At 46.9% G+C, this 144,179-nt stretch overlaps 1 protein-coding gene across 3 annotated transcripts; it reads right to left on the bottom strand.

The window, feature by feature from the left end:
* Window positions 1-24,347: 24,347 nt before the first annotated feature.
* Window positions 24,348-82,293, bottom strand: zeb2b (zinc finger E-box binding homeobox 2b). Of its 3 annotated transcripts, none has more exons than XM_086041573.1 (10): window positions 81,917-82,293; window positions 80,815-80,961; window positions 42,711-42,962; window positions 38,535-38,600; window positions 37,347-37,535; window positions 35,083-35,297; window positions 32,055-32,163; window positions 29,978-31,974; window positions 27,264-27,444; window positions 24,348-26,357 (listed from the first exon to the last, which is right to left on the bottom strand). In XM_086041573.1, the coding sequence occupies exons 2-10, from the start codon at window positions 80,885-80,887 to the stop codon at window positions 25,780-25,782; spliced, it is 3,660 nt and encodes a 1,219-aa protein (XP_085897699.1). In that variant the 5' UTR covers window positions 80,888-80,961; window positions 81,917-82,293; the 3' UTR covers window positions 24,348-25,779. The 3 variants fall into 3 exon arrangements, with proteins under 3 accessions (XP_085897699.1, XP_085897716.1, XP_085897708.1); XM_086041590.1 differs by having other exon boundaries at window positions 27,342-27,444; XM_086041582.1 differs by lacking the exon at window positions 81,917-82,293 and having other exon boundaries at window positions 80,815-81,794.
* Between the last annotated feature and the right edge of the window lie 61,886 nt (window positions 82,294-144,179).

Raw genomic sequence — 144,179 nt, 5'->3', positions numbered from 1 at the left:
GTTATTGTTGGCCATGATCACGCAAAAAAAAACAAAACAAAAAAAACATCAAGATAGCTGTCTCCTCAACCAAACTTCTGCTCAACTCAATAACCAGAAGATTGCAGGCGGGAGTTCCACCTGCTGGTTCCCGCTCCCCAGTTCCCAACTTGCTCATCCAATCACAAATCGAAGAGCGGCTGCAGGCTGCTTTGGCTCATGATAGTTCATTGAAACTAGGCAAGGCAGGTTTATGTGTATAGCACATTTCATGTACAAGACAATTCCAAGTACTTTACATAAAACATTAAAAACATTACACAAAGAGAAACTAAATATTTTGAAGGCATTTCAAAAATCGTGGGGCGGTGTGGATCACTGTTAGAGTGGTCATCTCACAACCCAAAGGTTGTGGGTTCAATCCCTGGCCCTTGTGACCATGTTGAAGTATCCTTGAGCAAGATACTGAACCCCCAGTTGCTCCTGATGCTGGATCATCAGTAGGGAAATCAGGTACACTGTGAAATGCTTTGAATACCAAGGGTAGAAAAGCGCTATACAAGTGACAGCCCAGCCCATTTACCAAAATATCATCATCTAGAAAAAGTACATTATGCTTGAAACCAAGCATCCGCCTAGGTAAATTAAAAGAGCAAAATGTTCAAAAGAATCTCACTTCCCAACGGATATTTTCTTGCACTGGACGTTGTTATCAAACAAAATGCCTACCCTCCTCCCTTATTATGTATGCATTCTGGCTTGACTCATGAAGCTGAAGTTTGGAGGGGTTGACTTGATAAGAACTACGACACTGTTAGCGTGTCGTCACCACGTTTCTGTTCAAAACATCAAATCAAGGTTGTTCCCAGTAATAAGATCATTGACTAAAAATGATTTGCCTGCTAAAGACCCGACTTTTAAAAGTGCTAAATATTCCTCATTTTTTGGAACAGACCATGACTGACAAGGGATAAGAGTTCAATTCGATCTGGAAGGAACCAGTCTGGAAAACCTCCCCCTTCTTTTACCTACAGAGAGGTCAATTGACAAAACTTCCGGCCCATTGGACCCTGGCTTTTTCTTGATAAAGTCGGGAGTATTTGCCTTGAAACACAGCGCCAACGCGGATCAGTTTTTGCAAACACCTGCCGAGCTCCTACTGGGAGACTGAAGAGGAGCTCGATGTAGTCGTGGAAGGGGTGCGGAACCTGTGAGTGTTTGGTGCCAAGTCTTAGATGATTGAGAGAGGTGAGACGGGCAGAGTTGTCGGTAAGGGTTGTGGAATTAGCTGAATGCCAATATCAATTAGCAGGTCTGTTCATTTGGTCGGAGCGCCAGGGAGTGGGGAGGAGGGGAACGGGATGGATGGTGAACTGGGTGTGGATGGGTTTGGATGGAGTGAATCTTGTCAGCTGGTGAGAGCGGTAAGTCCGCCTCCTCTTTGGTCTAATGTCCCAAATCGCTCGATGTATCAGATGGAGGGAGTGTCAGCTCCTCTTCATGTTTAGGGATCTCTCTCTTTCTTTTGTTTGGCTTTCCCTTCTATCTTGACCTTGGCAAAGGGAACACTGAGACTCAGGAAGAAACATAGGTTGGGGGTGAAAGCTTTACTCCTGACTTGTTCAATGAAAATCCATCTCACTTATGGTCAAAGAAAAAGTTAAAATTGTCAATGAAATGCACTGTGTAAATGTGGCAAGTTGAAAGCCATGTGTTCAGTGGCAGCAGGCGGCTGAATCTTTCAACTCCTCCTCTAACTGGTGGTAGAGCCTCACTGATATAAACGTCAGCTAACTGTGTTTAGTAAATTACTGGAGTGCCGTTAGAATATTTAAGACTGCCGCTTCCTAATGTCACTTGCCCCCGTGGGTGTATGAGATGTTTTCCAAAGTTGGATTCGCGGATAGACCAGGATAGACCAGCAGAAAAAGAAATAAGGAATTCAAGCAAAAGCAGAGCAAGGCAGCAAGCCTCACCACACTACACAAGCAAAGCAGGAACTTTGCAAACTAGGACTAAACATGACATCCAAACCACCCAACCAGTCGATTGCAGTATACTGGTAGAGCAATGATCCCAAGTCAACTGCGAGGGCTGTAGATCGGCTAGCTGTATTTTCTTGTTTAGAAACATTTTCGATGGGGCAATTTCAAACACAAACATACATTTAAATTTAAACTTTGTATTTCTGAATGGGTTGCATGAGGTTTTAGCAAGGCTTAATTGATGGAGAAAAAAAAAACAAAAACAGATCAGATATATTGTAAGCTAATTTTGAGAACATTTATTGTGCGGACCTCAAAAGTCAAAATCCAGACTCAAGGCTCATTGTGAAAACAGACTAATGATATTACTGATATCATAGATATTTATATTACGTATACACAAGATTCATATGAATACTTTTAAGCTTATAGGCCGCTCCTCCTGGCTGACATACGCCATAGCGGAACTTAATTTTTTTCCGGATTCCGGTGCTGTTTAGTGAGTAGATTTTCTCTGCAGAGTCCAGACACTTATTAATTTGCATTCTATTTTGCTGTGCAAAGTTGGATTTGATCCACTTTAACGCGGTTCCAGCCAGACAAGTGTACTCAGTCACCCAAGAACTTAATTCCGGTGTCTCGTGATTACATCAATTTAAAGGTTAGCTTAGCAATTAGCATGGCTTCTCCTTCTTTCCTCGTCATGCCTTTGTAAGAACGATTCTTGACACCCAAATCTTGTCTTATTCGCCGCAACGGAGGAGATTATTGTTCTTGCTGACTTACAAGCGACTCAGCAATGTGTTTAGTAGCAAGCCGAAGCTCATTGCTAGCTAGCTGGTGTGGTGTAAGTTGCCTCCCCGACTCCCCGTGGTAGGTGACGTGAGGAAAGCGCACGCGTCCAACCCTAGGAAAGCTTTTTGGCATGTCTCGGCGGTCGATTCTCAGTTTTTCTATTTAATGTGTTTTGATGATGCACAAAATGTACATTTTGCCTCACAAACTGCCATGCGAACCTGCTTATTTAGAACCTTGGCATGTACACTTATAGAGTAGGGTTTGAGGCCCCAAATCTCTTTTTTATTGAACTTTTGTCCTATTAGTTTTCTTTCTTACCTCCCAAAGGGTCTGCGGATGGACATACTATGGCACAGTGAATCTCTCTTCACGTTTTTAATTTTTTATGTACATAGTCCCTGGCAAATGAATGAATAAACTAGGTGAACCTAACTAAAATTGTCATTTTGACAATGGTGTCTATATTTCACTATGTGAAACTTTTCAAAAAGGCAAAGAAAAAAAAACATTCCTGTTTTGACTCAATTGTTTTGTATCCCTTTTCATGTTGCATCTTAGAACAATGGAACTATCAACCACCATTAATGAAAGACATTTCTGGCCACAAACAGTGTGGCCGGCCAGCCTCTGTGTCTTTGAAGTTCCCCCCTCTCGCTTAACTTAACCCACTCTGTTGGCTTTGTCCTTTAATGTGGCGGGCGAGCTGGCCTCCTCAAACCGTCCCAACAATCACGTCAGTTGACGTCTTCAGAGCCGGGACTATTTGCATTTCCTGCTCCGTTTGAGCTTCAATCACACAAAGGGTCCAGGATTGCTGCACAAGAAAGAGCTGTGGGGAGAAAATGCACCCCCACCTCAAAGCGATGTGGTGCTGCAGAACTCAAACCAGATGAATCTTCTGTATTTTTACCTTCCCCTCTGCCAAAGAAACATCAGGCACATCCTGTTCACTTCACCAAAGACGGACTGAGGGAACAATGACGCTTCACTCCACACGCGTATTTGATTGTGGTGTGCGTGTGTGTGTGTGGGGGGGGGGATGTGTGTGTTTGTCTGTGTGTATGACAGAGAGATCACAAACATTCATGGTGGGAGTTACCAAACAGCCATCAGAATGCAGACAATCATTTTTCCAAGGTGATTGTCAGTCTCGATAACTTCAGGTGGATATGAAATATATCATATACTTTATGGAGAAAAGTAGTATGGCAGATGACGACTTTTGACTGGCCCGCACCAAATTGTAATTATTAATTATTAAGTGCAGTACTTTTTCAGTTTGACATTGGTGACGCTTGTTAAGGCATTAAAATGACTCAAAGAAGAGAGCGCTCACTTACTTATCCGACACATCCTTCTGTACACAACGAAGAGCAAAAATGCCCACCCCCCCAAAAAAATACATTTGCACTGAACACTTTTTGGAGACTGACTTGAAGCTTGCTGCACACAAATAAAACTGGCTGCAAATTTTCAACCTATCTGCAAAATGAATTCCACAGGACCTCAAATTATTATTCGTTCAAAAATGTCCACATTGCTTTTTTTAAGGCCAAAATTGCTTTTTTTTTAAACCGTTCTGCGTAAATAGCATGTACATTGTGAATATGGGAATCTAAATGTATCAATTCAAGTTTTGACAGATACAACTCTGTCTACTGCGAGTTAAGAAGTGTAGTTATTTTTCATAGCATCTGCAAATAATGTTATGCTGCCCTGCGATTGACTGGCAACTAGTCCAGGGTGTACCCCGCCTACTGCCTGAAGACGACTGGGATAGGCTGCAGCATGCCTGTGACCGTCGTGATCATAAGTGGCTCGGATAATGGATGGATGGATGGATGGAAGGATGGATAATGTTATGCTGTTGTTGGCTGGTTAACCAAAATGCTAACATTTTGCTACCAGTGTGAGTCAGAGTTACTACTGTGTGTTGCCACATACTGTAACTAGAAAGCTGAGCTAACAAGGCTTGTATGTATGTAACATTCAAGAATGGTCAAGTCGGCTGCCTTTTGTGAGGGCAGCAAGAAGCGCAAACAACTGAAAATCGGGTCAAGGAAACTCCGAATCAGTCGGTCGTTTATAGCAATGCATTCTTGTGCACTAGATGCTTTTTTACAATGCCTTCAATTGTTCAAACACTAGTGCGCTCATGGAAATGGAGGTAGTCAACGTGAAATCACTCTAGCCTAAATTCCAAAAAGCCCAGTTTAAGCGAACTCACTTATATTAAAGCTGAATTTTGAATTGAGTTTTATTTGCAATCCATGCTGGGAGTGTCAGGAGAAATCCTTGAAAGTCTTTCTTTGTGCGAATCCTTCTGAACCGAACTGTATGCAGTATTTCTGTCAGTTTGGGTCCTGGGTAGGAACCACACTTCTAATTTGGGTCTTCAGCCGAAAGTAAGTTTGGGAAACTGCGGTCTACAGAGAGAGTGCCGAGTGAAACTCCACCCCCTCTGGCACCAACAGCAGCTTAAAGCAAACGTTCGGAATTATTTGCAGCTCCTGCTTGTCCCCGCTGCGGTGCACATCCACAGTGCTGTATGCACATGTGAGGTGCGAGGGTGTGGCCCGCTAACGAAAGCCAGCTGTCGTGAGCTGCACTGGAGAGAAGGCCAAGTCGGAGCCACATCGACAAAATACAAACACAAGGAGGGGTGATTTGCACACGAGACAAGTGAAGCGAGCCGGGCCGTCCACAATAGAGATGTTCGTGTAAACAAGAGAGCCGCGCTAAAACAATACAGCTGCGTCTCCGCTCGCTAAGCGGCGATAGTCATCACTCGCTGTTTACTAAAAGAGAACGACGAGCTCCGCACTGCCTCAAGAACGCAAACCAAGCTGGATCCACTAACTGCTCGGCTGTGATGATATGTCCTCTACCGTGTGTCTGAAGGCTGGGCGGGGACGCCGGGCCCTCACTAGTGTCCAAACACATCAGCGACTCACTTCTTCTTGATCACAAATTGTCATTTTAGCACAATGTCCTGCCCAAGTAATGCAAAGTGACAGTTTCTCCGTAATATCTGAGAGCCTGCAACACTTTTTCCACAGCAACATTTCCAAAACTAATCAGTGGTCTTTATGGAAAAAGAGCTTATCATATGCAAAGTGCTCCACATCAATGTCTTCATATTCGCGTTTGAGAAATTCATTGCGCTGAGAACTCCCTCGGGAGCGCCAAGTTTCTGCCTCGCTAAAGTTTTTTTTTTTTGTTGTAATTCTCTCGCTTTAATTCAACTTGGCACGTTATTTCTCAGAAATACCGTCGGGCTCGGGGGAGACACACAGACGTGGTCGCACTTGTTAGTGCTGAATAAAGATCAGACAATGGCTGAGGGGAGAGGGGCCGCGGTCTAGTGAGGTATTGACACAGGAGATATTGCCTGAACAAAGTGGATCCGTGAGAAAAGGGAGCGAGCAAGCGTGAAGGGAGAAAAAAGAGAAAGATTATCTTAATTATCATTCAGGAGCTGCTTAGTGCAGCACCTGTGCATGAATAATGTCATTTATAGGCACATTGAGATGTGCATAATTCCCCCTTAAATCATACACATTAGCAGCATAACAAGGGATGAACAAGTCGGCCTCTCGCAGGCTCGACTCGGCGCTTCATTGTCAGCCGCTCACCTCCCTGCTAAGAATGTACTTCTTTATTCAAACACTTCGCTCTCCTCTCATTTAACATTTGCTATTCGGACCACAGGGGCTGTGAGGTTACATATCTTGCCTCATATTACCGAGCTGGATTTCATTTGTGCCCCGCACTACTTCAATATAGGGCTAATCGAGTGCTCGCGGTGTCATAAGCCGCTGAGATTGCACTCGTTTTCAAGGGAAAAGCAATGGGGCAAATACCCAACAATTCCTCACTTCGCCTTCAGTCACTGTTCACTTTAAAACGGCCACTAAACAGACTGACTGCTTATAAATATCAGCAAATTAAATACTTGCATCAGGTAAAAGGTTAGCTTGTATCTAGTTTATTCTATCTTAAGGCCCAGACTGACGCTTACCCCCTGTGGCGGCTGTCGGCACGTCACGCTGGAGGAATACACCGCAACGACAGATAGCGACGCAGACCATTAAAGTACCTTCCGCGCATGCATAAGATGTAATACCCTTCCATACCATCGGCGGCGGTAGTCACCATTTCTCGTGGTTAGGACAATCCAACCGGAAAGCTGTGTGCCGGGGCAGATTATATAAACGTAAACCATGCTTTCAGCTCTATTCTTCGCTCACCATGAACTCCCACGCAAAGTAAACCATCACGTTCTTGACGCGGTATTGCGAAATACTTACATTGTCAACCCTCGCTCTTGTACTTGGAAGAAGATTAAGGCAGCGGAGGCGCGCTCACTGTTTTTCCGTATTTGTCACTTCCCGTTGGTGCTCCGAGCGCTGATTTGCTAGCTAACAGCCAATCAGAGTGCGCGAATGTCACGACCGGCGACGCCGATTCAACATACGTAGACGCTTGCAGACGGGTTACGACACTACGACGGTGGTCACTACACCAAACAGACGGCGCCGAGACGCTCCACGACCTCCGACGTCGGTTTGGTCTATCAGGGCCTTTAAGGTAGCATTTTATCAAATGGACAAAGTTGTATCAAAATTGCCCCTAAGTGTGTAAGTGGGAATGTCCTGTGATTGGCTGGCGATCAGTCCAGGTGGGTGTCATCTGCCTCTCACCAAAAGTCAGCTCGTATAGACTCCAGCTCACCCACCGACCTCAACAGGCTAAGTGCTAAAAATGGACGGTCGTAGAACTCACATGCATTCCAAATGAGGTTGGTCAAGCCGCATACGATCATACGGTACAATTCAAAACAAAATGTCCTTTGCATTCAAACGAAAAACGCAAAATAAAATAAAATGTCATATCCATTGACACATAAATTGTGATAAAGGTGTGAGTAAAAAACACAACACGAAACCTGAACAATATCAGGAAGGTTTAACAACATTTTTTCTTTTCAAATATAGACACACAAGAAAGTCGGGGTTCCAAGAGAATAAATAACTAAAAATGAATAAGTGAATCCAAACATAGCATAAACGATAATAATAATCAAATGAGTGCACTTACGAATCACACCTATCAAGAATGCTGTCAAGTTAGAAACAATTGACACAGTTAAGAATAAGAATAAGAATAAGAATAAGAATAAGAATGCCTTTATTGATCCCACAGTGGGGAAATTTTCATTGTTACAGTAGCAAAGATATAGGTCACACAGGGGCGGCGGCATAATGTGGCCATTAATGTATAACATTGACGGCAAACATTTAGAATCAAACCTATGTAGATATACGCAGTAACATGTGTATATACACAGCAGTCCTGTATTATATTCCAAATATATTCTGAAAAAACAAAGCACACCATCCGCGATAACTGCGATCGATACAAAGTAACTTTCATACATCACATAAAAACACTTGCGTTTGCGTTAATGGCTAAGCTAACCGGGCACTTCAAAATTCATATTCCGCTACACGCTACGGGCTGAGTTGCACCCTCTGCTTTCGGCCACTTTGAAGTCAGAGGCCTCATGAACGAACTGGGTCGCTCCAAGAACAAATCTAAAACTGAGGGCAAAAGTAAGGAATGCAAAATTTGAGAAATGAACACATTTTCCCTAACAATGATTGACGTTATGGCCTTTTCTTCAGGCTGTCTGTGTATCGTTGGCATGGACTCACTCAGCCAAAACACAAAGCGAGGTGAAACGTTTTTCCGTTTGGGCGCGCCCACCAAGTGGCAGGAGCACGGCTTGCGCGCTGCCAGCCTTACATACACAATAAAAGGGTTGGTCGACCACACACTTGACTGTGCCAGTCAAGTGTGGCTTATGGCCATACAGTGCACTACTCACTCTGACAACGTCTGATCTCGTCTGGCCTTAACACTTCCAGGGCCACAAACAGGCAGCCGGCGGGCCACCTATTGGCGAGCCCGACGCTAAATGTTTGTTGAACGGTTGCGTTCCAGTTAAGGTCAATTATAGGAGTGGTAAAAGTCAATTCCCACATAGGTCATGCCACCACTAACATAACATTGCAAGCTTTTATCAGCTGCAGAGAAAATGTGATGAATTTGCCAACATTATTTTTTAATTTTTCGCTTAAACTGAAGGCAAAAAGAAGAATTTGCATCTACTGCAGGATACGCAGGGTTAAACTCTCAGAGATGCTCTAACCATGGTGTCTTTGTCCCAGCAGAATAAATTTACACCAAGAGTATGTCAAACAGTTGAGAACAAGGCGGGTGGGGTCCCAACATGCCACAGTCACAGAAAGTGTTTGTCAGCCACGTCAGGTTTTGTGTTGCCCCGAGAGACACACACAAACACACGCACACGCACGCGCACAGAAGCCTACAGTAGAAAACACAAGTAGTAACGAGAGCGCAATCACAGAAAAATGTGCACAATTTCTGCCCACATTGCAGACGCTGACGCAGCCTACGCGGCCCAAAGTTCACAACAACAATATACGACATTGTGGTGCGCCTAATGTAAGGAGAGTTATCCCGTTTACGGCACGCCCGTTTGAATTTCAACTATGCTGGCAAGGAATTGGCGTAGGAGGCAACCGAGGGACTGTGCCACATTTATACGGCGCAAACCTTCAACGTAATCCACTGAATGATATCAATTCCTCCGCAAGAGCCGCATATCGCCTATGCTTTTAGGATTTCAATTTGACCTTTCCTTCAAAGGGACATTCCTTCCCTCTTTCAACAAAACACTGTCTTCCCTTTCCTTCTCCGTCCTCGTGCGCAGCAGCAGCAGCAGCAGCAGCAGCAACATAATAATTCATATCGAGATCATTATTCTTAATCCCTCCGAGCATTCCGGTAATGTTGGATAATTGCAGTGGCGTGACCTCAGGACAAACGCCATTATGAGTCGAAAGGATGACAACTAATCTCAAGGATGTAATTCCCCCTTGAAAATTGGGTGGCTCCTGTAGACACCGGCCGCCATGTTTCAACTCAGGTTTTATTTATCCACTCCTGTGTGACATCGTTAAGATAAGCAACGGAAATAAATGATTCACATCAATTGACGTTTTTTTATCCTGCACGATGAGGACTTGTGTGATCTGTCTAACAAGTATTTATTTCATGCTGGAACACGGCACTTCCTGGAAGTCCACCGCTATCGCCTGAGGCCATGTCTTTTAAATAAAACCATCAGAGCTTTACGTACCTACAATTTGCATATTAAAGGCTGGGTGAGACAGATTGTAGACTTGGCTAAAGCAATCTAATCATCGCACCACTCTGACTGGAATCCAAAACAGTTTTTGGGCCGCAAGAAATGCAGCAGATTGGATTCTGTGTCCGTTTGACGCTAGTACTGAGGACACGTAAACACAAACTCGCAGTTAATCCTACCTTTTTGGACTAAGACTTTTTTTTTTAAATCACTGGACACAAAGTGCTATCACTTCTGAAGTCGAAAGTGTAGTTAAAATCAAAAAGAGGACCTGTGTTAGCAAAATATGATTGATTTGAGCGGGGATAACATTTTACTCAAAAGCACCAGGAGATGCTGATAAAAGGCATGGGGAACAAATATGGAACTAACATGCAGAGCAAACAGACACAGCCTATCGGAGGCTGACTCTGCGGCAAACACAGTGTGCGTGTGTGCGCGCGTCACGCTGATCACCTCTGATAGTCTGCTGCCCCATGGCTACACATGCCCTGTTTAGGCAGAGACAAGAAGACACCCGCTCATATCATGGTCAAAGACTTCAAGCACCATGGCTCAGAGGCGAATCGGCCGCACGACTGTGCCTCAATTAAAACACAGGCCGACACGCACGTGAGTTAGCAGCACGGGGAAATTCTATGGGCTGCAAGGATTGCTAACAAAAACTCATACACTGAACAAAAAAATGTGTGTGACTCCATTTTATTCGGTCAAGAGGTTGCACAAAATAAAATCTTTTTGTCTACTTCAAAAATGTATCCGGACCCAGATGATTTTACTTTGCATAACCACTTGACAGATTCAAACTAATAAGTACGACCAACATATTTTTCAGTGTAGGTGAGAAAGTAACAAAGTCGAAAGGAAAGAAAATAAGGAACGTAAGTACGGAGGAAAGAATATTGACGAAGATAGAAAAGGAAAGGAGGATACTGAAAAGAAAATAGAGAAAAAAATGAGGGTACAATCAAATTGGAAAGAGAATTCGGAAACGACATTAGAATAGGAAAGGCGCAAGGAAACAAAAGGATGACAATGAGAAAAACATGGGAAGTCAAATTGGGAACGTAAAAAAAAGGCTAGGAAAAGCAGATAAGAAAGGAAATTAGTACAATAAAAAGGAAGTGAGGAAATAAAAGGGAGGAAGAAAGGTGGACGGGGAAGTACACAAGGGAACTGAAAGGATAGGGCGAAGACATGAAGATGAGACGAGTTACTGGAAGTAGTTGCGCAGTTTGTTGAGCGGACACAAAGTGCCGAGCAGCAAACTTCTCAGCCAGCGTCACTGTGACTTGGTCTGATTTGTTTGCCCCGTGGCGAGCGGCGTCCTGCCTCGGCCGAGGCACAGAAAGACGAGAGCTGCCCTGAGTCCGTTTGCCTCGCTGCGAACGGGTCACATCACACGCCGGCGTCACTTCCATGTCCACTCACTTCGGACCTGACCCACTTTGCACAGTCCAACTGTACTGCCATCATCCTGTCCGCCTTGGCCAATAGAACCTGACACGCAGTGATTGGATCCACATACTTCATTAAAGACTTCGTGCGCCCTCATCGCCATCAGCAGATTGATGCTCGACCGCATCACGCAAATGGGAACGGCCAAGCCTTTGGGAAGGACTGCAACTTTGGTGGACAATCGTCCTCAAACTTTGACAATTGCAGTCGAGAAGATACGATGAAACCCAAAGTCCAAATCCTGTTATCAAGTGGCTCTCACTGCCGGAAACGATTTTCTATTCCACTTTTCACGATTCAATCATTTAACTAAGAACCCTCCACTGTGAGAGAAAAACATTTGACAAAGGTTGTGCATAATTTACATGTACAATCAATATCTTGCATATTAGCATACTGTACAGACGATACACTTTTCACTTTACTATACAGTGCAGCATTTCGTCGCTGTCCTGTGGAAAACACTTATGTTCAATTTGGAAAAAAAAGGGTAAATGTTCATGTTAATGCAATGTCTGTAATTCATGTAAAAATATGAACATTGAAAACAATGACCTTAATGTTTTTCACACGACCGCGACGATTCGAACGATCGTCATATACTGTTGAACGGGATGGAAACGTGGATAGGATTAAATGGAACATTCCTAACATGGTCCACGAGGAAAGGGGTTATTATGAGACCGTTGGAAATGTTTAATCTGATCAAATGGCTGTGACATGTGGGCTCCCTCAAGGGTCAGCCCTTGAGCCCCTTTTGTTTACTGTGAATATGGAACCCTTGGGTCAAATGCTTCAGAAAGCCAATGTTGGTTGTCATCATCATGCAGATAACACACATCTGTATTTATCAATGTCCCCAAATGACTGCGGTTCAATCAAAGTGCTGTGCAAATTAACAACTTGATGAACCAAAATTTCCTTCGGCTAAACCAAAACAAAAGAGAGGTAACTGTTTTCGGCAATACAGAAAAGAGGATTGCTTTTGGAAAATACCTGGAATCACTGTCCTTAGAAACAAAACACCAAGTCTGAAGTCTTGGGGTGTTGATCAACTCGGACCTGACCTTCAGCAATCAATCACTAAAACAGCCTTTTTCCAGCTGAAACACAACTCCAGATTTTTCCCATTGCCATTGAAGGTATCACTCGTTTACGTTTTCTGATGTGAACTTTGAACGCCGCTGGAGTCGACTCGAGCAGTTGAGGCGCGGTGCGGAAGAGAGACGGTGCTTGTATTCTTGTGAGTTGGGAAAATAAAAGACTTGCTTAAAAGACAGCACTGCGGCTCTCTGTGCCTTGGTGTTGCAACATCACCATCATGCTTCCTGAGAGCACATGTCAAGTACGGCGGTAATTTGACTTGCTATGGATATGAAGAATTGTAAATCCAATCTTGCTTTTCCCATCTAATCTTGCTAGGGAGTGCACCTGGGTTCATCTCCCGCACTTGCTGACAATCCAACGAGCTGAAGAAATATAAGGAGGGTTTTGAATTCTCTTCAGATGTTGGCGTTAGAGGAACAATTGATGTGAAAAAGTCCAAAATAAATGACCTCCAGTGACGTCGTAAGAGGTGGAAGCCCGGGGGATTTCCTCTCTGCTTTGTTTTGACAGTATAATGTTGGCAACACTCTTAGGTCAGTCACATTATTGCTTGGGTGGCTTTTGTTTTGCTGAAAAATCCGATTACCTTAAATCGGGGGTCTAGGAATGTAGCAAGTGACATGATATGCATTGACTGTAAAGTGTATAGTTTCTCCCAGAGTTGCCTGATGAGCTACTCTCCCATTTCCAATGCAACTGCAGGTTCCAGACTTGTCACTTCCTCCTGAATGGTTTGCTCCAGCATTTGATTTATACTTAAAGGTAGGTAGCAAGAAGCTCCGGGTCGACATGGCCAATTTTATCTAACTAAACTTTCTAAAGCAAAAATAATAAAAATCAAGCCCACACCGCTGACACAACTCTCAACAAATGCAAACAGGGGAAATACACTAAAAACGAAATGGCTGCCCAACCCTACAGCTACGTTGACTGTTGTCTGATCTCACAAATATAGACTTCTTTTCAGCACAAAACTGAGCTGCGGTCATGAGCAAAGAAGCTAAAGCGCTACAGAAACCAGCCACACGGTAGAGTTGGCAGGACGGACGGAGGACGTGGAAGAACAGATCCAGCGGCAGACATTTTATTGTCTAAAACCAATCAGCTGACAGTACTTGGAAAATACAAAATGTTGGGCCGAGAGTGGCGGCACCACCCTCAGGCAGGGAGGGACAACAAATAAGTCAGGGTCTTGACACTTTCTCCTCTGCTGACTCATGCTTTATATGTATATATATATATATATATATATATATATATATATATATATATATATATATATATATATATATATATATATATATATATATATATATATATATATATAAAAGTAACATATTTTCCAGACTACAACTTGTACCTGTTTTCATAGATTGACTGGTTATATTAAAACTGGACACTTTTTCTTTTCATGTTTATTTTTTCGGCAAACTGGACACTTTTTCTTTTCATGTTTATTTTTTCGGCAAACAATTGACTTATACTCTAGTGCAACTTATGTATGTTTTTTTTCTACCTCATTAAGCATTTTTGAGCTGGTGCGAAAATACATATATACACTAACTACAGCACAAATCGCAGTAAGGTTGTTTATTTGATCCCTGCATTATAGGTGCAATAGTAAGATGTGAAATCTGATGATTAATTGTAAAGGGAAAACACATGTTGACTCTCTAAGTGGGTCAGCGTTTGAGCATCTGACTTGAACATGCATCCAGAGAACCACCTATATACAAATAAAGTGAGTAACAAACTATTTAAACCGTTGGGTCAAGGTACCATCGTACATGACGCCTCCGGCAGAATCTGACTTTATATCTAACGATGAGTCGTGTGAAGATAAAGCTTGGATGATGTTTCTGCCGCAACTTTTCTATGCTGATTGTCGAAGGCACCCCCATACGATAAATCGCAGTAGTACTGAAAAAAAACACACAAAAAAAACAGTCGCTGCTGTCAGAACCAAAGACGTGCTTCTCAAGGGTCATTGTGGTCCCATACTTGCTCAAGTTATTGTCGTCGTCTACTAATTACCTTTGAGACTCGTCGCCAGCCAAGTCTCGCAGCCTCATTCCACCCCATATTTCATTGCTTGTTACATGGCACATGGCCTGGCTCCAATCTACTGAGTCAATCTGCACTTTTAGTTGAAAAAGGATGGAGAGAAAAATGTTTTGGAGCTTTGGGCCTCGGAAGTTGCTTTGGAACCTGGGCGTCCAAGATGTGTGCATTTTAACTGGGAAAAAAAAAAAAAAAACCTGAAAACACCCACACAAGTCGACATCATTGCGAGTCTCCCCCCAGCCCCCTGTGCAAATTTGGACATGATTGCAAGTGAGAAAAGCAAAGGGGGGTCTCGCTTCATGGCAGCAATGGAAGATATTGCTCCCATGTGTGCACACACACGCACATGCACGCACACTCACGCACACCCCTCACACACACGCACATGCACACGCACGCACACACACTTCAGCCACAAGTACATTCATGCCTAGCAAGTCGACTTAATATGCACAGTTGCACAAATGGCATGACTCGGAAAGTCTCCAAACCTCACTGACGGTGAAAAGTGTCCAGGAAGAACTTGAACAATATCCCTCTGTGGCAACCATATTGTACTTTTACTTCAGTCTTTGATGTGCAAAAGGCTAAGCCAACCTAAATATTGCTCGATGTGGGGCACCGACGGCACTGTTTTTTTCTTCTTTAAATTGTCCGAGTGGAGCATCATCACACTTCAAAAGTCCTCGCTGGAAAAAGTCAGTGATTGAGTCAAAAGTCATCTAATTACCAGCAGACAAATGCACATAATTCTCCCTTTTTTCCCCTCCCTTCTGGCTTGCACTCAAAAGGGAATGTTGTCAACCATTCGGGGGATTATAGGGCACGACAGCTCGAGCACTTTTCACTTGAGGTGTCAAGGTTTCACCGGCTGGAAGAGGAGAGTTAATTCCTGCCAGGACAGGCGGCACTTGGGAATCTTTACAAATTCTGCGAGGGGCTCCTGAGTGGCTTGTCATCCGCTACTACAGTATTTGTGAAAGCTAGGTTAAATACGACAGTTCTCTCTCTCTCTTTCTCTCTCTCAAATGTATATATATGACGGAGAGAGAGAGTAGCCGGTAGCCGCTATATCTATATATATCTATATATATATAAACGTATCATATATATATATATATATATCTATATATATATATATCTATATATATATATATCTATATATATATATATATATATATATATATATATATATATATATATATATATATATACATATATACACACATATATACACATATATATATACACATACATATATATATATATATATATATAATATAGAGTGGTGGGGCATCAACAACAGAAGACAGCAGTGGTGATGGATGTAGCAATCCTCAGTTATAGCATCAACAATCTTGTCATCAGAAAATACTGTCCACAGTATGTATGTCATTCATTGAATTGTAGCATGTCTTTAATTAAGCAACAAACAGTTCATGTCAGAGTAATCACATCCAAAGAGCCATCCACGCATGTTGAGGCGATGCAGAAGTTCCAACTACGTCAAATATATTCAATATATTCACCCAATCACAGATGCCAGAAGCGGCCGTGCCCACTCCAAAGAAACGCGGCCTTCTGCGGACGCCTGAGAGACTCCTCCAAATGGAGCCCCACGTGCCACATGGGGGTCACAAAATTGAACACATATTGAATGTGCAAGAGCTTTTGCAAAACAGGGAAATTGCTAAGGGGAGCGTAAGGAAGAATTTACCATAGATGAGCCGAAAGATCTGTGCTGTACATAGAAAAAAAAAACACGCTTGTACGCGCCAGCCAAAACACTCTCATGTCAAAGCCAAAAGGTAAGCAGAGCTGCAGTATTGGCCCAGATTAGCCGAGAAACTCTGCTGAGACGCATTTACGAATTGCGCCACTCGTGAGAAAAAATCCAGAATTGTGTCTCGGGAACCACGGCGTATAAATCCAGCCTTAGATGCGTGACAATTGCTTTCAACACAAAGGGGCCTGCTCGCAGTACGTGACAACGTGACATCTAAAAAGGCGGCCAGCCGTCATTTCCCAAAATGCGATTTATGTGTGGACAAAGAAAAACCACAAAAGTTACACAAAGTAGCCTATACTTCTGGATGCGTGGACAGCAGATAGTAAATGTGATGGGTGAATTCTGCGGAGGTTTGTTAACGACTGACCATGTAAAAGTTCCCCTCTGACATCCCTGCTGCTCAACACGCTCATTTCCTTGAGATATTAGGCAATTTAATTACAGTTAAGAGCATTAAGGAGCAACTTTAACTATAATTTGCAGTTCATGAACTGTTTTTGAAAATGACTCTTAATATAATTAACTTCCGTCATTAGGCCTAATCCCCGCAGGCTGTGGAGGGAATGCTTCCTTAAAGACATTACATACATGCAAGGCCACATTCATCCTTCTGCAGCAGTAAGGTTGGACCAGGAAGTCCTCAATGGAATAATTAACCATTTCCATGGAGGCTGCACAACACGCAGCTAAATCCATTAACCGCCCTGGAAACAAGGAACAGTCACACACCAAGTACACAACAGGTTTTAGATGATAAAACTAGGGAATGCAAATGAATTTTCTTGCCAATTGTTGCAGAAATGGCCAAACGAGGGCAGGCGGGCGAAGGGTTAACAAATCGCCGCAGATTTTTCCCGAAGACATTAACCCTGGTCTCACTCAAACTGTCACGTGGCGCGGCGCTGAAGAATGCCGCCTAATTACGGCCGATATTTTACATCCAAAAAGCTGAGCTCTAATTGAATCAAGTTGCAAGTGATGTGAGCGCCTAGCTTCATAAAAAATACATGCTGATCCCCGAGAAAAAGAAAAAGAAAAAAGGAAAAAAACCACCAAAAAAAACGGTCATTTCGAAAAGGAATTGGCCCCGCTACCTTGACGGCTAAGTGATGCTTTGCTTAACGTCTCCTCCGATGAGGTTGAGGACGTGTCACTTTGTCTTTGGCGGCCTTTAATCAGGCTCCAGCCGCGCTGAACTGACCGCTGATTTTGCATGATATGATTACACCTACCATGCTGCGCGGCGTTGTGAATTAGCCTCCCTCCTCTAGAAAACGTGTAATGAGTGATGTACCCTGCGCCCAGCTGGGTCCATGATCCGGCATCCTAATCAGCCGTCAGCCCAGAAAAAGAAAAAGGAAAAATGCTGCTGTTGCCGGCATGTTAGAATCTGTGTTTGTGCATATCAAAAGATTAGCACTTTGGCAAAACACATAATCACTTACCCCTTAGTGAGAGGGAGGGGGACAGAGGCTCTCCTTTGAATGTCGGAGGATGCTACCACACTAAGATGACCAGCTGCATGTTTGATTTGTGAGGCCGAATCTGCTCGGAAGCCAACAAGCGCCAGAGTTTGGAGTATTTTTATTTTTTATTTTATTTTATATATATGTTTATATGTACAGTTTCATCTGACAATCAACAGCAAATTGAACACTGTCCGGAAAAAGAATGTAACAAATCTGAAATTATTGGGCCAAAGCCAAACTCACTACCAACTCATAGACTACAGACAAAAAAAATGGACTTGGTTGGATTTATGTTTTATTCCCATGGCGTGGATTTGGCACGGCCACGAACAGGATGGTCACAAAAAGCAAATAAAGTATCCAAATGTCCAAAATTGAACATAAAGTCAAAAGTGGACATTTCAAGATGCTTTTTGTTGAAGTAGTCCAGTCTGGATGAACATGTCCAGTCGTTGGGTTTAACTGACTTTGGAATCAATTTGTCATGAGTCAAGTACTGCTGTGGATCACCAGAATTGCAACTAGTTGCTGGAGAAGCAAGTCCCAGGAGCACAGCCCCAGTTTGCCTCCCCCATCAATTCGACATTTCTCCTTGTATACTCCTTGTATGTGTTGATGATGGAAACAAAGAAGAGCATGTGCCTTTCTTTTCGTTTGCAAATAATTGTTCAGCAATTGTTAGGTGTTGTCTTGGTCTGAAGAAGGAGACTTGATAAATACCAGTTGTAATGGAAATGTTTTGCATTGTGTATTTGCACTCATGCTTTCATAGTACCTGTCGCTACGAAAGCTAAGCGCAGAGAGTCTCCGTCCCCGAAATGCACAGGTTCACTCACTGAATGGGGCGATCCATCACTGCCACTGTCTTTTAAAATTGACTTTTCGTCTGTTCGTGTCTTCTATGACAATCGTGTCATGTTATTGGGATCCAATGAAAAAAAAAACAAACACCATACACTATATTGTATGTGGCAACACAAAATCCGATATGGGTTCGCAGTTTAGCAGCGAGCCAGTAGAGGTGCTGCGCTCAAGCGCTTGGTGTTGCACAAAGACTTTTCTCTCACACAAAACAAGGCACACAGAGAACCATATTACTAACATTGCTTTCACGTAGAAAATGTTTTTATTTTTTATTTTTTTATTATTTCAACAGAAGCGAGTAAGCACCACCACACCGAGCCATGAAAGTAAACTAGCAACCAATGTTGGCAAACTGACCTTCAAAGTTGCAAAGATACGGCGAGATGTCAAATTTAAAATAGATAAATAGAAATTCCAGCAGACAACGAGTGGACGTTTTAATCAATACAAACACGTCAAAATTGACTTTGCGAGCAACGACACAGAGCATAGACATACAGTATGTCGACATCCATAGACATGCGGTAGATGTGTATGGAAAGTCAGCTACGGAGAGCGAGCTGCAACACTCGCACGTGACGTCCGTAAATCAGGGCCCTGAAAAGCGCCGCCCCATCTTGGTCCTATCTGTGGCATCGAAGGAGAGCTACTGCGTATGTCACACTTTTAAAGAGAGTCAATGGATAACCTTTTTTTTGCACTGCAGATGTTACGTCACTAAAACAGACAACAGAGGCGAATGAAACAACATCCTGCTGACCTAAAATTAGATATACATCTATTTCGACAAATCTTTGTATCCATGATTCATGATTTTTTTTTTGGGCATATCTTCAAGAAAAAAGTAAAATGGTGTTGAATATGCATGATGCGGTGCCGCCCGAGCGCCCTCTGTCGACCGGCCCTTTGCTTGCCAAATGTCGTTTTTTCGCACTTGTCCAGTTCAGTTGCTTTCGGCCACGTCGCTCAGTGTGCGGCCGGCGTTGGGGAGGAGCAGGTTGTGCAAAATCTACTGAATCACTGAACATTTGGACATGTGCATTCAAAAGATCCACTTAGGTTCATCTGTGAACGAGCGGGTTCATCTGCAATGTCTCTCTAAAGCCCAAGATCCCAAACATTTTATGAATAGTTGATATATTTATATATAAATATATATTTGATTATATTATCAACAGTAAACAGATGTGAGCCGAACGCTTTGGATGGAATGCGTGTTAGGACCCCTCCTCGGGATGGCAAGGAGGAGGGCTCTAACATAGGTGTGAGAGTTGGAAAGGATTCAAATAAAAAGGTGTTCTAACAAAAGTCTGGCCATGTGAAAACAAAATGGAGCGATCACCCGTGAATCCCGACTGCCCTAGTGCCCACACGGATGGATAAAGTGGAGTGAGAAATGAATTATAGTGTTTAGTGAAAAAAACGAATGGGTAGAGTGGCTACACAAAAGGATAAATGAAGGTTGTGGTTAAGGTGCACTACAGCAGTACCAAACGCAAAGACGAGGACTGACTAGAGCCCCGTCCGCCAGCAGGCAAGTCCCTCTTAAGCTAATTGCTGGTGGCACACCTGAAAGCAATTGGTCACTCTCCCCCGCACTGATTGGCCGGCTGAGGTGGTGACGAGAGCCGCCGCACGGGAAGGAAGCAGGGGGAGAGCTCCCGCGCACACGAGGAGCAGAGTTGATGAAAGCGAGTGGAAGACAAAGAGCGGACAGGGGACACGAGTACGACACAAAACTGCAAACGTCAGCGCAAAACAACAGCAAACATGTTGAAATGTTTCAAATGTCCACTCAGTGTCTGCCTATTGAGGGGCCTTCGCACCCTTGCGGCTTTCTCTCGTTGAACAACAAGGTCAAGACAAGGTCGTGACATTGATGCTTCTCCACCTACCTGCAAGTTGACTTGATGGCAAGAAGTTGAAAGCCAACCGTATGAAGCGCATAACTTCAACCTTCAACTTAGAGTGAGTTGTCATCCAGCAGGGGGCTCACCTGTCTGGTTTATAACTAACTCTCACCCACAACTGTGTTGGGGCCTCTCCAATCCTCTGGCTAAGACTGAGACTGAGAGAAAATATGATCAAGTTTGAAACTCATCTTGGTGTGATTTCTCATGCTGACCTTGGTGTTTGTTTTTCCCGGTGTGTGTGTGTGTGTGTGTGTGTGTGTGTGTGTGAGATTTACGTTTGCGCCTTGCTCTGCCTTCTGTTCCTGTCCTTTCACTCCTGCTTTTATTTTGGAAAAAATGGCAGACTGGGCCTGTCTTATTTTTCAGATATTTTGTGTTTGTAGAATATTTATTCATGATAATGCGGGCGGGGAGTCCGAGAGCGATGGCGAAACATTAGGCGAGTGTCTTTCATCAGCATCTTCCTCCTGGGCAGCCACCCCCGCTACACCGGACCCCCCCCCCCCCCTCCCCCACACGCCCCCCGTCCCCCGCCCCCCGCCCCCCTCCTCCTCTTCAGCACCGCTGGCATCAGGCTGCACCACCTGCTCCAGGCCTCATTCCGCTCGGGCCAGAATGAACAGCTGGCCGCTCTTCTGACGCTCTGATTGGTTAATCCCTGCTGGTCACTTGTACCTTCTCCTCCCTGCGTGTCATTGAACTTTCTCTCGCCGAGCGCCAAGGCCTTCCTCGATTCTCCGTTCCTCATCCTTCATGTGCCTTGCAAATGGCCCGGGTACCATGTGAGGTTGTGCACATTTTATGTGGCCAAAACTCTGATTTCACCCTTACCTGATCAATTCGTGGATAAATGGAAATTGATGCTGAGTTTTTTGACCCAATGAAGATCATTAACAGCTGGGCTAGGATTAGCACCACTGTATCTCTCTGGGCAAACTCCTGCACTTGAGTGACACATTCGACTTTCTTTTTCTTTTTTAACAAACGGAGAGGCCACATCATTTAAAAAAGAAAAAAAAAATGTGTGCATCAAATATGTGAATTGATTTAATACTACGATTCTAATGTATTTCACACCAATCATTTAATACAAACAATAGCACTGGTCAATACATTTTGCTAGTTCTTTTAAAAAAAAACCAAGATGATTTTGATTGTTTTTTTTCTCTAGCACATCAGGTGTTCATAATAATAATAATCATCATAATATTCATCATTATAATGATAATAATATAATAAGTAGTATTCCAATATAGTTATGAATTAAGGGTTAGATTCATCAACAGGTGGAATATTTTTTTCTGAAACGTCAGCTACAAATGACAACATGTTGTAACATCCGGATTGTGCAAGCTTTCATAGGTCAATCTTAAAAACATGAAATGTGTAAAAAAAAACAAAAAACATTTTAAAAGCAATTTTTAAGTCAGTGTCAAACAAAGGACACACAAAGCCATCTCTGATTAAAATTTGCTGTTGACCAGCATAATTTCATGTAGATCTGTAATACATGTAAATCATGTACACTGAAAAAAATGCTGTGCTGAATTGACTCTTTTTTTTTTGTCGAGTGGTTGCACAAAAAATAAAAAGTTATCTAGGTCCAAATACACGTTTTAAAGTAGACAACTACTAAAAAATGTAGTATTTGGATCCAGATTATTTTATTTCATGCAAGAGAGTAAGTTCAACAACATTTTTTTCAGTGTTTTGTAAATTTGATGATTTGCAATAAAAGCAGTTACATGATCAAATAAAAGACCCCAAATGTTAAATATATATTGTGGGTGAAAGCAGTTTTTTTTAAATTATTGGCCAAAAAGGAATTAACCAAGCATTTCATGAGTGAAATCAAACAACAAATATCACAAGCCTCTTGATAACGAAAATGCTCATTGGGCCAAATGAAAGAACAAAGGCGGTCGAGTGCGGCCCCAAGGCCATACTTTTGCCACCCCCTGCTTTCCAGGCTGGGTCAAGCTCACCGACTCCATGACCGCAGCTCTTTGCTTCCATGTTGAAAATGATGATTATGGTTTGCTTTCGATAAATCCAATTTCCAGCCCCGGTGATGTGCTTGGAGAGCGTTTTGACAACACGAGCGTATCGCTGTCATTGAGCGCCGCGCAGCCATATGCCCGGCCCAGATTGGCGGTTGGTTTTGGACAGCTGAGCTGCAATGATTCACTGCGGGGCTTCGCCGAGACCAGAGCTAAGTGTACATATCGCCTGAGGCCATCGCGCTGCCTGCACACACGCTCGCGTCTCGGTGCCTCCATTGACTCCTTTACGTTGAAAACACCCTCACACACTGTCTTGTTCTAATCACTGTCGCCCCATCGTCTTCTTCTTCGACAATGCTGCAATGTTGCATGTGTGCGTGGGGGGAGCAAGGGTTGCGTTTTGCAGCCGCGCTTAACGGAGAGACAGTCATATATAGCGAGATAAATATTTGTCTGCAGTAAGCGGTAATATACACAATAATGTCTTTGATGCAAGGCCGCAAGTGAAAAGCAGAAATAATTGTTTTCTTGTTGAAATCAGTCAGTAAATGAAATGCACCAAAAATCAATCCTGTTCACGTGCACGGAGCTCAATTGCAATTAGAAGCGAGCCTCGACTAATAGTGCCAGACGCTATTGATCAGTACATGTAAAAGCAGACTGAATCACTTTCTGCCACTATTGCGGAATGACAGAACAGCGAACAACGTCACAGCGACGGCTCTCAAGCGGTCCCTTTTGCTCTCGTCCGTGGGATCATTTCTGTCTCGCTCACTCAGCACTTTGCGGTTACCGTTGGCGTCGCTCCCCGGAACTGCAGAATCATTTCATCACAGCCATCCTGACCTTTGACCTTCTTTTCACTTAAGCCAGAGGGCACGCGCGCAAGTCAGAAAGAAGCGGAAGTAGCGGACGGTCAGTTCATCACGTGCAGCCCCGCTGAACCGACTGGCTCGCACCTTCAAGGCCCGCTCCTTTTCCACCACGTCACATATCAAATTCAACAGCTAATCAACATTTCGCCCACCCCCCCTCACTTGCCCCCCTTTCATCCATGAGATAGTCCGTGAATGATCCGGTAGCGACGCGATCGATGGGAAAACGCAAAGCGGGTTCTGATGCTTGGCATGGCTCAACCTTTGCCGCTTTCATCTGGGCCTTTTGATGTTGCCGCTCATCTGCATAAAGCGCAGTGAAGGGCGTGATGGAGTCCACCTGTCACCGCCAACTACAAACGTGGGAGGAGGAAAACACATTTTGCAACTATTATTTCCTCCTTCTCAAATGAATTGGTGTTTAAGATGAAAAAAAGCTCATCTCCATTTTTTTTTTCTTGCAGACGCCCATGTGGAGTAAAATAAGCACTTTTTATTTGAAACATGAAAAGGCCTGAATCACATTTCTTTCAAGGAGCTTCTTCCTCAAATGACGAATGCACTACTTATTTTGAATGTCCAAAAATGTGCAGATAATACTACATTTGAAAATAAAATACCTGCGAGCCTAATTTTGTAAATCAATTGCACCAGGAGCAAATATTACATTACCGTGCCGGATAATAGTAATGAATAGAAATGCCGTGTCCCGTGTCACGAGTAGCAGAGCCAGATTTCAACTCAAATCAAAGTGAGCAAAATGCATCATAATGTGTCGCCGCCGAACAAAGACGACGCGGCAAGTGTTTGGTATTTTGTAATTTGGCTACTTTTATTCGAGCAGGGTCATTTTCAAGAGAAATTACAAATCAAGAATTCAATAATACTTTTACAAAGACATTTCAGGAAAGATTCTTCTTCAGTCATGATATCATACATAGTATTTAACAGTCCCTCTTCATTTTTTTAGCTTAAAAAAAGAAACAAAGATGAAGAAAGTGGAATTTATTTTCAGTTGAAAATACAGTGTTTTCACAATTGTATAAAAGTTCCCAAATTTGGAATTTCCCATTATGTGGAAAATAGAGGAAATAAAATAAAATAAGATTAAACTTCGCATTTCACAATGTTTCAAAACACAATAAATGCTCTCTTTACGTAAATTTTGCCCTATGATCAACACCATGTTCCTTTTTACTAAAATATATCTATATATTGAAGACCTATAGTACTGTACACAACAGTATGAAATAAATAAAATTAGGAAATATAAAATGGGCCACATAAATAAGTTCTTTTTTTTTTTTTCCAACCGACAAATAAAATGAATGCAATTTGTTGTTTTCCAAAAAGAAAAGAAAAAGGTTTGGTGTAATACTGACAAAGAAACATTGCACAACATAATGTAAACTAAGTAACTGCTGCCTAAAGTCTTAATACTGACACAGGTGCCGCAGAGAACAATGGTAAACCATCCCATAATACTGAAGCTGGTGAGAAAAAAAAAGTAACCTTCCTTTGACACAATACGAGGGTGGCACTTGCAGAAAACACACAGGTTAAAAGGTTTGCATATAAGGCTTCTTTTTCATTTCACCGCCCCGCCACCCCCACCCCCAAGCGTCCAGAACCCACATTTTCCCTTAAGACGGAGGCGCCACAAGCTCTTCCTCCTCCTCCTCCTCCTCCTCCTCCTCCTCTTCTTTGACCCATATCCTTCACAGTCTTAATGATTGGAGGCCTGACACAGTGTGGCTGCAGGTGGCGGAACCAAAGGTGGGTGACGACAAACACCAAAGGGCTAAAGGGGTGCGCAGGCCCCGCTGCTCTTGTTCCAACCCCGTATAAATATATACATAGGCAACGCTTTCTGTTTTGTTTCGTTTTTTGTTTTTTTTTCCTTCATGATTATAGAAGCGGAGTGCAATTTGTACAAGTCACTGTTTTGTGCTATAAATACTATGGAACACGGGCAGGGGGAGGTTAGCACCACACTCATGTTTAGGCCTTAGGACTGTACTTTTTTTTTTTTCCCAAATGTATTTATTCTTTGTTTGCTTTGCATAATGCAGCTTCAGTCACAAACCCCTCCCCCTCCCTTCAATGCCGCTGCCTCATTGATTTAGCGGTCAAAGCTTCCCGGAAGCTTCAGGCACGTGCACGTACGGTTTAAAACGCCCCGTCTTAAACCGAGCAGGTAAGAATACTGAGCCGGAAGAAACGTCAAACGTTCCCCCACTACATGGCGTCCTCCATCGTGTCCTCGCGATCCGATTTGGTTTCCATTTTGCCATCCAGCGAGCTATCGTCCATCGAGTGCTCCCCGTTCTCCTCTTCGTCCCTCAACGTGTCCGGGTCCGTGTCCATGCTCTTGCTCTCCTCCTCCTCCTCAAACTCAAACTCATCCTCCCTGCGTCCCATCTTCACAAATTCCTCATCCACTTCCTTGCGTCCCTCTACGATCCCTCCTCCGTTCACGCCGTCGTGCCGCATGATGGCCTGGCGCTCCGCCAGCTCCGGGTAGCCCTGAGGAGCGATTCCCTGCAAGTAGGCCCGGCTCATCAGCAGCTCCGTGGGCTCCAGGTGGCCCTTCTCGCGGGCCTCTCTCTCGGCCGCCTCGCGCTCCTCCGCCTCGCGCTTGCAGTACGAGTAGCGATGGTTCATGTGCTGCGAGTAGGAGCCCGAGTGCGAGAACCTCTTGCCGCACTTGTCGCACTGGTAGGGCTTCTCGCCCGAGTGCAAACGCGAGTGCTCGATGAGATGGTGCTTGTGTTTGAAGGCCTTTTTGCAGATCTGGCATTGGTGCGGCCGCTTGCCTGAATGGACACACAAAGCAAAGAGCGCAGAAGGTGAGCGGCGCGACGGTGGGCGGGACGCCACAACAAATCACACAAAGCAGAGGAAAGCAAAGAGTTTGATGGGTCGGATGGCGTGGAGCAAAATGACATAACGGGACATCAGAGCTCATGTTATTCAAATTGGGAGCAGGAAGCGCGCTCGCATTCGCCGGCTGACATTATGGAAGTTCCCTCCCGCGGCCCAAACAAAGGAACTGGTCGGTGCGTCGCACTCATCCGCTCATCGTAAATACGGTGGCTGAGGAGTAAAGACGCCTGAGCTCGGCGGGCGGCGGGGGGGGGGGGGGGGGGCAAGCTTATCTGTAAACACGATTGAAGTTCATGTTGATAGAATGCCTGCCATTTCTTTTCGGTTCAACTTTTGCGATGTAGCCCGCACGCGAGGCGAACGGGCTTTTTAATCTCCTGCCCGACCGCTTCCCTTCTGTGCAGGACCAGAAGAGCACAGCGACGTGAGCTTGAAAGCGTCGCTGCCCCGGCCCCCGCTTTCATGCCCAAATAGATAAGACGCACAAAAGCGGCAAACGCTAGATGAGAGATAGCGTCGGAAATGAATGATGCAACCCCATGAAAGAGGAACTTTGTATGCTAACAGTAATAAGAGAGACTCGTTAGTGGCGCTCTGAAGGTGCCGATCGATGCGATCTATCGCCAATAACGGAGCTGCCTTCCCTCATCGGGAGAACGGCTAGCGCGACTACAATATGTCCACCCTGTTGATGAAGAAGCAAGTTACAAGATGTGCAACAGAGGAAGGAGGAAGAGGAGGGGACACGTTCAAAGATTCACTCAGGATTTTCAATACAAACATTGACAAAAGGAAATATAATGGGGTTGGAAATAAGGGTCTAGAACAGTATATACCTGTGTGTTCATATTTGTGTCTGAGAAGGGAACTGCTCTTCTGGAATGTTTTGTCGCACAAGTCACACGCGTACATACCACTTTCAGTCTTCTTAATCTTCTTCCGCGACAGACAGGAGTCGGGGTCTGTCATGTCGTCCAGCCCTGACATGTAATCGGCTGTAGCGTCAAGCAGCTCGCCCTTAGCAACAACAAACGACAACAACAGAAAAAACAAAGAGGACAAAAAAACAACAACAATCAATTGGGGCTCGCATTCAGAGTTGCGTGTGGCCAGCACAAAAATTGCACATCTTGTATATTTGATACATACAGTGTTCCCACACTTTTCGAGGGCGATACACTTATTAATAAATGTAACTTTTAAAATACAAAATGAGAATAAATACTGAGCGGCTGATTATAGGCTGCATTCAGAAATGAATGCGAGCGGAGCGTTCTCTGCCTCCGACAGCGCGCGAGGACGACGAAAAGTCCGCTTAGTAACTACCTTCAAGTTTCTTTTTTTTTATCTTCAATTGACTCACCCTAAACTTAATCTCGCGATGCATTGTGGCCAAAACTCTGGGGAATCCTTGCTGCGGAAGCTGAGACCAAGGTTCCATGACTACCGCTCTTCTTCGTCGACGTCTTCTAAAGAAGAAGAAGCGACTTCCGCCGGGAGTACGGAAGTAGAAGAACGGTAGTCTTGGCAACTTGCTTTCGCGTCTCGAAACAAGAATTTACGGGGCGCATTAATCCACCAGGATTGTGCCTTTGGCTGGAAAGCGAGGCAGGATTCTGGTTAAGGCAAGCCATTTTAAGATAAAAAGAAGAACTTACATATACAATAACAATGTAGTTATTATTATTTGGTGTGTGCTGTCGGAGGCGGGGTATGCCCCGCGCCCATTCGTTTCTGAACGTAAGTGCTTACTTTCCTTGGACTGCCTGCGCTGGGCTGTGTTTTTTGGGGTAACTGAACTCGAATAGCATTCTGAGTTTCCCAATGGTCTGACCGAAGCGTATGAATGTATTTCGGAACGCGCCCACAATAATGCAACCGAGATTTAGGGGGTAAAAATCTCTAAAGTTCATGGTCTTGGCGTTTATAAAACAAATGTCCCCTCAAAAAAAAAAACCCAAAAAACCCACCTTTTTTGACTAGTCTGACTCAGAAGATGGTAAAATCGTAAGAAACCCTGCAAAATAGCTAACTGCAATTGATGAAGTTATGGTCACAATTGAAAACCCGCGATGCACCCGCAATAATAGAACCACGAAGAAGCGAGGGATCACTGTATTATCATGACCTTACCAAGGTGTTGTTTTTTTTTTTTTTTTTTTTTTTTTTAAGTTCGCAAGAGGGAAACATATTGGGGCCAATTTGGGGTCAATGCAGATAAAGGTGAAGGTTTTCTCTTCTCTTTCCAAATACAAAAATTGCAGTGCATTTTCCCTGATTTCACAGTGAACCTGCAGGGTCAGCATGACTCCCGCACAGTCAAGAGGTCCCAGCTTTGAATTTTGGCTCAGACCCTTCAGTGTGTTGTTTGCATGTTCTCTCCACTGCTTCCTCCACATAACAAAACATGCAAGTGAACTGAAGACTCCTAATTGTCCATAGGTGTGAATGTGAGTATGGATGCTAGTTTCTATGCGTTCGATGAATGACTAAAAGCCAGGTCAGGGTTCACCCCGCCTCATGCCCGGAATCAGCAGGGATAGGTTTAGTGACCCTAATGTGGATGTGAATGACAAAAGTCTGCCATTTGCAGACGCTGTGTACGAAGGTGTTCAAAATCAGGCAGATCCAAATTAGGACTGTCCGACTTTGGGCTCCGAATTTTTCGCCTGGCATTCTATTTTGATATGGATGTAAATATTATTGACACTTACACCTTGTTAGAAGTAATTATGCTAATGTTATGGACAGTTAGGATCCATGAAAATGTTCCATAAAATGTTAGCATAAAAATGCAATGAATCCTTTCTTCGGCCTGAGGCAGAATGCATGAAAGGAGATTTGCCAGGTGCTCTATTGTTTCTCCTTTCACTCGAGTCAGTAGGAGTTCCGTCCCTTTAAAAAATGTCTTTCATGATGAAGACAAGTGCGGCGTGTGAATTGATGGAGAACAATGTTCCATCGTGAGAGGAACATTCTGCCACAGCGATCGCAATCAGAAGGTGTGACGTGTTCCTTTAATGAACTTGACAATGCAAGGATGTTTTAAGATGGGACCGCACTATCGCTCGGCAATCAATTCCGACTAAACGCCTGTAGCTGTATTTTTAAAATCTAATTTAATAACTTAGAATGAGAAACATTATTAATACTTTTTTTTCATCAAAATGGTTCAGTCTATGTTAAACAGCCCTCAGCATGCAGTGGTAATGAACATGGGGCCGGTGCATTATTAAAGTGCACTTGGAAGCTAATCTCGCTTTAAAATGCAACTGAGGAGCGGCGGAGTGGCGTGGGGGAATCTCCACGGCGGGCTTTTGTCATTTCTACAAATCCAAACATTCTGGGGCTTCGGCAATTTGGTACCGGGAAGATGATGACTCGACATCGGGTCTAGTGGTGGAAGAGACAGACCGTTTTTAAAAGCCTCTGTTTAAAACAAAAAGTGTTCACTACTCGGTCAGTGCGGATGTGTCGAATCCGCAGGGATATGCGCTGGCTCGCGTGGTGCCGCCTGGGGCTGTCGCGGGACCGCGGGTGGTTTACCTACCTGGAAACCGTGTTTCCGTTGGTACTTTCTCCGCTGTTGCATCTCAGCAAAGGTAGCGGCGCCAGCTGCGTAGGTGTAGGCCATGTGTGGTAGGAAACCCATCTGTTCCATGCCCGGGTACGGCCTGAGTCCTGGGATGCTGGCCTGCATCGGTGGCATGAATGTGGCTGGTGGAAAAGCGCTCTGAGGAGGAAGTGACGTGTACATGGGTTTGGCGGCAAAGGGGTTAATGCCAAAGATGGGGCTAGTGCTTTTCTCTAGGTTGCCGTTGCTGGCTGAGGCGGAGAATTCCTTCTTGAGATAGGCTAGGTTCAGAGGCTCCTCAAAGTGCTCGCGTGGCGAGGGGACGCCGCTAAACTCGACCGTAACACTGTTGACTCTCGGTCGGCTCTTCACGGTCAAGGCGTGCTTCGGTTCCTTGATGAGTCGCGGAAGCGAAAGGTCGAGGGGCTCGGCCTGCAGGTCCTCCGACACCAAGCTGTTCGGGGTGTACGAACTGCTGTGCGAATGTTTGGAGGACGTGGACGACAGGTTCAGCGGTGACGGAGTGTTGCTGCGGGAATGGTCCAACTTGTCACCTGTGGCTTTGGCGTCGCCAAACTGGTGGCTTTTCAAATGTCTGAGGGAGTTGTCACAGTTGTTGTGGAGCTCGGCGATGGCCGTCGACGTGATGCACTCGCCCGGTTTGATTAGAGACATTGGCGAGCGCGCCGCCAGAGGGTCTTTGGGGGGAGTGTGGTGGTTGTTTGTTACGGCAACCATTTCCGCATTGTTCTTGTGCTCGAGCGGCGGCGTTCTGGTGCTACCATATGGAAACATCTTCCGCTGGTCAAACCATTGCTTGACGAATTCCTGCGGAAGGCCAACGGCAATGGAGATCTTGAGCAGCTCTTCGGAGTTGGGCTCCATGTTCATGGCGAAATACGCCTTGAGCACAGACATGTGGTCCCTGTAGGGGTGAAGGGAACCTGTCAGTCCCTTTTCAGTCAAAACGGAAGATGTCAGATGAGCATTCTTCTCCATGAATATATGTTTGCTGGGAATCAGGTTCTCATTGGGTTGGAGCACAGCTTTGATCTCCTCGTTCATTTTGCACAGGTAGCGCTCATGTTGATGGAGAGGGATGGGACCCGGGAAGGTTTCTTTGCAATACTGACACGCGTACGGCGTGAACATGTTGTCAGAGGCCTTTTCCTCCATGCCACTGTCTAGCATGTGGTTGGATTTCTCATGTTTGATATTGCTAATGTGTCTCTTTGAGTCTGTGGTCAAGCTCTGGAGACAGGCTTTGGCTTCGTTGACCTTCTCAAGCGTGTAGTCTATGATGCTTTTGGTGGCGCCGTTGTGATTGACCAGCGGCAGACCGACCTGTGGCCCACCTGCCGATGTCAGGCCCTGTTTCTGCTCTTCCACCTGCGAGCCTAATTCCTTCATGTAGGCGGTGAGCTTGGACAGCTCCTCTGGTTTGCAGTCCATTTTCTGCCTGCACACGGTGTTGTCTACAATCTGGAGGACCTTTTGCACCTCGCTCAGGTTGTTCATCAGAGGGCCCGGGTAGCTAAGAAGCTGCGACTCCAGACCGTGCATACCCAGGTGCTGCAGAGGGCTCTGGGCTGTTGAGTTGTGGTGAACCCCCAAGGGACTGTTGCCGCCAACGCCCCCATTCATGAAAGGACCGGGAGCACCGAATCCATGCGAGGCCATCATCAGTTTATAGTCGTTGAAGTCAAGCGGTTCCGTCTTGATGCTCAGGTGGTTGCTGTGGTCAGCCAGGCCCACTGGCTTGCCGTTCTCCAGCTTTTGCCGCAGCTGGGTGATGGCCGTGTTGGTGGGGGAGGAGGAGGCTGAGGTGGGCGAGGAGCCCGTCTTCATGGCGCCACGCATCCTGCCGTTGACGGCGATCAAGCCGATGCACTTTTTGCTGCTGATGTGCGAACTGTAGGATCCAGAGTGCGAGAAGCGCTTCTTACAGTTGGGGCATTCATACGGTTTCTCGCCTGGAACGTAAAACAGATAGAATGAGACGTCTGGCTCAAGACTGACACATCTGCAAGCGCCTTCTTTGAGTGCCTCTCACCACTGTGGATGCGGAGGTGTTCCTTCAGGTGGTGCTTGTACTTGAAGGCCTTACCGCACTCAGTGCACTTGAACTTGCGGTTGCCGGCTGCTTGGTTCAACAGTTGGTGCTGTGGGGGAGACATTTGGCGTCAAAAGTCGGCACGGACGCCACAAGATTTAGGGACGTGGCCATAAGTGCTCAGCATTCCAATAAGCATGTTACGCCCGCTGCTGAACGGCCACAAGCGGCGGCCGTATCCGAGAGGATCCCACACCTTTTAATTTCCTGCCTGCTCCAACTGTCTTTAGAATTTGGCAGCCCAGAAAATAATCTATATTTAGCGCATTTGCCTTCATTAGAGACACTGATATGATCTACTTTTCATTCATTTCACACTAATACGTCTCGTGTCACCCTGCATACCTATATCCACACCGTTTTGGAAAGGTTAAAATTTCGACGGCAGTACACGAGCATCTAATTAGCACCATCCGTACTCTGCATCCAGCCTGACTGTCTGAACCTGCCCACCCAGGAAAACATTCACTCCGAGTAGGAGAGGAGGACATTTTTTTTTCCCGAGCTCAGAGCACAGAAAGTCCGATGCCCCTCCCACTGCTGCAGTCCTGACAAATGCCGGGGTGTATGAATTCCTGGGGAGACAGATGGTAGTGCGCAGGACACTACGAAGAAAAGCTCCAACCTTCACAGATCAAGCGGGGAGAGTCGGGGGCCCCCGCCAAGCGCCGGAGAGAACCGCGCCACTCGTATGTTGCTGAGTTGCATAAACAAACAGCAACAGCTGCTTCGGTGCCTCCGCCCCCACCTCCTCCTCCCCTTCTCCCCCTGAGGACCTCTGCCCGTTAAAGTTTAGTCTCACTGCTAATAAGACACTCTGGGCCCTTAATTGTGAATGGCACCAGCAAAATGCTTCATCTCGCCTTCATGCACTGGCGCCGTCAATGGCGCCACACTTGTGGGCGGGGCACCGGCAAGATGCTTGCATATGTATAAGATCTAATTAGTCATATTGCGGCTAATTGCTTAAAAGGAGGAGGAGCATTAAGACTTGTAAACATATGAGAGCACATGTTTACTGATGGGTACATTATTCCTTATGCTAATGCTCGGTGTTCTGGCGCTCGCTAACGCAGGACAGGACAGGACGGGACGGAAACGTCAAAGACGAAAGCGCCAAAGACGCGGACGGCGGGCCACGCTGCAGCTGATTTTATAAGTGAGCACAAGTGGTGGAGCAGAAGGAGCTGGGGTGCTTGAACACGATTGGCCGGCCATCGAGAGCGGGAGCGGCGGCAGCATGGTAATGTGGGGATTGGGACGGCAAGGCATTCGGCCGGCCCATCTGCTCACGTTTACATCCAGCTGGTAGATCAGGTGAGAGTGCTGGCTGATGACATCAAATTTAGCCTGAGGCTGGAATCCTGTCTCGGGAGACACGTCGACACGGTGCGTGATCTGGATTTGTTTTTTTGTTTTTTTAAAAACACTTTTTTTATTCTCACTTTGCCTCCACCAAGTTTCCATTGGTGCGAATACATTTGAAGGGCTGTTAGTTTTGCAGGTCTACAGGTTTTATGTAATATTCTAGATGGGTTTTTTTCACCCAGGGTGTTCTATCATTAAATAGGTGTGGAAAATTGTTGACATCTTTAAAATCAAATAAATATCCACATTCAACATCCATGACCGATGGCTGTGTTTCATCCTCACGCTCACTGTCAAGAGACACACTAATATATACCGTATTTTTCGGACTATAAGTCGCGTTCCCCCCCCCCCCCCGCCCCCCCCCCCCCCAATGTTTGGCCGGGGGTGCGACTTATACTCCGGAGCGACTTATGTGTGAAATCATTAACACATTATTACCTGTATATCATTTCACATGTTATTTTAACCCACATAAAGATAAATCCTAAAAGCTATTAAAATGCATGAGGAATTTAAACGGTTAAAATCTAATATTGTGTTAAATAAGTAATTAAAATAGTATGATAAAAAGACAATTTGACTGTCTATCAATCCATCTATACAAAATAGTGCACTGTTCCTTTAAAAGGCGCCGTGCCTGGCTATGGTCTTGCATCCTCGGCCAGCCACACACACACACACACACACACACACACACACATGCACACGCACGCACGAGAGCAGAGGAGAAATCAGATAATTACGACCGAATACAAAAATACTTTTGGAGACTTGGAAACATTCTACATGGTCGGGGATAAATAAAAGACTTATTTAATCGATCTACAACCGTTTCGGTGAGTTTAAAGTTATCTGACCGTAGCTTTCTTGTAATGCTACATGTGTTAGCTAAATGTTACCATCGTAGCTCGGTGGAAATGATGTGTACTAAGCGCACAATTTTATCAATTTCATTTATATGGACACATTTGTTTGCGTTAGGCGACAGAGACAACTTGGATTCCGAGAGGGGGTGGAGAGGGGTGGGGGTAACGACTTATACTCCACTGCGACTTATATATGTTTTTTTCTTCTGTATTACGCATTTTATGGCTGGTGCGACTTGTACCCCGGAGCGACGTATAGTCCGGAAAATACGGTCTACCTCCAATCTATGTTGTGTGTTTATGCAGTGTGTGCGCGTGCGCGCGTGTTTGGGTGTGATTCACCAGAACAACATTCAAGACCAGGAGCAAAGTTAAGGAGCTGATATAAATTTCCAAATTGGAAATTAACACAATCACTGGATCGTGAACACGAGGCTGCAAAATCATATCAAGGAAGGCCATCAAAAAACCATTTAGGGCCTCAATTAAAGTTATTACCATTAAAGGAGTCGCATCTTCAAAATGCCATGAAAAATTAATAATGATTGCCAATCAGAAAAAAAAATGATCTCTCTTCTCAGAGGATCAGAGCACATTAGAGATATGATGGAGGTTGTGTGTGTGTGCGTGCGTGCGTGTGTGTGTGTGTGTGCGTGGGTGTGCGTGTGGGTGTGTGTGTGCGTGTGTGCATTGGTGGTGGGGTCTGTGTGCACGGGGAAGAAAGAGCTAACCTGATCCCTCGCAGGCTTGTGCGTGGCCATATGTCGCTCGAGCTGAGTGCGGTAGGCGAACGTGTAGCTGCACAGCGGGCAGGCGAAGTTCTCCTCATTCTTCTCATGGCGGTACTTGATGTGCTCCTTCAGTGATGTCAAGCGCTTGTAGCCCCGATCGCAGTAGGGGCAGGTCAACAGTTGGGCGAAGGCATCTGGCGTTCCAGGTGGCAGGTCTGCATGGGTGACGGAGGGGTAGGAAGGGAAAGCGGGCCAAAAGGTCAGCCAATCAATGGCAGCTAATGGGCGGCTTGCCCGGAGTGGTATGGGAGGTATCTACGCAATCTGCTGCACACGAGAGCCACGGAGTCGGGCTGGCACGCACACACGCACACACCCACAGAAGGCCTGCTAATGTACGAATACTTTGCTACTGAAGTAGAATTTTCACCTTCATATTTGACTTCGTTATTTATATTTCTGGCAACTTTCACTTTGACTCCAGCGCATGTCCTCAGTAAAATGTGTACTCTTACTAGGATTCATTTCCCCATCCATCTTCCTCACACCTTATTTCAAAATAAAACCCAAAGGAAGTGTTTGTTGACGTTATGCCTGAACGCAGAAGTAACGTCCCGCCTGTACCGCCACAATATACCCGGCGCTGACCCTGCCGCTCACGCAACATCTCCAGCTGAGCGAAATTCCTACCGTGATGAAATACGAGGCGATGATTACGAGGCTAACGTAACACACAGGTGGGCGTATGAAAAGGAATGCTTTTCGTACATTGCATTAGGTGCCTGTTCTGCCAGATATTGGCATTCAAAAATTCCCCATCCCACATGGTAGGTTAAAGCAGTTTCTATGAATCCAGTGAAGTTAAGACGTCACTCTTCCTTCAGTTATCATGAGCTTGGTTAGGCATACAATGAACCTGACGGCCAGGCTAACGTGCGCTAGCTAACTTCGCTCATTAGCCACGCAGATCTTTCACCGCGCCACTGAAGTAAACTAAATGAAAATGACTAAAATGCGTACATCAAAAGTATGTACGCATTTGCCTTTACTTCAATACTTTAGTACATTAAATATCATAGAATGACTTTTGATATTTTTGTACAGGAAATGTCAGATACTTTGTCTTTTACTCAAATAGTCTTACACAAGGTGACTTGAACTTGCAAGTTATTTTCTGTGAAGACGCTGAAGACGACACAAGCATACGCACGCACGCACGCACGCACTCACACACGCGCCCCCCCCCCCCCCCCCCCCCACACACACACACACAGCAGGATAGCATTTTCCTCACTGCTGTCACTTCTTAAAATCTTTCCCACTCATATGCTTGCCATGTCTGCAGCTTGACCCCACCCCCTCAATCCTCAATCCTGGTCCGCCTGCTGGGACCTTCAGAGGTGAACTATCTGGTTTCTGCCCAGCTGTTGCTTTAGACTGTAGGTAAACACTGTGGCATCCGGCAAATCTGTGAGACCAACAGCTGTCTGCTCACATCGGGCAAGAGAGCTGCTGCAGCTTCTCATCTCTCATTCTCAACTTTTTTTTTTTTCCCAAGCATACGAGCCAGGAGGCAAACTGTAGTGTACAGGCACCATTGTATCTCAATTTTTATATGAATTACTGGCCATTTGCATCCGCCATTTTGTTTCCCCCCCAAATAGTTTTACCTGTGTTCATGCAAATGTAAGGATGAAGATGTTTGTCTGATTTGGTTATTAACGACTCCCACCCAAAAATATTGTTTACATTAAACTGCTTCTATCATGGCCACGATTGGCCATGAATTCAAACCCATGCCAATTCTGTAAAATTGAATTGGTTGTAGACTACATTTAACATTTTTTTGTTACATCTTTTATCCACTTTGGGAAAAAAGATCACTTTAATGTAATATTCTTATTCTCCGCAAAAGACATTTAATGGCCTACTGCAAGCAAGTGAATGGCTGATTTTAAGAATAAATTCTGCTGACCATGAAGAAGAATTACATTTGAATTTCAGAAGTGGAAGCTCCTTCTGCTTGATGGAGAAACACTCAGGCACTGAGTAAACGATATATATATATATTTTTTTAATATGAGGTTGTGCATTGTTTAAATAAACTGCAATTTTCAATGTTAAAAAAAAAAAATACATACATGGATATTCTACACTAACAAACTGGTGTTAGTTGAAAACTAAATGCAAAAAAAAGGCCTCAAACAAGTTGAAAAGGACGCAGACTAAAATAAGGCCTTAAAACAAGTTTCAACATTCCGTACCGTTTTCCTCCGGCCCGGCTGCCTCCGGCGTCCCAAGTCGGGACAGCTCCTCCGGGGCTTCCGGGTAGATGATGGCGGTATCGCCTCGCTGGAGATACTCAGCGATGCTCACCACGTGGCTGTCGCTGTCGCCCAGCTTCCTCTTGGCAAAAAAGTCCTCAAACTCTGAAGTGCAATTGACGCTCTTGACTAAAGGGGAGAAGGGATAACAAACGGCAATACTTAGGATTCCTTTCTTGTCGCCGCTGAGACATGTCCTGTGCAAAGATTTTGGGGATATCGTGCTCCAAGTGTGAGGCGACACAAAGGAGAAGAGAGCAAAGCTCGAGTGGGAATGCGTCTAAATTATGGGCTCGCTCTGCGTGTCATGCTGCACTGCTAAAATAAGAATCGTAACCAAATCCAACTTGAAATCATAGAATAAGCAGTGGCAGAAAAACTTGAGCGAGTTAATTCGGTCGTGACTGCCAAAACACACGCGATTGCGTACACTCCTGAATTCATCAGTAGCAGAGCGCGGATGTCACGTTTAAGATAAGCGGAGGGAGGGATTGTGGCTTTGTTGCCTCCAGCCAAACCAAAATACATTACGGCAGTGGCTTGTGGTACCAAGACGACCGAACTTGCTAAGAAATCGGCGACCCTCATTAGTCCTCATCCGAGTGACATCTCTCGGAGGATCGATTGCGGCTAACAAGCCTTTTGGATGGCAAGTCAAGGTGAGCTTTAAAGCGCAATTCGTGACAACTTCACTGGCCAATTTGTAAAAGGTCAAGGTGGCAAATATTTGGTGATCTGGAGAAAAAACAGCAAATGTCATTGGTGCCAACGAATCCCTTTTAGCAGCCAACATTGCATCATTTACGCTCTTCATTAGACTTGTCCTTCCAAGCTAATTGCCGGAATTGCGCTTACGCTAATTAAACTGGCTCGTTATTTGTGAAAATGATGAATGTGATACATTTCAACCCAGCCCAGGAGGAAATTACCTTCTTTGCGACAAACGCTTGTCAAAAAAGCATAGAAACATTCCCCGCCCCCCATTTTATTCTATACCGTAGCCGCAATCTTGTGGATGAGGATTACATGATGGACAGGTGAGCATTTTGTTTGCTCTTCATAGATAGATTCATAGCACCAGAGAAAGAATTTCAATAGCAGGACACAATAAGCAACAGTTTGACTCACCTGTACCATTTCCAGCTATTTGCAAAGCGGCATCAGGGCCCAAAGTGTCGAAATCTTTTATTTCATCTGCACAGAAGAGTGATGCAAGAGGGGCGGGGATTGTGGAGGAAATGGACAAAGGGGGCGGAGTGAGTGCAAGCCAACAAAGATGAGACGTAGAAGGTGAGGGAGAAATCAAGGCACTGCTGTGCATGGCAGCTTTGCTTACCATGCTCAGTCAATACTATCACGTGGGCCAGGCAGGGACTTATTTACCTTTAACATGGCAACAAGCTGACATTAAACAAAATATCCACCTGAGCAATTGTTGAGCATCAGCCAACATGCGGCTGGATCTCATTAGGCCCCGGCTGCGATGCCTCCGCGCTCCTCCACGCGCACGCAATGCCCCCTTTATCGCATGTGAACATTTTCATCCAAAGCTGTTAGGAGCAGTAGTGCACGCCACACACACACTAAAAAATAACACACCCCTGCGCCGCAAATTAAGAGTTGCGCGACCACGTCACATCACAAGACACCGGCCAATCCGATTCTACGCGCGGTGACGCGTCGAACGAGTGCGGGTTCTTCCAGGCATGCGGGTAAATGGCGCTGCAGACTGCCAGTGTGGCGCTGGCACAGGTGAGGTGCTTGTGAACTCAGGGACAAGCTCGTAAAACAGTGACCGGCCTCCACATTCTGTTGAATTGGACGTGCTTCCAAGAACACGGAGGCCCTGTTTTGTGCCTTAGTTTAAGTGGGTGTCACGAGGCGGCGACATCCCATGTCGCTCGGCATGCCACAGGCAGAAGGTGGAGCGAGTTGCGCCGGTCATAAAGTTTCTTGCACCGAAGCCAGTAGCAAAACGACTTTTTGTATTTTTAGCTGACAATGGACTTGATGGCAGTGTGGGCTGTGAACAGCCCCACTCTCTAGCTTCTGGGGTGTTTTTTTTTTTCTCTTTTTTTTTTTTGATTGCATGTCTGCCAAGCGGCATCAGAACCGCAGCTTGAGAATAAACGGCTTTTTAGTCGCATAAATCATGAGCAACAGATTGAAATATACCCACACAGCTCAGATTTCAGCACATGTGCGTGTCCTCGCAGGCCATGTTTGCTTTGGCTAATCAAATTTGGCTGCATTCTTTTGCCCTGACGCAAGGGGATGACCACTGGGATTTGCTGGTCCTCCTCTCTGCCCTGTTCGTGTTTACCTTGGAAAACATGTGTTATCTGCGGTCTGAAGGCGAGACCAGTGCTTCCAGCAGGAGGCTGGTCCACCTCTGGCACTGGCCAATGTGTCGCTGCGGTGAGCGAGGAAGGAGGGTAGTTCTCTCAGAAAGTGAGTGTTTATGTCCTGACATGGCAGCCAACACTTTTACATGGCATAAAAGCTGTCACAAGAGACGCGTGCGGGCCGCGGCTGCGGCTCACGGGGCAGCCGGGGGTGCGTTGCGTCAGCGTTAATTCACGGAAGGCCCGCACCTCGCGGAAGACCGAGACTACGGCGCACGCACAGCATCACACTGCACTGACGCCGTTTTGTTATGAAAACATTCCTGTTTTAATGGAGGCTCTCCGTTCTGCCTCTGAGCTTTGGCCCACATTTTCAGCAAAAAAAAAAAAAACGACATTTCGATTGTTTTAAATGGGAAGTCAACCCAAAACATTTCTTTACAATGATATGTCCCATGCGCCTTCACTAGTCGAAACACAGCATTCTGATTGAACATTGCGTTTGTGGAGAATGAGTTAGGTTGCAAAATCCACCCGTTTTTAGCCATCTCATGGGGCGGCCATCTTGCCACTTTCTGTCGACTGAAAATGACATCACGGTTGCTCTGGGCTCAGGTAGCGACCAATCGCGGTTGGCCTGTTTTCTGAAGCCGAGCCTTGATTGGTTGTTACCTGAGCCCCGAGCAACCGCGAGGTCATTTTCAGTCGACAGAAGTGGCAAAATGGCCGCCCCCTGAGATGGCTAAAAATGTCTGGTCTCCCCAGACAAAAACGGGTGGATTTTACCGCTTCACTCATATTCCGCAAACACAATATCGAGCAGAATGCCGTGCTGCGACTAGTAGGGCTGCGCACGGATTTTCTTGCAAAGAAAATTCTTGGGTTGCCCCCCTCTTGAAATATTTTGCATGCATCCTTTCACCATACCGCAGGAAAGACGCTTTGAGAAACCTCTGCAATTACATGTCCGATGGCAATGAAAATATGGCGCCGTGTTACGTTGCTAACTGGAGCGCAGGTGATTTATGTGCAAATGCCTGTCAGTGGCTGTGATGTCATGCTTTCCAGAAGACTGCATCCAGCCACACTGTGGGATGGAGGAATGTCAAGGACACGGCCAGATATAAGGCTCGGATTTGTCTCCTGGAATCACAGGAGCTTCCTGCCTTGAATGAAGTCGCCTCCAAAGTACATTAAAAGCGGCAAAAGTGATATTTTTAAGATTTCTCTGAGGCCAACCTCTCCAAGAAGGCCCCATTCAGCCTTGCGCGGGCCCGGTTTGAAGCTCCTGATAGGGCTCCAAATCAGCAGGACATTGATGTGTGTGTGTGTGTGTGTGTGTGTGAGTGTGTCGGTGCGCGTGCGCGTGGGGGGGCTGCTAGCTTATCTCAGGACTCAGTTATGTGTTGAGGTATCTGCGCAGACACTCAGGCACCGGCAAAGCAAGAGTGGGCTGGGAAACGCAGCAGCCGCAAGATTGGGAAAGCGACTCTAATGAACTTGACTTGCTCTCCCAAATATGTCAGACACTTTATCACGGCAGAAGCAGATTATGTGGGAATTGCAACATGGCTGATTTACAGACATTATGGCACCGCGGGTCTTTATCAAATAAACAATTGCCGTATGCAACGACGGCTTGTTTATCCTTTATCTTGATTTATTTACCCAACTGTCTTCTTCCCTCTATCCCTGAAGGATATGAACGGTTATTTAGGCTTTTTCCCTCCCCTAATAAATGTGCCACCTCCCCACCTCCAGTATTAAAATGTAAGCCCGCTGAACGTTCCTGGGTTCTTGGGCGCCGTGCATGGCTAGTTCATTAGCAGAAATGAATAGCAAAGCCAAGCTCATTTAAAAAAAGGAGCTGTCTTACATGACTTCTCGCCGCACTCTGTTCCTGTCACTCGCTTCCAAGAATCATTGACTCTTATTATACATGTAAATGGCTATCATAAAAATAAAAATTTCATTTAAGATTGCTAATGACTTTCTTTTTCAGCAGTCTGCCTTCCTTTAATGGTTCTACCCTGCCCCCTAATTAAAAGTATTTATCTTTCAAGCATCCGTGACTGGCGCCCCGGCAATCAGCGCCGTTCGACAAAAGAGCATAAGTCAAATTTGGGGGGGGTCACCTGGGAGGAAACGCGGCATCCGACGCTTAGATCGAGGGTGTCAGACTCATTTTTGTTTCCATCAGGGTGCCATTGGGACTGCAAAAGCATCTACACTATAGGTCACCTTATTTTTGTTCAAATGGGATTTGCTGGAAAAAAAACCCGCTTGCGATATCAGTTAAAAGTCAAGAAATTTGCAATTTCAGTCCAGCCGAAATGCAAAGGACATGGCCATTTATTGAGAAACGTGAATTGGTGTTTGCTTTCGTGGGCCACGGAAATTGATTGGGCGTCGGGCGAGAGTCAGGCCTCGACCCTTGAATATGACGCTTGCTACAGAACGGCGAGTGAGGTTGGGATGGCATCCACAACGCGTTTCATTGGTGGTCCTCCTTGCGAGGTCTTCATAGCCTCCGTTGTCTTAGCCCCCCTTTACCAAGCTCAATGATTTCTGGTGCCCGCCAGCCAGGGGAGTGCCACGGAGGCCTCGCCATCAGACCTGGCTCCAGCCTTGTTTGCTCGACACTTGGCTGCATTTGTTTAAGTCCACACGAGCGCCAGATGGGAGGGGTTTACCGCGTAAGATGATAGCACAAGCGGCAGCATGTGCACATAAAGAATCTGCCAGTCGGATTAGGGGAGTTGAGTGATGAGCAGCTCACCTGAACGCCACACATCTGGCGGCTCAAAGTCAACCAAATGCAGCTGGAGCCTCAAACCGGTGTACGGTGTCAAATTTTTAATTAAAAAAAAATAGGAGCCAAGTGTGACGCGCGCTTCTGTGGCCCCTCCCCCTCCCTGGGTAACCAACCAATGAGATGATGACATGCGCTGACACTCACCGGTACCATCCACTGAGGCACTCAGCATGTCGCTGTCGGGCCAGATGTGCTCCACTCCGCTGTCCCTCATCTCGTCGTCCTCCTCCTCTTTGGTGGGCAGCCCGTGGCTCTCGGCGCGCGGCGAGGCGTCCGCGTTGACCGGGCTGGCCGGGCTGCCGGTGCCGTTGATCAGCGGGTCTTCCTCCGACACCTGCAGCTTGTCGTCCTCCTCCGTCTCCGAGCTGGTCTCCACCACATTCTCGTAGTTGAGAGCTGTGAAATACAGGACGTTAGCGTTAAATGGGCGGGGCCGCTTATTCCTGCGACGCACACTGCACAAACGGAACATTCGACAAGGATTTCAACATCTTTTGGAAGCTATAAAGGTCCCGCGTCGCCGCTTGGCCCAAAGCATGGCTAACGCCCCAATTACAGGAGTGGAATCTGCGACGGGCAGACAGCTGCCGGTGCGATGTGGGCCAAAATAGCCGCTAATTTCTCGTCCCGCTCACATGCCTCGCATGCCAGCGTGCTGCACCTTCCACGCCGGCTCTGCGCCGCGGCGTCGCTGTCACATTTCAGATGCTTAACATAGCACGAGCGGCACAACCGAGTGGCGTCGACTACGCTCGTCCTTGCGTGGGGCCAGCCATGAGCATAAAATACAAATGTTTCCTAACGTGTAAAAGCGCTGAGACGCAACAGGCCTCAGTTCTCAAGACTGGGACAAGGACACACACACACACACACACACACACACACACAGCTACATTTTTGGGACCACTGTGTAAAAGAGTAAAAGGGACAAAACTCAACGGTCACTGATATTTAAGAAAAAAAGAAAAAAAAGTCATATGCAGTCACCAAGAGGCACCGTGTTGTGTTGTATTTCTCCCATTTCGAGGGCTTCAATAAATGTATAAGAGGCCGCCTCTTCCCACGGTGAAGTCCGTGCATGACACTTGTGTTCCCGTTCTACATATGAAAGGCTAAACCCCCCACGGCCCCCTCCAGGCACGTATGACTGGCTGGTCCACACTTGCCTACATCCAACAACTGCACAACAGGTGCAAATTAAAATGAAAACGGGGCTTTGAGGCGGGGTCGGGGGTGCGGGCGTCTGGGATTGCGCTGACCTGCTTCGAATACCAATCGGCGGAGGAAACAAAACCCTTTCAAGAGGTGTGATCACAAGGGTTTAGGCAAGTTCAGACTCAGTAATGCTGCTTGTGATGACAAAAAGGGCAATGGTGACCTGCTAGGGAGGGAGATGGGGCGAGTCGCGGGGGGGGGGTGGGGGGGGCCTGGGCCGGTCAGGGTTCTCCTGGGTGGTCCAAATCTACCTTGGCATAGTTGATCCTGAGCCTTTGCCGCACACTGCTCCAAAACAACACAATTATACTTGAGGAATTCAAGAAGGAATTTGCCGGCCAACATCTCCAGGAGAGTTTTCGGTTCGGACAAAAGGAGCGGAAGGCTCGAACCGACCGCATCTACAGATGCCGATTCAATGACAGCCTGAGAATGACATTATCTACGGGCGGCGGAAAGGTTAGGGAGGTCGCGAAGGGGCCCATTGTGTGCCGCCGAAAGCAACGAGGGCGCAGCTCTTTGTTGCGAAAGCGACTTCTACTCCCACGTGAGGAAGGCGGCGCACCGCCCGCCCACCTTCCGCACAACAAACTTGAAGAAAAGTGGTGCTTTCACTTCTTTTTGTCACCACTTTGTCTGCTGCTGCACGGGGGCGGCCAACTGTCTTGCGAAACTACAGCCGGTGCCATCTTCCCCGAGCGTCAGCTGTCTGTCTTGTCAAGGCACGACATGCGCCACTAACGTGCAGAAAGACGCCTTTGTTAAGGTGCCACCGCTGACGAGTCGCTCATCCGCCGCCATTGTGCTCGGCAACAAAGTAATTCTAACCTACCAACATTTCGCAGGCCGTCATTTTGGCACCCTCGTCATCATCCTTTTGTGGCGCGGGCGAGCGGGGAAGACAACGATGTTTACTTCTCCGCTCGCTCATCTCACCTTGGTGTCAAAACACCACGGAGGCTGCATAAAGTGCTACCTGCATGGCTGCGCCACTGATTCTGTTGACGTGTAACCGTTGGCTTGGCGCTCGGCACAGTATATCTGACACCGGGCTTTCACGAGGCCGCCATTAGAGGCTCTCTTGTAAGCGGAGCGCTGCCGCTCTATTGATCGGGGCGCTGACGCTGACAGTTTCTTTCATTTTTCTCATTTCATTGAATAAAGACACAGAAAGCAGACGGAGAAAAGGCGTCAAACACCCGTGGACCTTCTTCGGAACAAAAGGGCGGCAGGTTTGGACGAGAAACACACCGCGCCGCCAATCAAAAGGGCAAGCGCTTTGCGTCGGGCACTCCCCGGCAGTTGCGATGCCACATGCCGCATTGGGCGCTTCCGTCATTGGCAGAAATCCACAGCCATCAACGCTGTAACGCATTTGTTTGACCAAATCAAACGAAGGGATTCAGAGTCAGAAATGCAACTTTTTTCCAAAGCCAAAGATCAGCAAGCTTCACCGTCAGGTGAGCGCTTTCCTCCCGGGCGTGCGAGTTCAGAGGTGCTGCACCTGCACTCTGCAGCGCTAACAATGATAATCACATTTATTTAAGCATCCCAAGGTGCGGTTAAGTGCCGCAAGGAGACTGCATTTCCTGCTCTGGAGCCAGCCGGGGAGAGAGAGAGAGAGAGAGAGAGAGAGAAAGAGAGCGCTCTTCCTTCTCATGGGGCGGTGGTAAGAGGTGATGGCCGCGAGGTGGAATGACTAACACCCACGCTGTAATGCTAACCCCGGCTGACTCTTTAGCCGAGTGTCGAGGCTTAGCTTCGGGTGACACACTTGGCCTCCTACGCCGATAATGAGCCCGGACATTCTCCCTATTGGACCGTAACTGCTCGCGCTCGCTGGCTGTCTCATGAATGTGAGCCAAGCGGATCACCTGGATAGCTACGAGCGAGATGTGGGGGGCGGGTGTAACGTGGCATTAGTCAGTCCTGGTGTGTGGGGGAGGGCACCAAGGTGGAGGCGAGGTCGCTGCCTCGTGGCTACGACTGGCAGAAGTGGATTTTTGCTGTGACCTTTTGTCTGCCACGGCTCCTTGGCTACTCCTCACTCGGCTGTGCGATCAAGCAAATACAGTGAAAAATAAATAAAGAAAGAAATCGATAGACAAATAAATAAACACATTGAAAGAGAGACACTGCAACCTGGCAAGAGGGAAACGCCAGATAAAGAAAGGAGCCGGCAAACTTTCTCAGATTACAATTTAGAGAAAAAGGGAATTGTCAAGTTGCCGACAAAAGTGAGTGTTTGGATGTTTGGTGTTATCTGGTCTGGGAATGAGGGCACGACAGAGCACGGGGGCCACAAGGGGGCCAAGTCGCTGAAAGGAGGGAGGTCGCGGGCAAACAAAGACCCTGAAAGGAGACAGCCAGAGCAAAGGGAGGCGGGGTGCCGGCGTGCAATGAATGGTGAAAACTCAGCCGAGTGTAAATGCAACCTGGGACTGTGCGTGCGCCTGCGCCTGCGCCTGGGCCTGGGCCTGCGCCTGCGAGACGCAGTGTTCGTAAAGAGAGGCCAAGTAGCGTCGCTGAAAAGTGGAGTCAATTCCATTTAGAAACTTAATACAACTTTGAGAGAAAAGCAGCAAAACAAGTAATTGCAATGCTTTGTTTCTTGGTGATGTGTGTGAGCCCATCCAATGGCAAAACAACATTAACATAAAGTAACTTGCTGGATGTTCAGACTGGGTCGAAAGAAAGGCACCAGTGACTAATTCCATTAACGTTCCATTAATGTGCCGAGCAACAGGCAGGGGGTGTGTTTAGGGGGGGGGGGGGGGGTTGTATATATGTTTCCTTTGCGTGTGTGTGTGGGTGTGGTTCCAAATAAGGATGATGGTTTGCTCAACAGCTCAGCGGTACCACCTTTACATCGACCAACCATCTGTGACCCGCCTTCCATAAGTACAATCAACCCCCCATTTGTGCAGAAGCCCCCGCGCGCCATCCACCCGCCCACCTCCACAACACCGCACGCCTACTGACACCCCCTCCCCACCCCCCAGCACCACACATGAACCCCTTTCCTCCTCCCTCAGTTCATGGATGTTCCCGCCTCAAACAAATGTCCCCCAACCCATTTCCAGCCCCACCTCCTCGTCCTGCTGGTCACACAAGGAAAAGAATAAAAAAGGAGACACAAAAGCTTCCCTGGCTGCCCTCAGGACCCCGAGGCCTGCCGAGAGGAGGAGGAGGAGGAGGAGGAGGAGGAGGAAAAGGGGCAGGCTGGCGAAGGGGGGGGGGGGGGGGGGGCTAGTCGTCATGAGGCTGGCAAAGCTTTTTCTTCCTGCTCAGGTAAGATCCACTTCACCTCCTGACTGTACTATTACATGCATCAAGCAACAACACGAGGGGGTTCAAATTAGAAAATTTAATTTATTTGATAATTTCCCAGAATAATTAGAGTTAATGTGGGTTAATTAATATGCAAATCTCTCAGCAGATGTTCGTCAGGGAGGCCAAGAAAAAACAGCCCCCGTCTACCTTCGCCTAGCCGCCTTATTGGCCCGTAATTACTGTAACTAACCAAATGTACACACGGCAAGAAAACAACAAGCTGGAAACGGCAGATTCGCATGAAAGGAAGCGAGTGGCATTTTGCTCGCTGCAATGAAAGCCCCGTTTACTCGTGTACTCATCATCAGTACAACATGTGCATTGGAGTCACAGACAGAAAAAGGCACATTGCACAGTGCACCGGCATCATGGCGTTTACAGCCCCCCGCCCCGAAAAATGGGCATCACTTTGAAAGTGCAAGCAGTCCATGTGTGCTCAAAGACACATACACCTCAGACCCGACATGGCGGCACGGAGGGCAGCTTTCTAGATAGACAACGCTTGTCAAAACACACGCCGGGGCGGCGGAATCTGCTGACTTGGATGCGGATCGGGTTGAGGGGGTGCCAAATTGATGGCCGCCGCCCTGTCCCCTTGCTGAGTATAAAACCTGTCTGTGTGTGCTCCCCAGGAGAGCTGGTGTAGCCTTGCAGCACTTTGAGCCACCCTGATAACGCATCTGCTTCAACTCAGTGTTTATGAATCATGCTTATCTGTGCGCCGATTGCTACGACGCGCCAGTGCGCCAGTGCGCAAGTGTGCGTGGCTGAGAATGGACCTGTGTGTGTGTGTGTGTGTGTGTGTGTGTGTGTGTGTGTGTGTGTGTGTGTGGGCGTGTGGGGGGGTGTGTGCGCGCGTGCGGGGGGTGTGTGTAACTTTGTGTATTTACTTGGGAGGAGAGCAACAAGCCAAAGACAAAAGGGATGAATCTCAGGGAACTTCCAGCCAGAGACATAAAAAGAGAAATCACTATCCATGTCAGATGTTGAATTTTTGGAAGGTCCTTCTTGGAATCAATGGAAATGAATATTCATTTAAGGGATTAATTGATCCATTTGTACATCGCCATGTTTGTAGGTTGCAGTGGTGTGCCACATGCCCCGCATCATCATTCAAGCTATTTCCTGTATTTTATTATATCTCGTTTTCTGGATTTCATGAGATTGTGCTTCTGACCCAAATGTTGTGATCAAGGGATTTATATGTATGGTTTCTTTTTATTTATTTATTTTTTCATAAAATATCAATGAAATCTACCAATCCCTCTTCCTGTTTTGTACAGAAAATAATCTACCAAAAAAAAAGGAGACATGCAAGTATATGCAAATACAAACATAAGCAATCATTGTAAAATTAATTTTTGCCAAGACTGATTAGAAGCTTTAATAAATCTATGTACAGTGTTGCAGAAATCTGATATTATAAATATATTGGGCTCCCTGTAAAATTAATTATAAAGCTGTGGTAACATATTGCACTGCCAGGACAGATTACTGTATTTTTTTTTTCCCATGAGCAGAACCTGGACAGTAATTACAGACTCAGACTAGCGTTTGATGCTATGTTCCTTCAGCCGTAGCGCACAAAATGAGACGCAAGCAGATGACGTTTCTCACACATAAGACGCATGCATTTTGGAAGAATTAACGGTGGCGTTAAGTTCATTTTTGGATGACGGAAGAATCCTGCAAATGCAAGATGGTAGCTTGCATTGTGTGTACGGAAGCCACGAATGAAAGTCTCATTTGAGGTTGAGCAAGGCGTGTACGATGCCACGTGTACGGCTTGGGTTCTGGCTGAAAGGGAAGACCGTTAATATGTGCAAGCTTCCTTCGCCTTTTTAACTCAAACACCAAAACTGTTGATCTGATTTGATCCGACCAAGGCTGCATTCCTGCCTCACGACACAAGGCCAGCGCTTATCTCGGCATGAATAGAACCCGAGTGCTAAAAACAGCGTTCACACAACCTGTTGTTCTGAGGTGAGTGAGAGAACAGAAAATGTCCTGCCATTGTGGATGACAGCGAAAACCGTGAAAAACCATGCGACCGCGAAGGCCGCCCGCTGGTGTCAAACTATTAGTTACCAGGTTAATCAATGCACTGCGTGCATGTGTATGTGTGTGTGTGTGTGTGTGTGTGTTGCGGAGGACAGCAAGTCAAGCAGGGACCTCAGATGGACTAAAGATACCAGGCAGAATCAACCAGTTGGGGGGTTGGGGAGCAAGGTTCCAGGTTAGGGGCCGCATGAGGGTAGGGGGATCTTCTGTTTCCTCTCTAGATTGACTGAGCCAAACCGGCGGCCCGGGGCCTCATTCACATGCTAATGAGAGTGTAAAATCACATCTGTTACTCACACACACACACACACACGCACGCTCACATTTGGTGGTCTGGACCCTCTTAACCAACTTCCAAATCAGCTGTCCGGCAACTAGACGTGAATGTTTAGCAATAGCAATAGCTCAACGTTAGCCGCAGAAAAAGCTTAAAAACGACAGACGTTTGTGTTTGTTTCTGGCTATCCATGCATTTCCATGTACGCATCATCTGCACCGGAGGGTTCTTTTTTTGGTTGTTGTTAAACAATGCAAACTAGATTGATTTTTGCTGAAATTTGCGGCTTTAATAACTCGACCGTGTGCGCGCGCTAGCGGCAAGGTGCGGCAGGTGCGGGCCGTCGGCAACGTGACACGACTTAACCTCTCTCGCCATCTCGGTTAACGGCATGAAGAAGCAGCGCCGAGGCCCGGGCCCCAGAGCCTAGCGTGTGTGAGTGGGAGGAAACGAGCGCAGCTTTTTCTTTCCCTTTTCCCGATCATGCACCTGTCTTTCCTTTGTAGCTGCAGGAGGGCCAAAAGCAGACTTTTAATGACACTGCGGCGTGACGCAGGAGGTGGGACACCCGGGGCGCTTTGAGTCCACCTTAATAAGACAGCCAGCATGTTTAAGGTTGTGACCCCTAACACGTGCTCCTGTTTGATCACGTCAGACCTGAACATCCCACTTTCCTACAACGCGCAAGAACAGTTGCCACGTCGGATCTTTAACCCTTTGCCAGGTGCCCTTTGTGCGTATGCGCGCATTGTTATCGGACGTGCCGGTCTGGTGTCACAGTCTGAGAAACTCCCTCCTTGCTCAGATGAGCGCTTACATCATTGAGCAGCTGCACTGCTGTGCTATGCTGCAAAACAAACGCCTTCTCTCTCTCTCTCTCTCTCTCTCTCTCTCTCTCTCTCACACTCTCGCTCATGCGCACAGCTACCCCAGGGTTCAGCCTCGCCATGTTCCTGTCAATCCTGCTGTTTTTGATCAGCGGATTGAAAGCGGCGCTCAGGTACTCGGGTGACGGCGAGGCGCTAATTAGCTTGGCAGGCTAATTGAGGTGTAGATTACTCTGACTTATTTGTTCTTGCTGCTCTTCAGTCCCTCGTACCTCGGCCCTAATGACCAATTTACCTGCCATGTTGTCATGTTAAAGGAGGTTGCTTGCATAATCAAAAAAGGTTGCGCTGGAGTTCCGTTGCCACATGCGGAGCGAGCATCTCTGGGATTCCCGGGCGCGAGGAAGCATGCTTTTCTAAACCCTGAAGGAGAGGATGGCGAGCATACATAATTCCAGAGGGGAAACAATTCAGTAATGAAAGAGCATGTCGTTAAGAGCACGGCTAGGCTTCCAGGAGAGCCCCCCCCCACCCACCCGCCCCCCCAACACTAAAATGCGATTTCCTCCATCTTTTGTCTTCAGGACACTATTATTAGTAGAGCAACTGCGTGAACAACCACGTCCCTCCCGCCTGCATCCGTTCTTTAACAGCAATGATTGCACAAAAATATTGGCCTAAGCTTTCATTAACAGACTCATTGCACCTGCTTGGCGAAATGGGAAGAGGTGGAAGTAAGTGGTATCAGTCTTAGTTTGAGTGTTTTTCTAATTCAGGATATTTGTCGGGTTCATCATTACAAATGTCACTCTGAATATTGCGTTGAAAATATTCAACAAACGATCCAATTTGAAGTCAGTTAGTAGTACAGGTGAACAGGATATCAACACAAAATCTCTCCGTTGGTCAGTCATTATTATTTCAGCTCGGCCCGGTCCGTGCTTACTCGGCGCTTACTATGTCACATATACGCATATACGCAGAAATAAAAGTGGACTTAAATTCACTTTAATTAGCTGACATTTTTGGGGGGGATTTTTCCAATTCTAGTTATTGTTATTTGTTTTGTTTTGTCACCGAGAATAACGGCAAGCAACTGGCACTTTGTCTTTGCCACTGTGAGTAAGAGGCAACGCAGCAGTGAACCGTGTCTCATTGTTGCTGATAGTGAAGTCCAAAGCCCCCCAGTGGTCATCCTGACACCATATAAGGGCAACAATTTACAAGCGGGTTGACAAGAGCCACAGGTGCTACTACTCCACCTGCGTAAATGAGCTCTCCGCGATCTCGTCAGCAGGTAAACGAGATCTCGGAGAGCTCATTTAGAGAGGTGGAGTAGTAGCACCTGTGGCTGAAGCCAAACTGCGGCAGAGTTTCTTTTTGGACCTGAGTTTTCCACTTTGGATCCAAAGTCCTCAAGCATTATTAAAGGTCAAAGCTGTGACCAAGTCCCACCTATCTTTTTCCCATCATAATGTGTATTTAATCTACCAAGTAAAGGCTTTAGAGGCATAAAACTGAGAGGATGGGAGCCCAGCACTCAGTCAGAGAGGAACACAGGAGTCCGGGTGAGACAGGAGACTCGGAACTGAGCGCTTTTCATCTTTTCTCTCTTGGTCCCCTTGGACAGAACGCTGCCAACGGAGGGGTCTTTTTAAGCACGTACCTGATAAGGAAACATGCACGAAGGAAAATTAGCTCCCTCCCTCCCTCCCAGCTTGGTGAAGACCCACTCCTCTTTTGAAGACCAGATACCGTCCCTTTGATCCCTGCCGATCGGGCTTCCAATGGTGATTAACACCTTAAAACGGGTCATTACGGAGGGCGACAGAGATGGATCAGAAGGCGCCACTCCGCTTTTGCAATCAAATGCTTCTCTTTTCTGACCTGGGAGGACAGCGGCAGCTTAAGTTTCCTTTTGCTCATCAACGGGGGGGGAAAAAAAAACAAAGAAAAACACCATTAGAAAAAAACAAACAGTGCCCCCTACCAGCACGACCCAGTGTGCTAGCACAATAAGCGCTGGACCGACAGCACTCTCAAAGTTGCCAGGCCTTCCTGTGCTGCACGAGAAGTAAACGGTGCACCAGGGGACCACTTTCCCTTTCCTTCCTCATCTCATTTTTCCCCTGCCACTGTTTGTTGTTTCAGGTAGTGCAAACAAAGCATCTCGCAGCAACGTTCTCATGTCGATGACATGACCCCCGACCACAGGAGCACCTCCCTCAGACATTCGGAGATGAAGTTTGACCGGACTTTAGACTCGTCCCCTCCCTGTGCTCGAATTGAAATAAGCTGTTGCACAACTACTCAGTCTCCATGGTAACAGTCAACTAGTTGATCATGGGGGGTTGGCTGACGTGGAGGGATCTCCTTTATTGATGTGACCGGTTCCAACACGGCCCTTTCCTCCGTTCATCCTTCGCATGACAGGTGTGACCGAACCTACCAAAAGGAGCCAATCAGGCGTTTTCACACTTTGACTCGCCCCCTGAATGTGCCCACCGCCGCCTCGCCACTGTGCCTCGTGCCTGTCCACTGCTACAAATTGGCTTCCAACAGAAATATGAGGCGTCACCGAGCCATTAGAAGGACAGAGACTTGAAGTCAGCCCGGGAATTATGTGACAAAGTGCGACAATCAGCCGGCCATTATCTCCGGCAGCAAAGTCACATCTTCAGCTCGCATCAACATTAGCTATTTTTATTCACTCCCTTGAACGAGGCATCTTCATCACACGACAGGCAGAAGGGCCCCAATTAAACAATTTGTATTATGCTGGCCATTTCTCACTGCGCGCCACCATCAGGCTGGCGGATGTACTCCATGGCCGGCTTAAATTGTGGTTTCGACTTCCTGCTCAATCACGTAACAAACTGGAGCAGAACTATTTTTCAAAGGAGTCAAAGATTGGACATTGGAACCTAGGTGCCGAGAAAGAGAATGCTGCGAAAGCAGGCCTCTGGCCCTGACAGCTGCTTCCTTTTGGGATTCCTGGAGTTACAACACTGTCACTTCGCCTCCCTTTTCTGGCCAAACAGGACGCACACTTCAACCGTGGAACCGTGGAACAGTTGCGACACGGCAACTTCCAGACATCCAGAGCGGCGCTCCCTCACCGGGCAACTTGAGCACACGAGGCCGCGCACAGCTGGCGTCACCTCTCCTGTCCGTCCCGCTGCCGCCCCCTCAAGTCTCACAGAGGTCAACTTGAAGTCTGTTTTGAAAGCATCTCGAGCAAGGGTAGCCATCCCGTCTGCCGACATGCTGAACGGACACGCTGACAGACACTTAGTGCCGGCGAAGACATTTCAGCGTGCACAAGCTATTGCAAGGACGACACAATCGGCGAGCCGGCTGGCGCTGAGAGGGCCGCCCACGCCTCATCGGCCATACTTAACGTCGTTATACAGCGCGCGTAGATTTCCACAACACGGCGTCACCGCCGGACACCCGAGCAGTGCGGCGATTGCTCTTAAAAAGGCAGCGGCCTATTCGATTAGCAATGCTCAATTAACGACAATTTAGACGGCACAGAGGAAGTCGGACCCGAGAGGAGATCAGGTGGCTCGGCGGTGGCGTCGTGCTGAGCCTGTGCGCGGGAGATAAGAGCAGTGTGCACGCAGTCGGCCCGAGGCCCATTCCAGAGTATGTGTGAGAGGGGGAGGACATGTGCTCGTACAAAGATTTGTGTGTGTGTGTGTTGGCGTGGACGACACATGAGAAAGGTGCTTGACGGCGTGAAGCGACTTATCTCTCATTACGGCAAACAGAGCAGGAAGATGCTCTCTTCCAAACAATTAGAGGACACGCTGCTGCGGTGGACACGATGCCCGCATGCTAGTTCAAACAGCTAACGAGCTGCACGCGCTTTTCCGCCCTGGCGCATGTGACTAGCGTCTTCAAAATTGCAGAATGACGAATTGGGAAAATGGATGTCTACTCGCAGCCAAACACAATGAAGCAACTCTGGCCTCGACAAACAAGTGAGTGCAGCAAGAAGGAGGATGATGAAATAGGAGTAAAGGTGGCTTGCGGGAGGATAAAGAAAGTGACAACACGTGAAACCGAACCAAAGCTGCTCTTTTGTCCTCGCCGCGCACGTGTGCGCGAGCGCACGGAGCAGCCAGGTTGACTTTCACTTTGCATGTCGCTGCGCATCAACGTGTCGGCTGAATGGCTGAAAGGCAAATGTCGAGTGACAGGCCCCGGAGAGCTCGCTGCCCTGGATGTTGGTGCTCGCCCTTGATGGCGGCGAGAAGAAGATGAATATGTTCTATGTGGCCATAGAGGGAGAGGGAAAAGAGGATTTGGCGGCACCCGAGTGTGTCTGACAGCTTGAAGGGCCGGAACGGCGCGCAAGCCGACACCTTGGTGGCTCCCGGGTGCATACGGGAGCCTTGTTCAAGAGGAGGAGCAGCAATACAATCTTGCAGCCAATGTATTTGTATTTATTGTGACACACCTTGCCGCTGACGCTCTGGGGCCCCTGAGGGCTAATGGAACCGGCGCCTTGCACACAGAGACTCTTCCAGGTACAAGTCCCCGCTGATGCCACTTCCAGCCGATGCAATTTAATACTTGAGGATGACGTGCTCAGGCTCCACATGGAGTGCGGAGCTGCCAAGAGAAGGCGCCGAGCTCCTTCCTTCGGTGGTCAACCGGTGCGGGATGCGGGATTTGCAAGTCAAAAAAATGTGTAAAAATCAAAAAAGGTGAGGCCCGAAACCAACTACCCGGGCCTAGGCCTGCTGTGTTTGCAGACGCGTCCACCGGCATGGCATTTTCTCATCCTACCTGGATGAGGTCCCTCGGTGCGTAGTCACAAGGGCAACCATTGGACGTTAACGGCAAACGTGCACACGAAACTAGGTGTGCTCCACTGCCACTGCCAAGCTGAGCTGCAACGCGCGGGCGGGCTGCCTGAATTTCATCACGCACGTGTCGAGGTGGAGGACGGTTCTGATCAAATCCAAATGACTCGAATAGCAAGAAGCAAAGGTAGAAAACTGACTTTTGATTCAGCGGCACCTTGCCTGGTGTTTTATTGTTTGGCAAAACACCGATGCACTTGCCCACCTACGTAACTGGCTGGCAGCTAAGACACCACCTACGTAACTGGCTGGCAGCTAAGCCACCACTCTTACCTGCCCCCAGCCTCCACTTCAAGGACAAGAGTATAGGGAGCAGAGGGGAGTGTTTCTTAAGGATGAGTTCTTGGGTTTTAAACAAACAGGCCCCTCCTGGTTCCCTCAGAGGAGAAGTGGACAAAGCCACGGCTGAGTGGCAGAGAAAGCAAAGAGCCCTCAATGGTGGCGATAACTCCTTGCCTTTTGTTCAAGCATAGGTATGATGCCAGTGGCAAGGGGGGAAACAGGGAGGGGTCGGTCTAGGTGAAGTACCATCCAGCACCACTTAAAGCTGCACCCTCAACACTAAAAATAGCTACCGCTACTCGGAGGGGAGGGAGAATGAAGAAAATAAAGCCTGCGCGCGAGAGTGCCATGCACACGTGCGTGCACGTACAGCGACGCTACAGTGAGACAAAACAGTGTCGGAGCTTGACACCAGAAACCAAAACTTTGTCCGACTGTGTGCTTAGGTGTCGAACATCTTATCAGGCGCTCAGGGACATCTGTTGGAAACTCAGCTCAGGATTGCACCACTTCCTGACATTCCATGATGGAGAGTGGAGGGAGGGAGGGAGGGCAAAGAGGAAGTAGGGAGGAGGGACGGCCATGTCGAGGTCTTCCAATAAGGGATTATGACACGGATCATAAATATACTCAACCTTATAAATATTTGAGCGCGGCTACTCCTCTTGCTTAATGTGCTATACAGCACTAATTAAGCTGCCATCTGATAGATGCCACAGCGTAATGATGGGGTGGTGGGATGGGGGTGTGCACGGTACGGTGAGGGAGGGGCCAGTGGTGGTGGTGGTGGGGGGGGGGGGGGGGGGGGGGTTCACCGGGGACATGATGTGATCGGGTGACGAGCAGCCGTGGCTGGGGACGGAAATATCATCCATATTGCAAGCTTTATAATAATGATGGCAATGCTAATGATGAGCTGCTACTTCAATTAAAACCGCTTACTATGGGGGCGACCCAAGAGAAGAGCCCCGCCCCCCAACCGCCACCACCTCTGACACAGTTTTAGTAGAATAATTTCACCTGTCTGATGTCCGAGTTTAATTGGAGGTCTAATGTTCCAGCACGTAGCGGGAACTCTTCTCGCTTGACCCGACGGGAGCCAGTCAAAGATTCTAATTCAAGCTCTTTATTTTGGAGGGTGGTGACAGCTGCCAACAATAGGCATAAAGGGAGGAAAGGCGGCCTCTTTGTCACACTCTTATTAAGAAGAAAAAAAGTCTATGCTGAGAAGTCAAGTCTTTCCAACGCGCCACAGAGTGACCCCGTCGATTCTTGCGAGACCCGAGACTGACTTTTCCCCTGGAGTTCAACACGTGAAGCCATTGTCCGCTGAACCCGCCGAGAAGCCTTCGTTGAGCCAGGCGGAGCTGGAGACGTCCTGACTCCGTGATTCGGCCATAACCAGATGAGCCATGCGGATTAATTATGTGATAGTGGTTCTGGCCGTCTGCCACAAAGTGATTGGGGCTCTCAGCTTGAAGGGGCGGAGGCAAAAGTCAGGCTCCTTCAGGTACTTTATTCAATGAGTGAACTGCAGAGCTGCGCTGGAAGGGAAGCATCATTCCACACACAGGCACGCACGCACATGCGCGGCTGACCCGACACGCTCATATCGCTGAGCAAACACGCATGCCAAGTAGCCAATGATTGCGTTTACCTAAGATAAGGTGAACGATGCCTGTTGATAGCCAGAGCCGGATAACCTGAGCGTACATGGAGCGTCGCAATCCAACGGTGGCGTCAGAACATGCGGGAGGACCCGAACAGCAGCAGGATCCGCACACACCAAAGCAATTTACTGCGGGCAGGGTGCAATTTGGATGGCAGGAGGTGACCTACGAGGGCTTCAAGATCACCAGTGAGTTCTTTGGCTTCTCAGGTCAGCTCCGATTTAAAGTAGTGCCATATTGACCAGAGTTGAAGGCCGCGTTTTGAATTCATGCTCGACCTAAGCAATCCGAGTATTGCTGGAGTGAGTGTAAGAAGGTTATCAATTCAGCGTGCTTGCCACATATGTCATGTTCCACCCCCCCTCGTCCTCCTGCATGCGACCTGAGATGGGCCCCCAGCAGAATTGTGGGTAATTTTTTTGCTCACATGCCACGCCGTCGATGGCGGCGCTTTTTTGAGGTGAGAGAAAGTGACAGCGCCGACTCTCCAGGGCAAAGCTTCCCAGTCGAGTGGATCGGCATCGTGAAAATCACTTATGAATAGTCATTAAGCCTTCGTTACTGAGCGCCTGCGAGCCCGCCACTTCCTGCCTGGCGTCCTCGCAAGGTGCGTCATTTAATTGCCCAATGATCCCCCCCCAATGTATGACTGCACATCGCATGGCAAGACGAAGGCTCAGTCAGCCCTGGGCCTCCGCATATTCTGACCATCTGCTGGGTGTTGTTCAAAAGGAGATTCGCAGGCCCGGAAAACGTCAGAGTAAAAACAGAAGTAAGGAAGTCGGTTTCGTATTTGCTGCTATTGTCATGCTGAGGCCGCAAACCTCGTGGCGGTGCTTCTTCGCTTGTTTTTTTTTTTTCTGTTTTGCAATCCGTCAGGGCCACGAGCGGACCCGTATGGCGCCAAATAAAAGGCTCTATCTATTTTGCCCCGACCTCACAGTGTCACAAAAAAGCTTGCCGGCTACCAATTTTTTTTGTGCTTTGTCACACAGCCACGTTTCTGGTGTAACGACATTCAAATCAGCGGGGTTATCAGTCAGGTGCACTTTGCTTGGGGCGGAGCAAGCATTGTGTGTCAGCTACCAGGGGCATTTATGCGCTGCCTTTATTTGCAGAGCAATTTCATCCTGCCGGCGTGCGTGGAGGATTGAGCTCGCAGTCTCGTCTCGCCTTCAAATGTGGCAAATCAGTACAGTCGCCCCCTTTGACACCAAATGCAGCACGATTATAGAGTCGATGCAGCCTTAATAAGCTAAATAATGAGGGAATTGCCAAACTACCCCAGCGCCATTATGGCCCAACAATAACGCAAGGAGAGCGTAAACCAGTGTCGGGCAGAAGGTAGGCGGCGAGGAAATAATGAGGCTACTGTGGAAGTAATGTTGTCTCTATTGTACGCCTGTGTAAAAGGCCGATTCTTAACACGAGCAGCAATAAGCCAGTCGGAGGCTTGTGGAAGAATGGTGCACAGAGCGGCGCTCTCTCTCGCTACTTCACCCCGCTCGCCGCCTTTCTATCTGTGCTCGACTCAGTGACAGCCAGCGACGGCGGTGGCTGGCAGCGCCTGCCGTCTTCAAGGCGAGGGGATGAGCTGCAGGTGTGCCAAACTTGTAAACAGGCGCAAATGACACATTTTCCCACCCCACGGCAATGAGGTCACAGAATAATTGCAGAATGGTAATTGTCAGCATTGAGGCGGAGGAGGATTCGGCGTCCACGCGATGGCAAACACATTTCGGCCGCACAAGTCGGCATGCCCCAAGTTGCGCCGATGATATTGCGCCTAGCATCGGCTGCGGCTACATCCAGCTGTTCAAAGAGCAGCGAAGGAAAGATGAGGAAGATAAACGATAATCGCCGTTTCGCTGGCGCTGGAGACGCTGCCCGCTGGGTGGAAGGCGGGCATCGATAAATGGCGTTAGCTACCTTGAGAGGGCCCGCCTGGGCTCGACCGCTGTGATTGTGTACACGCATTCTGAAGTGACAAACTACCTGGATGAGGTCCCTCAAACTGTCCGGCCGCACTTGCGACACAACACAGGTGCATAATTCAACAGGCGTGCACGTGCGGCACTGAAAGAGCGCTCGGTGGTCGCCGCTTGGCAGGACTGCATCCAGGTGGCAAGCTATGAATGCGGACCTCTGTGAGGCTCCATAGAGCCGCGAGTGTCTGCAAACAATTCAACACATTCTTCCAAACAGATGCGTTACATCGTACACATGTTTCGGAGATGTCGCAGACCTTTGACCCTTTCCGTGCATCTTGGGAATACTACCTTCAATACGTTGCACTTTGTTGAAGTAGGCCAAGCCTCGGCGCTAGTTATTTTCTATTTATTTATTTTTTACGAGCTGTTAATATTGATTGGCGCCGGCGCCGAGAGCAGCCCGGCTCAATCTCAGTAACAGCGTTCCATTATACGGCGGACGACAGCCGCGTTAGCCGCGTGTCTTCCATATAGCGGCGCATGCGGCGGGTTATCAAATTGATGGTGACTCAAATTGATTTGGATAATGAAGGTCGCTGCACCTTGAAATATAACGGCCACTTATTGTAATTACTGTCGCAATTACCAAGGTCATCGCCACGGAGACAAAGGCCTGAAATACTCCTGCCAAAGATGGGCCTTTTATTTACTGGTGAGTGCAGTTCAGTGTGGCTCAACATCTAAAAGTCATGTCAGACATGCGACAAATGAGAATCCTGTTTGACTTCAGCGGAGAGCTGCCCCCCCGAATCCCCCCCCCCCCCCCCAGCCGACGTCCCTCCCGCCCTTCCCCTGCTCCTTGCTGCCTCTCTGATGGCTGTCAACAAGGAATGACATCCTGATTCAAACGTACGCAACACCTTGGCTGCAGCGCTGGCGGCCACAAAAAGGTTTGACACGGAGCGTCTTAGAAAAAAGCCAACGTGACTTATGCGCTGCTGTCAGGTGCAGCGGCTGTTTCCTTGCCGCGCTGCCTGCTCGCTATCTGTCAGAATCAAACACTATTGCAGCGTGTTTCCTTTCACACAGTTGAGCCTGCAATGAAACCCGTGGCCTTTGTTTGGCCCGCACCAAGCAGGAGGATGACCTCAGCTCTGAAACAATAAAGGGCCTGTAATGGCCCCTCCAAAGGTACGCCAGGGGGGAGGGGCTATAAACTTTTCTCTTCTTTTAACACGCTGTGCAAATTGATGCTGTAAAGTCGCCAGCTCATTTGGGAGAAACACGGCTTATAAAACGAGTGATGGAAGGACAGGTTTGATTTCCAATTTAAATTGCTGCTGTGGGAAACCAAGTCGTTTACTTTTGACAGCGACTTGTGGCTTTAAAGGTTCTACCAATGGTGGCGGTGGGTAGTAGTACGGGGGCTGAGGCATGGCAAACTGCTAAGAGGATCAAATATGGAAGCACAACAAAAGCTGTGTCACAAGACCCCCCGCCACCCCCCCCCGTCCACCGCCTTTACCTCTAACCTCCTGTTGCCACGACAGCACCACAAAGGCAGCCCATAATAACACAAAGAACAAAACGGCGGACAGATGTAGGTATTGTCATGCAGACTAACCCAGCCCAGCCTGGGCCTGTCTGAAAAAGAGCAAGTGCGGCGGCACTGCCACCGAGATGGCCGTGACGGTCACTGAGCAGCTCGTCTTGAGTCAACAACGCAGTCAGATGTTGCCCCGTCCTGTCCACGCGGCTTTTACTTTGAAAGGGTGTGCCGACATGCAGACGCAAACGAGCGGCCATCTACTCTTCGCATTCGCAGTGCGCGTGTTTATTTATAGCGCGTCGGTCAGCCGGGGACTCTTACTTGGCTCTCAGCCTATCGTGTTTTTACTTGAAAGGCCCGAATGGATGCCATCTTACTGTCATGACCGGAGTGGGGCTCTACGCTGCACCTTTCCTTATGTATTTGGACCGACGTGTTGCGGGACCTCGGTGCTAGACCACTCTCCGTATAAATTGCCTAGTGGTGGTAATGACTCAAGAGTGGGGGCGTCGCAGCGCTGCCTTAAATTAGCCAAGGATTTCATCTAATTGGTGAAAGTCATCTGCTCCAACCGTCCGCATGCTAAATCCCCTCGCTCGACAGTCTAGACGGAATTCTCTTGTTGGGTCTTGGTGGCAGTGGGACAAATGTAGAGCGGCTGGCTGGTCTGAGGCCTGTGTGTGTGTGTGTGTGTGTGTGTGTGTGTGTGTGTGTGTGTGTGTGTGGGTTGTGTGGGTTTTTTTCTTTTTCTTAAATGAATCAATATGATTTAAGGCGATTCCCGGTTGTAGAGTCGGGATTTGCCCTGGAGAGGAGCAGGGAGAGGCAAGGACCTGAGCAGGTTAAATCGAAACAACACATATAATCACGCATTTCAAGCACTCATGTCAGCAAAGCACACAAATGCCTCAGCGAAAAGTGGGCCATTGCCAGGGTAATTTGGTCGTCATCTTCCTACACTTTAAGCGTCCTCTTCAATAAACCTGTTGATGGCCTGCGGCACCGCAGCAATTCCCGGAGAACACCCGCAGGGAACGCCGTGTATCAAAGGGAGGCAATCTTTACTGATACAAAGGCGCTGCTACACCTTAATGTTGACTTTAATCTTCCCCAGAAAAAAAAAAAAAAAAAAAAAATCATCCGTTGGCATAGCACCTTGCGCAAAATGTGGAAATCAGCATATGACTTGTGATATTTTATATGATATTTTATGGGCGCTTGTGTATTGGTTATAAGGTGAGACGTGTACAAAATTGTGTTCTATTAAACACACGCACACACACACACACACGGGCAGCAGGGCTTAGTGCATAACTCTTATTTTATGTCTTTCAATTTAGCGGCCGCTAGTCCTCATGATCAATGTCAAACCTGAAGGCGTGTGCGGCGTATGCAGCGTGTCAGGGCTCAAGCCCCCCACCTTAGAGGATTCCTCAAAGTGGATCATTTTCCTGCTTTTACTGCGCATTTGTTTAAAAGGTCCCACTGGGAGTAAACAGTTACCTACACCTTGTATGCAAATAGCAGGCCCGCCCGAGTGCTTGCGAAGGAGAGAATAATCATCTATGCAAGGCATGCTCTTCTATCCAAAATGGGACATTGAACTTATTTGTTGCGGCACATTGATGTCAGCCATTAGCGTAGGCTAGCTGGTTGCGTCCTATTCACGTTGGCCTTAAAACAAAAGATACACCCAAAAAGCTCACCGAATAAGAAAGACCAAACGGCACATCATGTTTGCGCGCAGTGCGGCTGCACTCGATTCCGATTCCAAATTTTGCGCAGGCTTCCCGCAGCCTTGACCATCCATGCTCATACGCTATGTGTGCAAAATTCATTTCAATATTCATCACCATGAATATTTCCCTCGGTTTTGTGTGAGAAATAAGGTGGAAATCACAAACAGGTTCTGGGGGTGGATGAGTGTTGGGGGGTGGCAGTCTGAAAATTGTGCGTGGTGGGAAGACAAATCATGGCGTTACCTCAGGTGAAAAATATTGTTGCTTTGCTTAAAAGTGCATGGGAGGCGAGCCACGTTATTAGAATGTTTAAATATTAATTCTTCTGCCGGCTCGTAAAGACGATGGAAGCGAAGGCTCTCGCTACTTTGTTTTCCCTCCGCGCCGCTGCAGCAATCTCACTGTGCTCGGCCTCCCGCGGGGGCAACGCCATTTGCACTTGGGGGGGGTAACACGATGGCGTGCAAGCAGGTTAACGTGTTTGTGGCGGAAGCTCGGCGATATTACGGCAGGTTGTCACAGGGCCGGCACTGATGGGAGCGTTAACACTTGACAGCCCGGCAGCAACCTGCAGTTCACGTGTCACTGCTGGGAGCTGGCTAATTGCGAAAAGCGCACGCACGGCCGTGCGTGTGTGGTACACGCCGGTTGCTACGGAAACGTCACAAATGATGAAGTTTCCGAGACGTCGCGCATTTTAGAAAGGAAGCACTCATCCAAAAACCGTTCCTAACAACCGTGACATATACAGAGGTGGCAAACGTACTCACAACTACTTGTGTAAAACAAAACAAAAAATGGAATGGCGATTCAGTACTGATTCAGTTCATTTACTTTACTAGAATCTGAAATGAAACGAATCACCCAAGTCTTTTTTTAAACTCTTTACGTGCGATGCACGTTTTCACTTTAAAATTGCTCGGCTGGAGAAATAATTTGTTCATTTGGCTTGGACTTTTATGCCATCAAAACAACGCATTTTTCAAATGACAAAATGCGGAAGGAGCTCATGATGACAACGGAAAAAATATACTCGTTTTGTCTCGTATTTTTTCAGATAAGACAGAGCTTTTCAAAGCCGGAAGCTAGATGTGTTTTTTAAACTCATTTGACACAAATCATTCTTGGAGTTGAAAGCATTAAAAAAAAAAAAAAAAAAACCCTCTTCAATAAGCCATGTATGGGAATATCTTGCTTTGAAAAAGTCACGACCCTCTCTTGAAAAGGTTGCAAAGAGAAATTACCATTAGATTATATTTTCATGCTGGGAGTAAAAAGAAAAAGAAAAAAAAGTTGTCATAAAAAGAATTATCTACACTAATGTAAAATCTACCTGAGTAGACACTATTTAGAGTATTGTATGACTTCCCACCAGTGGATATACACATGGCAGCGAGTCACTAAGCGGCGGCAGCGTGGCCGGCAAAATGCGGCCATGGATCCATGCCAACTCCGACACGGAGAAGACAAGCGATGGCGAGCGAGGCCCGCGTGCGTGAATGCGAGAGCAGCGTCAACGCCACCGCATGTTGAAATCAGTGACGCGGGAGCGGCGATACAACAAGTTGGCGGTAGCGCCACTCTAAAAGCTCGTCAGGCACGGCCTTCGCTGCTAGCGAATAGCTTATTCATGACGACGGCAGACGCGGTGAAGGTAATTACTGACATCAAGGTGGCCTCGCAAATGTTTAAACCTACAAGTGCTGCCAGAGCACATGAATAATGCAGCGTCATTTGCATCTACATCTTTTAAGTGGGCTTTATTGGGAAAAAACTGTAACATGGGCAGCGATTAAACTTTGATGAGCGAAAGCTGAGCACAAGGCAGGCGTGCCTGCCTGCCTTGGTGTGTGTGCGAGTGTATGCGCATGCTTGCTGCATCCTTGTTTGTAGAAATTATTTAAACAGGTGATAAAGGGGACAGAGGAGGTGAGAGGAATGGCCAATAAATAATAATAAAGCAAGAGTGGTACAGCGGTGGCTGCGGTGCCATCAAACAGGTTTGGTGCCGTCGAGCGCCTTGTTTTCCACAACAAACACATGTTTTTACAGCTCTTGGAATAATAATGAGCAAAGCGAAAAGCTGAGTGTTCTAAGGACTGGTGAGGGCGCTCATTTGCGAGGAGACTTATTCAAGGCTTACCTGCTTTGGACCCAGCAGGTGCACAAGGAGCAGGACCCAAAAGAGAAGAGGAGAGGGAAATTAGCGCACACGGTAGCTTCATGTCACTCAAACATGTATTGCAAAAAAACACATGATGCCGCAGCATGATAATGTCTTCACAATCCTGTGTTTGGCTGATAAATGGACCTGACCCCTCCCTCTTTGTTAAACAAACCATACATCACTGGCTCGCTCTGCTCGGCCGAGCCGGGGGCCGCAGAGGTGACACAGAGCAGGGGGTGGGGGGAGGTGCGTGGTGGGTATTTTTAAACTGAGGTTGCAAACAAAGAGCCCCCCCCCCCCCACACACACACACACATACACACACACACTTTTGCCCGGAGGATCACCTAGCACCCCCCCACCCCCGCCCCCGCCCCACTTTTCCCACGCTAACCTCAGGCCTCATTTGCATCCCCCCACCCAGCGCCAGCGCCATTATTTTCAGGTGAGCTGCTCCGTATAAAAGAAACGGCTTAAGGATGTGTCAGTGTGCACATTCATGTGCATGCGAGGTGATGTCTCCAGGTCCATCAGTGTGCGTATACACCCCTGCCCATTATTCGCCCTCCCCCCGCCCCGGGCTCTTAATTACGACTGACTGGCACCAGACACAATCGGCCCCTTGATTCGTCTGCTTCCCGACGCCTCCCCCCACCGCCGCCATCGCCACCCAGCAGCCCGCGCTTGCCCGATTCATTTCCCAGCAGCCCGAGGAGCCGCCTGTTTCATCGTAACTCTTTACAAACAAACACCTCGCTCAACTTTTCGTACAGCAAACATTTGCACGCGATTGGCTGCAGCTGCTCGGAAACAGAACCGGTCCAAAATCGTCCATCCGCGCACATTGACGGAACTGCGCGAGCTGGCCCCCAACACGCTAACGGCCAACGCAGCACTTCCTCCGAGAAACGGCAAAAGTAAAGCGGCGACTCTTTTCTCCACCTTCACTTGACCTCCCGAGAGTTCCCTGGCAGCACCCCGCCCTCGCTCTGCCACCGAGAGAATAGATAGTGGCGCTTCCTTTTGCGCACATGAAAAAAAAAAAAATCTCCAACTTAATGTGGCGAGTGCCTTTGAAGTTAAAGGGAAGGAAGTGGGACGCCACTTGAGACGCCAGAGGTAATCGTCCAAGGCGGCGACAAGCGTGATGTCACGGCAAAAGAGGGAGCGCGCGCATAGGCCTCATTTAGCAAATAAATGAGCTCCAAACCAAAAAGATGTGAAGAAGTTCTGCGAGTTAACACATCGTGGAAGACGATCGAATCCATTTCGCCGCCGAAGGGGGGGGGGGGGGGGGGGGTCTTATCAGCGGATACACCTCCATTTTATTTCATTTATGAATTACAAGCAAAGATGCCATTATATATTATTAATTCTCTGCTGTTGCTTTGGCTCCGGCTGCTGCGGCGGCGGCGGCGGCGAGCTGCGGATGTCGGCGGCGGTGTAATTACGTTCTAGCCGGGCAGCCATCCGTTTCCTTTCAAAAATTTACAGGATTCTTAATCACGTTGCTCATTTGGGTGCACGGTGGCGGTGATGGCGAAACACAAACAGGGGGGCATGTCTGCTTGCACGGGAACACCTGCTTAGCATTGATAGCAGATGTCACCCAGTGAACTGAGGAAGGGGAAAGTGCGGCGAGGAGGGGGGCGGCGGAATTAAAAACGCAAGCATCACCAACTTCTTATTATTTACTGACTCTGAAAATGAACTACTGGAATGGGAAAAGGAGATTCCTGGCAAACGTCAGGCAAGCGGGCCCTCCTAATTGCGCCGCCGCCGCCGCCGCCGCCAAGTGGAGGGCGGCATCGGGAGGCTTCTCGTAACCTCCTCTCTTTGCTACATCCCTTATATTTCTATCCGTTTGCATCAGTCTTTGCTGCATTATTCATTTGCATTACAGCTCTGGATGCTAATTAAGCCTTGCCTGGGATGCCGCTGTCTTTATATGAAACGTGCATATTTTAGACGGGGAAATGCAGAATGCTTCATTTTGAAGCCCCGGCCCCACCACCCCCACGCCAAGTCGCTATGGCGCCTTGCTATAGGCTCAGCTCGGCTACTGTTTGCAATAACAGTGTGTAGAAGGAGAGAAAGGTCCACGGGGAGATTTGATACACGCGCAAAGGTCCTGGTGACAAACTGAGGACCTTGGTGCCTTCGTTCACCTATCAGTGAGATAACAAAAGACAAGCGAGACGAGGAATTAGGGAGGAAGAGACGAGCGGGCGGAGAGGTGACCTATGTCACGCATTTATAGACACACGCTCACAAGAAAGTGGGTAACAAGTCCGCAGAAGAAAGCGGCAGCCGGGTCTGCGCTGGGAATGAAACATTCAGCCATGACAAGTCAAGCAGATATAAACAACTTTTGTTTTCCGGTCAACCGTCGTGTGTAAAGGGCCAGCCGAAACGTATCCCTGAGTCAAACTGCGAACAAGATTAGTCCACTGTCGTTGTTGATTGGGAAAAAAGTGACTCACTGCAACAAGCGGCCATAATGAAGCCCAGTGACTAGGTTGAGATGCAGTCAATATTCGGGTTAAGGTGAAAACTCCGGTTTCGGAGACATTCTGAACAACGCGTTTACACGATTTCCTCCCGCGTTTGAATAGCCCGATATAAACGACGAGGCACGGGCCACGCCGTGACGGAAATACATGTCACTTCCGCTTGTTACTTCCTCCCGTCAATAAAACACGTTCAGTTCATGTCACTCAACGCATGAATGAAGCAGACGGTTTCCTCCTCGTTCCAAAAGTGTGGCGTTGAACTTATTCTAGCTTTCGCCATGTTTTGTTGCCCAGCTCACGAAACGTCTAAATCTCCGGTGGCTTGAGCGCCAAACGCCGCGCATGCAAGCACTTGCTGTACTACAAAGACCAAGATTCCTGGCGGTTACCGTGCAATCGGGGCATTCCTATCGCCATATGCACGCGCGCATGTTCGTGTTAGGAAAGGCGTAAGCCGGGCATGATATTCGGCATTTCGGAAACCCGGATAAGGGCATACCGGGGTTATTGCGCGTGTTTACACGGCTTTTAAAAACCCGAATACGGCCAATATTCAGCTTTGAAAAGGGTTATTGACGGCATGTAAACACAGTCAGTGACGTGGTGTGAAGGGATGTGAGCTTTGGTGCGTGAAAGTACATCAATGTGCCAACGCTGCAGGAAAAGGAGGAAAGACAAAATATGGCGAGGTGTGTGATGGAGAGGTCGGGAAGGATGAGCGCTGCCTTTAACGCCCATCTGGCTCCGAGATGTAATAAAAGTGACGTATTGATTCCTTTGAATTTACGAATGCCTGTTTCATAAACTGCATTTCCAAAGCCGTGGCCTCTTTAGAGGCCCGTCATTTCTCTCCCGAATGGATCAATTATGTGCCCACGTAATCCTGTTACCTGAGGAACCCTGGCATACTTCACAGGTCGCGCTCGCATTATGCGCGCATAAATTCACTCAAGGTGTTTTGTGTTTATTTGTTTTTTGTGTGTGAGTGTGAGTGTGAGTGCCTTCCGCAAACCCCATCCACCCCCGCGCCCCACTCTAATGCTGTACTAATTTTAGCCATGCCCCCGCCCCCGGTTTTACCGCTGCGTCTCTCTCGGTGGATTTCCGCGAGGCTTTTCCCCACACGTCTCTGCTTTGTTGTCACCGCGCACGCATCCCTTTCACCCGAGCGCCATCATCGCATCGCATCAGCCACGTGAACTCCGACAGAAAAATATGTTTGAATCATAGGGAGACACTCAGGGTACCGTTTCGTCTGATAAATCCACGGTTGTCTCGGCGCTGCGCCTCGGGCCATAAACAAGGTACAGTTTTTAATACGACACACGAGAGGCTTCCTCCATCTGCTGCGAGATAAACGCCGCTGTGTGCGAGGCAAAGCGCAGCTACACATCTGTTACACCAGTCAGGCAGCGACAGCCATTATAATAATATTATCTCTTACATCCAGTTGGCAAAAACACTTATAATCATAAAATCACAACAGGTACTCCACCGAGACCAGGATAAGAATTTCAAAGGGGCTTCAAAAGTGGATGGAATCAAAAATAGAACGGCACTCGCAGGCACAGGCACAGGCACAGGCACAGGCCGGTCTCCATTTGGATCAGCGTCAGCAATCTTTCCAAAAGCAGCGGCAACAAAATGAGGCCTTCCTTGGAACATACCCGACACCCCGCAAATTTGGGACCGTAATCACAACAACCATCGAGGTGCACGCGTACGAGCCCGCTTCAACCGGCACATCTCGGGTAGAGCGATTCCATTTGAATATTGCTGTCATGAATGTTCATGACACCACAAATTGGCTCCTGTTGCTCTAAACGATCAATAGGAGCTCATATTCTATTTAAAGAGAGTATTTCAAGTGGGTTCAATTGATGATGCGCAAGCCCGTGAACACTCAAACAGAACAAATAAAAACAATACCTCCAAAGCCGAGAAATCACAACCCAATTCATGATGTTTTGCTCGGCCCGCGAGACGCTTTGGGACGCTTTTGACCTCCAGTATGTCGACAGAGCAGGCGCGACTCGTCACACGGCTGCGGCAGGCAAGGCCCGCGCGGCCAAAAGCGGTCACGGATCATCGCCGCACGAGCGTAAATGTTGGACAAAGATGGCGGCCTGTCAGGTGGAACACAAATGCGTGTACGTGTGCGAGCTCAACCTCGGGATATCTGTTTTACTATCTATGCGGAACCAAGAGCGCGGCAGCGAGGGAAAGGGCTGGGGTGGGGGCGAGCTAGGGGTGCTCAATGGCGGTGAAAGCAAGAAAAAAAAAAAAAAAATCAGCCCTCGATCTTATTTTCCACACTTGGGCGAGCTACAAGCAGCTCAGTTACACTACACTTGCAGTGAACAATCAGTCTGGCAAAGGTTCACAAAACAGCGAAATACCTTGTCACTTACTGGCTGACCTGCTCCAAGGATGAGGAGGGAGGGGGGAGGGGGGGCAGGGAGGGAGGGAGGGAGCGGTGGGCTCCCACAGCGGCTGACAACATCAAATAATCGCAAAGGAACTCTGCTGCGGCTGAAGGGGAACGGCCCACTTGGAAGATATCCCCAAAGCAACATTTGTGACATGTCCGCTTCAGTTTTCTTATTTCTTGTTTGTTATACCGATGAATTTAATGCCTGGGGGGGAAATCCAATTCACACTCTGCTGTATATGTTTTGCGTTGCACGCCACACACATGGAACCAAATCACAAACACGGATGCGTGCAAGGAGAGGAAGTGGCCAGTGTTTCACCTCTTCGGCAGGGGGCTCGGGACGTTGCCTTGCTCAAGGGCATCTCAATAGTTGCCCTGCTAATAAAACAAAGGTCTAGGTGGACGAGGAGCGAGAGTGAAAAAATGACGATGAGGAGGCTCAGGTTTCATTCACAAAGACGTTTGCCATCCTCTTTCTTTGGCACCGCAGCCCGCCGTAACGACTATTCCCACCGGGTGAGCCCCCCGCCCCATAAACACAAGCGCCGTTTTGCCGGCACAAATAGCCGTCGTAAGAAATGCAGCTCCAGCGGGACTTTCTGCAGCCAGGTTTTTTTTTTTCCCCCCAAGATGGTGGAAAGGTTTGGCCGGCTGTCTCGTTCCCGATCCGACATTCCAGCGCCGCCAACTATAATGATGTACAATGACAGGTAATTACTAGGGGTAGTGAACATGAGAGGTCCAGATCAGCACTATCTGTGAAGGTTCTGGAAAGTCTGAGTGGGAGCGAGGACCGCGGCCAACATCCCGAGCGGAGCGCCCATCGCAGTCCGGGCGGAAAAAAAAAAAAAAAAAAAATTCCGAGGCACCGGCTCAATGTTGTGTTTTCCTCGACTTGGGTTGCAGTGCCAAGAAGCAACGTTTGGGTCGTGTGTGAGCCACGTGCACAAAAGTCAAATTTCCAAATAACTTCCGAGTTTTTTTTTGTTTTTTTTTTTTTTTTTGGGGGGGGGGGGCGCAATGGTGTGTTTGTGTGCGTGTGTAGCAAATAGTTTCTGTATGTAGCCAACAGCTTCACCTGCATACCGCGTGTGTGTGTTGCTGTAATCATCCCGACGTTAACACACATGCACACACGCCATAAATTAGCTCATCAGTGACTGAAATTAACACAAACTCTTGCAGGCAATTTGACAATTTCTCATGCTAATTAGCTTCTTCCCTTTACTTTTAAACGGTGTAGCACCTGTTTAGGTGGTGAAGTGTGTGCGTGCGTGTGTGCAGGCACTGCCGCCGCATTTAATCACAATTTTAATTAAGCATGTTGGTAGATGTGTGAGAGAGAGGCAATTATAATGCAGATGAATGATGATTTTGCCGCATTAAATTGTTTTGTTTCTTCGTTAGGTTGATTGCATAAACACTGCTCACTTCTTATCTGCTGTAATTTTGTAACTGTTTTTGCCAAGGGAGGGGGAAGACAGCAAGTTCTTTGCATTCTTTGATCCAGTTAACCCTTTAATTACCACAGCAAGAGGAAGAGGATTTGCTATCTTTCTTCCTAAAAACAATTAGAGCGGCGGCTTGTCAATCATCGGGAGGGTTTTGTTGCGGGCTGCGAGGCTTTGACCCGAAAACAAGCGACGCTAACCAATCAAAGTCCTCGGCTCTCCAGCACAGATGGGTTGTGCTGGCACCGGCTCACAATCTTTATGTGCTCGTCAAAGTAACATTGGGTTCCACAACGGCGCCTTCGCCCGCCTTTACTGCTCTGGAATTCAGCTTTGAAATTAATGTAAAAACAAAGGCAAACCACTATGGCGTCTTTCCTGAAGACGCCAGCGCCTTTTTTTAGTTTATATGGGATCGTTTTTCCCTGAAGGGCTGCAAGTGGCAACTATCCTTCTTTTTTTCTTCTTTCTTTGAAAGGGCCACTTTTACACAATCGGAGAGAGTGTAAACTGAAAGTGGACTTGCCCGAAAACATGGTCAGGAAAAAACTCCCAGAATCCCTCTGTGTGTTCTGTCCAATGACCCCCCCAACACACACACACACACACACACACACACACACACACAGCCCACCCCCCCAAAACAACACTCATTCTCTAATCCCACTGAGCACTGCTTTCAGTTTGTCCAGAGAGCATGCAGGGGACAGTCCAGACACACACGCAGACATACCCGCACGCACACGCACACACAGTCTCACACACACGCACGTACACCCCCACCCACACCCACACCCACACACACACACACTATCAAACTTTCCCTTCCCTTCCGTCACCCTGAAGTGCATCTTAACAGGACGGAGCTCCTCTCTGAATATTAGCAGTGACTGGCTGGAGGTAAACAGAGCATTAAATCCTGCAAAAGAGGCCAATATGTGCGCGGGACAATGGCCCGGCCCGGCATCTCCGAGCCTTTGTTCCGAGCTTAACAAAACTCTGCCGTCACACTGCTTTACCTCAATGCTGGCCTGTCGAAACGGCCATCAAGCCGTCAGCCCGCAAAGCTGAGGGCGGGGTGGGGACAGTGGGGGGAGGCGGGCCATTGGGGAAGAAGAGGATGATGAAGACAGGAGAAGACGAAGGTGCTGCACAGAGTCGTGAGAAGATGACGCGGCCAAAGACTACGCAGAGGAAAGGGAACCGTTAAATTATTTGCAAACAGGTGGTGGGAGGAGGAAGGGTGGGGGTTGAAATTAAAAACATAATCACCCTCGTCTCTCCCACGCAAACCTTCATAACAATATATGGCAGCGCGAAGTGCTGGGTGTGTGTGTGTAGGTTGGCGGAGACTGGTTGGGGGTGGGGGGGGGGGTGCCTGGTGGGGGAGGGGGGGGGGGCGTCTCTGTGACGTGGAACTGGAGCAGCCAGATTCACTAAAAGTTTCATCACAAAATCCTTATCTGCTTCCCTCTGAGGGCCATGGCGAGGTTCAGGAGAAGTGTGCGTGAGAGAGAGAGAGAGACAGAGAGAGAGAGAGAGAGAGAGCCTGAGTTAAATAAAGTATGTAAGCGCCTGCCATTTTGGAATTGACAGAAAAAGAACTATGGTGTGAATGGCTGTCTGTCTCCAAGTGTCAGTCATGTGACTGTCTGGCAACCAATCTGTTTTAGTCTGCCCCACTGAACAGGAGAGCACTAGAAAACAAACACCAAAGTAAGTCAATCGGTGAACGTTTAAAGTCACGAAACGGACAAAGTTGGGGAGTCCTGGAAAAAGAGGACCTCTGGTCACCGTGAAAAATGTATTGCCCAACACCGGGCAATGTAAATGACTATTAATTGCGAGTACAGCATCACAATTAAAGAAGGCTGGTGCATAGGTAGCACAAATGAATATTTCATGACTTTAATTACTGAAAAGTCATTGCCAGTCACTGCTACTAATTAGCAAACATAATAACATTAGCACAACTGTGATTGGTGCTTCAGGAGGTTGCAGCCAAATTGAGAAAAAAAGGGCACATGAACATCAGGACGCAGTCGAACGCTACCTGTGCCTTCATTACTGCTTTCTGTCGACCTCACTCAGATTTAGTTTTTGTTTTTTGATTCTGAATGTTTGCTGTTAATGTTATACATTAACGGCTACATGATGCCGCCGTCTCTGTGTGACCTATATCTTTGCTGCTGTAACGATGAAAATTTCCCCACTGTGGTATCAATAAAGGCCTTTTTATTCTTATTCTTATTTGTGGGTGAAGAGGCCAATTGTTTGCTACAAAGTTTTGCTGTTATGGTCATGACAATGCCAATAAGCCTCAGCAAGAAAGTGAGTCTTTTAATAAGTGAAAACAAATAATATATATATATATATGTATATATACAATATATATATATATATATATATATATATATATATATATATATATATATATATATATGTATATATACATTATATATATATATGTATATATACAATATATATATATATATATATATATATATGTATATATACATTATATATATATATATATATAATATATATATATTTATTATATATATATATATATATATATATATATATATATATATATATATATATATATATATATATATATATATATAAAAGAACTGTCAAATTAAAATAATCAACTATGGATATTAATTCAATTTTTAACAAAAATTAACTCAGTTAACTCAGTTTTATTTACTTCCTGTTGTAGCAGCTGACTTCTGCTGACTGTGCAGCCAAACTTCAAGAGTCACTATCGTAAAGACTGACTTTTATGTACTTTTACTTTAAAAAGTTGCTTGACGGTTCATTGGAGAAATCCAAAATAATTTTCACACTTTGAAAATCCAAATTCAAATACCATATTAGTTGTACGTCTTTGGTGTATTGTTCAACTGTTGTTTTTTGTGCATAATACAACTTTATTTTTATAGTGCATTTCATAACAGCTACAGCTGTAACAAAGCACTTTACATTACAACAACAAAACAGCAATAATATAACAAGTGAAAGCAATGAATTAAAACACAAAATACTTTACACAATAGAAACCGGAAAACAGCAGGAAACCTTCTGTCTCACGTTGGACAAAAAAAAAAAATCATTTTCAAGGATCAAAGAAAGTAGAGCAGTCTTTGAATCAAAATATACTTTTAATTATTTTTTTTTCCATATTAATTCCAAGAGTTTACTGAAGTAAATATTGGTTCCCAGCTTTGTAAAAAATTGTAGTGGAAAAACATGATTAATCGCGATTAATTATGGAACATTTTGCAGTTAATTAGTTAAAAAATTGTAATCGCTTGACAGCATTAATATATATATATATATATATATATATATATATATATATATATATATATATATTATATATATATATATATATATATATATATATATATATACACACACATTCCTCAGTTTGGGGGGCAACGGACTGAAATCTCCCTTAGTTTGTTATTTTGTGTGAGGGACATGAAATAAAAATGGGTCATCAGAACGCAGTGACCTAACCGGACAATAAAGTAAGCGCAAAAGTGGCACGTATGGAGGAGCCTCACCACTGAGATATAGACGAGTCATAAGAAAAACAAGGCAATTTATCTGAGGAATGCCGACGATAAGGACATGGCTTCCCTTGGTGGGGGGTGCACATGGAGTGGGGGAAGGGCTAATGAGTTGCTGAGATGCACGCAAGTCAAACTTTCAACCTGGACTATTTTGGAAAATAAATGTCGAGATCAGTGACTCCCAGCCGTGTTGACTACAAACAAGTTATCTTTGTTAAGGGTACCTTAGCCATGCCAGCCATGCCAGCCATGCCAGCCATGCCAGCGATCCGGGCACAGGCAGATGAATGAAATGCTCTTCCACTACAGAGCAATGTTTTGCACTTTTCGATCTTTGCTTTGACTTATTCAAATGGGAAAAACGCACCTTGACTCATTCAAGGTTGCGAAACACTGGCCGAGGCGGCGCCCGAGTCCGACCCGATCTCGGCCAAAGCTCCTCGTCTTGTGCGTGAGGCATCCAAGTGACGGGCAGCAGCAGATAATTCCGCATTGCTGGCTTGGCCACGCAAACATGGAAACGCTTCCTGCGAGGTGCGACCCGAAAGTGCAGACGTCTCCTCTGCAGCGGCGGTTTGAGCCGCCTGTCAGGACGGCGGCGGACAGGCCTGTCGGCGTGATTATCCCCCCGCTACCTGAGGAGGTGTTTGTTTGACATCTGCCGCTGACAGCGGCGGGACACGCGGCGTTCAGGGGAGGGGGCTCCCTATCCAGTCACAACCTATTAACACGTAAATTCACCTCTCAGACTTTTTACCACGCTCGACTTTGCTGCTCATGTCCAAGTGCTGTGCCGCTGCTGACATTTAAAGCAAAGGGTGCTAACACACACACGCGCACACGCACACACACGCACACACACACCCTCCGCGTTTCATCTCTCCTTGACTCACTCTTGCCAGAGGTTAAATGTATGTTTGAATAACAGAGAGGCCGCATGTAATTTCTGACCATTTCCTCTTTAGGCTGCAACCTCCGGTTAGCGGGCCGCTTGATCAGCGGCGAGATGAAAGCAAGAGAAACGTGTGCAGCCGCAAAACGACCTAATTTTGCTAATCTCACTTGGCAATCGGCCGCAATTAAAGCCAGATAGCACATCTGAATTCCATGTGAGGGCACAGAGCAGCGCAGGCGAGCCCTCGTTAGAGAAAGGTAACGAGAGGGCCGCGCTGGCAAGCGGGCTGCCGGTGAATAATGGAGCAAAGTGATGGCGCGTCATCAAATAGCACGTTCCGGCAAGGTAGCCGGTGGGGAAAGGTGCCGGCTTCCACGTATGACGCGTTTTGGTGGGACGGATGGCTTATTGATCGCCGCGCGCGCTGCCCACCTCGCGTCCTGCGTGCGAACGGCGTTCCAAACGCACAAAGGTGTCATCCCCGCAGTCGCCACCGCCGGGAAAAAAAGGAATCCTTCTCCACGGGGCAGTCGAGGTGATTATGTTTTCCTCGGACAGGCGGCGACGGCGCATGCGCATTTGACCGTCTCAACCGATGGAAATGCGTTAAGTCGGCTGCAGAACGATTGACCGTTGACTTCTTTTTTTGAACGGGACATCATTTGTATTGGACGCGGCAACCTTCTCAACTCCGAAAGGAGAGTAGGTGAGCGAAGGCGTTGAAAATCACATGCAGGATGTGCCACAGCAGCAGAGCGAAAACAAACAGCGGGATGAGCCGGGCCGGATGGGCCCCATAAAGACTTGTCACTTGACTCAAATGAGGCGTGATATTTGCCAATGCGCCGGCGTGCCGCGCTCAGGCATTAAAGGCGGCGTGCGTACACAAGCATGCAGGTATTTGCCGGACCATTGAGGTCTACAATTGGGTTTGCTTTTCGTACAAGGAAAGAAAGAAGCGGGCATGGAACGAAGGAGGACGCGTCGGTAACGTGTGGAGTGTCTCGAGAGTCCAAACAGGAGAAGCGGCTCTCGCTCACAGCCACCAAATGTGATCGCAAGTGAAAATGTCCCAGCCGCCACTTTCCCCAGTTCTGGCACCGACTCCAAATGTACGTGTGCGTTTGAAGACTCTCACACCCCCTTTTCAAGAGCAACGCCCACCCCCACCGACACCAGCCACCCTGTCCCTCCAAAGCAGGGGTTAATATCATGGCTGCCTGGTAAGGCATTATCCAGAACCTCTCAGAACAAAAGGCCCCTTTTGCAAACAGACTCTTTCTCCTTCAACCACCCCCACCTCAACGCCCCCCCCCCCCCCAGTGTCCAAAGGTGTTTGCTGAAGTAAATCTGCCTAAATCCTGCGCAGCTTGGCCAGGAGGAGGAGGAGGGGGAGGGAAGGTGTACCGATAATCCTTCTTCTTAACCAAAAAGGGAAAGAAAAAAGTTCTGTGCGAGGAAAAGAAAGGGTAAAAAGAAATCCATATCACATGCTGCACCCCCCACCCCCCCGCCCCCCCCTTTACCAAAATCCCACATCTCCCCATCTTTGCTTAAGATTTGCATCCATCCCGCCTGGGAGGCGCACGATAAAGATATCAGTTGCACAAGGGCGCTTGTGAGACACCTGCCCGCGCTTGCAGGTCCCAACTCTTGCGGGCAAGGAGGAGACGACACCTGCTCACGGATGCACAAGCCCGCCGCTTCTTCTTAAGAAGCGCCAGCGTCCACGAATAGTGCGAGCGCACCATCTCGTAACACTATCTGTGTGTCAGGAGGGGCCCGGGCCCCCGCTAAAGGAGGGAGGCTATAAAAGGCTTGTAACCAGGGGACCGGCAACAAACAAGCACAAACAGCCCAGTTATTTCTCTCCAGCAGCCACCCCTTCCTCCCTCATCTTCCTCCCTCGCCCCCCCCCCCTTTTCATCTCGGCCCCCTTTCTGATGCTGAATGCAAATGTGCAGCCCTGCTGCTGGCGGCGAGAGGGGCTGAATTGTGATTAAGAGGGAGAAGAAGAAGCAGCAGAAGAGGAGCTCCTTTCTTTGTTCTCCCCCCGGGGGATGTTTACCAGGAGAGACGCGGCGGATCAGATATGAAAGGCATTCAGGTCAGCATTGATGTGAGCCAAAGTGAAATGGTACCTAAGGCATTCCGAAGACCCGCCGTGTCAGGGGTCCGGCCCGCCGGTGCCTCTGCGAGTGTGTGTTCTCTGGCCGCCAGGCGGAGGGGGGAATCGAAAAAGAAAAGAAAGCACGCACAAGCGCGGTGGTCGAGGATGCAAAAAAAGAAAGGAAGAAAAATGGGGAAGAAATGAAAAAAATAAAATACGTCAGGAAATGTTTTTCTATTTGGGGGGGGGGATCAGGAGAAGGAGGAGGAGGGATGAAAAGGTTCTGTCCGGTGTCCAGGATGGAGGAGATGATCATTAGTGTGTGTGTGTGTGTGTGTGTGTGTGTGTGTGTGTGTGTGTGTGTTTGTTTGTTTGCGTGTCCCCGTAGCCACAAGCCACACTATTTGCTTTTATGTGCCTTGTCAAAGGTGCAAGCAACTGTGCATGTCTTGCTGCCGAACTAGGACGCATATCAGAGAAGATGACGATGAAGACAAAATGTCACATCAGAAAATGAGAAAATGACAAAATATCAAATTAAAAAACAAAACCAAAAAAAAAAAAAAAAACAAGCTTCCATTTTTAAACGGCAACAATAGAACGGGGACGTGGAAGAAGAAGAACTCAGTCACTCGCGTGCACATGTATTCATAAATATGTCGATCGTCTTAGATTTGTATTTTGGAAGCCACTGGCCAGGGAAGATAAGAAGGTGTCACGCCGGTAGCGCCGGCACCAATCTGACCTCTTATTCGGCCTGTTCGGGGTTGTCGCGCCCGCTGCTTATTTAGACTCGAGCACCAGGCTGAGGTGTGAGAACGCGCCTTGCCGCGTTTGTGCGCACCAAAAGCCGCCACGCCGCCGCAGCGGCCCCCGGAACATCTCGCCGTCATTATTTCACTTGCTCAAACACAATAATCCCTTCAACATGGACGCGGCGTGAAACAGCTCCCCGCACAGAAGAAGCCATCAGGAGAGGAAGGCAGCACACAATTGGCGACCCGTATGGGAATGGCGCCGCTGTATGGCAAGGCGGACAACCCCCCGCCATTATTGACGGTATAAACATGTAAATGAAACACATTACCGCTGACAATCAATTGTCCGCGAGCGGCCTGCGAAGCCTCCTCCTTCCCTCCCCCTGTACCTTGAGGAGGAGGGGGGGAGCACCTTGTCTCACTCCCACACGAGCCCCCCCTCCCCAAACGCTCACGGTTCTCTCCCACAGAACTTTAAAAAGACTGCCGAATAATAGTAATGGACAAATTGTTTGGACTGGCACAAATGTGGCATTGTGTTACGCTCAATGCATGCTTAGACACACACACACACACACACACACACACACACGCACACACACCCCACACACACACACACACACCCCCACACACACACACACTGTAATTCAGACTACATGTAAAGTGCGTTACTGGGCTGCAGCTGTTATGTAATCCGAGCACAGTTCCAAGGGTACATCCTGGCGCTCAAAGGTCAGAGGTCACGCAGGGAAATCAGAAATGATTCAGATGAGGGTCATGCAGGATTTAGAAGGGAGAAAAAAAAAATTCCCGGTTTATCACAAGATTTGCTCTCGCCGGTTGTCCGGTGGGAAAATCAGCCGAGATGACAAGCGCGCTCTCGTTCACAGCTGGATCCGAAGAGCCACACCTGGCCATCGCCAAACTTTCATTTTCTGCGTGTGTGTGTGTGTTCGCTTTGGAATATTGTGATGGTGTGCAGAGATGCAGGAGGAAGTGATGAGCTGTGGTGAAATATCACATGACACACTGGCCAGAGAGCGTGAGCTACCGTGTGCCACCTCCAGCCCTGAAGGCCAACAGTCATCTGGATGAGAATGTCATCGCTTGGACAACTTAGTGAGCAAAGGCCTCATTAATACTAATTGGCTGGATGGATGGCTGGAAAAAACATCACGTTGGCCGCAAACAGGCCAAAACAAATTCCAGAAGAACTCATGAAGCCGCTTCCTGACGCGGCGTCGCCTCCAAACGGCTGCGAGATTTCGCAGTCGTGTTTTGGGTCGGATTAGTGAGCCAAGTCTGCCGGTGGGCTCGCCGAAGCGGCCCGGTTAGCCCTCCGCTGTGGACGGGGAGAGGACAGCCGGAGCGGCCCGGCCTCAATAAAACTCAACATTCCCAGGGGTGTGTGTGTGTGGGGGGGGGGGGTCGGAAGGGGAGGAGGGCGAGGGCATGAAGCAGGGAACTTACAGCTCATATAATATTATTATTCAAAGTGCCTGACGGAACTGTTTTCACAGGCCGCTTAAATATCTGAGCACCTCCTTGATGTGTGAAAATTGGTTTTAATAATTTTGTACAATTGGGGGGGGGGGGGGGGATTTGTTTTTGTTTTACAAAACAGGTGCGGTTAAACAAGCTCTCAATGTATATATCATTTTAAAATGAATATTTTAAGCCAAGCCCAGCTGCTGCTTTCCAGAACAGAAATATTATGTTTGCCGACCATCGATCCAACAAATCAATAAATGAAATTTGATCCAGATAAAGAATCCGTGGGGGCACGGCTTTAAAAATATCATGCAAATATAACAACTCTGTCGTAGATGAAACAAAAAATGCAAAGCTTGTCTGAGCAGCTGCATGGCAGCCTTCATGTTTCACACACACGCGCGCGCGCGCCGATACTCGAGCGCGCACGCACACACGCACAGTGTGTACGTGTGGAATAATCAGGAATAACGGGGCCAGGAAATGTCACAGCACATTTGCCTCTTGTGGGAAAGAGTGCACTCAAATGGAGAAAGAAAAGCAATAAATGTGCACCTCCAGCGCGCCAATTAGTGTCCGAGTTTTGACCATTTCTAACCGTCACGTCCACGAATGCACGCGAAGAGCCGCGTGGCTTTCACATGTTTGTATTTTTAAAAATATATATAAAAGAAAACAAAACATCTGCCAAGAGTACAGACCGTGGGTGTAAAAATCCAACAGAAACACGCGCACTGAAGCAAAAAAAAAAATGGAGTCAGAAATCGCGCGTGTCCTGGGATCAGCCGCAGCCGGGTGACACAGCCCCACTCGGCCTCTCCGCTCCACCTCACGACGGGTTCGACCGGGCCAGCGGGCCCGTCGGCACCGACACAACTTTCCAACGTTCCCTCGAGTTTGCTCCTCGCTCGCTCGCCCAACAGCACAGCCCAAAAAAAAAACACCCACGCGCACGAGACTGCACATGCACTCGCTGGTGAGTTTGTGGCCGAGCTCGAGTAACGGTCCCGGTCCCGGTCCCGGTCCCGGTCCCGGTCCCGACTGGCGTGCTGAGCAGCACGGCAAGCTTCGGCGGACGCTCTCTTACCGTTTTTGCGTCGGGGGTTGGCCTGTTTTCGCCGCTTGCACCGGGGCCCATCCGCCATCATCTCCTGCCTCATTTAGAAGTGTGCGCGTGGGCTCAGACGGCAGCTCGCATGGACCCCAACGCGTGGATTCAGCTTGTCGTCTGACTCTGACGGGACACACACACCAACACGCACACGCACAAGGACAAGAGCCGCGACACTGTTAGCCAAGACATCCACACCAACTTTGGTGCAAACAATGACAACAAATACAATCAAATTAAATTAAACAAAATAAAAATACCGTGAATAATTTAGACATCGCCATGACAACAAGAGAAGATAAATTAACGGTAGACGCACATCTTCCCCTTTGTGCTAAATAATTTCATTTAAACGCCAAAAGTTCCTCAATTATATTTGATGTATTTTTGTTTGTCGTGTCAATTTAAACTAACAGCTAGCGTCCGGGCTTCCAACTCGACAATGAGAAGAAAAGAAACTTAATAAGTGCCATTTTAGGCCATGTTTAAACTGAGCTCCGCGGGCGTGCACACGCGTACACAATTGTCAGCGAGGAAAAGTATAACGGAACTTTGAACAAATTGCAGCTACTGCGTTTTGACGCGGCACGCCTGCTTTCGGAAATAGCGGATCAATTTTAAACACGCAAGTGAGAATGTACGAAAGAAAAGGTGGTTGCCGTCGCGCTGAACGCGCGAATGGCGCACAAAGAAAAGCTGGAAGATTGTTGCGGGAGGAGCAGCTGATCAAATACGTGCGGATAAGTTGAAAACGACGAGAAGGTGGTATTAGTTGTTTTGCGGTTTGTCACGAGTGGGCACAAAGTGGACCGACCGACCGGGCGGACCGGCGTCGTCTGCTCCTCTCCGAGCACAGCGGGGCTGCCCTCGACAAAACGCCGGGCAAAGAGCGCCCGGTACCGGCTACGAGGAGACTCCGCTGACCGCCTCTGCGCATGCATGGAATATTTTTTTTTTTCCCCCTCCAAAGCAACTCATCCACCTGCGCAGGTAAGTTCCAAGTGAGGCGCGAGCACGTTGAAGTGGGGGCTGTCAGTTTTGAGCGCGAGTAAAAGGGGCAAAAGTGCGAGGAACGTACCTGCTTGCTGTGAGGGCAACAAACAGTGGTGTTGGTCCGATGACACCGGAGCGCGGCGGTGAGCGGATTCCGGTCCAGCGGTGATAATAAAGCCTTAGAAATAAAGCCTGCTAGTGGTTGGGAGGAGGGAGGGAGCGCGCGTCCTGCTCGGGCAGGTTTACAACTGATGTCTTACACCCACTCCAGGAAACAAACCTGGGTCGGGACTGACGTGTTCCGCCTCTTCTAATGACATTTTTTTCTTTCCACCTCCTTTTCTTTGCAGTGCACACGGAGGAGAAGCCCCCTGAAACGCACGCCACCTATCTTCACGGGAGGGGATAATTGAGGGGAGCCAAACGTGAGCATCTTCTGGCTTCAACTTCTTCTTCTTCTTTTTTTTTTTTTTTTTTTTTATTTCCTCTATACACCCCCCGCCCCCCACCCCGACACGCTCTTGTTGCCCCCTCCTGCTCCTCTCGCTTTCTCCATCCTTCTCTTTTGCACTGTGAAACATGCAACTATGTCCACGCGGAGTTTGTGTAACGTGTGTGAGGGTGTGTGTGCGCGGGGAGAAACTTGAAGCACGTCCACGCCAGCCGCAATTGCACGTAAGGATTCTTGTTTCCAAATTTGTGTTTATACTTGGTGTTTTTTGGGGCAGAAATGTGTGTGTTCTTGTGTCGGCTTCGTTGACCGCAAAGCGTTGGATGATGGCCAGGATGTGCACTTATTTAATATGGAAGATTGATTTTTTTTTTTTTTTCGGTCAAATGGAGTAGGAGCGATTAGTGCGCTTATTTATTGAATTTATTGACCAACATATGCGCGGTCTTGTGAGTGATTAACTATGTTTTACGGAGGAAAACTAAAAGTGTTTAAATTTTTATCTGTGCCCCCCCCCCCCAACCCCCATTCGACTATAACAAATGATATGATTTTAATGTCAATATTTGGGGTGTCCGTTATAAATCGTTTGTCTAAAATAATTGTAGCTTGTAATTGTATTATTTTTACTTGACATCCTCGCACTGCATGCAACAACTTATGTTTAAATGTAACATCGGGTGAATCATTTGCATCTGACTCATTTGCACATTTTTTTTAGCAGTAGAATAAATAATAAATATCAAGCAAAAATATACATTTGTGATTTGGCGCTAAAATCACGAACTACATTCCAACAGTGATACATTGAGCTATTTTAGAAGAACTCCGTGGCACTAAAAGAGAGAAAGAAACAAAGAGAGAGTGGAGAAAAGCATAAAGTGACATAAAGAGACGTAAAGTGTCCGCGGAGCTGCACGAGTCCCTGCAGGAATATTATGCGAATATCATCGACATTTTCCAGCTTTATTAGAGTGATTCTCGCTTCTGGAGGCCACTTAAGAGGATGAACCCCACATTTATTAAAGAAGTCAACCATCTCAGACGCGCACATCTCTCTCTCTCTCTCTCTCTCTCTCTATGGATCGCTCACGCGCGCGCAGGCACGCACAACCATACACAGGGACAGAGAGAGGGAAGGAGCAAGCCCCGCCCATGAAGCGAGTTGATTGGCTATGCAAATCAAGGGTTATTTTGTGTCCCTTCTTTTTGCAGGTCGCTCCTGGATGGCTAATTAAATCATCAATCAGTCACCCCTCCTCGTTTTTACATGAACAAAAATTCAGAGGCACGATTACTCTTACAGGGAGAAAAAAGTATAATTTAGCTTTAGTCTTAAAATTGGCATTATTATTATTATTATTATTGTTGTTATTATTAATATTAATATTATTGTTGTGTATTAGGTATTATAGTGGCGTTTTACCGGGCCGGCTCAGGTAAGTTGTATTTAATTTCGGCCAACTTTTCTGGCGTGAAGGAAGTGACGTGCACCGCTTTGCCTCTCGCCTTTCGCTGCTCGAAAGTGAAGCAGGTCCTGGGTGAATTATTGCCACGCGTAATTTGCTCTTGGGGGTATTTGCATGTAAACGAAGCGACGCGGTTGTCGCACGTTGCGCGCGTACACTTGAACACAGCACGGCCACAGATGCATTCATGAAGGCGGGCCTGAAGTGGTACCTCTCGCCTTTCTCCACGCACGCAGGCTCTTGTGCGTGGGGCCGCATATTCAGCGTGTAAACGGATTAAGTGTGTGTGTGACCTTTAGGCGGGGCGGTGTGTTTAATGCATATATGTTGTTAATTGAGGGGGGCGTTACTGGTTTAATATTTATTCTGCATGTAAATGTGATAATAAAAGTGTGATTGCAAGATGAAATCTTTGTCTGCTTGTTTAATACAACGCTGCAGCAAATAAATCTGATGGGGCTTATTTTGTCAATTTGAATCAATATGTGCTCTATTCGCTGGGATTCTTTTTTTTTTTTTTTTTTTTTGCGCCTGCAGGCAGAAATTCAAGAATATCATCCTCATGTTTTTTGTGCGTGTCAGACGCAGCTGGGCACTTTTAAGTCCAAACAGAGAAGTTGTTGATCAAATTGAAGTTGCAGCACAAGATGACAGCAATGTATGAATTTCAAGAAGGTCAAAGGTCAAAATCCACAACAAGTGTTCAGAATAAAACATGGATTCATGCTTTGGTGCGGATTTTTTTTTTTTCCCCTTGTCAAAGCTGCGCCCAACCGAGCGAAATATACAAATGCTGGCTGATTCTCTTATGAATAAATTCATGCGAGGGTTTGTGTTGCTGTATGTGCCGCGGCTGCACGCCAAATGAAGACGCTGCAGCAGTCGCAGCCCCAAGACAAGGCGCAGCTACTGTTAGAGGCCCAAAAGATATAGTCACTCAAGAATCACTGAATTTCCTGCTAATATCAAAGTCCACAACGGGGATTTTATCTATGGATATCAGTTCATCATCGTATTATTGTGCTCGCAAACCAGTGTTGTCATAACAGCTCGCGGGAAATGATCCTATTTGACTTATTTGGTGCCCCCCCAAATTACTTACTGTATTGACTATACAAGCGTTTTTGTGACATTTTTGTTTGGTGGTGCGCCGTGAGATTTTTTTCTGGTATAAGATGCGTGCCTTTGCTCAAAGAAAGCAATGCGAGTTTGACCTGTGACGTGCAGATTGACCCCCTCGGTTCCCGGATCTCCTTTTTGACGAGAAGGTTGGCCGGTGTGACGAGCGTTTGAACGCACCGGCGCCGCACCAGCGCCGCACCTCTCATCTTGCCACTTGTTTGCGTCTCTTGCAGCTTTGCAACATCAAACTGAGCATCTCTGGTCTGACTTGGGCTCGGGGAGCCGCCAACGCCGCGCCGCACCGCACCGCACAGATTGACGGACAATTAAAGAGCGGGACGCGACGGCCGGGCCGTGTGATGTGTAAGGGCTCCTCCAAGACTTTGCAATCGTTTCTGATCTCTCTCGCTCGGACAAGAAGGAGAACAAGCGATAGCTGAGGCACAAATAAATGTTTTGCACTGAGAGCTATTGATTTTGCATCTTCTCAGCTATTCACTTACACACACTGCGCTGCCACTTGCAAACACACACACGCACGCACACACCCCCTCACACACACACCCACACACACACAAAGAGCTGCATGTGAAATGAAGCTGCTGATGCTGGATTGAGTAAATAAAGATTTGAAGACAATTGTGCACTCTGCAGACCTTCAATGACAACTTGACTTGTTTTTATTAGGAACACCTTGCTGCTCACCACCACATCAGCCGCCATGTGCACCGAATGTCGCGAAGAATCAATTTGATGTTGTGCGCTTGGCAAATAAAAGGCTTCTGATCCGGGATCCGATTGATCCCGCAAGGAAACTTTTTACTTGCAGAGAGGGAGAAGAAAAAAAAAAAAAGCACAACTTTATCGCTTGCCCCAATGAATAATTGACAGTGTCTTCGCTGAATAATTAATCAAACATTTGAATAATTGTTGTATCTCTCATCTCAACATTCATTTGCATATTGCCATGCTCTTAATACGAGTGCACATCCTCTCAGGACACAAAGACACCATGAAAAGAACAAATGTACATCTGCAGGAACCTTGTCCCACATTTCCACTCGACGGCCGCAAAAAACACGTTTAGCCAGGATAAGAGAAAGCTCAGGCCGATGCTTCGGAGAGAGACTTCGGTGTCGCATTCTATATATTCCGCAAAATTCATCTTAATATCCCGACGGGAACAGCTTGGTCTATGAGACATTTGCAGAACTAGAATAGCACTCAGTGGATCACAGACTTCAACCAAGGCTGAACAAACCTCCTTTGGATCACGTCTATTACAAAAGAATACTTGCAACACAAACAAGAAATGTGCATCAAGGCATAAAGAGATCAGGCATTAAAAATTTAAATACTGCAATAATGAAAAAAAAACAACAACAAAAACGGAGAACAATCCAAATATGAGAATAATAACAACACCCATAGAAAGATAACTGCAATAAACCACTGAGTGCCCGCATGACACAATGGAAGTGAAATCACTTGTGCAAAAAAATATATTTTGGAGGGGGGTCTACGTTGGCAGTTGTGGAAAACTGTAGCTAGCCAGAGGTTGGCATCGCCAGTCCGTCACTAAATTCCCGTCAGTAGTTCAGACAGACCCACGTGGTCTCCACTGGGTGGGCCCCAAATACTGACGAGGACTCACAATACTGACAAACGCCCACCACTGCAGATTCCGGAAAATGTGTCATCTATTAACCCGAACAAAACAAATAACAATGAACAAAATCTGCATTCTGCACCTTAATCCCGAGCTGAAAAAAAGATTTGCCTTAAAGGGAAGTCAGTGCCACAAATTTCGTTTGCAATATATTCTATGCGCGGGCGGCACGGTGGTCGACTGGTTAGCACGTCCGCCTCACAGTTCAGAGGTCGTGGGTTCGATTCTGGCCCCGGCCTTCCTGTGTGGAGTTTGTTTGTTCTCCCCATGCCCGCCTGCGTGGGTTTTCTCCGGGTACTCCGGTTTCCTCCCACATTCCAAAAACATGCATGCTAGGTTGATTGGACTCTCTAAATTGCCCCTAGGTGTGATTGTGAGTACGGCTGTTTGTTTGTCTCTGTGTGCCCTACGATTGGCTGGCGACCAATTCGGGGTGTCCCCCGCCTACTGCCCGAAGGCTGCCGGGATAGGCTAGGGCACGCCCGTGACCCTTGTGAGGATAAAGCGGTATAGAAAATGGATGGATGGATGTTGTATGCGCCTTTACTAGTCAAAACACAGCATGCTAATTAACATTGTATTTGTGGAATATGAATGAAGCTGCAGAACGCAGCTGCTTTTATCCACCTGAGGGGGCGGCCATTTTGCTCTGTACTGCCACTCCCTGTCAACTGAAAATCACATCACGGTGGTCACATGATCAAACCCAGAAAACAGGTGAGCCGTGATTGGTTGTTACCTGAGCAACTGTGATGTCATTTTCAGTCGTCAGCAAGTGGCAGTACAGAACAAAATGGCCGCTCCCTGAGATGGGAAAAATGGCTGGATTTTGTATCTTAATTCATATTCCACAAATGCAATATTAATCTGAATTCCATGTTTTTAGACTAGTGAGGGCACGTACATCATATTATTGTAACAGCATTTTTTTTACTTGACTTTCACTTTAATCCTAGGATGGATTAAAAAAAGGACAAAAGAAAGAAAGAAACAAACAGCAAGAGCAACAACCAGGTGTAAAAATCAGGGTGGGGCTCGAGATGCTGGCTCCGCCCCCACGAGGCACATACATTCAGACAAACACGTGCAAACTGCATATGGTATTTAAATGGTTGCATCATAAAGATGAGCATTTACATTTTCCATGTTATTGTTGCGCACTAAAGCAAACTTCAGTCAGCAAACAGGGCCGAAAGGTGTGTGCGTGTGCGTGTGCGTGCGTGAGTGCGTGCGCGCGCGTGTGTCTACGGCGAGCTGCTCGCAAACAAACTGCAATCAAACATCTTTTCATGAACTCTGCAGAAAAGTCAACTTTCAACTTGTGACCTCTCCGACAAGCCTCCGCACTCTTGCACGTTTAGACATTTTCTTGTTTTTTTGTTTTTTTTTTCACCCAAATCTATTTCTTTCACTTGCCTCATCCGCCGCTCGAGTTTACCGACTTGTGGGGAAAGTCACGGTCGGCCGGGCGCTCGTTTGTTATCCTGACGCTCAAAGGATTTGGAGGCATGTTGCTCGAAGTGGCCTGAGCGCTTCCTGCCGAGCGAACGAGCGAGCGAGCGAGGATCTGCAGCCTTTCGCGTGCACGTGGCCGAGGTGCGTCCGTGACGCCTCTTTTGATGGCGGCCTTGTTGTCGCATGCACGGGCTGCGTTGAGTGAAGAGATTGTTGGCCACAATTGACTGTGACAATTAGGGTGCCATCAGCGTCGTGAGTGGCGCTCTTAAAGCTCATTTACATGTCACTTTGTTCTAAAAAGCGCGAAATATCCCGCTCGCCGCCTCCAACCTTTTGCGGCTGTCTCCAATCCATCGCGGCTCGCCTTGTAAACTGTCATTTGTACACGGCTCAGGGGAACCTGGCCGACGAGAGGCGGCTGCCATTTCCATGTGAAAAGAGGCAATCACCGGGGCACTGCTGAGCCTATTGTTGGCGGCAAAGGTGGGAGGGGGGAGTTGAGGTGGGGTGTGTGTGGGGGGGGGGGGGGGGGGCTCAATTTACAGGCAGAGAAGTTAACCTTCTGGCGAGGTGCGTTTCACACCCATTAGGCACGTGTGTCGGCTTGGTGTTTGCCGATTTTCTGCTCTTTTGTCCAACACCTTATTAAGCCCCTTCCGCTCGGTTCGGTACAAATTGTTTTGTCAAAATCTGAGAAATAACTGGGTCCCAATTTTTCTGGAACCCACTACCATCCGCAGCGGTGGCGTCATCGCAGAGAGTTGAGTTGACTCATTTAAAATGTGTATCGGTGTTTGTTGCCTTGGAATGTTGCGTTCACTCAACTATTTTTTTTTTTTTTTAAACAGGAATCGAAAGGTCTTTCCTCTTTGTTGAATTGATTGGCGGCTCCCAAAACGTTTTCAGGGGAAGTTGATGAGGAAGCTGGCGTTCAGCCGACACAACCTGAGTTGCAAGCACAAAAGCCTGCTGTGGAAAACTCAGTCACTCTCATGTTCTCTATTGAAAACTCTCACACTCACGACCGGAATAGTTTTTGCTCTCACACATACTATGGGGGTTTTTTTTCCACACACCTGGAAACTTCAGAAATGTTGTCACACTCATTACTGATTTCGCCCCTCACACACATTACTGAAATGCTCTCAGCCACACATTTTTCTTTTCACATTGACACACTGAAATGCTCTTCTGAAATACTCGATTACTCTCTTTCACACACTGTTTTTTTCCCCTTTCACATACAAACAACTGAAACACGGACACACTCATGACTGGAGTTTTCTCTAACACATTATACATTTTGTCCCACTGATACGACTGAAAAAGTCTCATGAGCTACTGAAATGCTCTCACACACCGACTGAAACACTTTCACATTTGCTACTGATTTTTTTCACTGATTTGGTTGACCCATATACAAGCACTAAAACACTCTCAAAACCCACAACAGATTTTTTTAGCTCACACTCATACCTACTGAAATGCTCTCACTTTTCTCACATACACTAATGAATTACACCATGAGCACACTCTCGCTTAAACACTAACCTCGCATCGCACTACTGAAACACTGTCACACTTACACGACTGAAAATCTGTAACACAACACTGAAACGCTCTCACACGCAACTGGAACACTCTCGTACATGCTACTGAAACACTCCAATACGAATGAAACTCGTGGTTGTATTTCAGCATGCTGTGTGTATGTGTGAGAGGATTTTAATAGTGGGCGTGAGCGGATAACAATGCAGTCGTGTGCGCGTGAGTTCATTTCACTAATGTGAATAAGAGCATTTTGGTAGTAGTGTGAGAGGTAATCATGAATTGTGACCCTGACGGCCCCGCTTAGTCATGTGTTGACAAAGTAAACTATCGGAAAAATTGTGACGGACAGACGGCCCAAGTTTCCCTTGTCCTGAGAGGCTGTCTCTGTGTGGCAGGTGCAGTGTGTGTGTGCGCGCGCGTGTGTGCGAAAGCGCCCCCACCCCACCCCGGCCCCTCCCACTTTCACCCACACACACGCACACCCACGCACACACACACACACGCCCACACGAGCACACACACCGGCTGTCCTTTCAAAGGGAGCACTGAGTGTGTGGAGAAACAGCAGGTTGATGGGATAATGCCCATCATCTGTTGCACCGTGTCATTTGTGCACCGCCGTAACCTGCTTTTGTAACGGCCGTGTATACGCACTCGCACACATGAACACACACTTGGCAGCATGGATTTTGATAGGTTTTGCAAGTGTGTTTACATGTAAGACTGAACAGAAAACACAATCAGATGTGTGTGTACGTGTGTGTGGGCGTGCGTGCGCATGTGTGTGCAAAGGTGGTGTTACATCACCCTGCAGAGGGGTTGTTGTGCAGCTCACAATAATCATTTGAATAAATTCCCTCTTGTGATGCGAATGACCTAATCCAGATTTGCTGCTCATTATTTCCATTCTGCCACAAACATACAACAGATATAATCTCGATAATTCTTAATCTCAATAATTCCGCCTAAAACGTTGACAAGGCGGTTTCCTTCTCACGGCCAGAATTTTGCTGACCTTTTTTACACATCCAGAGGCAACGTTCAGGCATTTTTTTCAAACATCCTAGTGTGGCAAATATTAGTGGGAATGTAGGTTACTAATCATGGCCTTTTAATTAATTGTGTCGCATGAGACAGGCTGGATTAGTGTGTGGACAGGTGGGCAGATTTAAACCGCCCCACTCGGACACATGTTGGGACTAAAAGCGAGCCATCATCCCGAACAAAGAGGCTTTTTTTTCATGGCTACACTCCAAATGTGTGTGTGTGTGTGTGTGTGTGGTGCGCGTGCGTGTGTATGTGCGTGTCTACGTTTGTGTGTGCGCATGCATGGGTCCACCCCACAAGTATAATGGAACAATAATTCATCGGATAATCATATTTTTCTTATTATTCCTTTGTCAAAAGCATCTGCTGTATGCTTACATTTTCTTTCAAAGGATTCAAGTTGCGCGAGTATTTTTGGACGTCACCTCCCTAAATCTCATCATGAAATGTTGCTGTAAACATGAGTCATTGTTGTCACGCCACCTTCACGCATCACGTGACCCACTAACTGTCCCACTTGCACACACACATGGAGGAACACAGTGGTACCTTCACTCACTAATATAATTCATTCAATGAGTAAGTTTGTAAATCAATTTAGTTATATCAAATCAATTTCCCCCAAAGTCAGTAAAATGAAATGATATTGATCCATTCCATCTTGACCCCCACCCCGAGAAAGAATGTTATGACATGTTATTATTGCACGTTGAGACGAGCTGAGTCACAACAGCTTGAGAGTTGTATGTGCGCCTTTAAGGGGTGTGCCCGAGTGGATGACATCAGGAACATGGCTAAAGTCTCTGTGTGAGCACTGAGGGGGGAGATTTAGCTCAATGTTGCTCCTTCTCATTCCGCATTTGTGTGTTTGACTGCTGGTCCCATTTAGGAAACATGCTGAAAGTGCAACCCCGATTTTGGCTCGCAAACGCAAAGAAACAGAAATCTAGCAAGGGACTCGAAAGATCTGTAAACTGAGGGACTTGTAAGTCAAGGCGCCGTAGTACACAAAATTAACTTTCGTGCACAACATTTGGGAAAATGCAGATCTCTCTGCATTACAAAGTCGTTAAATGAGTACCGGCTAACATTGTAATTCAAGTTATTTAAACTCAATATTGTACGTTTTTTAAGATTAATAGTGGCGGCTAAGTTATTTTTAAACTTGCGTGGTCACGCCGAATCCAAAAATGTCACGAAAAACAATGCCCGTAAACAAATAAATCTTCTTATGACGGTGACAGCTTGACACTGGAACGAATATTTTTTTGTTTGCAGTCACATCTGGAATGGAGCTTATGATGCTTCTCTTTTGAAACAAACTCCCTACCAGCAAACATTTCAAAGAGGCAAATGTGCTTGGTAGCGAGAAAAGCCCAGCTAAATGCCACATTTGGACAGGTCTGCCGGTGCGGAATGAAACTGGGCGTCAGTTGCATTTGGACTTGGAAAGAAAAATGTGCACAGTGTTTGGGTCTCATTACGAGCAGCCTCCAGTGGCACAGCAACATTTAGTCCTTCCTGCTTGCGGGGCGCCATACAGGCTGTTAGTGGCCCCCAACGCTTTCACAGCACATCCCTGGTTTGATCTCCTGTCGGTGGTATAATGGTGCTGTGTGGCTGAGCAGATGAAGACAACGTCTCTTAAAGTGCAGCGCAATTTAAGCTGTTGTCCGTCTTTCAGTCTGGCGGACAGCCCGCTGACTCTCAGTCCCGCTCAATTGAATAAACATTTGGTAACAACTCAAAACATCAAGAAGCCAACTTTCACTTCAACTTTTGTAACATTCAAACAACTGCAAGCTTGTGTTCTCCTTTCATTTCTCGAGTGAAAATAAGTCAGTCAGCTTTATCAGTCTCAAGGTCCAGGTGCAGACAATCCAGACACAGACGCAGCAAAAAAAAAAAAAAAATCACCAGAAAATATACGCATATTTACTGTAAAGCGTCATACAAGAGGCAGTGCTACCGTTGCACTTGCTGTTCATTTTTGTTTGAAATTTACCATGGCGAAGTCTCTAAACTCAAATCAAAGCTTCTTCCGGCAACGGGGGCCGCTGCAGCGCTCCAATCGGATTTCGTCACCTGCCTTTGTGAGCAAAGGGGAAAAAAAGTGGGAGGAGCCTCAACTTTGCGCCTCTGTCCTTACAGAGCCGTCTGTCAATAGGTGCAGCCGGTGTCAGTAGTCCTTCCCATCAAACGGGGCCTGACAAAGAGGCGGCGGCGCATGGGAAAGGGGCAGCAAGGTGAAACTAATGCCATGGATGTTTGATTCATCAGGGCCTCATTGTTGGCGGCCACAGCTGATTGTGAAGGTGCAGTCAAGCAAAAGGGCTGCGGAGTAATCAGTCGGATTTATGGTGCCGAGGGCCTCGGAGGGAGGAGGAGAAAAAAAGCCGGATAGGAGCGGCGTGCACTGTGGCGAGCGAGGACACACTTTCGTCTCATGTTCTGATGCTTGTCTTTGTGCATGTTCTTGTGCATAATGCATGTCCCGGTGCTCTCAGTCATGCAGGTGAACATGCACTAAGAACGACCGGAACCAGCCATTCCGTCAACAAAACGAATGCTCCAAAATGGAATCTGCAACCGCACTTGGCAGAAACACAAGAAACATCTGCAAAGCAAAATCGTTCTTAAAGAATTTGAAAAATAATAGTAACCCTACAACAGTTTGGAAGCTCTGACAATTCCCATGGTGACACTTCCCATGGCGCGTTCTGAAAACAATTGCGACCTTTGGACCTGTAAGCATCTGGACACATCTCAAGGAAAGGAGGCGGACATGTATAAAGGACCAGAACATTACACGGCGAGCACGAACGCGCTTGAAAAACACGACAAGCTTTTGCAAACAAGACCATCTGTGGACGCGTTGCGCATAGAGAAGCAGATTGGCAGCCGCGGTCAGCACGGTGCCGCATCGTCGTATTTTCCTTCCTTCGCTTGAGCCGAGCCATGTTCTCCATTCTTCTCTCTAATTCTCAGCTGTCCTCCATCACGTCGGACCGCCCCTCCCCCTTCCGTGCACCTTCCTGATTGGTGGCGGCGGCGGCGGCGGCGGGAAGACAGATGTAGGGCGAGCAGCCGCTAAGCCGTTGTACTCTTAAGCCTAATGTGGAAGTTTTATATGCAGAGAGGTGAAGCGGGGAGGAGGCAGTTGCGACTGATTATGATAATTCCTGCTTTTAATACAGCTGTCCCTCCAGCTTAAGGTAAACCAAATGTTGCCACGGCAGATTAGTGTACCTTGCTTGGCTATTAGTGAATCCCTCGTTTCCCGGCCCACCCCAACTCAGCCCCTGACGCACACGTCAGAAATGCCACTAAAGCCGCTCGCGCTGGCGTTGACTTGAGAACCGGAGAGGCAGCAAGCACAACGTGAGCGTGTGCGTCTGGAAAGGCTGCAGGAGGAAAAATGTTGTTGCAACTTGATCAGATGCTGCACCTGTTGCTGAACAATTACGCACAGCCTCAACCTCCTCACAGGGATGTTCTTTTGGTTCCTTTTTTGCCCAAGAAAAAGGTTGGCCTCCTAACGCGTCAATTGATGCACACGCTTCTATTTGTTGATACACACGTCATCTTTGACCCGAAGCTTCGATACCTTTGAATGGACCTTTTTCCTGGTAAACGATACGCACCAGGACAATACCACTCTCAAAGGTTGTCGTATTTTACGGTTTCTTCAACCAAAATCGAAAGGAATCCACAGGAACCTTTGTGTGAGGACGATGAATTCAGTGTGATGACTCCAGAAGATCGCGAGACGGCCTGGTGGCGTAGGAGCCACGTCTTAAAGGCCAGACTGTGAACCGAACCTCCGGCACCGAGTTTGTGGAAGGTTTTTTTTCCTTGTATAAAATCTTGTGTTACGTTGTCTTTGAGTCATTTCGTCAAACATAAGGCCAAGCGGTACAGAAAATGCAAACTTGGATAGTGGCCAGCTTGCTAGCTAGCATCAGCTCTGCAGCACGCTGTTCTTGGCAGCGTCCAAAGAACATGTCCCTGCCGTTAATCTGGGCAACGGCAACGTCAGTCAATGAGTCAGACCCTCAACGAACATGTAAACCGTGGCTGAGTTTCCACCACGTCTTTTTTTCAGTGAACTTATGGTCGGCGTTCCTTTGGACAGACACTTCACACATTTAGATCATGAAAGTAGCGGACAAATCATCATTCAAGCCATTTCCTCTGTTTTCTCAATTGCTCTGCCTTGACATGGGGGGTTGTGGGGGGCGGAAAGGGGCGGCGGGGGTGCGGTCACTGCCGTGGCTTGGGCTTTTGCCACCTGCAAGTACATGTGACCTCACGGTGAAAAGTTGTGTAAGAAGAGAAAACTGTTTACGCGTACCTGTGCACTGGCCCATTTGTCGGTGAGCGGTCGCGTTGCTTTATTGCCTTCACACCCGCAAGAGAAGCAAAACACAGTTTGACACACTTGGCATCATATGTCAAACAAGATGTCAGCCGCTCCCTGTGGAAGCGGCTACACGCAAATATTCACAAACTTTCAGTGTTCAAATAGCCGAGCAGGAAGTCCACACGGCGGCCAGATCTCTAATTTGTCTTTGCTTCCGCAAAAATGATGGTGGCTTCTTCCAGCCTACATGGCAAATAAAGTGCCACTTTATTGCCTGGTGCTCGGCACTCTTTCCCACACACACACACACATACACGTACGTAACATTCTCCAAGATTGTGGGTTTGGAAGGGCCCTTTTTTGTTCCAGCATGACTTTGCCCAGTGCACAAAGCACAAAGTCCAGTCGGGCATGCTTGCAAACCCAAACCTTCTTTTCTTAAACTCTTACGTGTCCAGTTAGTCGAACGGCCACGCATCCAAATACCCGCACGGTATTGTGAATCTGCACGTGTAGTGCTATGTTGTGTGCCTGCATGAATGTACCGCCTGAGCCTTAATATGCTGCTTCTGCGCCATCGTCGGCATCCTCACAAGCAAATCCGAGCCGACGCACGTTTGCAGAGGAGCAGCAATGCAGCAGAAGTGTGACGCTGCAGGCAGGCGGGTCACTGGGTTAATGACATCCCGCTCAAGCTGACAATTGGAGCGGGATTCAGGTTCAATGGCAGCTCCCGGCCAAGCGTCAAGGGCTCTGCGACTTTAGCTTTCATCTTGTAGCCTTCACTTCATTTGCCACTTGAAGGGTAACAGAATCAACATTTGTGTGAAGTCAACCCCACTCGACGCTCATCGTTCAAGCAGACACAGTGAGACGTTTCATCTCCAGTAGACTTGATTATTGTAACGGTCTCCTGACCGGACTGCCTCCAAAGAGCATCGGACGGCTGCGGATCATTCGGAACCTTGCGGCTCGGGTTCTGACCAGAGCAAAGAGATCGGAACCCGTGACTTTACAATGGCACCCAGTCAACTGTAGAATAGATTTTACAATAACAATCTTACCGGTTGTAAATCACCGACTGGCTCGGGTCCTTCACAAAATACCGATTGAGTATAAACCTAGTCAGGTTGTGAGGTCTGCAGACTCAGGTCAATTAGAGGCGCCCGGGTTTCAAGGCAAACATGGTGTGACAGCATTTAGCTGCTATGCTGCACACAAGTGGAAAAATCTGCCAAAAGAAGTCAAATCAACCCCAGTGTAAATGCTTTGGAAGACAGGTTAAAAACGTTGCCCCACACCTTTGATTGATGCCTTATATGCATTCAAATCAATTCCGCTGTCAGTCATTTTACAAAGCTACTTACATTTCTTGACTTTGATTTCAAAAGAATTCAAATCTTTTCTTTGTAAATGTGTTTACTTGTTGTCACTGTGTGTTCCTTTAATAGTTCTTCGTAAGCTACTTTTGCTCTCTCTGCCTTAATTGCCATTGAACGCCTTTAGCTGTTTGTTTGTAAATGCTTGTAGGTGAGGTGCTTTTGGTTGCGTGACACACGCGAGTTGCCTCGTGAATGACGCGCTACGTATATAAAATGACATTGCCTTGCCATCAGTTGATGCCGAGGAGTTGCTCATTTTGTCCACCTCGTGGAAGTGCTGCTGGGTCACACGGAGCCATTTAAAGCTCTGCTGAGAGTGAACATTACACCTGAGTCCCACCTGTGTTAAAACAACCAAAGAGGGTTTGCATGTTCGCTACTATACTATGAAAAATATGGTGTGTAGATTTCACTCAATTTTATTTTGTCAGGTGGTTGCAAAAAATCAAATCTGGACCGGATCCAGATGGAAACTCTACTTTAAAAAGTATCTGGATCCAGATGATCATATTTTGTGCAACCAGGTGATGAAATACAATTGAGTAAATTCAACTCAAACTTTTTTCAGTATTCTTGAACATTTAATGTGAATAATGCAGCACACGTTTCACCGGTTATGGCCCCCAATATTGACTGCCAATCTGCTGCTGAATCTACTTAGGGGCCAGTCACTGTCAGCTTTGTCAGAACTGCACATTTCTCGATAAACGCAGGGAGGAAAATGACAGTGGGGACAGGCAAGAGGTCACACGGTTGGGTTGTGTGCGTGTGCGTGTGTGTGTGCGTAAGCGCCGGGTACTGTCCTACTGCAGGCTGATAGGCGCTCAAGTTGAGGCGGGGATTTGCCACACACATCCCCAGACATCCTACAGAAAAGATTGAAGGGTTATGTTACGGTTGCATCTCACATTGATTGCACATGCAAGCGTATCTTGGCCACACTAGTCAAACAGCTACGAAAATACACTTATCAATCTAAAGTTGCTGGTTGGCCGTCCAAACACACGCGGCTGTAAAGCGTGTCACAAACAGTGACGGAGGGTATGCTTTACAGCGGGCATTGTTGATGAGCTCGGCAAAATATTCTGGCAGCAAGGCCTGAACGTGCAGCCGGGAGATGAACGGCATTTGGAGCGGCCAGGACACATTCCACCGGGAACAGTGCGAAAGACCAGCGAAACGGCTCGCGTGAGGAAGGCTGCAACTTCTCAGGAGGCCGCAACAGAGACGAACGGCGTGAGCGTCGTGACACGGCCGTCGTCTGTGTTTCGGCATGAACGACAAGCACAGTGAATGAAGTTCAAGCCGAGAGGCCGCCCGTCACCAGGAAGCGGCCTAATCACGGCGAGGAAGCGATAAGGCTGCTCTCTTGCAGGAAGTGGCCACTCAGCTTAAACATGAGGACCGGCCAAGATTCAATCAGATGGTGTTTTTCCTCAGACCACAGAAGAATTCCAAATAAAGTTACATTATACATAGAATTTCACCCTTTGGACTTGCACAAAAAGAAGAAGAAGGATTTACCTGAGTGCTGACTTTTCCATCTCCAAGTCCGAACTTTCAATCACATGGACAACATGATATCTGCACCCAGTGAATGATATCCACGGGATCAGCGGCACCTGGAAAGGCCCGTCAGGTAGATTACTGTCACAGCAACAAACACGCTCCATGACACGTCCGCCTTTGATTTTACTATTGCATCAGTCACGAGTGGCTGTTTCGCCACGTGTGGCGCCACCTAAAGGCAACTTGGTTGTGGATGTGTGGCTGCATTTCCGATGGTGAAAGGCCTTCCCCAAATTTTTCCGAGTAGCCGCCTTCAATGCCACTTGAGGCAGCAGTCCCCGGACTTTTTTTGTACCATGGACCGGTTTTCTGAAGACATACTTTGACGGAACGGCATAGCAACACAAAGACATGATTATATACAACTCATCATTACACATAATGAAGTTGTTATTTGTGAGAGTCTTGCGGGGTAATCTTTTTTTTTTCCCTCCAAAATCTGTAAAGCCTTTCCAGTATCAAAAGACAGGCCTTGGGAAGCCGTTTTGATGGCTTCATTGCCTCATTTGCGAGCCTGTCACGGAATATTGCGACGCAGGGCGATTGTGGTGCATGTGAGTCAACTACCAATAAATCCGAACCTTAAGTTGGACTGCCGATTTTTGCCTCTGTAATTCATTTTTGTTTTTCTTGTAGTAGTAGGCTATCATTCCGTCTCATGATTTGATCTGTTCCACTTTCTGAAGAAGCTCTCCAAATCTTAAGTTACGTGTTAATTTTTTGTTCATGTGACTGTGACGAAGATTTTGACAGAAGCACGGCCTGCTTTTCAAAATAACTCCTTTCGGAGTCTGATGATCAATAAATGTACGTTTGTTGCAGTTCGAATAGCCTGGGTCTAGTAGCGGTCTGGTGGTTGGGGACCCCTCCATTCGAGTGTATGGCCATTTTTCAACACTAGCTGTAACCCCTGAACTTGAATTTCCGCCCGTTTGGTGTGAACAGACAGACATTCCTGCTGATCCCAGCAAGCCACGCCTACATTCTTCCCATCCTTCCCTGCTGGAACACCATTTTGGCAAAAGTCACCTGGGCCTGAAGCAGTCGCTGAGCTCATGTGAATCAGTGACAAGCCGCTGAGAAAAGGCAGTTCTGGCTGTGAGCTCTGGGGTGTGTCTGTTCCCGACCGGCTGTACGCAGATGACAGGGCAGGGGAGCGCGGCTCCGAAAGGAGGGAGGGCTGACAGTGGCTCGGCTCGTTACTGTTCCCTGATTGGAGAAGCGGCTCTGTGCTGCACAACATGGAACTCTCACCTCTTCCTCGGACCGCTGCTCCTCCCGTGGTCACCGTATTCACTGCTTCTTAGACAAACAGAAAGTGGACTTCTTGGCTCGAGCAGAAACTTTTGCAGGTCCAATAAAGGTGTCACAGGTACCTGCGATTGAGTCCATTTAATCCTACAAGAGTTACTCTCCCAGTGTCGTCATATCAGTGCATTGAGCTGCAGGTGGAGAATGGACAAGGGACCGAGGAATACACTCTCGATCGGAGCTCACAGTTCTGGCTCCCAAAAGCAATTTTATTGCTGTCAGCTTTGCAACATTAGTGTGCTAGCTGGGCGTCTTTGCAAGCTTTCGTCATCGCCGCTACCACTGCCAAAATGTGACGTCACGTCCTTATACTTTTCAGATTTGCGTATTGATTTGGTTACGATAGCATCCATCGAGTTTACAGACATGACTCTTGACCTCACTGAATACAGGCTAAAAAGTGACTTAGTACTCTAGCTCACTAAAGCTGAATACCTTACCACATATTCCCGTTCACATGTCGCATTGTGCAATGCAACCAAAAAAATCGACATCTAAAGTTAAACAGTATAGACTCTAAAGAACTACGGTACTTGAGTACAAAAGTAAAATAAGACTTTGTGCTTGGCTAACACGATGAACTAACAAACAATGCTTGATTAGCTCATGATAATAACTGACAAATGCACTTTATGTGTGTGTGTTTGTGTTTTTCAAATCAGACAGGATTTTTGAGTGCCAGAAGATGGTGGTTTTCAGGATGGCACAACACAATGCGTTTGCCACCAATGGTTCTTGTAGGCAACATCTTCTCTTCAATGAGGAATATCTTGTTTCCTGGTTCACATTCCCTTCAGTCCACTGTCAGTTTTTACACCTTGCACTGTCAGTCCCCAAAATTTCAATCGACCAATCGTGATCTCAGCCACAGTACTTTTTGCCTCTTTTTTTGCCATCGAGTTTGAAAAATGTAAAGATGTGCAGAAGGCACCGATGCAGTATCTGTTTTCAAATCTAGGGAGTAAAAGTAAAACAAAAATCATCAGAAAAATAAATACCTCAGTGCAGCTCCCTGACCAATCTACTTACTGTAAGTACGGTAACTGCATATTTGTATTTTTGTGACTCCCCACCACTGCCTTCAACACAGGCTATTTTGCGGCATGAATGTGGGAGTTTTGACCTCACCACCGACCGGCGCTCCAGGTCTCATCACTCACCAGGGCCGAGCCGGCCCGCCAGTGTCAATCGAATGAGCGCCGCGAAGACAAAAGCCAGTCGCTGAACATTGTGAGGTCGCTATGAGCAACCGGCAAACACGAAGATGAGAAACTCGTCTTCGCGGTGCCACCCGCCCGGTCGAGCGGCTCGTCGCGAAGCCTCACTTTACGGCGCTGGCGACACAGCGGTGAGTCTTCCAGAGCATCGCTACCCCGCCACCTTTTTGTCAACGCTATAATGTTGACCCATATTCCCTGCTGGCGTGCAGTATTATATATCTGCAAGAGGTAATGTTTTTCGGAGCCATGACCAAATGTGTTTGGCTTGGCCCGGAATGGCTCCGTGAGATTTAACACAGGTTACATGGGCTGATAGCTGCTCCAAAATAAATTAATTCCAGCAGCACAAAAAAGAGGTGAACTTAATGAATATTTACACAAGGCTGTGCACATGTCAAACTTCACGGAGGCGGGACAGAGATCACTCACTATGGCGCCATGCGAAGGTGAAGTAACCACATTGTGATGATTTATTTAAACAAGTCGAGCGTTCCGGCAGACAAGCGCTGAAACGGTGGTGATTAAAGCAGAAACGGAGGACCAATCGGAGGCAAAGCGAGTTCGGGCACTAAATGTCGGACCGAACCTATTCAGCTAAATTTCTCGTGGCGATGAGAAATTGTCTGAGCACGCACAGCAAAGTATTACTCGCAGGTCGCGTCACCTGAAATAATCATTTTCATTGTCACGTGTGTGCTCTAACCCTCTCGCTGCCACACAGACTGTACACAGCTGCACTACAAAAAAAAAAATGCTGTGCATCATTTACTCAACTTTATTTCGTTAATTGGTCGAATGAAATAAAATCATCTGAATGCAGATAGATTTTTTAAACGGACTATACATCTACTTTTGAAAATGTATCTGGATACAGATTTTATTTATTTTGTGCAACCACTTGACAAAATAAAATGGAGTAAATTCAACCATCATTTTTTTTCAGTGTGCAAGACAAACACAGCTGAATCCTGACAATCGGCTTAACACAACTACCTCAAAACATAACCTGTGTTAACTATTTACAAATACCTGAAAATGATGAGGTCGACTGGTTAGCACGTCCGCCTCACAGTTCAGAGGTCGTGGGTTCGATGTGTGGAGTTTGCATGTTCTCTCCGTGCCTGCCTGCGTGGGTTTTCTTCGGGTACTCCGGTTTCCTCCCACATTCCAAAAACATGCATGGTAAGTTGATTGGACTCTCTAAAAATTGCCCCTAGGTGTGATTGTGAGTGCGGATGTTTGTCTCTGTGTGCCCTGCGATTGGCTGGCAACCAATTCAGGGTGTCGCCCGCCTACTGCCCGAAGACAGCTGGGATAGGCTCCAGCATGCCCCGCGACCCTTGTGAGGAGAAGCGCTATCGATAATGGATGGATGAAAATGATGAGGTGGGCTCGCTGTTACACTTTGCTCAACAAATGTATCAACACAAATTTCTTTTTATCATTGTCGATTTCATTTGAAACTTACGGTGAAAATAATTGTGTGTTGAATTTACTCAATTTTATTGCATCAAGTGGTTGCAGAAAATACAATCATCTGGATCCAGATATATTTTTTAAGTAGATGTACTTAAAAAAAATATAAGCGGATCCAGATGATTTTATTTCTAGCATCCAACCACTTAATACAATAAAATTTAGTTAAATCGATAAAACCTTTGCACAGCACAATCTCTAAACATTCAACTTTAGGTACGGGATGCTCGCTGCCCTCAGATTAAAAAAAAAAAAAAGTCTGTTGGGAACAATGCCAACTGAATCTTTGAATCTTTTCCCAGGATCAAATCACAATCATAAAAACAAAACTTGAAGATTTTTTGGTTTTGTAGAGGGGTTGGTGTTTCATGCAAAATGATCACTGATTGCTCAGATTGAATCATAAATCAATGGTATTGCTGGACAGCAGAGTGGACGAGCCTTGTTGTGCTGAGGTTTAGTGGTTCGGATTTCAGGTCCTTTCCTCCTATGATCCACTGTGGGATCAATAAAGGCATTCTTATCTTATCTTATCTTATCTATGTGGTGTTTCTATATGCACGTTTTTCGGATGTTTTTTTGAGGGCCGACTGACGGACCGGCGGAATTCTGACGGACTTCAATGACAGACTTCGATGACGGACTGACGATTACAATTCGGTTCGTCACGAAAAATGACAGACTGACGAATGACGGACCAGCAAAGTATAGTACAATGCCCACCTCTGCATGTTACTAGCATAAAATGATACAGTATATGCTGAGCGTTATATGTCATCGTATCGCCGATGCACGGAAAGCTTCGGAAACAACACCGCAAAGGGTCATCCGTGCCCCCGAGACGCACAGCGCTCTGTTTGACGTTGACCCGGCTTTGATTGTGATGTTGGAAAACTCACTAAATTACACACTTTGGTGTCTGCCGTCTTCCTATTTGCTCTAGACGCTCATTTATCTCCTGACACGACTGCAGCACATTGTGCCTATTTTGCGTGCGTCTGCCTTATGCCCCTCCCCCTCCCTCATAATTCACCGTGAAATACTCGCAGCCATTTGACACAATTAGGCGCACTCTTCCCACCACATCGCATCCCGCTGGATGGCCCTCATTATCACGAGCGCTTGCCTTTTAGATAACTTATAATGAGGCCGAAAATGTTTCACGTTTTGCTTTTGCGCGACACCGATAGTTCAAAGAGATCCACTTCCAGCTAATTAGGAGCTCCAACACCGCTCTCACACGCTTTTCCTGCTTCTTACGGGGTTAACAGCACCGACATATGGATGTTCGCTAGACAGGATCCCAGAGCCATTATGTCAAGGCAGTGACAAATATCCCTGAAGTCTGCGTCCAACAGTAATGCGCTGCACTGTGACGGAGGAGATGTTGGAAGTCGGTGTAGGGAGATTTTCCCTCTTTTATTCCCCAGATGGAGCTGACATCTGCACTTGTCAAACACCTGCTCTACCACCTCGTCCTGCCCCGGCGGTCTAATGTCGGCTCAATCCTGAATGTTCCCATGTAATCCGCCCGGGACCTCCGATCCGCACTGCATCCAGCACCTGTTTGGACGCGCATGTGATCCCGCTCGGATTCTTTTGGAAGAGGACGTTTTCCCACCGAGGAAGCAAAAAAAAAATAAACCAACAACAAAAAACGCACCGCATTATCCGATAGAAAGTTTTATTAAGCATGCACGGATTTACGTGCTGAAAATATAAGCATTAAAAAAAACAGTAGGTTTTCAAACAGCGCTCCCACTTCCTGAACTTCATTGCTGAGCTTTGACCTGACTTCAGCGTCAACATGGCCGTGTTCCACTCGAGCTGGTTGGAGGTCAAGAGGTGCCGAGCTAGTTTCCGTTTACAATATGAGCGCTGAACCTTGGACCTCACCTGACTGGAGAAAGCCGGACAATAGACAACCTGTGTGTGTGTGTGTGTGTGTGTGTGTGCGTTGTCTGTGTGTGTGTGTGTGTGTGTCTGCGTGTGCGCAGGCCTCTTCCTTCCTTCCATAGTCCGGTTCGCTCAGTCAATAAAGCTGTCAGTGAGCATGCTGCTGGCAGAGAATTGCACGTGTTGATGACAACTGACGCCTGCGTTGTGAAGTCATCCGCTTGCTCAACATTTGAGAAACATCCGCACAACCACTGCCCCCCTCCCCCCACCCCTCCTCCTCCACGCACGTCGTACTGATGTCACAACGCTGTCTTCCTCCCGCCTCGCTACCTTGGCAGGAAGGTTAATGACCAACAGGTGCCGGTTTATGTGCCGCTGCCTCAGCTGCTTACCTTCGTGGCAAACGCATTGTAGCGGTCGTCACGGTGGGATTTTACTCACACACCGATTTGTCAACCATCCAACACTTGAGGTGATCTGTGTATGTGTTGTCACACATCACCAATTGCATCTTGAACTGCTGTAAAAGTCCAAACCATTGTTCAAATGAGTTCACCGCTCTCCTGTATTCATGAAACTGCTGTTTATAATTTCAAGGCTGCAAATAGGAAGTGCAAGTCATCTGTTTCCCATCATCCTCCTGTCAAACCAGAAGCCCGCCGGCCCCCCAACGTACGCGGCTGTGGTGATGTCTCACACACAAACATGCACGGACACTTTGTGTTGACCTTTTGTTGCTAAAGAAGCTTTACGTGTTGTGTTACGACCCCTCCTCAAGATGGCAAGTAGGAGGGGTCTAACAATGAAAATACAAAAGACTTGGCCATTGAAACCACGAAATGGAGTGATCGCCCGAATCCCGACTGCCCTAGGACTGGCTACGTCACACTCAGCCAGACCCTTCCACCAGCAACCAAGTCCCTCTTAAAGTAATTGCTGGTGACACACCTGAAAGCAATTGGTCACTCTCCCCTGCACTGATTGGCTGGCTGAGTTGGTGACGAGAGCCACCAATCGGGAAGAGGCAGGCGGAGCGATCCCACACGCACCCAACTTAAACGGCCACAATTCAACGTGGGTCGTAACATGTTGCCTCTTGGGTTGAAGTTCAACGCTGACCCATTTTGAGGTTTGACAGCAATGAAAATTGCCCAAATTCACTGAAAATATTTCAAAATGGCATTCTTTTGGTTTAGTTTGCATACACCACTGAAACGGATATTAGCCTACATTTATCAGGTGTGCGTGAAATCGCGGTGAAGGGCCGTCATGTTGGAAATCTTGAAACGGCGAAATTAAAGATGCCATAAGTGTGTGTGGATCCGCCCCAGCTTCCTGTACAGCTTCCTGCAGAAAAATGCACCTGTTGGTCTGCGAAGGGTCGTGATCACGAAATACAGCTTAAGAATAGTCATACGTACATCAGACATCACATCGATTGTACAGTACACGTTTTCAAAAAAGAGCTGTAAAACCTTAAAAATACACGTGACTTTTTCATTGAAGCACTTATTAATCATTAATACATTTGGAAAAGAACTATAGACAATTATCTCCCGTATGTTCTTGGCCCCGGTCAGGGAAAATGAAAAGTAAGTAAGGGTTAAAAGGGCAAAGGTCAGCTGCCTCTCAAGTGAAAGATGTTTTCAGTCGGACAGCGCAGGTCGGCTCACGGGTAGGCAGTGCGGTGCGAGGGTCTCACCGTCTTGCCATTGCTCTGCAATTAGTAGGCCGCGCCAAGTGTTTCCAAGAAGTCTGCGGCTGCTTTGTCTTTCCGAACGAGGTCAGCTAATCACCTGGCGAGGGCGCAAAAGGTTCCAAAGTGGGAAGAAGGCTTTGTTTGGAGGATGGCGAAACTTTTCCCTCTCGCCTTTCCAGGGACGAGAGCGTATACAGTAGATGGAGGCTGGAGATGTATTTACCCCCCCCCCCACCCTTTTTTTTTTTTTGTTGTTCAACCCATAGTCATTAGTGGTCTACACTGAGGAAGAGGGAGGAGGAGGAGGGAAAGAAACGTGAGGCCCTTTGCGGGACCTGAACCTTTTCAAATGAGAGCACGCCTTTTGTTTTTGCAAGCCTGTCAAGAATGCTCACCTAATTAGAGCTGATATCTCTGGCCAGAGAGAAGCCGTTTGTTAATGGCTCTTTACTGAATGTTCTTAATGAGTTTAGATGGCCATTGTGTGACACAGAGCTCCTCTAAGACAAGAGCACGCACACGCACACGCACGCACGCACGCGCACACCCCTCCAGACACACACACAAAGTGAAATGAGGACGAAGAGCCCGCATGGCCTGCGGACCCAGTGTGAAGGTCCAGCAAGAGCTCTGCAAAGCACGGATGGAATCAAGGCGGGTCATTAAGGAGGGTGTGGCCATCGCCTATTTTCAACTCCTGATGGACATTAGCAGACAACACATTGATCAAGTCACGTCAAATTTTCTTCTGCAAACTCCCCTCTCCTCAATCCTTCCTCAGCGCCAATCCCCTTCATCCTTTTTCTTTGTATTTTTATTGCATTTATTTATTTATTTTGTGCTTTTGTTCATGTCTCAAGGCTGCAGTCTCCCCTTTCTTGTCAGTTCTGCGCAGAGGCAACAAGCTTGTTAGCTGGCATGGAAGCTTTGACTGCAGACACTTTGGCCACTTGCCCATGGAAAGAGAGTCAAACCACAACCTGGTTTAATTGTCACATGGGCAGTCCTGGGAGAGGTCTTTGCTGAGGTCCAGGCCTAATAAATATCAAAAGCTCCTCTCATCTCGGCTCCTTCCCTCCTCATCTTGCTCACCAGTGTGTGTTGGGGGGGGGGGGGGGGGGCAACTTATAAATTATCTCAGACTTTCTCTTCTTGCCTCACAATCTCTAGTTATTTTTCTGTATTTGTCCCAGAAGTTTTCATCAAAGCCGAGCTCTGTCTGAGGCCTCGCGCAAGCCCATCCATGCAATTTATAGATTTGATGTTTATAGAGGCTTGCCGTTCCTTTGCTTGATTTAATGAGAGTCTAAAGCCTGAGCAAAATACACAGCAGCACATGAAGAAACATCTGCACGCCTGAACGGCAGGCAAGCTGTTTCGGCAGTCAGGAAAGAAGCGAGAAGGCAGACGGGGAAGTCCAACTCGATGCAACTTGACGCTCCCGATCGCGCCACCGCGCCGCTGCCATAGAGAATCGATTCCAAGTCCTACGTGGCATCCGCACGAGGTGTCCACAGTAGGCTCATTGAAAGGAGAGGGTAGCAAACATCGCGTAACGTAGCGTTCCATTCAAAGGAAGGTCTTTAACACAAAGCTGCAATTGAAAGGGCACGGCTGACACAGCATGCATAAAGACGCTTTCATGCTGAAAATGCCGTCTGCATGACAATGCTTCGATGATGCTATGAGCCACACGGTTCACATCTGAAGTGGAGTTTGCTCACCTTATTCAGACAGACGCGGACTGGTTGGTGACATTATTTCAGCCGCCTTGCAGTTGATCTTTTTCATCAAGACCAAAGCCAGAAACTCATGCTTATTTGTTTTAATTGATCATCTCTAGCCATCAGGAAAAAAAAAAAGTGCCCGGAAGGTTCGAGGAAGTGCGTTATGACAGTTGATTCACATGAAGGTATCAGCAAGAGTCGGCCAAATCTTGGAGGTTCGAGCAGGCCAACCTGCTCGAGCCGGTGAACCGCAGCGTCGTTCACAGCAAAGGGCGAAAACAGCATTACGATGATCTCATGTTGGGCCATAAAATGCACTTTGATTGTCGTCACCGTACCCATGAGACACAGTGGTGTGGTTTCACGGGGTTTGGAAATCCCAGCGTCACATGAGGAATACTGTAAACCTTATCAAAAGTCTCAAGACTTGTGAACCGAGATCAAGAGCTGTTCCCAACATGTTTGTCTCAGTAAATTAATGGAGCTAATCAAAATATTCGGCACAGTAGACATTTGACAGAAATGACAGTCAGCGCACTGCCAATCACAACTGGAAATGATCACTTTTGTAAATGTGGACATTTTGCATTGGATATCATCATATGGAAGTGGACATAATGTTGTGGACAAGAGGTTTTACTCTATGAGCCATGATGGCAATGGAACAGTTGACAGCATGACTTGACTGGTTGAAAGGTTTCTGGGGGAACCTTTGCTCGGTTCTTTTATCTTTAATGGTCACGGTAATTACCAGAAGACTGCATTTTGTCGGTTGAACTATTTCATGGATGACAGAAAGATTGATACACGGCCGTGGAGCCTTTTCTGCGAGATTGCACAAGGTCGAACCTCCTCCTGCAGGATTCCTACTCTTCTACTCTTGGCCGCCCACCCACAAGGGGTGTGACTCTGCCTAGCCCATGTGACGATGATTGACTCGATGGCCTTAACTGAAATCAACTAGTGTGTGATCCAAGAGTGTCGTAGATAAGAAGACGCCAAGCTAACGCTAAGGCTAGGCTCAAGTCACCTATCTAATCATATGCTCCAAAGAGGCCTAAACTAGCGTGGTCTCTCAGCAATCGACTTGGGCATGTGTTCACCCTTATCAAAGGTGCCTCTCCTTCAAAAATAAATAATGAAAAATAATCCGACTGTTTGTCCGTGCTTCGAATACACCAGTGTATCAATGTTCCCTCTAAACTGCGCGCATGAGCAATTGCGCACTGCTCTCACCCCCTCAGCTCACACGGTGACGCACACACTTCCCTCGTTCCTTCATTGACACCCCAGTTAAATCTACAAACAGGACACCACACCATTCCCACTTCCCTTAGTTTCAGGAGTGCGACCGAGAGCGCCCACGCAGTTATTCTACTGTAGTTTGACACACATACACTTACACCCACCACTGACAAGACGCTGCAGGCCACACGTGGACTGTTCCATTCAAAAAGTCCAAATATGGGCGTGGTTTACAAGCCGCTTAAATGAGGCTCTTTCATGACTTTCAGAGGTCAGATGACGAGAAATGTTCATGTTTTATTAAACAACACGCTTCCCGTTATTTACGAGTGGACAATATGACCATATTGGCGTATGTAGCTACGTCAGGTAACTTACGATCTCAGGTATTGGACAGGTACGATACTGGTTTGGGTACCGTGTGCATTTCCGATGTTGTCACGAACTTCTATATGACGGAACCGACCATCTGGCCCTTCATGGCTGATGCTGGAGGGCAGCCATCTTACGTTGCCATCGGTACTGACAATTTGTTGTTTTTTTCCACTGAAGACAATGTTATCAGTGTGTATTTTGCGCCAGTGTCCCTGTATGGAGTGATGAGAGCCTCTCAATGAACGAACTTCCCTGTTTGCATTGACCATTCAGAATATATGATCTCAGAATCATGACTCGAAAATAATGTGAAAAGAGAAATCATTGTATTCAGGTTAGGCGCGCTTAACGAGTGGCAACGTAAGATGGCCGCCACTGTTTTCACTTCTTGCTCCTACGAATGGGTGGCATTGTTAGTCAAATTCATGAATAAATACATGTAGATCATATATATATATATATATATATATATATATATATATATATGATCTACATGTATTTATTCATACAACCATAATGTGCTGCCTTCGAGACAAACTGCTGACATTTTCTGCTGCATGGGCGCATGAGGTGACTTGAAGTCAGATGAGAAAAGAGACATTTTCTGTGAAGAAGGAAGCAAATAACAACAACAACAACACAGTGCTGGAGGGTTGAAGTGTCAGGCATGAAAGATGCGCACAGACAGTTGCATTCTCTGAAAAACAAAGCGGGTTTAAGCTTTTAACGCCCCACCCAACCCCCTCCGCCCAGTCCTTTTTAATAAGCACACTTTGTGACAGCTTCGGTTTCATCGGCATCTTAGGTGAAACCGGGCAGAAAGTTCCAATTAAAGAGGGAGGGGCACTAACGAGGAGCGACCTAGGAGGAAGGTGATGATCTGCATGTTTTTTCCTTTGCAAAGCCACTTTGTTAACCCAGTTAGTCTTGTTATAATAGCCACCGCCACGCTTTATGGACTAGCCGCAATTGGATTAGTTGTTTGTGCTACTTGGCGGCGGCAGGATGTGAGGAGAGAGGCACTTACAGGAAGTCCAGCTGTTGATTTCAAGTCTGGACAAAGAGACGCGTCGGACGGTGCTTTAGCTCGCATCTGCCCGCCATTAACTGAGTGCCGCAACAGGCTCCAATTCTCACCGAGGGCCTCGCCATCAAAAGTGACAAACAGGCTATTTTACGCGTTCGCTTTTGACACCGTCAGTCTGGTCGACGGGTTGGAGATGACAAAACCGTGACAGCAAGGGGGTGGGCTGGGGCACGCGTGATGAGGTCACCTTGGGTCACCATCAGGAGACGACGCCACTTCCTTTATGTCAGCGTGTGATGAGACAGCCAAGATCAATTGTCAGCCAACGTTTCATGGATTGCCTTGCTCTGTTCAGGATGAGTCGCATGCCAACATGGCACAGCAAATGGACAAAAAGTAGCCCAGAAGACCAAACCTTGAAATCGTCAAGGCCACGATAACTGGGGAGTCGTGGGGGGGACAGAGTACCTAGCTGGTCTTATAAAATGTCACGTCCAAACGTTCTGAGAATTTTTGGCAGAAATTTCCCCGCGTTCAAACAAACTTGTACCAAGCATGGTCTCACATTCTGTGATGGCAGATGTTTTTTCGGCAAAAGCACAACATCATCCCAAAGTGTTGCGAGAGTGTCAGGTGCCGCTTGGTCTGCGCCTAAAGCAGCTGAGCTGCAACCTGGGCCAGCCAGGACACATCCTGCAAACGTGTTGGCTGTCACAAACTTGTCTTGTGATGGCAATTTCAAGCTTATCTTTTGATCTGTTGTGCGGTCAGCACATTTCCATGCTTTGGGCAACATGAATCGGCTTGAAAAACGATCAGCCGTGCATTTGGATGTGTGACTATCTGTTACCATGGCAATCACCCAGGAGCTTTTGTGTGTTAGTTTGTCTGTTATCGGGATTCCACAGATTTTAACTGATTTCCACAGGACCTTGTGGAGGGGTAGAGAAGAAGCCCAGAAGAGGCGCATTACATTTTGGTGTGACGAAAGATAAAACGGATTTCACCCAAGATTTTTTCCCCTGTAATTGCAAGCTCTTTCGCTATTTTCCATTAGCTATTGCAAAGTATTTAAGCCACAACTAGCTATGATGCGTTCCTGTTTAAATGATCTTCTTGAAAGCGGTGCATAGAGTAAAATAATACAAAATAAAACACAGCACATTCATTATGTTGGCACGTGCTTCATCCCCCACCAAAAACAATTCAGTAATAATGTACGATTAAAAACATGTACAAATGCATGTAGGCACTGCTTTGCTAAATCAACATGCGATCTGAGTCAATCACTCTCATATAAATTGTATTTGGCCAAGTGAAAACTTTGATATGGTTGTTATTCCTCACTCGCATGCTCACTCATCTAAACTCAAGACGCGCTCGGCACGCAGCCAGAGCTACGCGTCGCGTTCCTTGCTTTTGGTTACTTTGCAGTAACACAAGTTGTTGCAAACAAATGAAACTCATTTGAAGTTGGAATATTTGATGAGCGACTTATCCTAGGTAAACAGAACTACATCATGTTGATTTTTTGGACTCCAAATTCAACAACATACTCAAACAAATAGATGAATTTTACAAAGTTTCACTAAGGTTCAACATGCACGCCGCTTGTGACACATTTTGCTTTCTGTCTTTGCATTTTTTTTGTCCCGTGTTCAAATGGGATTTTCAGGCCGGTGTATTTTTGTTTTTCATTGATTTTCCTTCGCAATGCATGCTTGTTTGACTGTGCTCAAGTGTACACCAACTCCAGCCCAGGGGCGGCCAGCCACTCAAAAGCAAAAAGCCACAATTTTGACGGTGTTACCGCAAAGAGCCACAGCATACAGCATACACTCGGTACCTTGATTGTCGAATGTCATCCGTTCCATCCCCACGTTCAAATGAGCCCTTCACACACAAGTATTGCTCACATTGTGTAAAACAAAAAAAAATCCTGACAATAGTGGGCTGAAATGACATTTTTATCAGATAAACCTGCTGTAACAATATCAAGAGCTCATGGTTCGGTTTTATCATGGCATTGATGTCACAGTATGATATTTATTGCATTACTGTGTGAAAGCTCACACACCCTGAAAACAGTTGGGTTGAAAATAACGCAATTTTGGAGCAAAAGTGGACCGATCCACTAAATGGGTCGATTTGACCCACCTTCTTGCGTTACTTTGTAGAAAACGGCCCAATTTTGGGTGTTGTTTTGAACAAAACTACCCATTTTTTGGGGTTGCTTTCCGCAAAAACAGCCCAGCAAGTTGGGTCAATTTGACTCAAGGCGTGGATCGGTCCGTTTTTGACCCAAAATTGTGTTATTTTTAACCCAACTGTTTTTAGAGCGCAATACTGCAGTATGCCTCACTGTATTGCTGGAAGGTTGACGGTGCACGGTCTGCTCACTAATTTGACAGTATCATATTTCTTATTTTTAGCATTTGAAATGTGATGCTGTCCACTGACAGAGATTTCTTTGCTTATCAACTCAGAAACACTGTGAATAAAGGAAAACAGTTATTTAAAAAAGCCAAGTAACAATAAATAAAATAACCACCTAGTTTGTTTCTTTTTCTGTGCTTACTGAGAGGCATAACTTTGGAGGGTGGCAAAGTCGAAGTCTGAAAAGCGGACGCTGCTCGCCACCAGACGACGGCACCTCACGGTGACGTATCTATTTTTTTTTTTAATAGGAAGGTAACGTACTGTAGCTCTGCGCATTCACGCTGGCTTTTGTTTACATGAGAAATGTGACGTGCACCAGTCAGCCAGTCAGTCATCAGTGCATCTCTTCAGATGTGTCAAATTATCACGTCTGTTACATCGCCAATCGGGTGCTGGTATTCACAATACCGATGGCCGCGTAACACCAATGCAGAAGTGAGGTGCTGACATGTCACACTGGTGAGTAAAATCACATTTGAAGAAGAACGGCTCATTATTTTGCAGTGAAACAAAAGCAGGACGATAGCAAGGAACTTTTACCGCTCCATTTCGTGCTCCCCAGCCCTCACCACATATACAATAACGGGGCTAAACTCATTTTCAGAAAGGGTTTCGGGAGCCGCATGAAACCGGCCAAAGAGCCGCATGAGGTTCGCGAGCCGCGGGTTGTCCAGGCCTGCAATAGCCTTTTCATTTCCAAGCAATGTCATTCTTCGGCCTGAAACATATCAAAACAGGAAACTAACACCGGACTCAAACTCAAGTTCAACATTACTACTGTACTTTTCATGCATCTTGTAAAAATGAAGAATAATTCTAATCTATAATTGCTTGCTGGACAGGAAATAAACTAAAATCATAAAAAAAACTTGAGAAAACATTTGGGCTGAATAACTTGTAAAAAGTAAGAAGCTACATTCCAGCATTGGTAATGATGGGAGACGTTTTGATTGATACAACGTTCAAAGCTAACGGTAGTCTATCCGCCTTGAGTTTTCCTTTTAACAGTTTTTAGTATCAACGTGTGCCTTTTCAAGTAGTCAGCAACACAATGTTACAGCGTGCGGTCGCTCCAGCACGGCTAAAGAAATCTCATCAAATGAAGGGCCGAGACTTTGGCACATATGAATGAAAATGTTTTTTCAACCTTGGCACTGGTGATTTTTTTTTGTTCTTTGTTTGTTTGCCTTAGACAATATCTAAAATGAATGAACCTATAGATACATTTTTGCAGCCTGCTAGCCGAAGATAAACTCACAAAATAAAATCACTAACGTTATGCAAAAAGCCTTGGCAAAGGCCTGCGCTCTACTGGGTGACATTCGAAACATATAACAACAAGTGTGTTGTGGGTTTGGGATGTGATTTTGTTTTTTTTAACATGTTTCTCACAATACATTTAATTCTGCTGGTAAGATTATTCACGTCCCTCTTAAATAAAAGTGTGGTCTTGAAGTGTACAGTAGTGGCCAAATTTGCTGTTTTTGTTGATTTGGTTGAGTTTTGTCATGTTCTCCTTGTGTGTTGCGTGTCTCCGGTTAGGTTTTTTTGCGCACCTGAGCTCTTCAGCTCCCTCCGCACACTTGCGTCTTCTCCAGGTGTTCCTCTTTGTCTCGTCAGGTGCTTGTGTTGAATTTCCAGCATGCTTTCTTTCTGTTTTTGTTGGTTCTTCGTTTGTGTTTGCTGTTCTCGTCCAATTCAAGTCATGCTTATTGTTTTTCATAGTGTTTGTTTCGGTACTTTCACTCAGGTTTGTTTGGACTTTCTTTGATTTAGTTTTGATCATCCTAAAGTGCCTTGTTTTCTCTGTTTTACGTTTTGGGCGCACACCTGCCTCACTTCCCTGCTTCCGTGTAATTGGGTACTCAACGCTGCCTAACCGCCGCAGTGTGGCTGCAAGATCCAATGTCACATTCTTTACAAGTGGGCAAAATTCAAAAGCTTGGAAAACAAGCTTTTCAACGATAAATCGCTAGGGGCGAACGGGTTCCTCGTACCTTCAAAATCAAAACTTTTCAGGTCAAAGAGAGCAAGCCGTTTTCAACACTTTAGATCGGTCAATATTTTGTAAAAAATTCACCCACGGGTGTAGTAGATTTACCAACACTAGATTTGTGAAAAAATATCAAATTGTGACATAGGAGGCTGGGGCCGACACCGGTGACGCTTAATTTGTTGACGAGAAGCATTGTTCCAATAGATACACAACTACTTACCAAACACAAATTTCCCAGCTTTTTGTTTAATGTTTTGTGAACCATGTACTACAACTTACAGTGCATAGTGAGACATTTTTGCACTTTTACAGCTGACTGCCCACCAAAAACACGTGGTTAATGTTTGCAAGCCAGGTGAGACTCACCTGTGGACCAACACAGACAGCAAGTTAACCATTGCAATTTGTTTTTGAAAGGCGGCTCAGGTGAAAGGGTGAAACCGTGTCCAGGTTAAGGAAACGCGGCTGACACTGCACAAAACACTTTTGACTGTTAGTGTACAAGCTGCACTATTTTTTTGTTTATAGATTTTACCTTCTTGTGATGCTCCGGCCAAAGACTATAGATGAAGAAATTATAGGAAACGCACAGCCATTTATCAGTGTACATATTAAATTATAAAGTGTGCAAGTGTGTCCACACTATCATTGTATTTCAGTTTGAAACATCCGTGAAAGATCCTGCTGTTAATGCATCAATTATGCATAAATGCATATTGCACTGCTTGTGGATTACATCCAAATTCTCCAACAAACAAACCAGGAGTCATACTGTGCCGCTTCGCTCGCCACAGAGGAAATAAAGACATTGTGGCAAGCGTGCTCCCTCCTCCTTACGACACCTTCCTTTAATCCACTTACAATGTTTGAGCTGTTTGCCAAACATGTCGACATCATCAATTGTCATGTTGGCAAATAGCGCCGCCGAGACGCTCGTGAATGTTTATCTCCCCTCACACTCACCCACCTGCAAAGAGGTGCCGTCGGGAAATCTTTGCACCGGCGGTGCCTGTTGCTAAGGAACCGTGTCATCAGAGGTGAACGTACCTCCTTCCAAGAAGATAGCCACACCGGCGTATGCGGTGACGCTCCACGTTTTCGTACCGCAGCACAGGTGACGGGGAACAAGATACAACATCAGCGAGCACCTCTGAGGCAGGAGGCTGGCTGGCCCTCCCAGAATTCAATGTCTCGTTCCAAAATTCACCAGCACATCTCGGTATCGTCGCTGATGCGATTGCTGCAGCGGACGCCGTGTGAAGGATGTCTTTGATTTCAACCGGCGTCGACGTGGCCCCTCATGACGCGGGCACCCAAAGATGACGTCTCGTCACTGGCGAGCAGGGACGTTTCTTTACCCCAGCAGTGAGGCTCGCAATGCTACCTTGTCATCATTTGTGATGCAAAAGAAAGCCTGGCGTCGAGGCGGTCTAGCAATGCAAGGAGAAGAAAACACGGCACACGTCACACCCGAGCTGTTTTCCCTCTCCGTAATATCAGCTGAAGAGTGTCTGAAGTGCTTTGAAAGTCTGCAACACACACACACGCATCGACCGCAAAAAATAGATCTTGAACATTTGGTGGAGTTGTGAGGATATCAGACATTTGCATAAGGTATCAGGTCACACCAGGTGGCCCATAGGCACTGTCAGGATAAGCGTTGATGGATCAATTATCACTTAGCGCGTCACAACAGGCCTGCTCATCTCTTTCAATGGCTTCACTTTTCACTGAGCAAATTTCTCCTGATGTGAGACCCACCTTAGCTGGAGACCACCATGTACCTGATTAAGTGTAATTGCATGCTTAGTGAGCAAACCAGATCCGCTGTGGGTCAGCACTGTTTTATTTATCAAACGGCAAGGTCGGTTATAGTCCAGATGATGATGAAGGTGATGAGCTGAGAGGTTCTGTCAGCTCATCTGAACCTGATGTAAGCGGGGCCGTGCCGAGATTGCCTGGCGTTACGTCATCCGGGATGCAGATGAGATCAACGTAGAACGCACGGAGGCACCTCTTGGTGTGATGAAACGCTTCGCTGGTGGAGGGAAGCGCCAAGCGGACGAGAGCCTGGTCGAAACGCTTCCTCTCTGTTGGATGTGCAACATTCTCGTCAGAAAAGGTTCGATGATCCGCAGCATTCCCGCTGTGCTATTAGTTGGACAACTGCAAGAGAATAAGAGCTACTTAGCTGCGACGGCGGCTTTGTGTTCACTGGTCACCTGGTTGCTGTAACTCACATCCTAATCGCTAACCACAAGTTGCTGAGTCATGGACAGAGGTAGGCATTCTACAAAATGTTGCTGGTCCGTCATTCGTCATCCGTCAGCGGCCTGAGTACTTGTCCATCGTCATTCGTCAGTCCGTCAGTTTTTGTGATGAACCGAATTGCAATCATCAGTTGCCCGGGTCCGTTAGTGAGTTCATCAGTTAGTCTGTCAGAAGTCTGTTGGGCTGTGAGTCGGTCCCACCCAAAAATGTCAGCACAGTGGGCGTCCGTGGAAGCGTCAGTCACTAACGGATGCGGTTAGTGACGATTACTCTGATGGTCAAAAATCCACTTCCATCAGTGCTTAGTCTGTCATTTTAAAAATGGGCGTCCGTCAGGAATCAACTGATGGAGCAGTCCGTCAGTCTGACGGAATACCCACCTCTGGTAACTGCTATGTAAGATCAAATGGGAGAGGAAAATATGAGATAAGGTAGGAACAACAGAAATCACAACGCACAATTGAAGGAAGTAATGGAATAGATAGATATAAACAGATCAGCAGGTAACAACAGGCATTGAGTCTTATGGAAGTATCTATTGATTGAGGTTGGTGTAAGGGGGATGTAGTGACTGGTTGCGGCTCGCGCTGCTATTGATGGTCTCAAAGGTTCCGCTCCTGGGTAGAATGATTGGCTGGCTAAATGAGCCGCTCTTGTGCCACAGCTTTTCGGAGAGAGCGAGAGAGGAGCTGATCAATACGGCCCTGACATTGTCCTTCATCCTCCTCTCGGACTCGGTCTCCAGCTCTCGACCAACCGCAGGGAGGATCTTCCTCGCACCTGGCTGACCCTGTTGATGTCACCAGTCATGATGCCGCCCCACTAGCGCAGCACCACAAAGAAAAGCGCAATGGCCACTCTCGATTGGTGCAAGATTCTTGGGAGCTTACTTTCTCTGGGGAAACATTCTACTCTGTTCCTTCATGAAGAGTGAGTCTCTATTTTGGGACCAGTCTAGTTTATTATGGATGCGTACCCTACAGATACGTGTGGGAATCCAATCATATACATCTCTGGGGGCAATCAAATAAAAAAATAACTGGATGTTTTTGGTATTGTGATATTTTTCTCTAAATGATCATATTTGTATTTATGTTGCCAATAGTTAATTGAACGAAATGAAAAATGCCAAAAATTTCAGCCAAACATTTACCCAAGAGGAGCAAAATCAGAGAAACGGATCATTTTAGAGTTGTCTCTTATTTTTTTCCCAGAGCTGTATCTACTTGACAGTATTTCATGTTTCATTGCTGTCAGGCAGAGGGAGGGACACTGGGCTGCCGGCTGCCGCACACCTGCATGTAATATTTACTAGTCTCGGATATCCCAACCTGCACGTTGCGAAGGTACCTGTTTGTCTGAGCTCTGGAGAAACGACAGCGCTCGGTCTCAAGCTAACCTTTACGCGTTAATATTTCATGGGGTCGTCCTGATATGTTTAGAGAGCTCTCTGCAGAATCAGCGATGGGTGGGCTAGAGGGGGGCAAATCCACTCTGTTCAAGAAGTATTTCTGTACCTGTTCAAACATGCTGTGCTGAATTATTCATCTGACGAATAGTGAGCAGCCATGCTTTTACCTCCGAATAGTGAAAATGCACCTTAGCGCACAAACAGGGGGGCCATCAGTGGCGAGGGGTTGTTGTGAGAGCTCAGCGAAAGCAACATGGCTCGCGGCAAAACACAGCCAGCGCTTGGCTGCTAACCTGCGCCGTGATTGTCTGTGATCATACGTGAGAGTGCAAGGCCCACGCGTTGCGCTGATCCGGCCAAGCTGCTGCTCACGTTCCCAGATGAGCGCTAACTTTTTAAGATGCTTCTTTAAGGCACACAAAAGGACTTGTCAGTGTTAAAAGGTGCGATTCAAGTTGCTGGAAACTTATTTCGCTTGGAGGAGCACTCTAATTAGTAAATGACAAATGTGTCTTTAATGACAAGTGCTCTTCAAGTTCCAATCACCTCACAACAGTCTGAAGATAGAGAAAGAGCTCAAGATTGTTGAAGGAGCCAGAAGATTACATTATCAGCTAGTGCCAATCTTCACTGATCAAGTACATTACAGGGTAGCTCACAATCCAAGTCTTTTTCTCTCGCTAATGTCAAGGGAAAGATGGTGATACATCGTGGGAAATACAAAATGTTCCACAGGGGATGTGTGCTTTAAATGGCTCGCTAAAATTCTAGGGAGGAAATGAAATAATATAATGCTCGTGATGACACGGTCACACCCCCCCCCTTATTTACCTGCTTATTTAACACAATACTGTGTGAAATCATCATTTTACAGTTACACAGACCAATCCAAAGAAAGTTGTCTGTCGAGAGCAGGCTTTGCTAGTTATTAGCATGTGTGTGTGGGGGAAATACAGTATTTGTAAATAATGAATGTTGACCTCCCCAAATGGATGATTTTAGTGCCTATAGTTGGAGCTAATCGGCCTAATCCAGGGTCCAAATCTAACATGCGGCAAGTAATGTCAATTTGTTTTTAGGAGAAAAAGCCTAAAGAGCATGTTTCAGTTCAGGTGACCACGGGTTGCAACAGTACAGCCAGATTGGATTTGTAGCTATGTCAGCTATGTTAAGTGTGCAACTCACTGGTGAATTCAACATGAATTAGAGACCAGGACCAAACAAAGAGCAACAATGTTGGGAAGCTAGTATTTTGTGCTCGTTTTTCTGACAATGTGGCTTATTTAAAAAAGAAAACGAGGTTATTTAAGAAAAGGCAAATGTTGTGTTCTTCTAACAACAACAGCACTTATCTGTCACCTCATCAGCAGCTTGCAGTATGTCTTGCATTAGACCATTACGATTTGCGGCCTACTGAAACCGTGATGTATAGATCAATTATTTCGTAACTGGCAGAGCTGGGCATCGCCTAAGCGCCACCGAGTTTCTGTCCGCATATTCAAACCACCCATGCGGTACCGGTCCATCCCTCATCGGCGACAACCAATAGGCGTCGACAACGTAATCTTTGCGTCACAAGCAGGCGCCGCACGAGCAGACACGCCGCCAAACAAAGAAACACACGCACAACATGGTGATCGTTGAAATAAGAGCAATATGGGGCACGTCATTGCGTCTGTGGGACCGCAAGGTACACAATACTGTTGTATTTTAAAAAATGTTCCTTACTCGGCCGCGTGTCAGGATTGCGGAACCTGCGAGAGACGTGGTACAGGTTAAGTCCGTTCTCGAAGCCGTTTGGCTGACTCGGACCGATTGGGGACCACGTGGGTGGTTTCAATATACAGACGGGAACTCGGTGGCGGTTAGGCGACGCCCAGCTCTGCTCGTGGGTTTGGTCCTGCGCCTTGAGTTGTGCTAAGCTAAAATATGAGCTAGACTAACAGCTAATCAGAGTGACACGTCGACTCGGCCGAGAACGCTCCGACGACGGCTCCGACGACGGCTCCGACGACGGCTCCGATGTTTACGATGGTGCAACCTACGCCAAGCAAAGTGCGTATACCGACTTCCCAACTGCCGACGTCGGATTGCTGTAGAGAGGCCTTAAAGTACGCGCTCAGTTAAGATAGTGCTAACTGCAAATTCTTCAGTCGATGTTAGAATATGGTTGCTTTCGGTAATGGCACCATGTATTAATACCGAGCGGGGTTACCATCCAGTGGTGTTCTTTCAAAGGTGTAGGAATATTGAGGTGGACTTCCTTCGTCCAACTGGCAAACCAGTAACCAGGAACTAAACCAAAGACTTTTACAGCAAAGGTAACCATGTTCTGGCAAGGCATGGGGTGTTTTGTTCATCTTGCCATGAAACATTTCCCTGAGGCTACAACAATTATTTTATTATAATTATATCACAGTCGTTTAATGGCATTTCAAAAGTATACTGCACTGAGGAATTCACCAAGAAGGACAACGTGCTGAAACCTTTAGGCCTATAGTCCGAGGCCTCGTGTCCTTAATTCAGCCTCTCTGTTTCATTTTTGACTCTAGATTTGATTTTTTTGATTTTTATTTCATTTTGATCATTTTGTGGAATTGTGAACATTTTCTGTAAAATGTCAATTTAGTCAGTTTCTTTTGGTGCACAAAATAAACTAAGCACCAGAGGAAACTACTCATTCCAATACCCCTTCTTCCATCATTGGACGAATCTCACGGTAACAATGTGAATGACTACATTTACATGGAAAACATTTCTTTCATCCAATCATACTTTGGATTAAAATTATGATCGGCTGCACTGTTTTCATGTACACTAAAAATATTGGTCCGATTAAGACTTGCATGTTCATGCGTCACACTTTTGATTGGAACAAATCATTTTGAAGTGCACATTGGCCAAATATACCACAAATAGTAGTAGAAGAAGAAGCCGTAGCCACTTCCATGTCAACAAAACATCACTCCGTACATTTCTACTTTAAATGGTAGCCTTATTCAGCGAGTCTTAAAGAAAATTTTTTCTCTGTCAGTGAATAACAGACACGTGTATACTGACGTCACAGACATGCGCGGTAAAGACGGTTTGTTCCGAAATTTTGGAATCGGTGTTTTCACGCACGACGATCCGAGTAGCAATCAACATAAACCACCTCTCTCGTTCCGAATAAAATCTTGAACGGAATGATCGGGTCAGAATATTCCGATTGGGTGTGTACATGAAGCGGTTTTATTCCCATGAGGCTTTTAATCCAAATAAATGTGTCCATGCAAACGTAGCCACCGATGTACTGATAAAACGCGTATAGAATTGAAATACTAGGCAGAGTATGGTGGAAACGGGTCTTGAGGTGCTGGCAAAGGATCCTCTGCAGAGATTGTGATCCGATCGCACGGCCCGGAGGAGTGTGTCGAAAATGGCGCCATCTTTAACCGCACAAAAGCAATATGGAGGTTTCTCGCTGGCCTGCACGCACCGGGGGCGGCTTTCTGCTTCAGAAGAATTCCTGGCAAATTAATGCGCTACCTCTCGGGCTAATTAAATTAAAGGGGATGAAACCTACAGAGCTGCTTTTGTGGTGGACACAATGTTGTGCTTCATGCGCTTGTTGCCCCAGGGGGAATTTCTGCCATTTAGCCTCCTCGCTGCCTGCAGCTCCACGCCGGACTCGGCTAACACGGTCAAGTTTCTCTAATTTGCTTGAATGAGAAGGAATTATGAACTGATAATAAGAGAGTGAGCAAGCGTTGAGGTCTTCAGGCAAGGATGAGTGGCAAGCGACTGAACTCTGCGGCACCTGAAGCACACGCGTCCTTTTTAATTTATTTTTTTCACTGTTAATTTCTCCTTAAAACAAGGCATTGAGGAGTAAAATTGCTGTGCAAAGGACATGAACGATTATGGTTGTAATTCCTTTTCTTTGGCGAAATGTGCTCAGAGGCTTTGCTGCATCACTTACTGGCTCAGCTGCTAATAAGCGACTGCTAACTATGTGGCATTGAGCCGAGAAGATTGTGAGAGATTGTGGAAGGTGGACTCTAGTTATTCACCTTTGCATACGTTGAGCTGTGATTTTGGACATCGTCACCTCCACGATACTCAGCATTTATACTCTACAATTGTTCTTGCATCACGCTATGAATATATAACATCTGTATTTTTTAATCGTAATCAATTGTGAGTGTTTTGACCCTCTCGTGGGTCAAAACACTCACCAGTGCACACACCAATACAAATTACAATCACAATAATTAACAGATTGTTAATTTGACGCATTTGTCAATAATCACGGAAGAGCGCTTGTTTTCGGATTGTGCACGTGAACCGAATCCCGTTGCCATTCAGCGTGGAGGCTGAACTCGGCTGCATGCAGGCACGTTTGGGACTGTGAACGTGAACTTGAGGTCACTTACTCGTCAGACGCTTTTACCACTTTTACAGCAAGTTAATCAGCTGTGCTGAGTCAGCCTCACATCTGTAAGTGAACATGATATGGACCAGAACGCCATGAGACTTTCTCGCCCTCCTTCAGGAAATTGCTCAGACGTTGGGAGGGAGACAAGCCCCGCCCACGACAACTGCCACAGACTTGTAATAAATTAATACATTAGCGCCCGCTTGACATGGACGTGGATTAGTTTCCGCCGGTAATAGAAACACATTTTGCAGTCACGGCGGCAAGGGAAGATTATGAAGGTGACATCAGCTAATCACGCGTGCGCCGCTTCTCACGGCAAACAGAATGCGCTCCGCCTTGTCATACAGTACTTGATCACAAAGACATGAGATCAGCGGCGCACTTCAGGCTGGAGGATCCACTCCGCCCTCAGTCGTGACCTTCTTGCGCTCGCTTTAATCATGACTGCTTGTGTGTCTCATGGTCATCTGTGTCGGAACGCGCCACCAGCACGCCACCTTTAACGAATACATTTGCGGCCTTTGTTTGCATGTTTTTTTCCCCCTGTCACATTGAACATACACGTAAGCATCGCCGTTGAACAAGCAATTCCGGCCGTGCTTCCTCATTGGAGGAAGCTGTTGGAATTACGCACTGTGAGCTTTCACAGGCCAGCAGCTGTCCAAATGGCAACTTGCTGCCTAATCCGTGGAGACTTAGGCTCCTTCCTGTGTACAAGGGCCTCGGTTGGTCAGGGCCCCTGTCCTGTTTAGATGTGGGAGCCCGATAGACCTCCATGGCCAACAGGTCTGTTATGAGTGGGAAACGGCAAAGCAAGGGCTCGGGGTGGGGGAGGGGCGTTCTCATAGCCAAAGTCAACCAGGGGATAATACCGCCGTCCTAATGGGGCTCAGCGCGGGCATTATCAGCACCAAATGTTTTTTTCCCCGCTTCCTCTTTGTTCATGCGGACTTTATCCGGGCTCCCACTCTCTCGGTGAACACGCAACCCAAACCCCCCACCAAGATTCTCCTCCGGGTAATATTGTTTTTGTTTTGTAATTTGGATGTTAGTCAAATACATTTTCGGAACCGAACTGAACCGAAGCTCCAACCTGCTCGGCGTCAGGTACGACAGCAAGAACGCGTGATGAGCGGAACCCCCTTTTTGTCAAAAGATGAGCCTTTTCCCACAGCGGCGCCACGGCGATGAGCACGCGTCCGACTTATATCGTGAGTGAAGGACACAATATGTGCACGAGTGCAGCGTCAGCGGCGGTGGGGCGCGCGATGCGTTGGTAAGGCGCCGTCCGTCACAATGCACCGACTGCAGGTTGTTTTCTCTGGTCCGAATTAGCACGCGGATTTATGAACGTTGACAGGGTCCCCCGGTTTGATTTCCATTTCATGTGTAGTGAAATCAAAGCAAAACAAAGAAAACATGGACGGGGTTTGGCATAGCACCGATGAGTTACATTGCTCTTACGCCATTCAGCGTCAAACACGAGTGCATCATTCCACAAAGTGCCCTTTTCTCTTTCTCCCTTTCTCAAAAGATCCAAACCATGCCGGCGTTCCTTTTTGAAAGAAATGAACTCGTAGGAACGGTTCTCCCAGGGTGGAACAACAAAATGTCGATTCGGTCCACAGCCAAGTTTGATTACCGTTCTACCTGCCCAACTGAACCACGCCAAGGGGTGGTCGAACACAATTTTGATTGAAACTGACTAGTGGCTGCTTGTGGGAAAGCACCGTAAATTAGTGCTGGTTGTTAGCCGGGGGTGTGTTATAGCAGTGCATACCTAAAGAGCCAGGTTGGTGAGTGATTACAAGGTTGTTATGCAGTGCGGATGCTAATGATGCACATTTCAACTCGTCTGTCACCCCAAAAAGAGAGATCGCGCGTAAGGCGTTGTCGCTTTTTAATGCAATCATTTTCACATCGAGAGGAATGTGCCAAAACAGACTCCTGTCAAAGATTTGTCAAATTCTCTGCACACTAATGAAAGTCATTACGAGCATTGCAGGGGGCACACCAAGATTTGACAGCAAGACCTTGCACGTCTCAGATCAACGCAGTGGTGGTTTTGGGTTTTAAAGACACGCTCTCGGGCCTGCCGACTGCACGGTGACAGTAAAATGGGCGACAAGTGACAACTAGCTATTTTTGCTTTGATAACAGGACAATAGTAGAAAGTCACGACGCGTCTTTGGCCGCGCGGGGAGCCACAGAACGTGGGCGGAACATCACGTGTCGAGGAGAGCTTCATGCGAATGTGTCCAGCTGAAGTGGAAAGTGCCACCGGGGTGACGGCAAGGGGTCCCCCGCGCGAGGTAAACAAATCCTGCCTATGAATATCGGCGCTGCCTCTCCAACAATCTCAGCGAGCACAGAGGACCTCCACCTTCGGAAACACACGCGCTGACAAAAAGAAAGCAAACCGTCAGCTTTCATCGCAGCCTATCTCTCTGTATACAGGACCCTGTCTGCCCGTTTCCTCTGTCAAACAGCCTCACCCCCCTCCTGGCTTGCTCTCTGTTTGCTTTACTGTAATCATTGCGCTGGCCCAGAACCGTGTGGGTGTGCTGGCAGCCGCACAAAAAAGCAGGAGAAGGAGAAGTTACATGGGAACTGAGTTAAGGTTGAATATTTATTAGAAGAAGCCATCTGGCGTCACAATGTCTGCACAAAGAGGGCTCACTCTGGCTATGTAATCGTCCCTCCTCCTTCTCCTGCCCTGACTTTATCTCTCATTCTCGCTCCCATTTTCTTCATCCAACACCCCTCTGCGCTCCCCCTTCCTCCAGCCGCCTCGACGCCCAATCGCAGAGAAAATATTCTTGCTTTGACCGCATACTCGCAGAGCTTTCACATAATCACAGTGTTACACCATTTCAAAGCGGCTCATCAAAGGAAGGGAGGATATTTTATCCTGGATGGGTTACTTTGCAACCTGTGCGTGTGGGTTTGCATGTGCGTGTGTGTGTGTGTGTGTGTGTGTGTGTGTGAGTGTGTGCGTGTTGCAGGCATGTGTGCGCGCATCGGGGCTGTGTCACAGCTGTTTACACAAGTCTCGTCTTTTATTGACATGGAAATGTAGAGTGGATCCCCGCTACTCACGGGGGATATGGACTCAGCCCGAGCACAAATAGCAAATTCACGCAAATAATTGACGCTACCCTAAAAGTCATTATTAATCCATCCCTCCATTATCGATACCGCTTGTCCTCACAAGGGTCGCGGAGAGTGCCGGAGCCTATCCCAGCTGTCTTCGGGCAGTAGGCGGACGGCACCCTGAATTGGTTGCCAGCCAATCGCAGGGCAGACAGAGACAAACAAACATCCGCACTCACAATCACTACTAGGGCAATTTAGAGCGTCCAATCAATCTACCATGCATGTTTTTGGAATGTGGGAGGAAACCCGCAGAAAACCCACGCAGGCAGGCACGGGGAGAACATGTAAACTCCACACGGGGAGGCCGGAGCCGGGATCGAACCCACGACCTCTGAGGCGACCACCGTGCCGCCCGTCATTATTAATGTTTGTATTAATCGTTTGTATACCACAAAATGTAATCCCAAAACACTTTTGTAACATTGCAAACTCCAAATACAGTCAAGGTTTTAAAGATAAGCGCGCACATACACGATGTGCGCTAACTGCACGTGCAAGTCAGAAATTCAGATGATTAAAATAAAGAATTACTGTACACGGTAAATTTTGTGGAGTACATTTTACTCTAAAAAGACAATATTTGCTTCCCCAAAAAAAGAGTGAAATTTGAAATAAAATATTCAGCGTAAAAATTCAGTGTAAAATCAAGCTGAGAATTTTACGCTGAATATCTTGCTCTCAAATTCCACTGTGTGCTCTACGATATTTACTGTGTAGCCGTGCAGTCCATTGTAAAACAATCAACATGTAACAGCACAGCAAAGCGCTGGAGTAGCTTCCGCTGTGCCGGGTGCACGCCGACGCTCGGTGGGGCAGAATGCGCTGGTGGGAACGTCCGCTGCTTTGTAGGCCACTGGCTCTAATTGTCTTCAGTGTTTATTGACCTGAAAGCGCTGGATCCATGCAGTGAAGCCACTCGAACAACAAACTGGTGCTCGTAGATATGTTTGGTGATGTTTCGTTGCGCTCTTCTGAGGAATTCCGCTGGTTTTGATGCCACGTTTACTCCAAAACCGTTGTGAGCCAAAACGGACAGACTGTAGGTCGCGCCATCTCATCTTACACACTGCTGTCAATCACAAATCAAACGGCAGCAGTGTTAAGGCCTAGACGGACCAATCCGAGCAGTGACAGACGCTTACCCCCTGTGACGTCACGCTGGAAAAATACACCGCGGCGACAGACGGCGACGCTGACCGTTAAAGTACCTTCTGCGCATGCGTGAGATGTAAAAAAATTAAAATCTGAAATTGTCAACCCTCGCTCTTGTACTTGATTCAGGCCGCAAAGGCGTGCTCACTGTTTATCCGCGTTTGTCACTTCCTGTTCACGCTCCGAGCGCTGATTGGCTAGCGAACAGCCAATCAGAGTGACCAAATGTCCCGACTGACGACGCCGATTTGACATACTGAAACGCCCACCGGACGCTTCCTGACGGGTTACGACTCTACGACGGTGGGCACTACACCAGCCAGACGGCGCAATCGGACGCAACGACGCTTCACCACCTCCGACGTCGGATCGGTGTAGCTTTACATTCGTAATTGGATTTGCAAGTCTGGGCTGGGAGCAGAGCGAGTGAGCGCGTGTGTAGGCGGGACTCTCGCTTAAGCACAAAATAACCTTCCGCCTTCCACCGTGGAAGTTTGCTAGATTGATGTTTTTGGCGTGTGTCGATGGCCGACAGTAATTATTCGCTGTTTTCGCTCAACTCAACTTGATATGTGGGGCACTGGAACAACTGCAATCTGCAGATGTTACAAAGTGCTGTGCACAAGACTAAACATGAAACGCACAAAAATAAATCATATTTTTTCCAATTATTAATTATACAAGAAGAGCTTCCTTCGTATTAGCATTTGACATACGGGATCGCAATTATAGAGACGCTACAAAACAATAAATATCATATTGTACGCTGAAAAACGTTTTTTGATGAATTTACTCAATTGTGTTTTGTCACGTGGTTGCACAAAATAAAGTCATCTAGATCAGATACATTTTGAAAATGAGACTATACTTGTTAAAACGTTTCTGGATTTTGTACAACCACTTGACGAAAAAAATGGAGTAAATTCGACGCGCCATTTTTTTCAGCGTACAGAATTGTCGCAAAAACAAAAAAAAAATACATTTGTATTACAGAATTGCGAATAGGCAAATTTTCTGGGTCCGCTGATAGTGTAGTGGTACACACGCCTGAGTTGTGTGCGGGCAGCGTGGGATCAATTCCCGCTCAGTGACAGTGTCAGCCCTGCGACTGGCTGGCGACCAGTTCGGGGTGTAGTCTGCCTTCGCCCATTGACGGCTGGGATAGGCTCCAGCAACTCCCCGCGACCCTATATAGGATAAGCGGTTTGGAAGATGACATGACATGACAAATTTTCTGACTGGATATCAATTTGAAGATGCTTTCAGTAAGCCTCCAAATGGACATTGAACGTGTGTACACCAACTGATGTGCACGAGTATGATTCCGCCCTGGTAATTTAATTGTTGCCGTGGGAGCAGTGGATGATTGAACGTTGATTTGGTCAAAAGCAAACAATGGAAAATATTTTGGTGGCAGCATTTTTTGTTTTGTTGGAACAGAAAATGAACTGATTTGCTTTAAAAAAAATGTCAGCAACAGTTTGAGAAAACCATCTTTCAACCTTTTTTTAACAGCATATAAAACACTCGACTTTGGTGACTGCAGCTCCAAATGAATCCAAACAAAATTCAACTTCATAGGGCTGTTTATTTTCGTTTAGTTTTTCTAAATAAAAGCACACCGATGTCACGATGCTGTCAAGGAGCCACAAGAGAAAGGTTCTCAATGTTTTACCTGCCAAGTGGTCCGAGTGAAATGTATGCGCTGTTATTGTGTCTTCCGATTGGCAGCAGATGAATCGACTCCCACGCTCTTCCCGCATTTGCACGCGGTCTCTCCTGCAGAGAACAAACTTTAGAATTTATCACATTAATTGAGAGGATTGTTCCACATTAGGGGAGTTAACACTGCAGGCAATAAAGCGCATTAGAATCAAATACATAAAGCGTTTGTTTGTGAAGTGCCTGCCAGTTTGCAGGTACACACCAGGCATCCCAATTACGGCGGAATACAGCCCAACAAAATTTCCGTCTCCATTCAAGAATACTAATGCGCAATCTTACGAGAGGGAAAAGGTGCCAAAGAGGTAAGTACCTTGCCAGCGGCGTGACAAATGGTGCCAATTAAAGCTTAACTTGCTTGTTTTCTCATAACGTACATGTTTTCATAAGTGTGGGATCAAATAATTGCTGCTCTTTATATCAGCAACAATAAAGGGGGAAATATGGCGGCTGCAGGATGCTGCTGAATATTTTAGTGCGATGGCGAGAATGTGGCAGAGTGAGATGCATCGGTGACGTTCCTTCCAGATATACACCTCGTCTATTTTCTCGGGGGCACGTGAGCTCGTGGCTGTGATTCTGTGCCAGACTGGCACACGGTGGCCACGCAGATGATCCGGAACCGCCCGCCTCCCACCCCCAGTCCCGGTGTGCGCGCTGAAAGGAAACGGCGTCTTGAATTTACTCGTCAAGAATATCATCTGCGTCCGGATACGTTTTTTAAGTAGACTGTAATTCTCTTTCGTTTTGCTCCGCTTTCTGCTTCTGATTTGTGAACATATTGCAATGATTAAGATTCTCGAGTGAATACCGCTTTCAAAACGGTCATCTTATTACCAATTATGCTTGCTTTGGTTCTGAACGTGGACATATTCTAGTGCGGCACAGGGCTGCGGGCCACCCCAAAAGAGCTGTGGGCCACCCCAAAAGGGCTGTGGGCCACCCCAAAAATCATGAAAAATCCCCAATCTGTTTGCCTTGTCACCTTGGACAGGTGTTAAAAATAACTCGGGCACCCTGCGCTAGCGGGATTTGCATCAAGTGGGAGAAATGCTGGGATTCTTCCCATTTACATCTTCATCAGCCGTGAATTGACGGGAAAGGGCGGCGCACAGACACAGGTAGCGCAAAGTAAACCACAAAGTAAAAGCAGCATCGATCACGGTCGCGCTGAAATCAAGACTGTCCTATGAGCTGAGGTTAGCGTGGTCGCGAGGAGATGCAGACAGCGCCGCGGGATTGAGTCGGGCCGCCGCCAACAGTCTCTCACAAAATGAGGTTGAGTCTCTTTCAAAGGGCCCGGGGTTAAGTAACTCTTGCCTTCGACATCTCTCTCTGCTAAATTGAAGCAAGCGCTGCGAGGAGTGAGGATTAATTGCAAATAAAGAGGTTGTTCTCCAAAGAAATAGGCCACTGCTCCCCCCTCCTTTGCTCAAAATAAAAAGGTCGCAGGTGCTAATAGTAGTTTGGGTCCACTGTGCCGGTTAGCTAAGCGCTTTCGGGAGCTGTGCCGTGTCACAGGCATAGAAAATCCTCCGCAAAAGCGTCTCGACTGTCAGCCTCGACGGATAAACGTGCGGAACGTCGCTGGAACGTGAGGCGGCCTCCTCTCTCTTGTTTATTCAAGGTGGAAGCAGCGGGCCGCTCCAAAATAATTGGCGCTGGCGCTCGTTGCACCGTCCAGCGAGTGTGCGCTGACACGCGGACCCGCGCGGACGCTGCTCGGACATCAAAGTTGCTCGTGTGCAGAGGAACAATGAGGTTTCGCGTGGCTGGGGGAACGGTTCCAGTCGCAGTGGAAACAAAAGCTGCATAAATGCAATTGATCCAATTGAACGTCACACTTCGGTGTCGGGATGCCGGCGAGCCCAAATGACCTAATGGCGGCGCCGTCGTGCCTGTGATGTTTGGTCAGCCTAGCGCAAACGGCTCACTCCAGGGCCAGGAATATGAAACGCAGTCTACCATCACAAGACGTTTTGTCTGCTTCTGCAGAAAATTGCTTTAATGGCCAGATTTTGACTGGCAAATAGGAAACAAATAAAAAGACAAAGCTCTTTTTGAAGCTCACAATGCGAGCGGGTGTGAGTCGCTGCTCTTCTTTTGATGGAATGGATTGATCTTTAGCGCCGCCCACTTCTTCTCTTCTTGCTTTCATGCTGTTTGCGCAGCACTTCCACAGAAGTTCTGCACCAGCTGTAAATTATTCATTCGGTCGGTGGCAGCCGCCCTGTCCTCGTCATTTGATCAGCGGGCCCGTTCGGCCGGGCCCCGCCACCTCGGAGATCCTCCCGCCCCTAATTACTGCCGTAATTGTTCAGGCATCTCCTCACCGCTGGAACGGCGAGCGAGCGCTCTCACGCTGCAGCTCCGAAGCCAGAAATGAGTGCCATGTGAGGAGAGACTGCAGCCGACCACAGCAGAGAGTTTGAGGTGGCGCCTCGACGCCTGGAGCCCGCCGCCACGGCCCGAGGCTGCCAGAACCGCCAAGACTCAAGTGTTAGATTCGAGATCTGCCTTGCGGCCTCTCTTCTCTGATCCTGGCGCTGATTTATATCTGGGAAACGCTGATGACAACGTTCTGATGTTTAACAGGACGAGGGAACGCTGTGGGAACGCACCATTGTTCTGCTCTTTCGCGGAGCTGCATTCTTGCGTCTCGGCGGGCATGTCACATGCTTTATCCTCAGTTCTGTGGGCCAACACGGGCCTTTTAATCACAATGTGACATTTGCCAGTGTAATGACGGAGGCGTTGGAGTCAGTAAAATCTGCTGCCTCACCCTGATTTAAAGAGTCGGAGCCTGTAAAAGGGCTTTATTAGCTCATAAGGCGAGGAGCTTTTCCACCCTTCAAATGTGCGTGGATTCATCTGCATGACAGAAATGCTTGCAGACACATTGCTGCTTACTATTGACTTCATCAGGCCCACCTTTGTTTGAATTTCTTTCTTTCACCGCAAAATGACCAACACAGAAGAAAGCACTTTGTCGCAGGCCATGAAATACGCACCATAAGCGACATCTTGACGCCGTCTTGCAGCTATCATTTTTGTAGAGCCATTCTGGGCCCCTATTCATAGGTAATACTGATAAGGAGGAGAAGAAGAAGAAGAAGAAGAAGAAGAAGAAGAAGGAGAAACAGACAAACAACAACAACAACAATCACTTGGCTTTGACGCCACGGTAAAAGCTTTTAAGAGTGCTCTGAGAGAATCTTCTGGACCCCCCCCCAATATGCCTTTACCAAGGCTCAAAATGACTTTCTTTGAGGAGCAATTTAATAAACCCGTTTTCTGTAACATTTGCGACACAAACGCCCATTCGAGTTTCAATTCGATTGAAGCGCAAAAGGCACATTTTGGCTCGCAAAGTGCCACGCAAATCTGCTTATTTGGAGCCTTCCTTTCATGAACTTCCTTCTCAATAAGGAGAACATTTACACAAGAACAAATCACAAATAATTGTAATTGGCCGGTGAAACGAAATGAGCGATTCACTTGAAAGACTTTGGACCCACACGAGTGTACGCTACGACCCAGCTAATGACCGGTGTGGAAGTTCACGGTGACCTCAGGAGAAGGATGTCACCATGCAGCTTCCTGAGAGGGAGGCTGAGCTCAATCAGCTGCTGCTTTCAAGAACATCCAAATAATCCTGACAAGTCTGTTCGTTGGGGTCTGTCCTACTTGTTTCGGTCATCACATCTTATTTCCGCTCCCAGATACAGCGTTCCCAGTCAATTCAAATCAGGCGCTCCAACCGGCACCCAATGTCACATTTTGGTGCACTTCAACGTTGAAAAGGCAAGGATGGATTCACGTGTCAGAGCACTAAATATAGTGCGCACGCAGAGAATTTACTGCCATATAATTAGAAAAGTATGTTCTGAAAGTGCATGTAAGGCGCTCGTTCCTGACGAAGAGGCTCGGTGACCTCGCATGTCGTGTGAAAGTATGACCTGAAAAGAGTTGGAGTGAGCGCTCCTGAATGGCGAAAAGGACATTGACCTAAACCTAACCCATGGAGGCAAGGCAAGGCAAGGCAAGGCACTTTTATTTCCATAGCACATTTCATACACAAGGCCACTCGATGTGCATCACACAATCCAAGACGCAACATCTACAAGCATTTAGGGACACAACTCAACTCAATATTATTTATATCAGTTGTTAAATTGCTCTAGACCAGCGGTCACCAACTCCGGTCCTTGAGGGCACCTGTCCTGCAGGTTTTCAACCTCTCCCTGCTGTAACACACCTGTTAAAATGATCGGGATCGTTATCAGGCTTCTCAAGAGCTTGCTGATGAGCTGATCATTTGAACAGGTGTGTTACAGCAGGGAGAGATTGAAAACCTGCAGGACAGGCGCCCTCGAGAACCGGAGTTGGTGACCCCTGTTCTAGACAGTGACAGCTGCTGTCATTTGTGGACATTGATAGAAAGAGCTGTGTGTCATCCGCTTGACTGTGATAGCCAACATTGGCGTTCCGAAGCATTTGAACCAAAGGTAACACAATACAGACTGAACAGAAGGGGTCCAAAGACTGACCCTTGAGGGACCCCCATATGTCATGGCCATTCGATCTGATTTCAAACCTCCAATGGTCACACAGTAACACAAGTAGGAACTAAACCATTTTAAGACTGTTTCATTTAATCCCATCCAAGTTTCCAACCTGCTCAGTGATCAACTGTATCAAATGCTGCACTGACATCCAATAAGACTAGCACCGACACCTTCCCTGCGTCACTGTTCAAACTTATATCATTTAGTACTTTAATAAGAGGTGTTTCTGTACTACGGTGAGGTCGGAATCCTGATTGGAATTCATCACTAGCACCTCTGCCATCCAGCTGGTGTCGCTACCCTACACAAACACATCCGCAAGTGTTTCACACCTCCACCCCTCTTCTTTCTCAGGAGTGCATCACTTTGCGGACTTGTGACCTTTAAGCGCCAAGCAATGACTTTGCTAATGAACTCTGCACTCCTTAGCAGACCTGTCAGGCCTGTCAACAGATTTCACTATCTGCCGTACCCGAGAAGGAAGAGGCGAGGTGCAAGGTGGCTCCTTCGTCTTTAACTTGGTTCATGCACAAAATGCAATCATTAGCAACTTTGACAGCCGAGGCGGCCGCAGCGTTTTGTTGCAAATTGGCAGCGTGGCACAACAGAACGACGAGGAATATGACACATTGGATCAGGGAGAACCTCAAACACAATAACGGACGTGTGCCGATCAATCTCTGAAGGTTTCGCTACCCTGTTATGGTGCCTTTATCGGTTGACTCAAAATCTGTGGAACCGGCGAGACTGGTGCAGCTCCCGTTGTGAGCAAAAAGAAAACTGCAGCCATGCCCATGCACAAGGGTGGGTACACTGAAAAAGCTTTTGTTGAAAATACTAAATTTTATTCCGTCAAGTATTTGCATGAAATAAAATCATCTGGATGCAGGTAATTTTTTTTAAGTAGACTATTTCATTTAAGTCGACTATTTCCTTAAAAAAACACCCGGAACCAGATGATTTTATTTAGTGTGAGCACTTGATGAAATAAAATTGAGCAATTTCAACACACCGTTTTTTCAGTGTAGAAACACGGTACATTTGCAGTACTACGTTACATTTATTTAGGTCAATTTTGAATATATTTGAATGTCAGAGTAGTTTAGTGCAATGTGCTTTTGAATTTTACTTGAGTATTTTTGTCAAGAACTATCAATACTTTTACTCCGTTACATTGAGCTACATTGCACTACTTTTATTCTTATCTGCAATAGCTACAATATTATGGCTTAGTTGGTCTATTTGTTTTGGTTTGTCAAAGTGACTTCAGTCACATGACTCTGTTTCACCAATCCAATGTAACCACGAGGAATGTTTGACTCCATTTCAATCGTATGGAGCCAGTCACAACCACGCACACACCATCTCTGCGGCCCCCGCACGCACACAAGAACATTTTTAGTGTGACTAATCTACGTGAAGCATTGTCCAAAAAAAAAAAAAAAAAAAACTGAGGAAAGAATCACTGTGACTTGCAGCAACACCTCTGACCTCTCATCTAATCTATGTTCACCTTACAGACTATGAACAATGGCATTTTGGTCATTTGCTCTGATCTGTATCTGCCTAAAAATATCTACATTGCTGGCTACAATAACTCCACTTCCAAAGTGTAGCCTTTCCCAAGTCTAAACAAATACAGTAAGTCCATTTAAGATCACACATTGTGGCTGTGTTACGGCCCACGATGAGTCGTGGCCGTTAAATTGTTGTTGTGCAGGTGCTCTCCCCTGCTCTTCCCTGATTGGTGGCCTCCGTCCCCAATTCAGCCATCCGATCAGAGCAGGGGAGAGTGACCAATTGAGTTATTTGCTTCAGGTGTGCCACCAGCTAAGCAATGAGTTAAATAGGACTTGGTTGCTGGTGGACAGGAGCTGGCTGCGGGTGATGTAGTCCAGGGGTGCTCAATCCCGGTCCTCAAGAGCCCCCATCCAGCCTGATTACCATCTCTCCCTGCCTGCAACACACCCGATTTAAATGATCCGCTCATCAGCAAGCTTTGCACAAGCCTGATAACGATTGTATGATCATTTGTATCAAGTGTGTTCAGGTAGGGAGAGATGGAAAGCCGTCTGGATAGGGGCTCTTGAGGACCGGGATTGAGCACCCCTGATGTAGTCAGTCCTTGTTTTTTGTGTTTGGTAGCACTGTCTTTGGTTTAGTGCACCTTGTTAGCCATAACCTTCATTTATCCTTTTATGTCGCCGCTCTATCAATTTGTTTTTGCCATAACATCTATAATTCATTAATCAGTCCATTTTAGTCATTTTGTTTGTACACTAGGGCAGTCGGGAATCGGGCGTGATCACTCCATTTTGTTGTATTCATATGGCCAGACTTTTGTTGGAGCACTTTTTCATTGACAACTTCCAACTCTCACACCTAGATTAGACCCCTTCTCCTCCTTGCCATCTTGAGGAGGGGTCGTAACAGGCTGGATTTGACTTAATGTATGTTAATTTAGAAAGAGTACATTGATCCACTTAGTTGATTTGACATTGCTATGCAATATCTGAATTTGTACATTCCTATTTTTTTTTTTAAATAATAATAATAATAACTTGAAGTTACTCACTAGCTTCTCAGTTCTTCACTGTATTTTCTCTGATCACATTTTACTTTAACAGAATCATAATATTTTGAATTAACAGCACTCCCACTTGCCCCTCTTTTGTCTTTTGCTATGCCACTCACATCTGCTCAAAATTATAGCTCCAACTGTGACTGTTTCAAAAAAGACACTTGATGTACACTAAATATCAGAGGTGGGCATTCCGTCCATAGGAAGGAACGGTCCATTCATCTGTCATTTTGTGGATGGTCGGACAGAGGATCAGAACTCTTTTAAAAAAGACGGACTAAGCAAGGACGTAGGTAGTTTTTCATCCGTCCCTCTAATCGTCCCTAACCGGTTGAAGTACCGGCTGACGTGTTGCGTTGGGTTCTTTTAAAAAGCATGACTGCCTTGCTAAGCCTGCAGAACACTGGAGTGCTCTTTTTCATGTGCGTTTTTCAGAAAAGCGCCATACAAGTGACAGCCCATTTACCATTTTACTATGCATCTCACAGGCATAGTCTAGACCCGGAAGTGGAAGACGTTCGTTCTCCTCCTAAAATAACATTGCCTTAGTTTTCAATCATCATTTTTATTGTGAAATAACACAATAAAAAGTGCAAATGTGTAACAAAACCCAATTGTATTGTGTTATTATACTATCTTAAATATTCTCGTGATGTCCCCTGACTTGCTCTGCTAAGCGTCATCGTCATCTCCGTCATCACATCCGGCGGTGGTCGCTGGCAGCTAAAAAGCTGTCTTAGTTAAATAGTTGTAAACAATTCAATCCACCTACGATACTCCCAGCCGGCCCAAGTGGATGTGCATAGCTGGAAAAAGGCCAGCAAATGAGCTTCTTTAAAAGGACGAGGACAGACGGGGCCGGAAGATGATCAATTTTATGAATAAGGACGGAGGAACGAGGACGGAAGGCTCCCAGGTCGCGGACGCGGGACGCAGGACGGACCGGCATAAAAGGGTCAAGTGCCCAGCTTTGCTAAATATATTGTAGCTACACAGGATATCATATCTGTTCCTGAGCCAGCCTGTAAAAATAGCATTGTTGCTCCATCATAGACTAAATATTCAGCCACACTTTACACACTAGGCCAAGGAACCTTAGTTTGTTATTTAAACTTGGTCATGGTCATTGAAACTGACTGTAAGTCATCAAAATAATCCTCGGACACACTTGATTTAGAAGACGCACGTACAGGGAAGTACATGAAAATAATTGAACTGGATCGGATTCAAGTTACAAGAAGTGTCGTGGCATGTGTGCGGGTTGTACACGAATGGGGCCATTATCAGAGTCGACAGCTCGCTGCTGTTCCATCAAAGCAAGCGGCGCTGCAGGTACAGCGTGTAAAGGCTTTGCTTTGAGAGTACCTGTCATTACACATCAGGAGATTACGGCACTTTGCTCGGCGCTCCAAACGCTGCCGCTACCACCGTCCGTAAAGAAAGACATCACTGAGCTGCACGCATCCCAAAGCGCAGCCCCGGATCATATTTGCAATTTACAACAAAGAGGCACAAAGGTGTCACACAGCCGGTTGCGGCACATTCCAGCATGCTGGCGACGGAGCGCGCTACCGCCGGATGGGATGCGACACGCAACGTGTGTTTGAGGCGCGGCGACCTCTTCGTGTAGGGATTTCATTTCGGGCCCCTGGTGTCAATTGACGTCGTGGCTGCGTATGACAACGACGTAACGACGATGACTTGATCACGTCAGAGCGCTCCGACTCGACTTTGGAGTTTACGAATAACGGTGTTGGCACTTGAACGTGTACGACGTTATGTCGGGTTTGAGGAAAGGCCAACCGGGAATTGCGAGACATGTTAATGTAGCCGGACCGCGAATGGAATAAAAACTAAATGATGGTTCCTTCCGTAATCCTCAGTGACCCGTAAGCACGGCCCGTCTCCCCCCCAGGCGAGTCTTAATGCGCTCTGGTGTCTCTTTGCACCGAGGTGACGTGTGGAACTCCATAAATGTGATTTAGAGGGTTTGTGCACGGAATGAGCAAACACATGAGCACGGCATCAGCTCGTATCAGGGCGGCGAGGATGAGGAGGAAGGTGGTCCGCACCGCAGGCAATCAGAGAAAGTGGTTACTCGGGCAACCTTTGCTTGGCTTGTGTGCACGTGGAAATGGAAGGCGAAGGTGGGGGCGTTCTCGACACCCGCAGGTAAAACCAGAGGTCGCCGGGGGTTCTGCAAGCACAACTTGGAAGAAAGAAAAGTTGCCTTGTCACTTCCTCGGACAGAACACAGTGATGCGGACGCATCACACGCATGTTTTCTTGTTGTTTTTTTCCCCCCCGACACGAAAGCGCCGTCTTGAGTGGTGCCAACATCCAGACGCGACTAAATGATGACACTGATGACTTTCAACAGGCTCGTGCAGTTTGTATCAGTTCTCCAGCCGTGTCACGCTGCAGCACAGCCTGTACTCATCCCATCTACTTGGTCGACGTGCAAAAAAAAAAGAAAAAAAAGTGCCCTTTTGACGGCCGGCTTGGACCAAATCACACAGGGCGGCGCGCCGGGAAGACAAACTGACTTGGGCAATGGGGGAACAAAAGGCGAGATGGGATTATTCAAAGACGGCGACCCCGTTGGACAAGGCCGTGTTCCCATCAGATGAAGAATATTAGGCATCACCGCTGATTCGAACATGCTGGGATCATCCCGTCGTCACGTTTCCCCAGCGCATGGCGCTGCGCTGTCTGCATTCCTGTAATTACCTTCCGAATTAGTTGACATCACACAATAATGTTCAAAGTATGTTTCATTTGCACTAATCAAACCAACATGAAAACCTTTGAATCAAAGCTCACTATTGTTGAGTGACGTCTCCTTTGCTTTTATTTGACTTTTATTTGGCACATTGATGCCTTGAAGAGGCCTAAAATATGCCGCGCAGGCTTTTACAAAGCCAGGATGCTCGTAACTCTTGTGTTTTGAAGGTAAAAGTGCAGAGCAGTTGATTCCACGCCGGCTCTATTTTTAGGTTGACATCTGAAGCATCCACGGAGTCTAAATGTGGGAAAAGCCTGTCCGCCTTCCTCCCTAAGCGTCTGATGATTCCCAGCAAGCCCTGTTGCAGCCCTGCCTGCATGTGTGTGTGTGTGCGCACGTGCGTCCGTGTGTGGGTGTGAGAATACATGAGAGTGTGTGAATGGAGAGCAGAGGACTGTGGGAGGACTTCCTCTGTGGATCCTCTCTGTTTTCTTTTCAGAGAATGACATTCCGAAGCTGTTTCACTTTTCAGGCAGGAAGTGAAAAGCATCCCATAATGATTAAAAGCAGCAACGGCAACATATCAGCTCCAGCGCCGCCGCAGAGTTTGGAGTGTTGACACAAAGTCAAACACTGGTGAGATATTGTTTAATAAATCTGAGTTACTGGACAAATCGCACATTCAGGTCTGGGAAAAAGCATCACGCACGGATTTCGGAGAGGAAAACCTCACTCAAGCGCCAGGCCGCCACTCGCACTAGAAAACATCACATCCGTCCGAGCGCATTCTGACTCTGTTTCGACACGTAACACGAAGACGCTGATGCCACTTTTGGACCGGCGTGTTGCCAACCTGTTTACCATGAAAACAGGTTGTTCACAAGCCATTCATCCGCCATGGTGGTCTCTCTAAGTGCAACCATGACTAATTAGTTACCTCACAGCCACTTTCCCATCAGAGACGTAACGGCAGAGTTGTTGGTCTGTTTTTGTCGGACAGATCTCGCCGAAACGGGAAATGGCAGTGTCCAAAGGGCGCCTGCGCATAATCCAATGCAGGTCAATGCAATGAGATCATTTGATGTACTGCAACATCAGATAGACAACACAAAAAGGGCACGGGCAGAAAGCGCACATGTTGAACGTCGCACTACGCTTGCACAAAGATGTACTCAGGTCAGATCTCTCTTTATCAATTGACATTTTTGTTTTTGTTACGTAGCATCTATCTATCTCTCCATCTATCTATCTATCTATCTATCTATCTATCTATCTATCTATCTATCTATCTATCTATCTATCTATCTATCTATCTATGTAAAAATTGTATTGTTTTTAATAAATTAAAAGTGAAGAATCTAATGTGGCTCTTGCAGCCTTTGTTATTTTTTTTTTTTTTTTACTGTACACAGTCCACAAAAACAAAAAGTTTGGACACCTCTGGGTTCATATCGACGATTGTTTTGTATTGTGTTTGCTTCAATTGTTATCTTGCATGCTATTTACTTGTATGTTGCGCACTGGAAACTAAAGCTAACATTTCTAAGATCCTAAATTGTAAGCCCAGTTGAGGTCTGCCTGGATGGGCTGAAGCCTACTCACAGTCGAGAACATGGATGGATGGATGGATGGATGGATGTCCTCGCCCGAAACACAATGTTGACTTTGGTCTGCGGCTCAATTGTGCACTTCCTGCTGCAGCCACAGAATGGCCCACGTGGGTGAATGACAAGCACAAGCTCAGGCAGTCAAAGGAGATTATGTTGGCCCCTCAACTGGAGCTTGGCTAAAACTGGGAGGGGGGTTTACACATCAAGGCCCTGATTTACGAAGGTCCCAAATAGCGGCGCTAAATTGCACGTTTGCTTTATTAAATTGTTGGTAGGCGTGTTTCTTGAGATTTAATTTTGTACAGAGATCCCCAAAAGCAGACTAAAGTGGACTAAAGTGCATGTTCACTCATTCTAACAGATTGTGCATGCTTTCGGCAATGGGTGTAAAAAGGGCTGTAAAAGTGGATATGACAGACAAGAGTAAATAAATGAAATCTTCTCATCAAACTACAGCATCACAAACATGGTGTGTTTTTCTTTCCCCTTTCGTGGTGACTTCAAATCCATACGGCGTTTCAGAGGTTTCCTGGGATGATACACATGGCTTATTTGTACGGGTGAGGCCACGAGGAGGGCCACAGCCGGGCCTGTTGTCTCCACGGTGACGGCTTGGCACACGGAACATCCCGACAGCATGTATCCCGTATTTCAAAGAGGTGTTTGGTCGTCATCGAACTTTTGGAGGACGACTGCAAGTGCAATGCACGAAGTGTGCAGTGATGGAATTGGAAGTATTAGCGGAAGAGGCCATCAGACATGTGACTAAACCAAACACTCCCATAAATTTGAGGAACTTGGTTTGATTTGCGAAGCAATTGGATGTACAGATATTTTTGCCCATCCTGCATTTAAAACCCGGTCGAGTTCGAAGGAATTTTGTGACATGGGATGAGTCCTTCTTGTGATGAGTGATGACTTCTATTCAGCTCTTAGATCTTTAAGAGGCCCCCACACTTTATAGCTGAATAGATATGTTGCAATAACACTCCTCAACACATTTTTACAACATTTTTAAATCAAGAGCTTCATGTTAACTTTTCTTGACCTTTTTGTGCTGATTCTGCGTATTTGGTTCAGCTAGCACATCAGGTTTTCATAATAATAATGATATAGTAACAATAATATGTAATGTAGTCATATATTTAGTTATATTTATGAATTAATTGTTAGGTTCAGTAACAGGTGGATTTCTTTTTTCCAAAGTGTCAACGCATGGTAAAATCCCTCTTTTCTGGGTCAAACTTAAAAACCCCAAAATAAAAATACCTCAAAAACCTGATGTCCTAGACAAAAAGTAAAGAGATTTTTGAAATCAGTGTCAAAAACATTTGGCGTCCATTTTGGGATTTGATGTTCATCTAAACTTCGACAAATCACATTGCATATGCTAAATTCGCCAACTTGCATCAACTCTTAGCCCAAAGCGCAAAATGAAATGTGCAGCAATTGAACACCTTTCCCAGACACAATCCCAATTGCGCCCACTTAGTAGATCGGCTTCCAGACCTGTTTGGGCGCGCAATCAAGTTCTTGCACTTGAAAACCTTGAGTAAATCAGGACCTAAGTTGCAAACATTCTAGCGAGGAGGTAAATGGTATAATTAGCGGTAATGAGCAAACACAAGATGGAAAGTAACTCCCATCGCCGAGAGCAAAACACAAAAGAGCGAGCGGTTCACCGCAGCCGCTGCCAAGGTGTCACTCAGTGAGCCGTTCAGACCAGGCAGACATCTTGCACTGCCCTCTGACCTGCTTGCCGCTCATCTGCATACACAGCCAGCGTGCGTGGGCTTCTTTGCGTGTGCATGTATAAATGCATCATCTCCAAGTTGTGCTACTTCAGCTCTGATTGTATGCATCTGACAGTAATAGGCTATCACCGGTAAAGAGGCCAAATGTCAGGGGATGAAACACTTGATGGACGTCAAATATTCAAATAGACGTATGCAGATAAGAGCCAAGGCTCTCATTTCGTCAAGTTGAAGCATCCAAGAGGCTCACCCACGTTGGCGTCAGTTGAACCGAGATCAACTGAAAAGGGTGCGAGGGGCGATGGGGGGATGGGTGCGGGGTGGGGGGGGGGGTATTTGTGGGGGCTGAAGTGTTATTTTTAGGGCTGGCCACCCTTCACCAGCGCAAAGTATTCTTTCCTAAAAAATGCATGAACATCGGAGGGGATTCAAAATGCGGCGCTCATGCATCATGAACGAGGCTTTATAACCCTTCTCATGGCTCCGGATCAGGAGAGTTGAAACCTATCCTTGTTTCCCAAACTCATGCTGCAACATTGCCGCCATTGGTGAATTATTGACCAGGCCACGGTCGTGACTCCACGGCAAGTACGCTTTCGGTGCAACGCGTTGTTGTGTTGAGAACAACAACACAAACAAGGTCACGGAAATAAAGTGACGCTCAATGCATCCGGTCATACTATTGTGATACTGACATTGTTTGTTTTATTTATTTATTTTCAGGACCTCCCAGTTTTTATAGAAACATCGTAAATGGCCATCTTTGGCCACACAATGTCCGCCACTGCAGTGCAAAGTTGCAATGATGCTAATATCAGCTTGTTTGGTTGTGATGATTTTGTCAGTGATTACTTGCTAGTATTCTACTGGTGCAAGCTGAGTAGTTGAAGGGGAATCCAAAAAATAAAATGGACAGAGGTGGTATTCCTTGGATCTTGGTGGGACTCAAAGAGAAATAAAGTTTTATTTTTTGCAATGAGGATGACAAGTAAAGATTGGTGACACTGTTTTAAACCAAATGTAATTTTTGCTTTCATTTCCTATTTGAAAAAAAAACATTCTAGTTTTTGTTTATTCAACTCTGAACAAAAAATATTCACATTTGATACTTTTCCACTTATGCAAGCATCACAGTTTTCATGTGACGCTTTCTAGACGCTCCAGCACAGTCCTGACAATTAACATCCTTGGGAGAGTATTGACTTGTTTAAAATGATGTATAACGGATACATTTCCTCATTGGGCCGAATGTCCTGCCCCCCCAGTTCATTTATTGGTGTTAGGGTTCAAGATAAATTGGCAGAAAAATGGCCTGGCATTCAATCGATGGAATTACATACAAACAAGTGGAATTCTTATTTTCCAATCAAGCAGTGTGCATGTGTTATTCAAATTTTTGAAAGCGGACAATCACATTAGGGAGTGTCATGGGTCATGTGTCATCTTCCACAGCTCTTCTCCTGTACAGGGGCGCGGGGAGGCCGGCCGCAGCCCATCCCGGCTGACAATGGGCCAAAGGCAGACTGCAGCCCGAACTGGTCGCAGCCCTGCCAGTCGCAGGGAACACACACAGACAGACACCGCCACTGAGCGGGGACCGATCCCGCGCTGCCCGCATGCAACTCAGGTGTGTGTACCACTACACCATCAGTGACCCCAGATTAGGGAGTTTACATGCATTTTAAAAGTGCTTTGAATTGATGTAAATGAGACATACGTGGCTAGTAAAAAACCTTCTGAGCTTTCTTAATATGTCTGTGGCAAGCTTTGCGCCCGAAACCCGGACAGTTTCCTCCCCACGCCAGCCTCCTCTACTGAAGGGTGTGCCAATACAGCTTTGCATTACCGCGATGACCAGCTAGCGCGTGGCTACTTGTGTGGAAGTGGTCACAAGTCGGAAGACAGCACACCTCAGCTTGCCTATCAAAGATGGCAAGTAAAAGCATCGAGTGTATTATGACTCCTGGAGGCGACACATCATCGGCAAGTTGCCGAATTTCACATCGTTCAACGCAGTTAATTGCCAGTCTGGTCAATGTCTTAACCGCCTGCTTACAGACGCATTTTCAGACACACGCACCCACAAAAAGGTGTTTGGTCAGCTAATTTCACACTCGATGGGTGGGCAGGACAAGGCCCACTTATTTGCGTTGTAAGTTGCAGTTTTCAAATGACTGCGGGAGGCCGGCCGCGATGCGGCCAACATGACGGCCGGTCACTCACCGTCTGACAGCAGCCTCCTCGGCCACTTGTGCTCAGAGGAGTCCAATTGATTACACGCGTGCGTCACTGTCACAACGTGGCGGGGTCTCGCTTTAAACGCACTCCTGCCACCGGCGGATAAATCATGTCAAACGCCGCTTTGCCGTCACTCCTTTGTGGGTAATTGGGCCGTTCCCGTCCTCCTGTGAACGTTCAATCCCTCCATCCGTCAACCGATTGGCTCCGGCGTGGGAGGCACTTCCTGTCAGCGCTGCCAAAGG

This window comes from Filicampus tigris, chromosome 1 (genome assembly GCF_054856515.1).
Source record: "Filicampus tigris isolate MCC_2025a chromosome 1, RoL_Ftig_1.0, whole genome shotgun sequence".
In the NCBI taxonomy this organism is placed as follows: domain Eukaryota; kingdom Metazoa; phylum Chordata; class Actinopteri; order Syngnathiformes; family Syngnathidae; genus Filicampus; species Filicampus tigris.
The sequence above is the reverse complement of the archived record's forward strand: the minus strand, read 5'-3'. Positions and strand labels throughout refer to the sequence as shown.

Coding starts and splice junctions, on each gene's coding strand:
- zeb2b (XM_086041573.1), bottom strand. CDS start 80,887: ATGAGGCAGGAGATGATGGCGGATGGGCCCCGGTGCAAGCGGCGAAAA. Junction 32,164..35,082: donor ACAAGCCTGCGAGGGATCAG/GTTAGCTCTTTC, acceptor TCTCCCCCACAG/CACCAACTGTTGAACCAAGC. Junction 31,975..32,054: donor ACACCTCCGCATCCACAGTG/GTGAGAGGCACT, acceptor TTTACGTTCCAG/GCGAGAAACCGTATGAATGC.